Source organism: Stigmatopora nigra, chromosome 1 (assembly GCF_051989575.1).
Source record: "Stigmatopora nigra isolate UIUO_SnigA chromosome 1, RoL_Snig_1.1, whole genome shotgun sequence".
In the NCBI taxonomy this organism is placed as follows: Eukaryota; Metazoa; Chordata; class Actinopteri; order Syngnathiformes; family Syngnathidae; genus Stigmatopora; species Stigmatopora nigra.
Window position 1 is genome coordinate 7,139,077 of NC_135508.1, and position 124,470 is coordinate 7,263,546.

At 37.9% G+C, this 124,470-nt stretch overlaps 10 protein-coding genes and 1 long non-coding RNA gene across 24 annotated transcripts; 5 read left to right on the forward strand and 6 right to left on the reverse strand.

The window, feature by feature from the left end:
• Positions 1 to 9,533: 9,533 nt before the first annotated feature.
• LOC144199119 (midkine-A-like) lies at positions 9,534 to 18,206 on the reverse strand. Its single transcript, XM_077720531.1, has 5 exons — positions 18,096 to 18,206; positions 11,958 to 12,034; positions 10,663 to 10,830; positions 10,414 to 10,575; positions 9,534 to 9,922 (listed from the first exon to the last, which is right to left on the reverse strand). Exons 2-5 carry the CDS (start codon positions 12,031 to 12,033, stop codon positions 9,894 to 9,896), a joined length of 435 nt encoding a protein of 144 aa, XP_077576657.1. The 5' UTR covers position 12,034; positions 18,096 to 18,206; the 3' UTR covers positions 9,534 to 9,893.
• A 2,859-nt stretch (positions 18,207 to 21,065) lies between these two features.
• On the reverse strand, positions 21,066 to 69,138 carry LOC144180878 (diacylglycerol kinase zeta-like). Of its 6 annotated transcripts, none has more exons than XM_077710849.1 (37): positions 68,737 to 69,138; positions 67,631 to 67,725; positions 55,631 to 55,739; positions 55,436 to 55,531; positions 54,876 to 54,953; positions 54,149 to 54,205; positions 53,989 to 54,057; positions 53,840 to 53,911; positions 53,642 to 53,758; positions 53,090 to 53,161; positions 52,629 to 52,727; positions 52,479 to 52,561; positions 52,022 to 52,082; positions 51,654 to 51,767; positions 51,029 to 51,166; positions 50,560 to 50,638; positions 50,019 to 50,074; positions 49,177 to 49,239; positions 49,011 to 49,084; positions 48,138 to 48,249; positions 47,894 to 47,980; positions 47,497 to 47,609; positions 47,281 to 47,381; positions 45,545 to 45,624; positions 45,355 to 45,399; positions 37,988 to 38,054; positions 36,100 to 36,140; positions 35,881 to 36,023; positions 35,642 to 35,725; positions 29,514 to 29,576; positions 29,366 to 29,422; positions 28,347 to 28,396; positions 25,113 to 25,153; positions 24,888 to 25,008; positions 24,772 to 24,808; positions 24,011 to 24,110; positions 21,066 to 22,767 (listed from the first exon to the last, which is right to left on the reverse strand). In XM_077710849.1, the coding sequence occupies exons 1-37, from the start codon at positions 68,857 to 68,859 to the stop codon at positions 22,651 to 22,653; spliced, it is 3,114 nt and encodes a 1,037-aa protein (XP_077566975.1). In that variant the 5' UTR covers positions 68,860 to 69,138; the 3' UTR covers positions 21,066 to 22,650. The 6 variants fall into 6 exon arrangements, with proteins under 6 accessions (XP_077566975.1, XP_077586192.1, XP_077578553.1 ...); XM_077730066.1 differs by lacking the exons at positions 67,631 to 67,725; positions 68,737 to 69,138 and adding exons at positions 56,284 to 57,457; positions 62,516 to 62,594; XM_077722427.1 differs by lacking the exons at positions 67,631 to 67,725; positions 68,737 to 69,138 and adding exons at positions 56,284 to 57,457; positions 60,831 to 60,978.
• A 3,225-nt stretch (positions 69,139 to 72,363) lies between these two features.
• cryaa (crystallin, alpha A) lies at positions 72,364 to 73,609 on the forward strand. Its single transcript, XM_077725374.1, has 3 exons — positions 72,364 to 72,720; positions 72,788 to 72,910; positions 72,973 to 73,609. The coding sequence occupies exons 1-3, from the start codon at positions 72,523 to 72,525 to the stop codon at positions 73,180 to 73,182; spliced, it is 531 nt and encodes a 176-aa protein (XP_077581500.1). The 5' UTR covers positions 72,364 to 72,522; the 3' UTR covers positions 73,183 to 73,609.
• On the reverse strand, positions 73,601 to 78,860 carry hsf2bp (heat shock transcription factor 2 binding protein). Of its 3 annotated transcripts, none has more exons than XM_077724382.1 (10): positions 78,450 to 78,860; positions 78,205 to 78,321; positions 78,017 to 78,117; positions 77,306 to 77,441; positions 76,842 to 76,945; positions 76,601 to 76,750; positions 75,811 to 75,955; positions 75,587 to 75,704; positions 75,099 to 75,202; positions 73,601 to 74,450 (listed from the first exon to the last, which is right to left on the reverse strand). In XM_077724382.1, the coding sequence occupies exons 3-10, from the start codon at positions 78,065 to 78,067 to the stop codon at positions 74,236 to 74,238; spliced, it is 1,023 nt and encodes a 340-aa protein (XP_077580508.1). In that variant the 5' UTR covers positions 78,068 to 78,117; positions 78,205 to 78,321; positions 78,450 to 78,860; the 3' UTR covers positions 73,601 to 74,235. The 3 variants fall into 3 exon arrangements, with proteins under 3 accessions (XP_077580508.1, XP_077579689.1, XP_077578956.1); XM_077723563.1 differs by having other exon boundaries at positions 78,205 to 78,372; XM_077722830.1 differs by having other exon boundaries at positions 78,205 to 78,860.
• ankrd10a (ankyrin repeat domain 10a) lies at positions 78,254 to 81,011 on the forward strand. The gene is made up of 6 exons (XM_077721670.1): positions 78,254 to 78,677; positions 79,665 to 79,817; positions 79,909 to 80,000; positions 80,109 to 80,329; positions 80,397 to 80,456; positions 80,553 to 81,011. The coding sequence occupies exons 1-6, from the start codon at positions 78,492 to 78,494 to the stop codon at positions 80,972 to 80,974; spliced, it is 1,134 nt and encodes a 377-aa protein (XP_077577796.1). The 5' UTR covers positions 78,254 to 78,491; the 3' UTR covers positions 80,975 to 81,011.
• A 142-nt stretch (positions 81,012 to 81,153) lies between these two features.
• On the reverse strand, positions 81,154 to 85,822 carry ccdc14 (coiled-coil domain containing 14). Of its 2 annotated transcripts, XM_077717038.1 has the most exons (12): positions 85,717 to 85,822; positions 85,160 to 85,406; positions 84,663 to 84,721; positions 84,254 to 84,317; positions 83,860 to 83,932; positions 83,635 to 83,715; positions 83,105 to 83,509; positions 82,856 to 82,988; positions 82,733 to 82,794; positions 82,416 to 82,559; positions 81,973 to 82,075; positions 81,154 to 81,902 (listed from the first exon to the last, which is right to left on the reverse strand). In XM_077717038.1, the coding sequence occupies exons 2-12, from the start codon at positions 85,181 to 85,183 to the stop codon at positions 81,389 to 81,391; spliced, it is 1,662 nt and encodes a 553-aa protein (XP_077573164.1). In that variant the 5' UTR covers positions 85,184 to 85,406; positions 85,717 to 85,822; the 3' UTR covers positions 81,154 to 81,388. The 2 variants fall into 2 exon arrangements, with proteins under 2 accessions (XP_077573164.1, XP_077572358.1); XM_077716232.1 differs by lacking the exons at positions 85,160 to 85,406; positions 85,717 to 85,822 and adding an exon at positions 84,823 to 84,948.
• ddx4 (DEAD (Asp-Glu-Ala-Asp) box polypeptide 4) lies at positions 85,740 to 91,372 on the forward strand. Of its 4 annotated transcripts, none has more exons than XM_077718037.1 (18): positions 85,740 to 85,885; positions 86,446 to 86,476; positions 86,575 to 86,617; positions 87,203 to 87,244; positions 87,535 to 87,561; positions 87,681 to 87,716; positions 87,830 to 87,865; positions 87,912 to 87,953; positions 88,034 to 88,176; positions 88,254 to 88,406; positions 88,482 to 88,636; positions 89,083 to 89,212; positions 89,388 to 89,554; positions 90,017 to 90,162; positions 90,230 to 90,329; positions 90,415 to 90,685; positions 90,873 to 90,956; positions 91,028 to 91,372. In XM_077718037.1, exons 2-18 carry the CDS (start codon positions 86,456 to 86,458, stop codon positions 91,118 to 91,120), a joined length of 1,689 nt encoding a protein of 562 aa, XP_077574163.1. In that variant the 5' UTR covers positions 85,740 to 85,885; positions 86,446 to 86,455; the 3' UTR covers positions 91,121 to 91,372. The 4 variants fall into 4 exon arrangements, with proteins under 4 accessions (XP_077574163.1, XP_077575777.1, XP_077576567.1 ...); XM_077718849.1 differs by lacking the exon at positions 85,740 to 85,885 and adding an exon at positions 86,197 to 86,347; XM_077719651.1 differs by lacking the exon at positions 87,830 to 87,865 and having other exon boundaries at positions 87,681 to 87,714; positions 87,907 to 87,953.
• Positions 91,373 to 91,673: 301 nt separating this feature from the next.
• Positions 91,674 to 99,965, forward strand: LOC144205317 (ubiquitin-protein ligase E3A). 2 transcript variants are annotated; one of them, XM_077729621.1, is made up of 11 exons: positions 91,674 to 92,216; positions 93,260 to 93,304; positions 93,636 to 93,925; positions 94,797 to 96,046; positions 96,121 to 96,265; positions 96,812 to 97,017; positions 97,094 to 97,258; positions 97,331 to 97,486; positions 97,709 to 97,782; positions 98,389 to 98,532; positions 98,794 to 99,965. In XM_077729621.1, the coding sequence occupies exons 1-11, from the start codon at positions 92,140 to 92,142 to the stop codon at positions 98,912 to 98,914; spliced, it is 2,673 nt and encodes an 890-aa protein (XP_077585747.1). In that variant the 5' UTR covers positions 91,674 to 92,139; the 3' UTR covers positions 98,915 to 99,965. The 2 variants fall into 2 exon arrangements, with proteins under 2 accessions (XP_077585747.1, XP_077585755.1); XM_077729629.1 differs by having other exon boundaries at positions 91,674 to 92,121.
• LOC144205331 (cyclic nucleotide-gated channel alpha-3-like) lies at positions 99,256 to 104,793 on the reverse strand. Of its 2 annotated transcripts, none has more exons than XM_077729642.1 (8): positions 104,663 to 104,793; positions 104,192 to 104,247; positions 103,980 to 104,069; positions 103,507 to 103,554; positions 103,235 to 103,375; positions 102,200 to 102,301; positions 102,016 to 102,122; positions 99,256 to 101,933 (listed from the first exon to the last, which is right to left on the reverse strand). In XM_077729642.1, exons 2-8 carry the CDS (start codon positions 104,245 to 104,247, stop codon positions 100,576 to 100,578), a joined length of 1,902 nt encoding a protein of 633 aa, XP_077585768.1. In that variant the 5' UTR covers positions 104,663 to 104,793; the 3' UTR covers positions 99,256 to 100,575. The 2 variants fall into 2 exon arrangements, with proteins under 2 accessions (XP_077585768.1, XP_077585776.1); XM_077729650.1 differs by having other exon boundaries at positions 104,568 to 104,735.
• On the forward strand, positions 102,503 to 105,250 carry LOC144205350 (uncharacterized). Its single transcript, XR_013328062.1, has 3 exons — positions 102,503 to 102,768; positions 104,200 to 104,260; positions 105,147 to 105,250. It is a non-coding gene; the product is annotated as an uncharacterized LOC144205350 (long non-coding RNA).
• A 1,336-nt stretch (positions 105,251 to 106,586) lies between these two features.
• atp1b1b (ATPase Na+/K+ transporting subunit beta 1b) lies at positions 106,587 to 114,043 on the reverse strand. Its single transcript, XM_077729661.1, has 6 exons — positions 113,846 to 114,043; positions 112,311 to 112,439; positions 109,619 to 109,774; positions 109,364 to 109,554; positions 109,143 to 109,226; positions 106,587 to 108,037 (listed from the first exon to the last, which is right to left on the reverse strand). The coding sequence occupies exons 1-6, from the start codon at positions 113,934 to 113,936 to the stop codon at positions 107,777 to 107,779; spliced, it is 912 nt and encodes a 303-aa protein (XP_077585787.1). The 5' UTR covers positions 113,937 to 114,043; the 3' UTR covers positions 106,587 to 107,776.
• Between the last annotated feature and the right edge of the window lie 10,427 nt (positions 114,044 to 124,470).

The following is a 124,470-nucleotide window of genomic DNA, read 5'->3' on the forward strand; positions in this document are numbered from 1 at the left end:
ACACGAACATAAAAAAATGTCAATTCATGTTGTCGGCACGTACTAAAACACTGCGCCCCCTTGCGGATAATACAAGAACTACATTTTTAAAAAAAATCATATTTTTGTATACTTCCCCGGGTCGTACCAGACCACCAGATGGGCCGGATCCGGGCCCGTGGGCCGTATGTTTGACACCCCTGCTTTAGTCCTTTTTTCTGTTTACGTTTCATATGTACTGTTAACGGATGCACTTTTTTTTATATGTATTACATCTTGAGCTGACTTGGCCCATCTCTCAAATTTTTAAAGTCAATGTAGCTCCCGGGCCGAAAAATTTGCCCACCCCTGGATTATATGGTGGTTTACCCCCCAGAAAATGCTTTCTAATAATCTCTCATGTAGTCAAAAAAAGGGAATTTAAAATATATAATTTTAAATAATATTGCCAAGGTCCCATTGATTAGCATTGGGATCAAGTGTGTTGTGGGTTGCATCAATTGTGCCAGGAAATCTGTGTGAAACTCGGCCATCTCTGCTTCCTCTTTTTTCTTTTGTTGTTGATCCCATTTTTTCTTCAACTCAGAGCTTTATAAAGCTTTTTCTTTTTGTATTTTTTCTCACACGCTTACCTTTAGGGGAATCCCGTCTGCCAGCCACTTCTCTCTCTTCCCATTTCTACAGGATGAATGGAATGAATACTGCCAGAGTTAGGGTTAGTTGGGGTTTAGTTTGGTTTTGTGGGTTTTTGTGCTTCTCTCCCTTGCGTGTCCTGTGTGATTGATTACTCATTGTGCTCACCTGTCTTTTCTCTTGTGTTACCCAGGTGTTCCTAATTGCAATCAACCCCTGTCTGTCTATTTCAAGGGGCGGGAACCTTTTTTGATGGAAAGAGCCATAAAAAATTCACATTTTTTAAATGTTAATCCTTGAGAGCCATGCTCCAAATTTAAAAGTCAACATACATGAAAACGTGTGCCTTTTTTAGTCACTTTACCACTTTTAAAGTACAAAAAGTCTCGGAATTCTTTTGACAACATTGTTATTGTTGGGTTTATTCTGTTTTATTATTATAATAGTTATATTAATTCATTTCTTTATTAAATCAATCTCTTTCTTTTCTTTGTATTAATTCATTACTTTGTTAAATCATTCTCTTTCTGTTTTTCAAAAGTCTTGAGGTCACACCAAGTCATCTTTAACCTAGACAGCCTGTTCCAGGATGGTTATACAAACAATCCACCCAATCTGGGTCCTTGAGATTTGGTGGGCCCTTGGTGACGAGGACAGGGCTATTCGGACAATAACAAGAATATTGTTATCGTTATGTAACCGTACACTTCGGGTTTTTCTGTATGTAACGATTATATGATTATGATTATATTATATGATTCTTAGGTCAAGGAGGTTGTATAATTACTCTAATCTAAATGTTGTTAGGTCTAGTCCCTGTTTTTGTTATTAGATTGTTATTGTAGTCCCAGATGTTGTTTTTACTCATACGTGATGGAATGATCAACAACTCTGTAACTTGTGACCATAAGAATAGGACGAAAATGTCTATTCGAGGAGACGTTCGGAAGTCGTACGGTGACGCTTGCTGTAACTCTCCCTCCGGAGGCTATCTGTTGTATCCATTTCTATTTAATTAAATGTCAATAATTGAATAAGATGTCTTCCTGCAGTTATTGATAATTACGGACGAAGGTAATTATTAATGAACCTGACATTTTGGTCCTTCGAGCCATGGAGGTCAATATACCGGAGCGAGAACCCAGGCGCTGCCGTTCGACATCTGGTAAGTGACCGTGCGCACGGCGTCTTCAAAACCCTTGGTGGGCCGGAGTTTTTCGACGGGGGCGCCTGGATTCTCGGCGGTTGAAGACTTTTCCTGCTGGAGGGAGACATCTGATGGATCTCGGGTAAGTCCACATTAATGTCTGCATGTTGTGAAGGTGTTTACAAATGCGTTAAAGGGACATTGTATGTGAGGCCCATTGTTGGGCTGGTTTCGCGTCCTGGGTGACGGCGATAAAACCCTGTGTTTATACTAGTCAATGGCAGGTACGGTGGGGCACTTTGCTGGAAAGTGTCCTGTGTCTCAGGGGTAGGCACGAATGTATTGTACTAGAGGTACAATATTGGGGCCGGGGAGTGTCCTGTGTCTAAAGGGTAGGCACGAATATACGTTGTATGTTGTTTGTGTGGTTTCTGCAGTAAAATTAAGATAAGCCTAGGAAATACAGTCGAAGGAGTGATAATAATAAAAATAGATATAATAAAGTTAACTCTGTGAGGCACACGAACTCACTACAAAAAAGTAAAATATGGGAAACACGTGTTGTAAGGCGGGTTTGGATGACGTTCCAAAAAATACGTCTAACTTGTAGGGATTTGAAAAAAAAAAATTGGTAAGACAAAGCGCTTTAAAAATATTACACAGCTATATTTATGGATAAATAAATATGGGTTTGCTGGCCAGCTTAAAATGCATAAAACGCAGGATAATATATGCACTAATGCATAGAGGTAATATACATATATAAATAATATGTGAGTGGATAAAAGTGTAACAGCTTGTTCCACAGACACTAATGGAGGTAATATATATATATAAATAATATGTGAGTGGATAAAAGTGTAACAGCTTGTTCCACAGACACTAATGGCGAAATAAGGCCGGGGAGAAGTTAAAAAATACTATTTTGGGAAAATAGTGGGGGCTCCCTCGGATAACGGGGATATATTTAAGACCGTGGCGGCGGGAAAGTACTGTTTGGTAAGGAAAAAATAGCGGGGCCTCCTCGGCTGACGGGGAAAATATTTACCGAGATAGGTGACGGGCGCGGAGGAAGTTTAACAAAAATAAAGGGAGCTAGAAAATTAATGGGGACACTGGTATTTGATTTGGTTAATCCGGGTATGACGTTTTGTGATTACAATAAATTGGGTTTTTTTTTGTGATGCTTGGGCTTGTATAACAACAATTAGAATGGTTATTTCCAAGTGCTGGTGGTGCTTTGTTAATATAACCTATATGTACTGTCAATTTACAGCAATGTGATGGCTTATTGCAGCTTGGTTTTTGATCCCGTCCGCTAACGGGAAGATGGTGTTTAAAAAAAAAAAAGACCAAAGAATATATACAAAATGATCATTTAAATTTTAGCAGGGAATGTCACTTGTGTTTTTATTATGCTCTAGACTTGCCAAAAAATGTGTCAACTGCGGGGGAAGCGTTTCTGGTGCAGCGGCTGCTGATTAGATGGGAGTGAAACATGTGGGCCGCGGGGCAGACGATTTAACTGTGTTGGGCTTTCGGGAGCGTTCGGACCGTGTAAACGACTAAAATTTTGTGATCCCTTCCGTGAAGACATTATAATAATAATAATTGGCCTTGGGGGTGCTGAAGCAAACTTGAGGGCAGAAAATGGGTTTTTGCCATATTGTTGTGCTTGCAGCATACATATTCTGGATATATGGGGTCTTGGAAAAATATTGTTATGTAGTTGAATATCGGAAGAGGGGTTAATTTGACGTTTTAATGGTTGTCTTCTCTAAAAAGCGTTGTATTTGGGCACAGGGAAAAAGCTGGTTTGTAAACATAAGATAACAATGCTGTTTTCGCAGCAAGAGTGGAGGTCATAGTTAACGGCTAATTGCGTTTTCTGTTTGGACTTTTCAGAATAAGAACAATACATGGGCTGCAAGAAATGCAAGGTTATGCGAATGCTTTCGAATTGATATTTTGGGTTTTAAAATGAAATGTATTAAGAAGATAGAAAATCTGTTCAGTAAAAGGTTGATTTGGTAAAAAGCTTTGGATTTGGGAAATAGACCAAAATAGTCATTTTTGAGCAATTGTGGATTTCAAAGGGCTCTTAGTTAAAGGAAACTAGCTTTTGGAGGATAAAATAATATTAATACTATTTCAGAATTTTTTGATTATTCAAAATACTTTAATCCAGGAGGTTGGCTGTTTAAAAGAAAAAAAGGCCAGGATGACAAAATTTACAATATTATGGTATATTGGTGACGATAAGGTTTTAAAACATTAAAGTTTGTAATTAGGAATTGTCTAACAAAAGGTTGATTTGTCTCATTTAATTGTTGTAGATTTTTGTTTTGGTAACAGGCTATGGGAAATGACTCGTGTCTTAAGTAAACATCATATGAGGTGATTTACAAAGTATAGTAGGTATTGAATTATTTGGCTGATTAACGACATCAGATGGGAAATTTACAATGCAATAGTGGCATGATAAAATTCATGGCATTCATCCAAATAATTAGGTGAATTGTAAATAAAATAATTGGTTTAGGATGAGCATATTTTCCCTAAGAATGGAGTAACATGGAATGTTTTTCAAAGTGCACTTGAAAGAACATTGTCTGTTGTCCTGGCAGGAGGAAATATGCTTTGTCACAGGTCATATTGATGACTTTAAGGATATTACGGATTGGATAAGCATTGGTCAATTGATACAACCAAATAACGTTGCTTTTACGGCTTTAAGGGCATGCAAATTGGTTAGAACTTTAGCAACGATGGGGTTAATACGCCTGAATGTTACAGTGATAACGAGTGACAATAACAAGCTTAGATAAGGGAGGGAAAGGAGAAATTCTCCAAATTCCAGAATCTGGCTTAGAAACAGGTTATGTTAGTCGTTTTGGGTTTTTGACAGGATGTGGTAGTACATAAATTCTGGGAAATTTTGGGAAATTGGGGACCCCATATCTAAAACGAGTTTGAGACAAATGGGTAAATAGGCTCTATTTGGCGCTGGATGCACGAATTCTAGTGGGGCCTTTCATGTTTTGAAACAAGTGACGCTTTAGGTAGATGGGTTGTCTATGAACAAAATGGGATGGGCGAAATTCGCTTACAAATTAGGCGTGTTATCTTGGTTCATAGAATTTGGAGTCAAGGCGACGTAATAAAGGCCATAGGCGTCATGTTGTATAAAATAGGCGTGGATGAATTAGTTTTACAAATGGGGGAGATTATCTTATCACCTGAAACAAGTAGAAACAAAATTGGATGGCCGCATTAAAAGATGATTGGCATGCTATTAGAGGGAATTGGGATTTTCAAAAAAAAAAAAAACCTGATAGGGAGCCATTAGGTCATGGCGGCTGTGAAAATAAAAACCTTAGATGTGAAACTATTCCCACCTCAATTCGGGGAACAAACAGCTAAACTGATAGCATTAAAAAGGATATAACTTTGTGTGAAACTTGAAGGTAATTTTTTACAAACGGTTAAAATGCTAGAGTGGGGGTGTGTATATTAAAGGATCTACTAATGAATGCGGGGTGGATCCAGACCTTCCGGAATGTGGGGTATTCATGGCGTCCTCGAGAATTTGTGGATTTTCTCCGGGTACTCCAGTTTACTCCCACAAAATGAAATTATGGATGCTAGACTGGTTGAACACACTAAATTCTTCTGTTTATGAGTGTGAGCGTGAATGATAGTTTGTCTTTTTGTGTTTTTTGATTGGCAGACCACCGAGACATAATCTATCAATAAAAGAAAATAATTTGGGCTTGAGTCAAGGGAAGACCTATGTCTCGACAAGGGGGAGGTGGCCTTGCTACAACGGCACTACAAGGCTTAGGGTTTAAATCTATATGCATACCCACATATCCATTTCAAAAAATACATATAGATTTTATTTTATTTTTATTAGATCATATGGATATCATTCCACGATATGGAATTCCAGAAACTATTTATAGTGATAATGGCTCCCATTTTGTTAATATAATAGTTGTCTACCATCCACAATTGGCGGACCTTATATGAAGTCCTGTTTGGTAGACCTTACAAATTGTTATTATTCACCACACAATGACAATTGGATGATGAGGCGAATCTATCAGAGAAAAAAAAAAAAAACGCACACACCAAATTTAGACTATCAGAGGGAGATTTTGCTTCTCAACAGGAAACGGACGAAGCGACGGTGATTCTTGAAGACTGGATGCTGATAAGCAGCATAAAAGAAGAAACATCGGAGCAACGCAAAGTGGGAGGGTCCTTGTTACTGAAAGGGGACACGGATGCACCTTTCCCACAGTAAGAAGGTTGTCTAAATTGAAACGTTTCAAGAGGAAAACTACCTAAACAAAGACAAAAAGTCATGTTGAAAACAATTATTGCTTTTGGGGCAATGAGATTAATGATGATTGTGATTCTATTCCTTTCCACAGTAGGGTTGTTTTCTCCAGTTGGAGAAAAAGGCGGAGGCGTTTCAATTGAGGATACACCTTCTTACGGGAGGGTAAACCGAGAAACATACACATTTACATTTAATTAACATTACCTACTAAATCAAATTTCCACATTGAAAATATATATTTGGACTCGGCGACGTCCCGGTTGCCATACAAAAAGAGATGGTGGGAAATATGTGTGGTACATTAACAGCAAAAAATTAAAGATTGGGAAAAGCCTTGTTGCAGAAATTGGTCAAGATTGGAAAGCTTGGACTGACATATTAACCTGTGAAATTTATTTCTGAAACAGGGATTTCCCAAACGGGGGATAATTGGGCGCTGTTAATGGAGTGTAAAGAGGACAAGCACTTGGTGGAGCTACTTTGGAAAAAGGGTGGTCTCAATTGAAACATTGAGGGGACGGGTAAGATAAACTTTCTGACTTAATAAGATACGGGAAACACCAATATTAATTGAAAAGATTATTGCTCAGCAAGCAATACCATAAAACTATAGGGAACTCTTTTATATTGGGTTTGACGTCTCCATATGGTTTCAATTGAGACTAAACCATCTTACAAAGGATTAGGATAACCTACCAGACAAGGGAAAATACGATGGGGTCTAACAACTCCCTCAATCACCATTCATTTGGGGAAAAGTGTTTTTACAAATGAAAAAACGTTTATCCTGTTACGCGGTAAATAGGAAGTCAATTTTTCCACTGTTTAATCATTTTACCTGCTTAAACCTTACAGGGCATGGTCTGAAGCTGGGGGCGATAAATGAGACGTGGTGTACCGGCGTTCTAAAACAAACTACACCCCTGATACCACGTTCTGGCCTATGGTGGCGGGGTGGTAGATAAATTATACGACTCCTGCCGAAACGCGGCAGGACTAGGTACTTTGGTCTCACTGCTCTTACCGGTGTCTGTTTTTCCATCCACAGTGGAGGAGATACAATTGGCGGCTCATAATTCGGAGGTGAAGGGTCGACCCTCCCGACATCGTCGAGAGGCATGGAGGGAAGGAGATCCAACATACATTGATGCGATTGGCATCCCCCGGGGCGTACCAGATGAGTATAAGCTGGCTAATCAGATCGCAGCAGGTTGGGAGTCTATCTTCCTTCTAATCACCCCAAACAAAATTGTGGATAGAATAAATTACTTACATTACAATGTTCAAAACTTGGAAATTATACTGAACAGGGATTTGTGGCCATGAAGGAACAACTGGCAGCTACCAGTCTGATGGCGTTCCAGAATCGCATAGCGGTGGATATGATCCTTGAAACAGGGGGCGTGTGTGCAATGTTTGAAAACAATGTTGCACCTTCATACCGAACAACGCGTCACCCAGTGGATCTCTCACCAGGGCCATTACTGGCCTGCAAACACTGAACCGCAATATGCAAGAGCACTCTGGAGTAGATACGTCCGCATTGTCAGATTGGTGGGATAAGACCTTTGGAAAATCTAAAGATTTGGACTATAGGCACAATTACCGCTATCCCAACATTGTGTGGGTGATGTAGTATCCCCTGTTTGCGCTACTTGCTAAGCCGACTTATAACTACTGAAATTGCCCCTACAAATTCTAAAGTACATGAGTTGTATCTTATGGGACGGTTTGGGGAAAGCAGTGAGGTCCAGGAGTACGGTAAATCCGAGGACCAATTGGACGAATATAATTATGTTTTTTCTCTTTCAGACCAGCCATGGGAGTAAGGAGTAGGCGGATAAAATCGCAGTCACCGACATTTCCATTTAGTGATTACTAAGAAATGACTAATAACATACATATTATAAAAACGGGGGAATGTTGGGTTTATTCTGTTTTATTATTATAATAGTTATATTAATTCATTTCTTTATTAAATCAATCTCTTTCTTTTCTTTGTATTAATTCATTACTTTGTTAAATCATTCTCTTTCTGTTTTTCAAAAGTCTTGAGGTCACACCAAGTCATCTTTAACCTAGACAGCCTGTTCCAGGATGGTTATACAAACAATCCACCCAATCTGGGTCCTTGAGATTTGGTGGGCCCTTGGTGACGAGGACAGGGCTATTCGGACAATAACAAGAATATTGTTATCGTTATGTAACCGTACACTTCGGGTTTTTCTGTATGTAACGATTATATGATTATGATTATATTATATGATTCTTAGGTCAAGGAGGTTGTATAATTACTCTAATCTAAATGTTGTTAGGTCTAGTCCCTGTTTTTGTTATTAGATTGTTATTGTAGTCCCAGATGTTGTTTTTACTCATACGTGATGGAATGATCAACAACTCTGTAACTTGTGACCATAAGAATAGGACGAAAATGTCTATTCGAGGAGACGTTCGGAAGTCGTACGGTGACGCTTGCTGTAACTCTCCCTCCGGAGGCTATCTGTTGTATCCATTTCTATTTAATTAAATGTCAATAATTGAATAAGATGTCTTCCTGCAGTTATTGATAATTACGGACGAAGGTAATTATTAATGAACCTGACAGTTATGTTGTTGCTAATCAATGAGTATCAATGAGGAAATCCATGCAAAACAGTGTAATGAAAAATATATACATTAAAAGTCAACATAAATGAAAATGTGTGTCTTTTTTAGTCACTTTACCACTTTTAAAGTACAAAAAGTCTCGGAATTCTTTTGACAACATTGTTATGTTGTTGCTAATCAATTAGTATCAATGAGAAAATCCAGGCAAAAGATTATAATAAAAAAAAAACGATTCTAAGGCGCCAGGGGTAGTGTCAATGACATAATACCAACATAACGGTCCTATTCCTGCATTTTCTCACCAGTCGTTTCCATAGTTTACCTCACAGGTTAGTGGAGAGCCATATTCACCTATCAAAAGAGCCATATGTGGCTCCCGAGCTATAGGTTCCCTCCCCCCGGTCTATTTAAACCTTGTGTATTTGAAAGGTCTACTTTGTTTACCCCATATCAAGTTACAACGCCATGTTCCATGTTTCCCCATGTCTTCTGTCGGGTTTGGTTTTGTGATTTCAGTCATTATTTTTTAAAGATTCCTGTCCTAAGTATTAAAGTTTTGTCGGGTCCAACTATGTTACACGCTCGACGCCACACTTTGTTAACATTCAGCTCTTTACGTTTCAAATCGATAGGTCGTTTATCGCCGTCAATTTCTGAAAAAGAAAAGGTTTTGAGCCTACTTTTGGTTGGCTTTTTGGTCTTACCGATTTACTTATTTTTTGCACAAACACAGTTAAACTTCAGGTTATTTTTGCATGAGTTGTTAAGGGCAGTTTAAAAAAAAATAAACGTGATGAATACAAGAACTTCAAGGCCAAATCAGGTTGTATATTATTTGATCTTTATTATCATCATCATCATCAAAGATTAAAAAAAATAGCAATCATTTAAAGATGGTGCTATTACAGTGCACACAATCACAAGTACTAATTACTAATGACTAGATATTAGTCATAGCAGTGTCCTTGAATTAAATCCACAACGTCAGATTCAGGAGACATTGACAATGGAGTATGTCCTATTTTCTACTCGAAAAATTAAGATTTATCCTTTGAGAAAGCCTACAAACAAAACTAATTTAGTTCTATGAATGCCATTATCATTGTCTGAAAGCCAGAGCTGACTTGATTCACACCCTTTATTGATAAAGATGTTTGTCCTGTCTGCTTTTTCATCTACTTACTGCCCGTTGCCTTTTTTCTTCTTTCCTAGAAACCCCAAAAAATATAGTTAATTAACCGTGTCATTTACACAACACAAAGCAGTGACTCTAGGACACTTTTTTTGAGTAAGCATAACATAAACCCATTTTAACACAAGAGATTGTATGAAATTTAAATAGCAAAGATTTCCCCAAACTGCTAATTGCTAATTGTTAGTTTTCATACATGTATTTAAAAGTAGTTTAAATTACTTCCCTTCCATAAGATTTAATTATCGGTGTCCAAACAACGGCCCGTGGGCTAACCATAGCCCACCACTCAATGTTTAATGGCCCGCAGCAAATTTAGAAAATGTAGTAGCAAAATATGTATTTTCCATGCTGCTTATCCTTATGAGGGTCTTATGGGGGTGCTGGAGCCAATCCCTTTTAACTATGGACCAGAAATGGGGTTGCCAGCCAATTACAGAGCGTAATGCTTAAATAAAATGTGTTTTTTTTGTTTATTGTAAGATGTAAAAACTTGAATTTACTAACCTTTGCTTTTTGTCTTGGTTTTGCCAAGACAGGGTTTGGTGACAGAAATGGTCTGCTGGCACTCGGCATTATACAGCGCCTTCTTCAAAGTTCCGCTTCTGGCCTGGACGCCAGAATTTGCGTCGCATTCGCCCCAACTTCCAAACCTGTACTTACAGTCAGCTGAAAATTAAAATAGAAGATATTGTATTAAAGATTTGGGACACATTTCTTGATTCTATAGTTGTACTAGGTAAAAGGGATGTTTACCTCCAAAGTTCTTCTTCCAGTTGCAAGGAACTTTGCATTTCATTTTCTTGGTTTGCTGATTACATGTGCCCTCCCGAAACCCGGCCCCACAGTCTCCGTTGCTAGGGACACAGTTTCCATAGCGCCATTCGGTGCAATCTGACCCGGACGGGGAAGGTTTAATTTTTTCTGTGGATTAACAGACATGCCTTAGTCAACATGACTTAAAGACAAACTTCGCGGAATTTTTTAGGAAAAAATAAAAGATAAAAAAATACAAATATCACATTGAAACAACATATTTTACAGTTCTCTTTTGTTATATCATGAATTTCACTCTCTTTACCCATATTATATGTGCTGTACTGTATACAAGGGAAGGGGGGGGGTTACATTTTTAAAAAAAAATCAAAAAAAAAAAAAAAAAAATGAAAAATAATTTTTTGGAATTAAATTCAAATTAAGCATTTTTGAAGGGGAATCCCTACTTCGCGGGAATTCACTTATCGTGGGTGGTCCCAGTCCCCATTAACCGCGATAACCGAGGGAACACTGTACCACACTTTTCCACTACATTTCTTAAAACTGTTCATAGAACCTGTCATTCGTCAAGTAACTAGAAGAGCCTGGTTAAAAAAATAACTAAAAAAAAATAATCACCCCACACAGTGTTCCCAAATTGCACGTCTTTTGGGATTTCGACAAAAATACAGCGACAAATTTAAAAAAAATCAGTGGTGGTAGCCATGCCTCATACCCCCAATGTGATCCTTGTGAGGATAAGTGGTACAAAAAATGAATGAATAAATCATGGAGCAACTATGACAACCAGCCAATTTGACAACAAACCCCGTTCTCCCTCACTGCATTGTAAAAAAGTTTTGTTCAAAGATTGTCTTTCTGTTTATGCAAATGTTCCTGTAAGCAGCAAAAAAAAAAAAACAACTCCACTCCCTTTTCCCACTCTTACATAACAATAGTTGTGTTTGAAATGTTTTTAGGGCGCTGGCTTTTATCTCACATTCTGAGCTCTGCTGCCACCGGTGAAAATGAGCGCTACAACCGGTTGTCATGGTACCAAAATCAGTATACTTGGCTCAGCAGTGCATTACTTATTATACATATGAAATATTTGAACTCAGTTGCATGACACAGGGTTGATCCACACAAAGTGAATATAGAGAGTCTCCTTGGACCACATTAAAAATGGTTCCCAATTAAGAAAACTTTAAAAGTGAAGCCTTTAGTTTTTTTTGTTGGAATTAGAGGCTTTTAAACATGAAAAAAAGAAAGCCCCATGGATGAAGAACTCCTACCTTTGTTGTTTTTCCCTCCAGCTACAGCTTTGATTGTGATGAGCGCGACAAAGAGCAGCAGCAATGTAGCCTTCATTCTGCAAAAAAAAAAACGTAGAGTAGAACAAAAGTTCACATTGACGCCTCGACCTGTTCACCATTCATAAAAATACCTAAAATACAGTGTTCCCTCGCTTATCGCGGTTAATGGGGACCGGGACCGACCGCGATAAGTGCATTTCCGCGAAGTATGGATTCCCCTTTAAAAATGCTTAATTTGAATTCAATTCAATTTTTTTTAATTGATTGATCTATTTATTTATTTACCCCCTGTATACAGTAAACCATATAGAATACGGGTAGAGAGAGTGAAATTCATGTTATAACAAAAAAACTGTAAAATGTGTTATTTCAATGTAATTTTTGTATTTTTTTTCCCCAAAAAAATCTGCGAAGCTCTGCGTCCGCGTTAACTGAAGCGCGAAGTAGCGGGGGAACACTGTACTTTTTTTCTTCCAAATTTATCATCCTCACAAAAACAAAGGTAAGATAAAATTTGCTAAAGTCATATTTTTCCTTGCTATTTTTATGGAATTTAAGTGTACACAAGCTGTTCAATTGGTCATAGTTGAAACAGCATAAGAAAATGACACAAATAGGACTTAACTGCTATAATCATAATAATATGAATCTGCTATAATAAATAAACCGTTCTATCCCATGGTGCTCTAAGAAGGTCTTAATATATTCATCAAAAAAGAGGTCGGTCCAGGCACTCAGTTGGATATAACATAAAAAGTAGGCCTTTCCTTTGCCTCTAGAACATTGATTAAGGTTTAATCAGCCTTTTATACCGTAACAGCCATTTAGAAAAAGGCTCCATTGCTCATAATTAGATAAGGGTGATCATTTTGAGGGTATTTTTTTCATCCGAAAATGAAATAGAATGTCTAAGTGTGTAAGGAAGGGTTAAATATTCCTTTGTTGCCATGGTTGTTTATGGAGAAATGGCAAGGCTATTGATTTTGCTCTTCAGGAGTAAACAAGCTTGTTTTTTTTTCTCTGTGCAGCAACGCTATCGTGAAGTCTAGAGATTTATTGCCTAGCAGTGATGATGGTAGCTATCAAGTCAACTCAAGTTGGTCAAGAGAAAGTAAACAGAAATAGCCCTACTCATACTGAAACAGTATTTAATGTGCCACTTGGGAGTTTGTTGTAGTTGTTTATGTTGTGTTGTTTATTAAGAAAGTTCACCTGGACAAAAAATGGCTAAAAGGGCAGAAAAAAAAAAAAGAGAAATGGTGGCACAAAAACATTGATTGGTTATTTATGCTACAAAGCTATAAGTAGATTTGCCAGCTACATTATTACTGATGTAATGAGTATGTTAATACTTTAGTCATTTTTTTTCTGTTTATGTTTCATATGTACTGTTAACGGATGCACTTTTTTATATGTATCGTATCTTGTGCTGACCCGGCCCATCTGTCAATTTTTTTAAGTAAATGTGGCCCCTGAAAAGGCCGAAAAGTTTGACCACACCTGTTTTAAACAGTCAAAAATAATAGCTTAGTCAACAAAAAAATGACTATAAAAATTAATCGACAATTATTTTGATGTGTGCAAATCGTCTTCAAGTGTTTTAACAATAAATGTTTTTAGAATGAATAATGATATTTGTAGATTAATACAATTAATTTATACATTTGCCAGGATTTTTTTTTTTAGATGAACATTGATCCCTATTTTCTGACAAAAAAAAAAAAGAGTTGGTTGATCATCATCACATTTTGGACAAATCAAGAGGTAATAATTTATAAATTTAATTGTTAACTTAAAGCAAAACAACGTGTCATTTGCAGCTATAGTATGAATCATGAATAATTAATAAATTGCTCGCTTTGGCCTTTTGTAGCATAATCTAGGCATAAAATGAAGAACATATACGGTTTCGAACGGCAAAAATGTGAGTTTTACTGAGTCGCCCTGTAGCGGTCGGAGGTCGACAGCTCTGGGATAAGTCAGTTGTGTCAAATTACTAGGGGCACTGTGTTGAAAGGTCAATATGGACATGTGGTCAGAATATGAAGAGCAGGCTACTATAAAAACAGCTTTTAATAACATCATTAGAAAAACGTCTACAAATGAAGCATCTGTTATGGGAATTCAATGGACTTGACTTAGCTTTACTGACAGCAGGAGGTCTAACTACTTTGTTCCAGGCTTCAAACTCAGGTTGTATATTCCAAAACGAGTTTTGCGGACAAAAACAGAACTAATAATGTGCAACTTTTCTTCTCTAATACAATGTATAATATTTAACAATGATGATATTGGTTATAATAATAATTATTATAATGATAATGGTTTAAAAAGACGTTATTTATTTGTATTTTTCATTTTTTAGCTATTTATGTCAGTGCTGTAAAACTAACAAAGTGTGACACCCTAAAAATAAATTGGGTTTCTGGTGACAGCATCGATTTGTCATTCAATTAAACAAGCTCTGATTTCCCCGAGTCAAATTTGTGAGTAAAATGAGATCCGATACTCATTTTTATCAGTATTTGTACATTGCCTGAAAAGCAGTCAAGTGTGTATCTTCTCAAATGTGTCGATAGCCATTAAGATCACCCACCTCTGACTTAAATGAGGAAAACACTACCTATATGATGTTGGAAGCAGGCATCCACTTCCAAAAAGCAAAACCCAAGTGCAAGGTTGAAACCAGGAGTAATAACCTAGATATACCACTTAGCATCCATGCGTGAGCACACTCCAATGCCTCAGGTTGGGTGGAGGAATGGAGGGGGTTCTTATGAGTAAACTATATATGAAATTAGTGGCGGTATAGTAAAAGACAGTATTGTCCAGTAAAACTAGCCTTTCCACAAATAACAGGGGAATATAATGCAATTTATCAGTCTTCCAAAAATGATTCAAATGGTTTATATAAATAAATTCAACCATCAATACTCCACATCTATGTTCTTTAAAGACGTTTTGAGACATAATCAATCACCCACAAAAAACAAAATGTCTCCAAGTGATAAAAAGAAATGTGTTTCCATAATCTATGGTTTATATATTTTTGAAAAATTGAAAGAAAAAGTTAATTGCTACATCTCCAAAATATAAATTTAAGCACAAGCATGCAAAAGTACAAAAAACTACTTAACATCAGTTACTTTACTGTTATTAGTGCAGGCCATCTTTATATAGTTGTAGTATACAGTGTTCCCTCAGTTATCGCGGTTAATGGGGACCGGGACCACCCGTGATGAGTGAATTTCCGTGAGGTAGGGATTACCCTTCAAAATTCTTAATTTGAATTTAATTAAAAAAAATAAAAATAAAAAAATATATATATATATTTTTACATTTTTTACCCCCCTGTATACAGTACACCATATAGAATACAGGTAGAAAGAGTGGAATTCATGTTATAACAAAAAAAACTAAAATATGTTGTTTCAATGTAATATTTGTATTATTATTATTTTTTTCCAAAAGAAATACGTGAACCTCTGAGTCCGCAGTGGCTGAGCCGCGAAGTAGCGAGGGAACACTGTATATAGTAATATATCCGTTGTTTTTCAAACTGTCACTTCAATTGTGATGTCCCCCTTAGCCTAAAAAAATGTAAACTTTTTTTAACCTCTAACCTTTTTAAAGCATCTGCAATATCAATTATTTCATGCACAGTAAATTACTTTTACTCTGATCATTTTGTTTAAAGGCTGGTCTTGAAATAGTGTAACCATGGCAACAGAAGGGCTGCTATGCTCATTTCAGACCAGAGTTAAAATTATTCCAGATATTGCATGCACGTTAATAGTGTAACAGTGTGACTCCTAACTATAATTTTTACAACTAATTCATCAGCACTCTGAGGATCGTTTGAGTGTTTTACCTCATACATCAATAACAAGTTTTAAGGCAATCAGTTAAAAAAAATTACATTGGAATAGGATTTTAACATTAGTGACCACAAGAAGAACAAAAACACCAACAGTGTGAGTGGTGACTTGACATGTACTTCAGGCTGTGTACATAAAATACTTAATAGAACATAGTGTACACACCCTCAACAAAAACGTTAGCGGCAAATTGACAAGCTTTCAGTCCTGGATAATGGAAAGCCCTTTCCAGATTGCTTTATTTTCTTTACCATATGTTATGGACAAATTTTAAGGACACACAAGCCCTAGAGCAGGGTCTTGGTCTCTCTTCCTTCCCCATGAGTGAGGATGAGTATTATGGGATGCTGGCAGGCATGTCTCCATTGACTCTAATCCATGCTTATGTATTTAAAACTTTCTTGGTTATGTATGTCACCAACTTTAATCGGTCTGTACTGGCTTTACTTCCGTATTAATTATGGTATTAAATGTGTTTCCTGTTTTATTCAAGGAGGAATCTTTTATAAATATAATAGAGGTAGAATTATCTTGTTTGGGGGGTTGTTTGGTTATTTTCAGTGGATAAAGACCACATTTTGGATAGGTGTGCATTTGAATATTTATTTGTCTCGATGTGCTTAACAATTGGCATTTCAACTGTGGGGGGGATGGGGGGGGGGTCCTATTTATGGATTATCAACAATCCATCTTGCTTGTGAGTTATTTGATTATGTTCAGAGAAGAGTATAAACCAGGGGTGTCAAACATACAGCCCGCGGGCCGGATCCGGCCCGTCTGGTGGTTTGGTACGGCCGGGGGAAGAAAGCTTCATTGAATTAAAAAAAATGAATTTTCTTTAAAATGTGTAGTTCTTGTATTATCCGCTAGGGGCGCAGTGTTTTAGTATGTGCAGACAACATGAATGGACATTTATTTATGTTCTTATGTTATTCTCTTGTTCATAATATATTGTTCATAATGTAAAAGTAAAATTCTGTTAATAAAATTTTTGACAATTTACTCATTCTTTGCACTAATTATTAGTATTAGTGACTAATACAAAGGAAAAAAGTGGGCTTATTGTTAGTTCTATGTAATTTTGCAATGAGTTCACTGGTCCGGCCCGCTTGATCTCAAATTAAGCTGTATTCGGCCCGCAGACCCAAGGGAGTTTGACACCCCTGGTAGAAAGAAAATGTTGTGTATAGAGGTGAATTTGAATACGTATTTGTCTATATGTGCTTAACGATTGGCAATTGGGCCAGGCTGAGCTCTCAATACAACCCCCGCCCCTCTTCAGCCGAACTCATCAGGAGTAGACTCCATCTCACCTGAGTCTCTAATGAGGATAAGTGGTGTGGAAAACGGATCGATGGGGGAGTCAATTTTCCAATAGTGTTGAGCATTCTTGTACTTTCCATTGACCGGCTACACGTATACTATAGTTTTATAATCTACCATATGGAGGATTTTTAATTTTACCAATGGCAGGCTATTTTTCTAACCAAAAACAACATAGGTGGGGAATTTGATGACATCCTTCATGGTGTCATGAGTGAACAAGGGATAGATGATGAGGCCTTTGTGTTAGCACTCAATATATCTTGAGAATTTTTGGTTGATGATGTTGCCATGGTAAGCCAGAACAGAGATGCAACAATGGGCTAAATTGTCAGGTTATCAGTATGGAATCAGTGACAAAATTTCAAAATTGGTGTTATTGGCGCATTGGTTTGTTTTCGATGTCATTTGATGATTTTTTTTTTAAATCTTGCTATTATATAGTAAAATAAGAGATATAGAAGCTTGAACAAAGGAAAGAAAAAATGAGGGCAGTGGGGGGATGAATATGTGGGGGGGCTAACAGATTACACAAACACTGATTTGTATTTTGGCTGCATTTGTACTTCTAACAGTAATTACATTTATTCCACTTACTTGATTCCTTGCATAGCAAGCACAACTCATCCCTACTTCGAGGATGTTTGAGGCCCAGATTTTCAACAACATGGAAAGTACAAAACTTGTCTCAACTCGACTCTACTTTGCTTTAAAACGGCTTTCTTAATGCTTACTTTAACGAAAACTGGCAAAAAAATAACAACAACAATATGTGTATGTATTCATACATTTATATATACTTTCTCAATACGCCCTAAATCAATTCCAATGTATGTTTCATCTTTAGTCTTTCACAATAACAACAACAAACAAACAATTGTAGCCAATTGTAAAAAAAAGACATGGAAGCACTTACTTGTAGAGCTGCTCGGAGTCGAGTAGAGGTCGAGGGCGTCAACTTTCTCTCGCGAACTCTTTCTCTCTGCTAGCATCAAATCACCCCCAATGCACCCCACTTGGAATGATTCGCCTCCCCTACCCCTCCAGCACCCCCTTTGCCTTTGTCTACCAAACCAGTTCATTCTGGTTGCATTAGCTCCATTCAGACTCCTGTCACCCCACCCTGCACACAAACACACTCAACCTGTGTTACTCAGCAGACTAACAGAAGCAACAAGAGGCCATAAAGTGTTACTTTACTTTGTTTGAACGTGTATTTGTATCTAAGTCCTGAAAAAGCTCTTATGGGAAGAAATCCAAGGGATTTTTTATCTCTTCACCGCCATCAAGAGATGCATTTAAGGTTTCAGTAGTTAGCAGCAAATCTGTATTAAAAGACTGATATTTTGTTGGGGTCATCTGTGGAAGGGAGCAGTACTTTTCATTCCTGATTTAAATAATAGTTTGAAAGTAGAGGGTTGTTTCACTGCTATACATACAATAGTATCTATGTTGGTACTACTATAGTGACCCTGGATCCCCCACTTATGGGATCTATAAGATGGTGACAGTAGGAGTACGCTGAAGATGCGAAGGTCCCAAAACTCGTGACTGGACGTTTGGTCGCTGGTCTTTTGGTCGCCGGTCTTTTGGTCGCCGGTCTTTTGGTCGCCGGTCTTTTGGTCGCCGGTCTTTTGGTCGCCGGTCTTTTGGTCGCCGGTCTTTTGGTCGCCGGTCTTTTGGTCGCCGGTCTTTTGGTCGCCGGTCTTTTGGTCGCCGGTCTTTTGGTCGCCGGTCTTTTGGTCGCCGGTCTTTTGGTCGCCGGTCTTTTGGTCGCCGGTCTTTTGGTCGCCGGTCTTTTGGTCGCCGGTCTTTTGGTCGCCGGTCTTTTGGTCGCCGGTCTTTTGGTCGCCGGTCTTTTGGTCGCCGGTCTTTTGGTCGCCGGTCTTTTGGTCGCAGGTCTTTTGGTCGCCGGTCTTTTAATCGCCGGTCTTTTGGTCGCCGGTCTTTTGGTCACCGGTCTTTTTGGTCCCCTTTGGTCGCCGGTCAAATATACTTAGATATTAATCAGTACATAGATATTAAACTATCTCTCTTAGATATTAAACTCTCTCTCATGAATATAATTTTAGGAGCTGGCTTCAAAAGTATACTCTCTGTCACCTTTTGACTGGCGACCAAAAGACCAGCGACCAAACGTCCGAGCACCCTAAAACTTCACTACAAAGTCCCAAGTTACTGTTGCAAAACGCAAGTAAACCACGTGGAGTCCACTCTCATTTTTAAGCACGTCAATACTCATACAATGTTACGCTGTTTCGATTAGCCCGGTCGTGGAACGTGATTGGACCCCAAATGCAGGGAAGCAGGCAATGGAGGCATGCAGGGTGTGCTCTAACAAAACTTGGATTACCTAAGGGCAGAAATCTTCAGAAAAACAGAAGGTCTTAGAAATCAAATCACAATAACCAAACCTGACAGAAGACATGGGGAAACAAGGAAGATGGAATATGTCATGAGGGGAAACAAGGCAGACGATCCAACCACAAAAACAGGGGGTTTTAAACAGACAGACAAGGGCTGATTATCAATCACGCACAGCTGGTTACAAGAGGAAGGGAAACCCAGAGGCAGACAAGAGGTGAAAAGCACACACACAAACACACACCTCCACCCAAAACCCTAACAAGACGTGACATACTCAGTCACAACATTGAGTCACACTTTAGCCAATTACAAGTCAGTTTCCACACCAACCTCTTTGCAATTCCATTTTAAAAGGTCACAAACCAATTGTTCTGTATTTCTAGTGTACTAAAGTGGTGCTGTCTACCACCTACATCATCCTGCCTGGTCATCAAATTCAAAAACAGAATTGTGACTTAAATGACTCCACTAGTTTCCCTTTTCAGATCACTTTTCATCTGTGAACCTAGCAGTACTATAGCCAACAAAAAGGCTCTTGATGCATTCCCATTGACAGACAACCTGTGAAGCTGGTAAAGGTTAAAGGACTATTAGACTGGCAGTGAAAAGAAAATATTGAAGCTTGGCGCAGTAAATTTACACTTTTAAGCCTCTATAAAGAAAGTGACTATGTTCTGATCTTTAAAAAAATCATTAATACCATCGCCATACAGTGTATACTATATGTATTGATTAATACATTTGTGTCATGGAGTATTCACATGTGGCAATGACAAGACTGACTTCGGTGTGCAAAGCATTGTATAAAAAGGGACAACAAATGTCTAAAGGGGTTTAGTTCTAATCATCTAATACATGAACTCAACTAGATAAGCCTTTTTTTATGGCAATATACAATGAAAAATGTCAAAATGACTGATAAAATGCATTTAATGTTGTGTGTTATGTTGTTAATAAAGAAAACCGTGTAGTTAAATAATCGATCTCCGTTTCTGCCAAAAAACATGAATACCGTATTTTCACGACTATAAGGCGCACTTAAAAGTCTTGAATTTTCTCCAAAATAGACAGTGTGGCTTATAATCCAGTGCGCCTTGTATATGGAAAAAACAGAAAATGAAAAACCACCACGATCGGATATTAAAAAAACACAAACGCCTGAACTGAAACAATACTGTTAAATATGCAGATGCCATCTTAGTAACATCTTCCATCAGATAGCTCCTCCCCACTGCAAGATGTTAAACAAAAAAATCCAAAACATCAACAATGGCTGGCTCTAGAGGTGACTGTGTAGTGAGTGCTTCATACCTGGAAGTCAATAGCAATTACCATGTTTTCACGACTATAAGGCGCACTTAAAAGTCTTAAATTTTCTCCAAAATAGACAGTGCGCCATAAAATGCGCCTTATAGTCGTGAAAATACGGTACTTTGTTTTTCTCTAGCCTAATATCTTTAGAATTTTTTGGGGAAAATTTAACAGTCACGTTTTGTTTTGACTAACCAAAACCAGGAAATGAAAACGCTGAAAATATTTTATTAACTACACTCATTAGATACGACAAAAACGACATATAAAATATCTCACAACCAGTGTATCAACTTAATTGAAAGATAGTAGTATAAATACAAATAAATGATGTTGTAACTTAAAGACATTAACATCAAATGGTAACATTTCAAACAAAAACATGAGCCATCTTTTTTGGTACGTGAGTATTTGGCTAGCTGCTTTACAAGCAACATATAAAATAATTTACTATGCAGAATGCACACAAGTATAAAAGGCAACAACAAAAATACAACTAAAATAGCAACACACTTGCTATATTAGGCGTCTATTTTTCTATCTATTCCTGCTTAGTCAGTCATGTGAAGAGAAATTTTGGGTCCAAACAAACAAAACATAGTGGCCCCTTCCTGGCAAAATCTATTGAAGTATTTGACTTTTCGCAAACTCTACTTTCTTAAATAGCCATCGACCATTCTTGTGCCCTGATAAAAAACGTTTGTTAGTGAGCGCGGTCCGTCAAGCTCATTGTACGCCTCCAACTTCCATCAAAATGTCACGGAAGAGGATCAAAATACTTCAAACGTCCAAAATGGTGAGGAAATCTGCCTATGGATGATCTAAATACGACACAAAATAGTGCGAGAGTATATCTAAGAGTGTTTTTTCTCCCTTCCCAAAGCTGAAAACAACTGTAGAGGTGTCCAAAACAAACATTTTCGATAACACCAGCGGTTTAACTAACTGGCTGCTTTTCCTAATTTGCTTTACACGCAAAAAACATTGAACTCGTTGGTGTTGTCGAGTAGGATTCATTGCAAGGATTAGTAATGTCTTGATCCGATATTCAGATCCCGATACGGCTATTTTTAGAGAATCAAGAGAGTACCTAATTTGGTCACAAGATCGGATTCGATCCAGTAGTTTGGATTTTTTTCTTGAGCTTTACACCTGCTATAAATCAAACCACTAGGCAAGGTTGTGCGCTGTTGAGTAGGACTACTTCAGTTTTCCCCTTCGCTACAAATGTTTCCATTTTCAATAATTAGCCTCCACTGCATATTGAGAACCAAGAGTCGCAGAGCTTGACGGACTAACAAGAGTTACTAAAGGAGAATGTGCTTTTATATTAAAAAAAATACATTTTGAAGTATCAAACATGAGTTATTTCATACTTTTTGGTGATCTGACTCCAACTTCAGCCATCGTCACAAGATATTAGCAAATTGTTCTAGATATACTGCAGTGGTGGCCAAGTCCGGTCCTCCAGAAACCCTATCCAGTCCAGTTTCCATATCTCTCTCCTCTACCACACCTGAATCAAATGATCAACTCATCAGCAAGCTGTTCAGAAGCTTGATTATTGATTATTTGATTCAGGTGTGTTGGTGGAGGCAGATATATGGAAAACAGACTAGATAGGGGCTCTTGATGACCAGACTTGGTCATCCCTGATATACTGAGCCTACAGGAAATACAGTGTCCTGAGATATTTCTTGGAAAATATGTGAATTACTTTTCCTCAATGTGATCACTTTTGGCACAGCTCCACTCTTACTGTGCAGATTTTAGCACTTTGGTTCCGAAGATACTTAAACGGCCGTTTCTTGGTCCTCCCTCTGGATCATCTGGAAGTGCTGACAGCTCTCCAGGTAAACTGCCAGCTCGGCGTCGCCAGCCTTTTCGGCTCGGTTTTTTGGGGTATCACCCTAAGGAGAGAGTGGTTTTATGAGTTTTTACTCATACCTTAAGAGTCATGGGTCTTTATTTTTTTCATTTCTTAGGAATATTTGTCCACACATCCTTGCTGGAGATACCCTTGACTCTAATCTAATCACACATCTAACTGCAGCCCTGTTAGATTTGTGATTAATAGTGCGTGAGGCTACACGGCGGCGTCGTTGTTTGTGTTTCAGGCTCAATGTTCGTTGTATATTTGTGAGCTGAACCATTTATTTTGGCAACTGTAATCCCTCTTCTGGGAGCCCTAGTGGGGATTTGTACCTGTGGTTCATTAATTTTTATGTACTTATCACCATTGGAATACATTTTTTTAAAAATCTTATTGATTTTCCTAACCTTAAATTGGCAGTTTTTATCTTTTATCTGTTTTTCAAAGATCAAAATTATTTTTTATTTGAATTTGATGTGGGGCGGCCCGGTGATTAAGTGTTTAGCGCGTCTGGCTCACACTGGAGGTCCTGGGTTCAAATCCAGGTCGGTCCACTTGTGTGGAGTTTGCATGTTCTTTCCAGGCCTGTGTGGGTTTTTTTCCGGGTACTCCAGTTTCCTCCAAAAACATGTAAACTAAGCGGATTGGACAATCTAAATTGGCCCTAGGTATCAGTGTGAGCGTGATTGGTTGTTTGTCGACCCTGGTGAGGATAAAGCATTCAGAAAATGAAATATAATGAAAATGAAATTTGATGTGCTTTTATTTTCTGCACATTGTGATCTTTCTCTCACTTCGCTTCTTAAAAATTATTTATTTTTTTACTCCATAGAGCGGTGCGGATTGACCTTGTGTAAGAATAGTGCTATGCAAATGAATGTGACTTTCCATACACTCTTCACTAAAGTCTGCATGCATTGCAGTACAAAGAAACAAATGCATCCGGACATTAGAGAAAGGTAGAGATGAAACAGCCCTGAGCAGTTTGGAGCTTTGGTGTTTTGCTCCAGGGATTCTTGACAGTCACTCAAGTAAACTAGCGTCTCTCCAACAGACAGTCAATAAAGTCCAGATTTTTCTACATCTGCAACTTGGATTCAATCTTTGACCACTGGTTGTTTGTAGGAAAATTCACAGGAATGTTTACAAGCATGGCACTGCAACCCACTAACCTATATTTTTGATGTGAATAGATCCCATAAAATTGGATTTCTACATGAATCCGCCATGAGTGACAGGATTTAATGCATAACTATATAACATAGTTTTTCTTCACCAACCTGCATGTCAGTTTTCATCAGCGAAGCTCCTGCTTTTACCAGGTAATTGCAGATAGTTCTGTGACACAGCGATGCAGCTCGATGAAGAACTGTTTCACCACTGTAGGAGACAAAAAAGCAAGACGAAATTCTTACAACTCTCTAACATTTGTATTGTTATCTGGTGTCAATCAACATTGGTCAAACTGCCTATACTTTTGGTAACTTAACTTTGGCTATGTTCATATTTCAGGTCAAATACAGTGTTCCCTCGCTACTTTGTGCTTCAGCTATCGCGGACTCAGAGCTTCGCGGATATTTTTCAGAAAAAAATATGTAAAAAATGTAAAGATATTAAGTTAAAATTATAAATAACATCATCTTACAAGAGGTGGAAACAAAATATTCAATAAGAATTAGTAATTGCATCAAAGAAATGGTCAATAACATGGTGAGAGTTCAGGAATGGCATTGATGACGTCCTGGCTGTTTACAGGCGCATCTTCACCGCCCAAAAAAACAATGTTCACAACTCCCAATAACGATGTTTCTTACGTGCAAAAAAACTGCAGAAGATCCTCCATCCGGACTACTATGATGTTTTTGCTTGGTGGTGCTTTTGTGCACGTGTTACGCGTTTCTTTAAGCATTTTTGAAGGGGCACCCTTACTTCGCGGAAATGCACTTATTGTGGGGGTCCCGGTCCCCATTAACCGCGATAAGCGAGGGAACACTGTATTTGATACATTTAATGAAGAAAAAACAAACAAACACAAACTCACTGTATGTGTTCCGGCACATCGATGATGTCATTCGGAGCTGCAAAATTAAAAAGATACCCAATGAGTTTACTTCCTACAGTGATGTTGACTCCACGGGGGTGTATAAACACAGTTACCGTTGTCAAGGATAAAGCGGACCATCTCTTTGCTTCCTGCACTGACAGCATGGTGCAGCAGGCTGCAGCCTGATTGGTCAACGCATCGTAGATCACATCCTTTATCATGTAGCTCCAGAAGCTTTTACCCCCCGCAGACAGAGAAACATGAATTAAATGCTGCTTCAAAACAATCCAAATTGCATTTGTACACCACATGTAGAAACATGTCACAGCAAATCGTACCTTTTTCATATTGTTGTTCTTTACGCATTGCATCAGCAACTCTGTAAAAACACAATGACATATCAAAAAAAATTACCAATGCAAAAAAAAATCTCATCTTTAGTCAAAATGATGTTCAATATTAATTTCATGCGAATCAAAATAACACAAAGCTCAAAGCTATTGTTGTTGCACTTCAAAATAATCGCAACTACAACAAAGAATAACATCTTCTACAAAACATAATGTATTGGTGAGGGCAAGAAGCTTTTAGTTTCTTTGATAAGAGGTGAAATAACTGGAAAAAGATAAAGATACTGCATACCGAATCGACTTTAAACGAGAATAAATGTATAAAATCAACAACAACAGCTCCTTTTTTTTGTCAAAACAAAGACTGTGTACAGCTAAAGGAAAGCACTGAGATGAATGTTCATTAGGTTGACCTCAATCCTTGCTCTCACCGCCCCTCAATCTAAAAAGGAGAGACCTAATCCAGTTATGTGAGGCAGAGAGAGAGAGAGAGAGAGAGAGAGAGAGAGAGAGAGAGAGAGAGAGAGAGAGAGAGAGAAAGAGAGAGAGAGTGAGAGAGAGAGATAGGGGAAAGAAAATGAGGAAGACAATGAAGAGAGGGAGAGATAGAGATACAGTAAACTTAGATCTGACAAAAAAATCTTTAAGAGCTTTTGTAGCTGGAGGGCAATAAAAGATAAACAGACACACACATACAATTACATGAAACAGAACTCTGAATTAAATGGATTTCTGAGTAGAGTGACCTTAAAATGAAATTCTTACTGCTTATAAGTGACAATAATTTTGGCAAATGGTCTTTAGAATTTTTTTTTTAAAATCACACAAACTATAAAATATGTTTTTATGTGCTTCATTTGAGACGAGAAGGAAAAAAAATACAGTGGAGGGTAAAGAAAAGGTGCTTGAACCTTTATTATTACCCGGTATAATTAGTGATTGAGGATTCTTTGACAGCAATAACCTCAACCAAATGGTTCCTATAAATTTGCAAGTTGGACCTGCACAACAAATCAGGAGAAATGTTGGATCATTCCTTGTTACAAGACCAACTGTAGGTTCACAGTGAAAGCACCTGAGATTTCTGACTCATTAGACTGAAGAAATTCAGCATTCCATTGTTATTGATGTCAAGGATGCGTGAATCGATTTGTGTGTGATAAGTCAGTGATAGAGCCGGAGGCTAATGGGAAATAATGACAACATGCTATAAGCTTACAAACACTGCACTTTTTTGCCAATAACTTAAACACCCAATTAAAGGGCTGCTAGTTGATTTATTGTACTGCTGAGAAATATCTGTTGGTACATTTATTCTGTATTTTATTCATGTGTGTATATATACACACAGTTAGAAGATCGAGGGTACAATCGCTGGTGGATTCCATCCTTCCTGTGTGGAGTTTGCTTGTTTGCCCCGGGCCTGCGTGGGTTTTCTCCAGGTACTCCGGTTTCCTCCCACATCCCAGAAACATGCATGCTAGGCTGGGTGAACGTTCTAAATTGCCCCTAGGTATGAGTGTGAGTGAATGGTTGTTTGTCTCCTCGTGCTTTGCAATTGGGTGGCAACTACCTGCCGGTCCATAGATGGTTAGGCTAGGCCAGGGGTGGGCAAACTTTTCGGCCTTTTCGGGGGCCACATTGACTTAAAAAATTGGACAGATGGGCCGGGTCAGCAAAAGATACGATACATATAAAAAAGTGCATCAGTTAACAGTACATATGAAACATAAACAGAAAAAAGGACGAGAGTATTAACATACTCATCACTAAAGTAAAAAGAATAAAGTACTAAGTAAAGTAAAAAGTATAAAGTACAAAGTAAAGTAAAAAGTATAAAGTACAAAGTAAAGTAAAAAGTATAAAGTACAAAGCAAAGTAAAAAGGAATGTATTGAGAAATATTAAAATGTAATTTAAAAGAAAGATAGAGGGGCTGTAAAACACGAAAAACAAATAAGAGTGGACAGAGCTAATGCCACTAGCTGACGGCGCTATCTTGGGAAAAAAATATTTGGACAACGTCGGCGGGCCGGATTAAAAAGCCTAATGGGCCGTATGTGGCCCGCGGGCCGCAGTTTGCCCATGACTGGGCAAGGCTCCAGCCCCCCGCAATCCAATGAATTAATCAACAAATGCATTGTAATTATTTTTATAATGCAAACGTAGGCGACCTGTTAGCACCTACGCCTCAATATGTGTCATGTATATATGTATATATATACATGTATACTAACACCATTGTTGGTAGGTATGAAAGATATACCCTAGCAAGAGACAGGTCCAATATAAAGAAAAGTGCAGCACACACATTCACATGTCACACGCTCCAGTGAACAATTCTGTTTGATGCAACCTATCTGACCTTATGGGATCTGTCAGTGAGTGTCAAAAACTAGCAAACATGAAAACGCTGAGATAGACGGTGTGTGATGAATATCAATAGGTCAAGAGTGTTAGCGTCTTTTATAAACACAATTAGGCTTCTTTGAAAGGCCAATCCACTCTACTTGAATTCATTGAGGATCTACATATACACCCATACACAACAGAGGAAATACAGTAATCCCTCGAATATCGCGGCTTCAACTTTCGCGGTTTCCCGACATCGCGTTTTTTTTTTCTGGGGGAATTTTTTTTAACTTAATTTTTGTGTTTTTTCGTTTTTTTGTCTATCGCGGCCATGTCTGGTCTACATTTACCGCGATTATCGAGGGATTACTGTATCCCCCCCCCTCAAATTATCACAGATGTGCACCCTAAAATCTGACGGACACTCAATATGTGATTGTTCCAGTAATATTTTAATGTAATTGTCTAAGAAAGAGCATGTTATTAAAAAAAACATAGAATGGAAGCCGAAGGTATCTAATTTTGTTGCCGCTTCAAAAAAGAAAAAAACTTTTAAGTATGACACAAGGAAAATAATTGGCAGAATTGTGAGTTTGGGGATTCGCTTGAAATAATTTGATATCCAAACTACCAGGTGATTGATGAACCCGGCCAATTCAGAATGTGTGATGCTGCCACCTTTAAAGTTAAAAATCGACCAATGAAGCACACTGCATGCCACGAGAGAGAAAGGAGCAAAGTGAACCAAAAAAAGCTCACTTGCTTTCACTTTCTTATTCACTGAGACAACATGGTGTCATGAAGTTGAATGTCAGGTGAGATGTAAATCAACCACAATTCTGTGCAAACTTTGTATCTGTGCATGCCGTACCATTTTCTTCTTCTTTCCCTGTATCACTTGACTTTTGATCCGTTCCATGTCTGCAGAAACACAATCACATATTGTGTTTGATATTTATTTGCAATTTAAATTGAGGATTGCTACTTAGAACAAAATTCATGATATTAAAATGTATAAAAAAGTGCTATAGGCCCCAAAAACACCTACGTTGTTTTTTTCAAAACAGTATTTAACTCAGGGGTGTCAAACTCCCTTTGGTCTGCAGGCCAAATACAGCTTAATTTGAGATCAAGCGGGCCGGACCAGTAAACTCATTGCAAAATTACATAGAACTAACAATACGCCCACCTTTTTCCCTTTGTATTAGTCACTAATACTAATAATTAGTGCAAAGATTGAGTAAATTATCAAAATGTTTATTAAAAGAATTTTCCTTTTACATTATGAACAAGAGAATAACATAGGAACATAAATAAATGTCAATTCATGTTGTCTGCACGTACTAAAACACTAATGCAGCTTTCTTCCCCGGGCCATACCAAACCACCAGACGGCCGGATCCGGCCCGCGAGCCGTATGTTTGATACCACTGATTTAACTCATAGCTAATTAATCTATGCCAGCCTCTCCTAGCCAAAATGGAGTGGAAGTCTAGTTCCGTCAACGGCAGCTAATAGGTGCCCTATAAAGGTTAAATAATGAGTAGTTAAAAATCATAATATAGAGTTGCACTCATTTGCATCGTATATATATTTTTTTCTAGCCATCTAAAAAAATAAACGGCAATACTGGGGGTACTTATTCACAGTCTAGTCCACGTTTGAAGGATATATAGATAAAATATGTGGGCCTCATGATCAAAGTTTCCCATCTCTCCCATCAACATACAAAATTCAGTTTCAAAATAGCAGAGAAAATAGTGCTTTTGGCAAGCAGGCAATATAACATACATTTTTTTAACCCTTATACTAAAAAGTTAATGATTATTTGTAGTAAAATAAATTGCACCAGAGCACTTTATGTAAAAGACAAACATTGAGTGTACAGACCTCATTACTGTTTTAAGCTCATCATTAGCCACAATGGAGCGCTGGATACAACCTTGCCTGTTATAAAAACATGAGACAAAATAAATTAAAAAGACTGAATGGTTTCCGAGTCCGCAACGATGTAATGTTATAACAACTGTTGAGTAACCTTCGTAGTTGCCGACCCTCGGGTGTTGAACTCAGTGCTGAGGCAGAGCTTTCACTGTTCATCCTAAAAGGAAAACACAAAGTGTGCTTGAAGAGACTACATCCCCATACATTTAAAAATGATCGTGACACACTCCCACTATTGGAAGACAAAATGGAAGATAGGAAGTCCATAGTCTAGTTCTAAAAGGAACACAAAGTGTTTTGGACTGCAAGACAGATATGTTATTAACCAAGTGTGACATACACCAAGCTTCTCTCTAAACCTAGAAGAATTTTTACCCATCCAATTGTCCAGCAGAGACCCACAATAACTTTTTGGCCACATGGTTTATTTTGGCCCACACAATGCACTAATTTTCTGCAATCGGACGTTTGGTCGCCGGTCTTTTGGTCCCTCTTGGTCGCCGGTCAAATGTACTTAGATATTAAACAGTATTTAGATATTAAACTCTCTCTCTTAGATATTAAACTCTCTCTCTTAGATATTAAACTCTCTCTCTTAGATAGTAAACTCTGTCTTAGATATTAAACTCTCTCTTAGATATTAAACTCTCTCTCTTAGATAGTAAACTCTCTCTCTTAGATATTAAACTCTATCTCTTAGATAGTAAACTCTCTCTTAGATATTAAACTCTCTCTTAGATATTAAACTCTCTTAGATCTTAAACTCTTTCTCTTAGATAGTAAACTCTCTCTCTCTCTCTTAGATATTAAACTATCTCTTAGATAGTAAACTCTCTCTCTTAGATATTAAACTATCTCTCTTAGATATTAAACTCTCTCTCTCTTAGATATTAAACTCTCTCTCTCTTAGATATTAAACTCTCTCTCTCTTAGATATTAAACTCTCTCTCTTAGATATTAAACTCTCTCTCATGAATATAATTTTAAGAGCTGGTTTCAACAGTAAACTCTCTGTCACCATTTGACCGGCGACCAAAAGGGACTAAAAGACCGGCGACCAAAAGACCGGTGACCAAACGTCCGAGCACCGTGCACATGTGATATCTTAAAAAAAAAAAAAAAAAAAAAATAGGACCCTACGGCAGTATCTCTCGCTTATCTGTAAAGTCTCAGTGATTCTATTTAAGGAACAACACAGGCCCATGGCCATGCTGAAAAATAAAAATCTAGAAAATTTCATATTTGGAGCCTTTTAAATAATATCCGTAGAATAACGTCTTTAGCATAGCTCAATGTAGTACTTGTTCTTATCAAACATGATGAACAAATGGACTCAAATGCAAGACACTCACTATAGTATGAAGGCACTTCAAATCAACATTCAATTTGTTTTTGTTTTTTTAAATAAAAGCTACTCAAAAAGCCATTTGAGTCCACTAATAAGACAATGACATGAGAGGAAAACCAGGCAGTAGTAGCAATAAACATGGTTCAACTGAAGGAGCACTTCTACTCAACAATCAAACTGGCAATCACGTCCAATTGGCATCAGACTCGAGCACTTAATAATTTGTAAAAATAAGTTGCAAATGCCTGCCAAAAGTACACCACCTGTGCTACTCAGTGCATTTTTTAGTTTAGTAAGACGAAAGCAGGCAACACTGCATAATGTAAAATGGGTAAAACATCAATTCACTGAATGTTCACATCGCCTCAGGATTGCCTGAATACATTTATAAGCGAAGCAAACAGCACAACAGAAAACACGTTTTAAAATTGTAAACGAGAAAAAGCGAGAAAGTTAAGCTTTAACTCTCAATTTTTTAAAAAAAGGATTAAGTCCTAGGAACATGTCATATTGATAGAACTAGGTTGCACAGGCTATAAAATAGTATGGTTCAGTAGAGCAGAACCAACATTCATAAAATCTAGGCCAAGGTTCTCTACAAACTGTATGAACTTGCTGGACAGCGACAACACTTGAGAGAGGATTTTTTGAAAGTACTTACACATTGCTATGTTGCCATATTGAAAACAATAAAGAAAAAGGTAATCTGTGCATTTTAAATTTCCGTTTTAGGAATTATTCAACAGGTTGGACGATTATTTTCTTTAAAAAAGGCAACACTTTAACCATGAAATACTCTTTTTTTATCCTAACGTTGTCGGTAAAGCAAACAGCACAAGCCAATATCCGTAGAAACCTTTAGAACAGGGGTAAATACATCTTAATTTGAGATCAAGTGGGCCGGACCAGTAAACTCATTGCAAAATTACATAGAACTAACAATAAGCCCACTTTTTTCCTTTGTATTAGTCATTAATACTAATAATTAGGGCAAAGAATGAGTAAATTATCAAAATGTTTATTAACAGATTTTTCCTTTTACATTATGAACAATATATTATGAACAAGAAACTAACATAAGAACCAAAATAAAGTATGTGCAATTTTAACAACACTTTTACACAGTTAAACATATATTTAAGTGTGTTGTACATGCACTGCTAGAAGAACTACACATTTTAAAGAAAATTCATTTTTTTATACAATGCAGCTTTCTTCCCCGGGCCGTACCAGACCACCAGACGGGCTGGATCCGGCCCGCGGGCCGTATGTTTGACATCCCTGCTTTAGAAGAAATCGCAGTGATCTTAATGTTCAAAGGTAGTCGAAGAGTACAAAAGAATTTCCAAGGCATTAAATATAAAATACCCTAAAGGGGATGCGTTTCATCAGAAATCCAAATGGGCTTTAGAACCAGAATAATTAAAATCAACAGAAGAACAGAAGATCATTATTATATCATTATTATAGAGTATGGTATCAACTTTAGTATACTTCTATTTAGCTCTGTTTGAAAAGGGTTAAACCTCAACTACCTCATTAGCTTCACCACAGGGCAATAAGTGACATAAACACTTTCCGCCTCCATAAAAACAGTTGCTGGAGATCCATAACTATTCACTTCCTATTTTTTCAGTTATGCTATGTTCACTGACACTAGTTTTTTTCCTGAGTTTTTTATTTTTTGGTCATATTAACATTTTATTTCCAATGCCTAATTAAGTAGAAGGTGAACGGGTCAGCTTCCTTTTGAGTTACTCTTGCAAGTTGGATTAGTATAGCAACTCAGTGATCCGAAAAGAAAAAAAAGAGCCAGATGAGATATAGAGTACATTTCTTTAGGCATGTACTGGTATATATCCCTACATTTGAGAGCACTGTCTTGAAATCGTTGAACTGCAAATACATAGTACGAATAGTTGCTGAAATGTCAAGGGAAAGCTGGAAGTTAGTTAAAAAGAATCTTTAACAAGCTGTATATGAAGTTGGGGGGGGGGGGGGGGTTCAATAGGTGCCAGGTTTAGTCATGAACAGAACGTCAATTTTATAACTAATGATACAGCCTCATTAAATAAAATGTTTCAGTCCTCTAACAAGTTTAAAACTATTATACTGACACTTACTTCCATGGGATAGTATCAACTATATAAAGAATATTTGACCAGTGTAGGTTTTTTTTAAATTTGAATTTGTAAATATTTCCAGATCAATGATAAATTTAAACAAAAAAAAATGGAATTTAAAAAAAAAAGATGTTTTTTGTGTGTAGGTTTGTCAGTGAGAGAGACCGAGTGGGGAGAAGCTAAGAGAGGTATGTAATTACCGTGGGAGGAATATTGTTCACCTCTGGCCGAGCGTGGGCAAACTGCTACACTGCTTGTCTATGTGTGTGTGTGTGTGTGTGTGTGTGTGTGTGTGTGTGTGTGTGTTGTACGTGAGTGAGGGTGTGTGCGCATGCATCGAAAGACAGCAAAACGATGGGATTCAAGAGCTCTGACATGCATTTCATTTCCCTCGCCATCAACTTTTTTTTTTTTCTCGTTTCCGCATTACCATTTCAATCTCTCTTTCCCGTTCTCTCTCACTCTCTCCAAAGTGCACAAATGCCTCTCGGACCACTCATCTTTGCACCTCATCCGCCCACCTGATCCACTCAGGATTGCAAATCGGACTGCCAACACAAACATGCACGTATGCTCGCGCACACGCATTAGCCAATATAGTCCATTGCTACAAATACATTGTTTTGTTCATTATGTTAACTTCTTCAATCGTAGCAGCACAAAGTGAGCATCAGGTGGCCAGAATCCAATTTGCTCATTAATTAGCATCATAACTGCCAATTCCTATGATTACCAGGACCACTTTTAGCCAACACCAAGTTATGTTAACGCCAAAAATTTACAATTTCTGTATTTGGCGTCTAAATCAAGGGTGTCAGACTCGGATTGGTTCGCGGGTTGCTTTAATGTCAACTTAATTTAACGTGGGCCAGACCATTTTTGATATAATATTTCGATTTTTTTATTTTTTATAAATGGATTAAAAGAACTGGATTAAAAGCCCTGCATATTTCGTTTTTTTTTTATAGATCTAAAACCATGTTTATTTTAGCTTTTTTAATCTATTGTTAGATTTTATAAAATTATTTTTGAACTACAAACAGAATAAATGTATTAAAAAATTTACAATTATTGATTTGAAAGGGGGAAAATCAGGAAATTTAATTTACATCTTTACTCTTCATTTTAATTTGATCCTAAAACCGAAAGTGGTGATTTACTTTTCACTTTAGGCATCATTTTTATTTTTCAACAGCAAAAAGCAACAATAAGCCCAATTCTGTAACCCCTTTTTGCCCAGTTTATCATATCAAACATATAACAAATCAAATCCCATTTTAAACAAACATTTGGTTTCCCTTTCCAAAACCACTCAATTAAAACGCAAGTTGAAACAAAAAAAATACTATTTTAAATCAATGAACCTATGTGTTCCAGCAAACATTAACAAATGAATGAAATATGCAGTAAATATGTCAGTTACCAGTAATGGTTTAGTTCTACAAGACTAAATAGCGCTACCTTGGCGCATGTTATTTTGCATGTGTGATTGCATTGTATATGGAGGCAGAGCAATCTTAAAACCATGAATGCACAGGAGAAAATGTGCATAAACACAATTATTCATGTACATACAGTATACACCAACATGGAAATAGTGTATATTTACACCCAAGCAGAGACACACAAAAAGCCTGAGAATTATGCAGGCCTACTTCATGCAGGCTTTACCAGCTAACAGGCTCTATTCAGGGTGAGCCAGCCAATCTCATCCCACAGAATCCACTACACTATGTACTCTATATGGATGGTATCATGAAACTTATTTGTGAAGCTTCAAATACAAAGTATACCTCCTGCTGGAAGATTGTGTGTTCGGTGTGTTTTTTAAAATGCTACAAAAGCCTCAAAGTTACTCCATGTGATTAAAAGACTGAATCCTAACGTTGCTTTGTATTCATTTTGAACATGAAGATTATGTTCGGCTACATCCAAGAATGAAAGAATTGTTAGGAAAATTATTGCTCTTGGCTAAAAGCGAGTGCTCATGACATAATTACTTCATGTCCAAGCACTTAAATGGATCTGTGAAGGTGGTGCCATTTCCAAAAACAATTACTCGCTGTAATCATATCCACAACTATGATGAACATTTTTTCAGCTTACTCTGGTTTCCTTACTAAGTCCCAAATCCTGGAAAACTCAGTACCAATGTGATTCTAAGATGACTGGAACTATAAGGACATTTCTGACAAGGAATTGGTTATTTAAATGTTACACTTAAAGAAAGAAATACGTCTGTGTGTCATTTTTGAAAACAAATGTTACTGTCTGTATAATCCAGGGGTGGTGAACCTTTTTGATGGAAAAAGCCATAAACAATTCATATTTTTTAAATGTTAATCCTTGCGAGCAATGCTCCGAATTTAAAAGTCAACATACATGAAAATGTGTCTCTTTTTAGTCACTTTACCACTTTTAAAGTACAAAAAGTATCTGAGTTATTTTGACAACATTGTTACATTGTTGCTAATCAATGAGAATCAATGAGAAAATCCATGCAAAAGAGTGTAATTGAAAAAAATGATTATAAGGCGATAGGAGTAGTGTCAATGCCATAATACCAACGTAACGCTCCTATTCCTTTGCTTTCTCACCAGCAGTTTCCATAGTTTACCTCACAGGTTAGTTTGAGAGCCATATCCACCCATCAAAAGAGGCCATATATGGCTCCCAAGCCATAGGTTCCCTACCCCTGGTATAGACTGACAACCAATAGATATTAAAGTAGATCTTAAAATACATTCTTACTTGCAAGAAGACGACGATGGAGACAGACTGGAATCCACAGGGAAGACAAACACACTTTTTGGATTCTGATTTAAGCTGCTTTCCCTAAAGATGACCAAAAAAAGGTTCAGACCATGAGTGAATTTAAAAAACAACAACAACAGCACAAATAAAGTAAGGAATAAGTTCCTAACACTAGTATGAGTTCACAATCTCATTCTGTGCAATGGACACCAATGCAACTGTCAATGTTAACCTACCCGTTATTGGTCAAACTGGACGAAGGATGAACGAGGTCAGGCATGGCAGGAGGAGAAGTGCCAACTGTCATTGTTACAACCAACTCCGGATCGAGGATATAGAGTTCCTCGTGGGAAATTTCCGACACACAGTTCAGATGTTCCTGGTGAAACGATTGATATTTGCGTGATAAAAAACAAAACAAAGAAACGAGGGTTCACGAAATAGATAAAACCTACCTGTGCTCTGTCAATCCTGTAAAAACGATCCGCTGTTGTTGCTGTGGAGACAAATGCAGAGTTTTCAAGTTCAACTTGTTATTATATGTGAGTAGTTATTTGTGCTTGAAAAGAAATAACCTTTGCCTGGAAGAAAGAGCTATAACCCTCTTTCTTCTCTTTCTTTTTCACAGAGATTTTTCTTTACTTTACAGTAATTCCAGCCTTAAAACTAGAATAAACTAGCTTGAATAAAATCAGATAGGTTAGAACTCAGTATATTCTCAAAGCTGGAAACCTGCAGAGATTTGCAACATAAAAGTGAGCCAGAGTATTTATTGAGTAACGCATCATTTGAATCCACTAATTTTTCCTTCACAGGATAACAATGATTCTCATTCTCTCTTTTGAGCTCACTTTTGTTTTCCCAATGTTTCCATCTATATCGCATCTTTTTTGGGCTCAAATTCCACAAGGACTTTTTGAGCTTGTTATGTATTCCTGATATTTGTTGCCAGGATTTTATTTTCCTCTTCTAAAACCTCTCGAAACTTTCGTTCATGGGTATAATATACAGTAAATCTAATTGTATTATATTATTTGGGTATTTATATTATAGTATGTAGACAAACAAGCATTTAAACTGACTCTAGAACAGATCTATTTAGAGGACTTTGGATGAGAAAATCCATTCGAGCACAGGGAGAGTATGCAAATTCCACTGCCAATTTTAAACAAGTAACATTTAAAGCTTATAATGACTGCTGTGACAAAAGTCCAATGTGTTGGACAATGTTTTGAATGCCAGCAGTGTTTATCGGTATCAGGAGGCACAAGTTCCCCACAAGCCCACGGTGGCAGATAAAGCAAAAGCTGTTAACAAGAAAAAATAATGAACTGCGTGGGCTGTCTCTCGGGCTGCCATCTGAGCAGCTGAAAGTATGAAACTTGTCGTAATTTAAGTAAAGTTTAGCTGCAAAGTTCAATCAGCCTTCTGGCGGGCTGAGGAAAAAAAAGACCTACTAATTCAAAAAGGCTGTTTAAAATCTGTTAACTCATCTTCCTTTTTCATCGTTTTGTCTTCAGAGCAAGACTAGGCTGGACTAGACTGAGAGCAGTATCGCAAAAGTCGGAGTGGGGGCAACTTAATCACTATGCATTTATCAAGAGGTGCTCGGACGTTTGGTCGCCGGTCTTTTGGTCGCCAGTCTTTTGGTCGCCGGTCTTTTGGTCGCCGGTCTTTTGGTCGCCGGTCTTTTGGTCGCCGGTCTTTTGGTCGCCGGTCTTTTGGTCGCCGGTCTTTTGGTCGCCGGTCTTTTGGTCGCCGGTCTTTTGGTCGCCGGTCTTTTGGTCGCCGGTCTTTTGGTCGCCGGTCTTTTGGTCGCCGGTCTTTTGGTCGCCGGTATTTTGGTCGCCGGTCTTTTGGTCGCCGGTCTTTTGGTCGCCGGTCTTTTGGTCGCGGGTCTTTTGGTCGCCGGTCTTTCGGTCGCCGGTCTTTTGGTCACCGGTCTTTTGGTCGCCAGTCTTTTGGTCGCCGGTCTTTTGGTCGCCGGTCTTTTGGTCGCTGGTCTTTTGGTCGCCGGTCAAATGGTAACAGAGAGTTTACTGTTGAAACCAGCTCTCAAAATTATATTCATGAGAGTTTAATATCTAAGAAAGAGAGTTTAATATCTAAGTACTGTTTAATATCTAAGTACAGTTTAATATCTAAGTACTGTTTAATATCTAAGTACTGCTTAATATCTAAGTACTGTTTAATATCTAAGTACTGTTTAATATCCAAGTACATTAGACCGGCGACCAAACGTCCGATCATGTTATCAATGTCCTTTAAATGATTAAATCTCCAATTCTTACTCTTAATGTTGTATAATTTTTACTAATGATGGAAAACAGTGATGATACTTACAATCGAGGAAACACCATTTTGGAGACAATCGATGAGAGGAAAGATTCTTTGTCTTGACTGCTTCCTTCTAAACACAAATAGGAATTGTTTTAAATTAAGGGCAATATGGCTTGCTAAACATTTAACATTAGATTGGTCTTAAATTTTGAGCCATATTATATTGGTAGAACTGATAAATCAATCATCATTTTATTGCCCAATTCTTCTGGTACTGACTTCATCTAAGAATACCTTTTACAAGATGTGTGTGATATATTCAGACACAACTACAGTTACAAGTTCTGCTGCCTCCTTACTACTACTCCTCTGATCCTGATCCAACACATCAAACACTCACCACATATCTTGCACTAGCTAGACAACAATAACACCAAGTCTGGAATTCCTCTTTTTACTCTTTTTTTTTTGCTGTAGCTGACCAGACATGAAAAAAAAACAACAACAACACTTCTAAGATGTAGAAAAAAACATTTCCAAATGTGTCAACTAATAAACAATTATTAAATACCAGCAATTACATGGTCACTGACTGTGAAAATGTGAACAAATACCACAGCATAGCAAACAAACAGCAATCCAATTTATGTAGACATATTTTTAAACAATGAATTAAAACAAATGAAACTGAAGGAAAAATATAAGTAAGACAAAAGATGAGACAAAATAGGTGGTTGTAATGTTGCAGATATCATTTGAAAATGTTGTTAATTGTCAGGCAATAATGAGATTTCTTCTTCACTCTTGCGCTTGCTTTTTATTTCATTTAGTTTTATCCAACTAATTAACATGATAAAAAAAGACACAAGACAATTTGAAATCCCACCAAAAATGTGCTAATCTCTGCTCTGCCCGCCAAAATGCAAAACTCATCAAACAACAGCATCCCTAATGTCCATTTAACAATATTCAGTTAAATAGCAAAATCATTGAAAACGTACTTCTTTTGTTTCCACGAGGATTTGTAAATTATCCATAAAAGTGCCAATGGAAAATCTCACTATTATGCCAAAGATAATTTTAACTATTCAAACCATTTTTGCACTTGAGCCAAAAAAAAACTATTTCCAGTAAACATCAAAATGGGGAATTTGTGTAGTTTCCGTGGAAACTCCAAATGTGAAGTCTCTTTCATTAGTCTTATGTGGCATTAGGGCAATTATTTGCTAACGATTATTACAAAACAGCTCTTCAAAAAGTTATTCAAGGAATTGTACGTGACACAGTCTTTGGAATAAAAAAATATCAATTAAAATGTACGGATAAGGAATGTTACTTGGAGGGAAAAGACTATTGAACAAGACAAACAATAGCAAGAAATAAAATATTTATAGAAAAATCCCTCCATACTTAATAAATGAAAAAAGTATAGAACCACCAAGACATTGCTGAGATTTACCAAACTCTGAAATTGAGCAAACAAGAGATCGGGGACTGACCAAGAAAACTGATTGGGCACTCAAATGGAGTTCCATTAGTCCCCTGTGGAGGTGGAAGAACATTCCAGAAAAACAACGATATTTGCAGCCCTTAACGAAGGAGGACTATGATGATAGTACAGTAACCCAAATGATAGTGCACGTGGGGTTTCCAATGGGTGTAAAAGTGGCTCTTGGACCATGCAACAACGAATAGTTTCAGTCTGATGAAACCATCATTAAACTCTTGGTGGTGGCAGCATCATGCTGTGGGGATATTTTGGAAGACATCAGGAAGAAAAGACTAGCCAGGATTAAGGGAAAAGATGATTCAATCCTAGATGAAAGTAAAATTCAAGGTGCTCAACACTTCAGACAGGGGCAAATGTTCATTTTAAGAAAAGAAGGTAACAACACAATAGCTTGTGGTCAAGTGTATGTCTTGACTTGAATCTGATAGAAGAGAGAGATCATTGAAAGAATATTGGGCAACAAAATGAAGTACAGTGTTGCCTCGGTTATCGCGGTTAATTGGGACCGGGACCCTCCGCAATAGCTGCATTTCCGCGAAGTAGGCGTGCCCCTTCAAAAATACTTTAAAAAACGTATAACAAGTGCACAAAAACACCACCAAGAAAAAACATCATAGTAGTCCGGATGGAGGATCTTCTGCAGTTTTTTTGCACGTAAGAAACATCGTTATTGGGAGTTATTAACAGTTTTTTTTGGGCAGTGAAGATGTGCCTGTAAACAGCCATGACATCATCAATGCCATTCCTGAACTCTCATCATGTTATTGACCATTTCTTTGGCCTTTTTTTTTGATGCAATTACTAATTCTTATTGAATATTTTGTTTCCACCTCTTGTAAAATGATGTAATTTATATTTTTAACTTAATATATTTAAATTTTTAATTTACTTTTTTCCTGAAAAAAATCTGCGAAGCTCTGAGATTGCCGTAGCTGAAGCGCGAAGTAGCGAGGGAACACTGTAAACCCATAGTGCATTGATGGGGATTCTAGCGGATTTGCACATCATTCTAAAATGTTTTTGTATTAAAAATCATACAATATATGACTATGTCTATCTAACTATACCCAACCCAGTAAGTATAGAAAACAATGAACTTAATATTCATTCAAACATTATTATCATCTATCATTGCTGCTCTGTGCCTGATGTCTGCATGCATTGTGCTGCTAATAAAGTGACTATGCACAGCACATCCCATCAGTAAACAGAACCAATGAACATCATCAGTCACCAGAGAGCAGGAGATCAAACAGCGCTGGATCCCTCTGGGTTGCTATGCAACAGAGTGACACAAAGACTCAAGAACTCTCACGGTGTATCCGTATATTATCATCAGTGATAAAAACAAATATCAAGACTGTTCTTAAATGAAAGTGTTCACAATTGAAGTCTATGGAATCGATGGCAGCACTGTTTGATTTTGTACATAATTGCAATGGCGGTGGGCCAGGAAGCCGTCAAATGAACAGCGACCGTATTCCCTACTTCACACAAGTCACGGTGACAGAGCATGACAGCATCGCAGTGCCGCAACAATCCCAGAAGCAAGATCCCCCTGGCCGCCAAGATGAAAGACAGACCAAAAAAAGGATAAACGCAAGCATCAGCGAGGGGGGGACACAAATGGAGGATTGAAGAGATGAGCTTTCTGCATATCTATCCTCTCCAAGCCTTGATTTAATTCTGTAGGAAATTCTCAGAGAAGCCCTTTTTTTCTACATGTATCGGAGTATTGTATGTTCCCCTCTAAAGGTATCACAGAGCAGTCAGGCTAAACACGAGGTTTGAGATCAATTCAGTTCAACCATTCAACCATTTCCATGTGTATGAATCGACATCTATTATTTAACTGCATTTGTAGCCAGATTGAATAGGAAATATTTGGACCAGGTAGAATATGGAAAAAGACTAACACCGTCTTTCAATGCTCAAGCCCTTGATGTATTGACATTATATTAAATTACCAAGCAAGAAGACTTTCAGGTGTAATATACCGTATTTTCCCGACTATAGGGCGCACTTAAAAGTCTTACATTTTCTCCAAAATAGACAGTGCGCCTTATATATGGAAAAAACAGAAAACCAAAAACGAAAAACCACCACTGTCGGATATTACAAAAACACAAACGCCTGAACTGAAACAATACTGTTAAATATGCGGATGCCATCTTAGTTTACAATATCTTCCATCATATAGCTCCTCCCCCACTGCAAGATTTTATACAAAAAAATCCAAAACATCAACAATGGCTGGCTCTAGAGGTGACTGTGTAGTGAGTGCTTCATACCTGGAAGTCAATAGCAATAACTGTGTTTTCACAACTATAAGGCGCACTTAAAAGTCTTAAATTTTCTCCAAAATAGACAGTGCGCCTTATAATACAGTGCGCCTTATAATACAATGCGCCTTATAATACAGTGCGCCTTATAATACAATGCGCCTTATAATACAGTGCGCCTTATAATACAGTGCACCTTATAGTTGTGAAAATACGGTAGTCGTTTTCTACACCAGAACTGTCATTGCCCTAATTGAATAAAGAACAACAATAGCATGTCTTATTATTGTGACTGTTCCGCTTCTTTAAAAAATGAATACAAATTCAATATTGACCTGCACAGCTCATTTGTCTGTAATGTCCATGAGAGCTGCCTTCCTTGTATTTCCTTGTGTCTCTTGTAAATTGATAATAAGAGATTCTAAAGGATATTCTTCACAACCTTTTCTTGTCGGAGTGATGTTCGCAATTTCGTCTCTTTTCTCAAAGCTCTGAAAGACTTGGCAAGGCCAAGGGAGACGCTAATCAAAGTGGTGATCGCGCCCTCTCCAGAAAGAAGCATAACCTACTAGCAAAACAACTCAACAATACAAAAAGAAGCTGAAAAACATTCGCTGCGAATAACTCTCGACCGAAAGTGTGAAAAGGCCTGAAGTAAATCACCAATTAGAGGTCAACTTCCAAGCAGAGAACAATAGGAGTCTGGCTGACAGCCTGTATAATTTCTACCGCGGGTTTGAAAAGGACAATAGCACACTACACATCCACCATGGCTCATCAATGAAAACGACAACTAGCCCAAGTTTTCATGTATGCACATCTTCAGGGCCCGTTTACACGGTAAAACGCTGACCGAATCGACAGAAAACGTCCTATTACAGGTGTGTCTGCACACAATAGGGCTCTATGTTCGAATGAAGTCACAAATCTGCATGAAAATGATGTAGTATTCATGTTATGTAGGGCTCAGTACAGTTTTACAATGGCAAATCTGTATACTTAAATTTGGCTGCTATGAAAGGCAAAGTAAGCCTAAACCTTGAGATGACAACTACTGTTGTTGTTTTTTTTTTTTACAGATTAGGCATTTTCTGTCTTGCAAAGGATTCCAAACAGTTCAGGCACAATTTAAAGGATCTGGACTGAAAGAGTGACAATTTAATAGACAGAAGCCATGAAAAGATAAACTGTGTTCAACTAGAAAAACAAAACCCCCTCGCGTGGGTAGGAAAGTCTATTCATTATAGAGTTTGCTGCTCCTGTTTGCTGACAATCTAACGACAAACTGCTATTGTTTTTCCACCTCTGGACCCACCTAGACTGCCTCTAGGTCGGCTCTTAAAGGTCAGGTTTAAAGACCCGATGACACACGGTGTTCACAGCCGGCGGGTTACCTTCACTGGCACATACTATACTGTCTCTGTGGGCGTGCGCTCCAGCTAGTGTACATTGTTACCTTGAGAACTTGTATTTATCTGGCTACCATTATATATATTACAGGTGTCAAAGTGGCGGCTCGGGGGCCAAATCTGGTCCGCACATCATTTTGTGTGGCCCGGGAAAGTAAATGATGAATGCCGACTTTCTGTTTTAGGATCAAATTAAAATGAAGAGTATAGATGTTTATTAAATTTCCTGATCATCCCACTTTTAAATCAATAATTGTAATTTTTTAATCCATTTTTTCTGTGTTTTTAGTTAAAAATCATTTTGTAAAATCTAAAAATATATTTTAAAAAAGCTAAAATAAACATTGTTTTAAATCTATGAAAAAAAATAATATTTAGGGCTTTTAATCCAGTTCTTGTAATCCATTTATACAAAAAAATCTAAATATTATATCTAAATCTGACACCCTTGATATGATTGCCTGATTAGAAATTTGCATTCATCAAACAGGTTTTAAAAAAAGTGGCCAGTAAATATGTCTCTTCTATATACAACAAGTTACAGTACATCCATTTATGCAAGCCATTTTTTAAACTATTTTTGTTTGATCTTGATAGCTATATTTTCTTTGTAAAAAGCACGTGTAGTTTGTGTTGTGCAATGCAGCCTCTTGAGTGTAGGACCTTTTCAGATTTTGTGTGTGGGTGTTTTGTTGTGTGAACTGGCATTTGATGTTTGCTTTTAAAGAATATCCAGCAGGATATTAGAGGAAAGCAAATGTTGATGCCTTGGTGGAAACCTTCGGCAGTCATATGCAACCTTTCCAACAGAATCTTATATCTTTTTTACTTTTGGTGATATGTGAAGAAATTCATTTTTTTGGGATTCTTATCCCATTGTTTTCAATATACATGGATATTTTTTGGAGTCAAGTTTGAATATCAATAAAATGCAATATCTCATGAAATGCAAATACATTTTAAGGGCTTTCATTTTCCCACATTTTAATTTATTAACTACTATTAGTAATTTTTACACCTTCGTATTTATGCAATGGATGCATTAGAAAAGAGTAAAACTAAAACAAAGGTTGAAGGTGTGCAGCACCATAGCAGTCTTCTACTTTTTAATTGCACATCTTTCTTAATTGGTAAAACAGTGGTTAGTTAACCTCTAAAAAGTTACATCCCAAAGTACCCAGATATTGAAAATCGCTGAAATTACAGTACAGTGAACGTATAGAGAGAGAGAGAGAATCTTAATTAGCAGCCTGGATCCAAAGCCTTTGTTACATTTATGGATTGCAATCCTTTGATTGCAAATGACTGGACATAATGTCCTTTCCATTGAGATATAAAGCCCAGGAACATTCATTAATTTACCCAAAGATTCAGCTCATATACACACTAGGGACAGAGGATGATCAAAACATGGGAGGTTGTACTGCAGTAGTGCATGAAGCCTTGTGAGACTAACAAATCTTGTAGGAATATACCATAACATATTTCTTGAAATTGGTAGATAACTGCAAGCATCATTCCACTAAATCATGTCATCAATCATACCACGAAAAATGGTTCCACAACTCTGACAAGGTTTCCACATTTCCTTGACCTTTTTCAATATAATACCGGCTAGTCACCTCCAAAGTCCTGATTACCGTATTTTCACGACTATAAGGCGCACTGTATTATAAGGCGCACTGGATTATAAGGCGCACTGTCTATTTTGGAGGAAATTTAAGACTTTTAAGTGCGCCTTATAGTCACGAAAATACGGTAATTGCTATTGACTTCCAGGTATGAAGCACTCACTACACAGTCACCTCTAGAGCCAGCCATTGTTGATGTTTTGGATTTTTTTTTGGTATAAAATCTTGCAGTGGGGGAGGAGCTATATGATGGAAGATGTTGTAAACTAACATGCCATCTGCATATTTAACAGTATTGTTTCAGTTCAGGCGTTTGTGTTTTTTGTTTAATATCCGACAGTGGTGGTTTTTCGTTTTTGGTTTTCTGTTTTTTCCATATATAAGGCGCACTGGATTATAAGGCGCACTGTCTATTTTGGAGAACATTTAAGACTTTTAAGTGCGCCTTATAGTCGTGAAAATACGGTATATCTAACTGGTCCAGCTAACTAGCCGATGGAATGTAAATCAACAAACAGAAAGTTAAAATCACAAAACGGAATACTACAGTGCCAATGGGGGCAACAGATATCTGAATAACTACACACTCACTACCAACCTGAAGTCCCACATATCTCAAAGAGGTGTGAACAGAGTAGAATTCCTGGGGAAATGGAAAGAGTAAAGAGAAAGAATAGGAAATTTCCTAGATGTTAAAAAAAAGAAAAAGACTTTTCAACATGCCACTGCCCATTTAGTCACGTTGAGCAATGACATCGCCTCAGATCATTTCACTCACTAGGTCTTACCTCTTGTAAACGCTGGATATGTTCTCGGCATGTCTCTAAGTCGCTGTCACCAGGTACCACTATAATTCCCAGGGGAATAGCTGGGGGGACACAGAAACGAAACAATTACTGAACTCCACTTGTTAAAGGAAGGGACAGGGAATAAGAAACTACATACTTAAATACAAGGATTTTGTTATATATAGAATTAGACCGAGATAATGCCTTTAAAACTTTTTCGACCAATGAGAGGAGAGATAAGAGGTGTATTTTTTGGGGGGACAAAAACTGCTATACACAAAAAGAGCACCATACCTACAGTCTAAAATGGTGGTGAAAGCGTCATATTTTAGTTCTGATTTTCGGAGAATATTTCAGTATCAGAACTGGCCAAAAAAATTGCATAAATGATTAAAAAAAGATTTGTTGTATGTAGAATATTTGGGGCTTTTGAAAATAGGTCTTGTAGCACAGATATAGTGATGATTTTCTTCTGATGACTGGACCACAAAGCCCATTTTTCTTTAAGTGCCTTCTTATAGTGCATCTTAAAAAAGCCACAGCAAGTGCTGATATAATATCAAAATGCAATTGAGACACAGAGCAAAATGTATTTTCACCATAGCCACTATGAGAAAAACAATACTTGATCTGCATGATTTTATAAAATGGAAGCATAAAGAAAAAGTATAAAGATGAATAATAAATAATGTACTGGAGCCGAAAACAAAACATGGAAACATTTCAATATATAGTCCCTATTGTGGTTCTTTACTGCAGTATCAGATCATATGCTTCTTGAATTTAAATGCATATTCTTTATCACAGATTAGTCCCACGGCAATGTGATACAAATTTCAGTATATGCAAATCACGGAGGAAAAAAAATCTAACTCCAAAATTTTCAAAGCATAAAGTGTTACGACAACACCATCTTGAGTCAGTGCCCAGAATAACATGTATCGTAAACTGCAATAGTAATGTGCATGAGGAACTATCAATGCATTTAAAGGATCACCAAGGCAAGCTGAGCATCCTCTCAGTTCTGGCCGTATTGGTCTCAAGAACTGTTTTAACCATACTTATGTTGACCACTTATCTATAACTATTTAGTGATTTTGATTTTATCATTACAATATGTTGATTAACTATGTGTTTTTCATTTCAATTCAATTCAATTCAACATTTGACAATGGATGGTGACACAAAAGAAAAGTCTAGACCAGACATGGGCAAACTACGGCCCGCGGACTGCATCCGGTCCGTCAGGCCTTTTAATCCGGCTCGCCGATGTTGTCCAAATAATGCAGTAGCTCTGTCTACTCTTATTTGTTTTTCATGTTTTACAGCCCCTCTATCTTTTTTAAATTGCATTTTAATATTTCTTAATACATTCCTTTTTACTTTACTTCGTAATTCATACTTTTTTACTTTAATGATGAGTGATGAGTATGTTAATACTTTAGTCCTTTTTTCTGCTTAGGTTTCATATGTACTGTTAACGGATGCACTTTTTTATATGTATCATATCTTGTGCTGACCCGGCCCATCTGTCAAATTTTTAAAGTCAATGTGGCCCCCTGGGCCTAAAAGTTTGCCCACCCAAGGTTCATGGGCAGCCCATTGGATGAGTGGGTAGTGCATCGGCCTCACAGTTCTGGGGTCGAGGGTTCGAACCCAACTGAGCATAGGTAGTTTGGAAAAGGAATACAAGAATAAATGCAGTGTCCATGACTGAATGGAAGGCATTTTCTTACATGCTAGTCGCAATTTGTCCTTGTCGTAGTGCAGAGCATCATAGTCACTCATGCTGATTCTGTTGACTCGAAGCCTCAGATTCTCCGGGACTGGCTGTTGACTGAGATACAAACAGCAGCGTAACTATTTTAATGAAAGCAATTATTCATTATAATTATTTTAGAAATTGCTGATAAAGTAGCTAGCACATTTTAAATGTCCAGCACATTACTTACTCATTGAGGTGTGGCAACGATGTCCGCTGTTTGGTTTTCTGGACCATATTGGCCTGGTTTCTAAGGCTTATGTTGATGATTGAGGGAGCGAGTCTACATGGTTCCCCATCCACCTGATATTGAGCAATAGGAATGTGACTTTAAATCCCATTGCCAACATTATTTTCTACTATTACTACTAATATTTGCCTACACTTTCATGAGAAGAAAATGCAAACACCTGAATTGATTTTCATTCAATTATCATCCAGCATGAGAAAACATAATAACGGAGAACTACAGAAATCTGAATATTTAGTACTATAGGGAGATTGAAATCACAAAGGCAATAAGAATTTTGTGCGAATGTGTGTAAAACTCTGTGAGTTGGTGATTCCTCATGTGTTTGGAAGTTTACCTGCACAGGAAGAGGCTTTGTAGTGGTGAGGGTTACTTCATGACACTGACTCAACCTCTCACCATGACCTCCAACCTGAAGAGTAGCCTACACACAAAAACAGAGGGGTTAAAAAGTTTTTGTTCTTCCTTTGTAATCGATAAAAAAAATAGTCCTTAATACTTAGTATTTTTTTAGTGGACTTAAGGACACTAACAGATGAATTCACAACTTATACAAGACAATTATATCATTATTCCCATACCAATGATGTCATGGTGAATCCAATAACTTCAATACATCCATCATCGTGGCGCTGAGGTTCAAATTCATGGTGCTCACCTGGGTTTCCCCAAGGTGTGGTACCTGCACAGTACCTGAAAAAAACGGCACACAGACACATACACTGAGGCTCCATAGCCATTTGTTTTGGATTCAGATATAAACATTTAATTGCTTATATGCAAATATTTAGATCTTTACTGTCTAGTCAATTTATCTTTGATTTTGTGCTAACTATTTCCAAAATTGTGTGTCTCTAGGTAAGTGTGAGAGATTTCAGAGTTTCTGTGCCCAGTAAATGGTAGCAAGGATGGCTAAAAAACTTGCCATATTTTAGGTAAGGCCATAATATAGAAATCCAATCAAATCTAAAAGTTAAGCAGCAAATTAATTACACTAAAGTATTATATTATTTTGACAATCTCTGACTAACATACAGTTTGTAAAAGTGGCGGCCCGGGGGGGGCCAAATGTGGCCCGCCGCATCATTTTGTGTGGCCCGGGAAAGTAAATAATGAGTGTTGGATTTCTGTTTTAGGATCAAATTAAAATGAAGAATATAGATGTTTGTTAAATTTCCTGATTTTACCTCTTTTAAATCAATGATTGTAAATTTTTAATCATTTTTTTCTGTTTTTGGTTCAAAAATAATTTTGTAAAATCTAAAAATATATTTTTAAAAAAGCTAAAATAAACATTATTCACTTACCAGTATTTTGTTTACTACCCATTGAGGCTACGTCTATTTCTGTCATATCCATATAACTTCCATCAAAAATACATTTAAATAATGCTGTGTTACCGGGTAAAGATTACAAAGCTATTCATGGTAAAAGTAGAAGCTATTGTGACAAACCTGGGGATGTTGAGAAAGACCAAACATTGAAGCTTCAAATCCTGAACCTTTGATGTTAAATCTCTCCCATCACACTGGAGGCAAGCAGGCACAAACATACATACATACATGAGTGGGAGTGATTGTTTTTACAGGAGAGGCAACTCCTTGTTTGACAGATACTCACCACCACTCGAATGTGTTTTGAAAGGTCTTTGGAGCTTCCCATCAGGAAATCTGAGAATGCTGTCTGTGTGGCAGTCACAAAGAAAAACCTATAAATGTTTTTATTCCAATGATGTCGGATCCACACTCAAACCCCGTAAGAAGACAAATGGCCGTTCATCATTGTTGGCAGGCCATTAACAACCCATGACAAATGAAGTATTGTTCACATTAGCACATTTACTTGTTGATAATTTACTTTGATTGATAATTGACTTTCTTATCAGAGTTTGCAATACAGCCTCAGTTGTTAGGAGAAAATAAGGAATCTCTTTACGGCATGTGCGCATACACACGTAAAACCATTTAATCAGTTTAAATAATTTATTCTTATTGGATGATTGGTTAGCACGTCAGCCAATGTTCCCTCTAAGCTGCGCGCGTGCGCAATTGCGCAATACTCTCGTCTTCTCTGCACAGCAGCAATCATATGGCGCGCAGTAAATAAAATCCAAACTTTTTTTTACCCCCTGCCCCATGATGGCGCCATTTACGCGGCAGCCAGTGGTTCTGTTCACTCTTATGTTTTACGTGTTTTACAGCATGTTTTACATGAAAAATTAGATGACACATTGACATACACCTGCTTATGCCAGGTGTGATACTGGTGTGCCCATAGCGAGCAATGATGATGTCGTTCACACTGCTACTCAGTTCGCTCAGCGAGGTTGTCTTTCTGCCCAGACCAACGAAAAATTAGAGGGAACATTGACGTCGACCTCACAGATATGGAGTCCTGGGATCAAATCCAGGTCGGTCCACCTGTGTGGGGGTGCTATTTAGTGAAAATATGACTAAACTCACCCCAGCATAGAACATCTTATTCCTGAAACGACTGTTAAACTTCTCCGGGTTGGCTTCTAAGACAATGACAGATAGACATGTGATACAGTTATTGAAAGTAGATAAATGTACATTTTTTTATCAAATATTTAAAGCAATTCACATAAAAAGAAGCTTAACTTATAAATGCATCAGCTATGTTGTATGCTTGGAATTGTAAGTATCAAAAACAAATTCCTATCTATGGATAATTCAGACTGTTCAACAAAAGCATGATTGTGAAATATGGTTGGAAGCCACAGATAATTCAACAAGGCAAGAAAACTTGAGCATCAGCAATGTGCGACCAAAAAAAATACCAAATGTTGAATAATGCAAACTTATTTACTGGCCCATCCAATTTCTCCTGTAAATTTCAACTTGGAAACATATTCTTATGAATAGAAGGCTGTCAGTATGTAAGATCTCATGATAAGTGATACTGGTACTATACACAACCCTCAATCAATCAGTTCAGAGTTGGTTTATTTTGAATAATTAATAAATGTTTCTGGCTTCATACCTCTTGATTCATGAAACTCCAGCGTCACATGTGCATCAAATCCAAGGCTGAAGTAATTATTGAACACATCCAGAGGAAGCTGCACACAAACATGAAAAACATACTCGGCTTGTATTATTTGTAGACTACATTATTTATTTATTCATTCAATTGAACCAGTCAGTAATTCCAAGTAAAACAATAAATATTGAATTAGTACTGAATAATACATTTTTGTTTTTCTTTGAGTAAGAATTAATTTGAGGGAATTTGATTAAGGGATATTATTAGATTAGCAGAAAAATAGTTGTAGCATTGCTATTTTATTGTTATTTTCTAAATCTCTCATTTTCCAAAAATATGAGAAAAGAGTTGAGATGTTTTTTCTTGCCAAATTCATTTGATCAGTCCATGAAATCTCGTCTTTGTAATACTGTGAAGAAACAGTATGAAAGGGTTTTTTCAATGTAACGGTGATAATGTGTCAAACCTTATCAGTTTGCTGCTCATCCACCTCAGCGCCTGCACTCTGGTTAGCTTCCACCCGTAGGTTCCACCTGTCAAGCTGGACCACAGTTCCATCCTCAACATGAGGCAGAATCTTGGATAAAGGTTCGTCTGTATAGCCCTGTGCGGAAATATCAAGAAAATCATTCCTGTATCCACCATAGTACTATGAAGACCCGAATAATAGTAGGCACTGGAATAATAGTAGGGAGTGGAAAATTCCAAAAATAATGAATATTAGTAGGCACCGGAATAATAGTACTACAACTACTAAAATTCATTATTTTTGGAATTTTCCACAGCCTACTATTATTCTGGTGCCTACTATTATTAATTCATTTGGAATTTTCCACTCCCTACTATTATTCCAGTGCCTACTATTATTCGGGTCTTCATAGTATGTGACTTTGCTAAAATGTTCTATTTTACTTTTGACATACACTTGTTAAATTTAAAAACAGATACAATTTCTCTATTTTCTCCTCCATGTTTCTTTTCAATGTATAATCGATACTGAGTCACTTAAAACTAAAGTGAAGCAGTTCCATGGCTTCTTTTTGTTAGTATAAATTGTAAGTGATTTTGCTATTTCTGCTATTCTGACTCACCCCTCCCCAGTTAAGAGTTCTAGCAAGGTCATTTCCTGTCCCAAGTGGTAACACAGCAACAGGAGGTTGAGGATTCAATCCAAGTTCATCGAGGGAAGACAGGATCCATCCCACCTGATTACACACACACGCAAATGCATATAGAAGAGTCAAAAATATTAGAAATACCTTAACAGGACAAGTTACATCATGTACTCGACACCACAAAAAGGCATGAGTGAGTTCTATCAAAAGGGGAAAGTACTACATTTTGGTTCTGATGATACACTTCTATTCACCATAAATGAGAAGCTATGATTGTTAAAAGTAAGTAAATATGGCACATTTGATAGAGCTGCAATTTGATTGTGTTCACTTCAATTACTTACTGTTCCATCTCCTCCGCAGGCCAGAATCCTCAGGTTATGAACTTTACGATAAAGCTCCAAGCTAGATATGTAATCGCAGTTAGTGGTGAATTAGAAATGCAAATTCAAATACAGTGTTCCCCCGCTATTTCGCGGTTCAGCTATCGCGGACTCAGAGCTTTGCGGATTTTCTTTGGAAAAAAAATATTACAAATATTACATTGAAACAACATATTTTACAGTTTTTTGGTTATAACATGAATTTCACTCTCTCTACCCGTATTTTATATGGTGTACTGTATACAGGGGGGTAAAAAATAAAAAATAAAAAAATAAAACATTTTTTTTTGGAATTAAATTCAAATTAAGCATTTTTAAAGGGGAATCCCTACTTCGCAGAAATGCACTTATCGCGGGTGGTCCCGGTCCCCATTAAGCGTGATATGCGAGGGAACACTGTACATCGGTAAATAGTTACCCTTCTTTGGGTCCTCCTTGGCTCAGGTCAAAAACTTGCCTCGGATTCAGATACCACATAAAAGACTGAAGGATTTTAGTGCCCTGTCAGATGAAATAACCCATAATGAACATAGTAGTCTTAAGACTCTCAGGATATACTTTGAAATACCTGATTTCCTCCACTTTTAGGGTTGACAAACACCACCAGTGGTTTCATCAATGAAGAAGAGATAGGCCTGATAATGAAGGGCTTCGACTGTCGTACATCCTGTGAGTAACCAAATTCATTTAAATAAAAATGACAGTACGTATCCTCAGAAGTGGAAATGATAAAAGTCATAAGTCATTCAAAAATAAAGAAAGACATATAAGCACTAGATAATCAAATCAGTGTCAGGGCAATCCCTAAAAAGAGTAAAAATATAGATTTTAGAAGCGCTTTGGAGAAGTACATGTTTGTGAATTGCCAATTTGGCTCATTTTTGTTTCACCATGTTTTGCATAAATATCTTCCATTATTTACTGCAAAAAACAACTAAATTGGCATACTCAATATGCAGTGGTACTTCTATGGAGTAAATTCATTCCTCCTAGAAGTAACTTGGATATTTTATAGTGTTAATAATGTACCTCAACTCCTTTTTTACTGCTTTTCCTCTTGAAGGATGTCCTTTTTTTCTTCTTACTTGTCTTGGTAGAAGCCTATTTGAACGCAGAGAATGAGTCAAAGATGTCTGAATGTATGCCTCACTGACAGTTTGCCTGCTTATGAGCTTTACAAAAACAACAAGGATTACATTTTATTTGCCTTTGTGACATTTCGTGTCCTTATAACCACAAAGTGCTGCAAGTCAACCTTATTTCACTTCCACACCATTACAGAATTATCATTATTGTTTCCAACCCAATGGATGTAACTTAAGGCGCTGAAATAAAGAATGCCGAGACAAATAATGTGCAGGTGAACACCCAGACAGATCTTGTTACATCCATTCATCGGGTGTTTTAAAGCGTTAAGGTCATGAGGATGCATTTTCTAATGCCCTAGTCATGCTGAGATCTGGAGAAGGCTAATGGGACTAAAGTATGCAGGATATGTCTTACCAGTATCATGTGACACATAATATAAACTTACAGGGTTTCTAGTTTCAACTGTGTAAACAAACAATCATCGATTCCTACCTGGCAGCGGCGGACACGAACAATCCAAGAGGGTGGAACAATGAGGGCAGCGTGAACTCCTATTGGACATACTTCCTCAAATTGGTGCAACATGAAACAGGACACCTTGTTGTGGTACTAAAACAGGGAAGTATCACGTTATGAACTTGTTTTTTTTTTACATATGAGATAATATAAGAATACTATTGAGATTCTCACCGCCTGTTTACACCAAGAACAGCTAATGGCAACAATTTCTTTGCTGTGGAATGTAAACTTCTGCTGGAAGCCCTGAAAATACATACCACATTTTTAAGCATTCAAAAAAAATGGTAATAGGAATTTAAAAGAAAAGAAACGCTACTAACCTTGCCACAATGTTTACATTTTCCTTCTTGTCTTCTTCGATGCACCCAGTGATGACGTACAATATTGGACTGGAACACAAAATGAGCAGGATTTATTTTAATTTGTTCTTTTTTTGTCACTTTTCAGTGAAAGAGAAATTGACACATTTGTAAAACTCACCTCTCGACTGGTTTTGAAACTACAGTCCCTGAAAGATGGCTTGCATCTGAAACTAATCTAAAAAAAAAGTAGATAAAACATATAGTTGTGAACAAAGTACTGTACTTTAATTTATGAAATAATTATGAAAACAGTCACAGTATTAATACAAAATATTGCCCTTATTATTATTATTAAAAATGGAATAGTATTTGCTATGATTTATGGGAAAACACACCAATTTATATTTTTGAGCTCTTTCTATACTACTCTCCAAAATGCCACAAGATGGCACTAATACTTGGCCAGAATAGAAATTGACATGAAAATGTCTACTTTTGGACATTTGGTCTGGCAGTTAGAGAAAGCTATCAATCCATGTGAATACACACACACACTACAAGTTTATTCATTCATTTTAAAGGGATATTATATGAGTTAGATCATGTGGGCTTGTCTAGAAAAGTGTTTTGGATTGTATCTTAACTTAAATTCACCTTAAAATGTGATTATTTTATTCCCACACTTGTAGTGTGATGATGTTAGGCATGTGCTATATATGCGTGCATGAATGCATGCTCATTGTATACAAAGTCAATATTAAATATTTTAAAAAAACACTGTTATTCAAATTACTTTTCAAAACTAAAGAGTTATAACGTTTGTTCCAACACTGGTGAAGAATGCCACTAAGCACAAAACAGCATAATCATCCCTGAATATTAATAATAATAATCATCGTAATTACCTTTTCCAGTTGCTCAATACAGATAGTGTGAACAACTATCTTGCAAGCAGCACACTTCCTCCGGGTGACTGACTTTTGCTGTGAAAAGGAAGAAAACAGTAGTTTAAAAATAAAAAAAAATGTCCTTTTTTCCCCTCGCTTTATAAAATGCTGATGGGAGACCGCAGGCATGGTTCTTGTTAAGGCCTAGAGTGGCAGATCAAGAAAAAGCACAGAAAAACAAAGCAGATGGAGACAAAATGATATGATAATGCAGTTAAACTAGTCAAAGGACAATGCACAAGTAGATGGTAATTGAAATCTTACGTGCACTCCAGAAAATATGATAATTTCCACTAATTTCATTGCTGTATTTTGGGTGTTTTAATGGGCCACCATGGGAATAAGATGTGAGGGAGCTATTTAAGGACAAAGGTAACAAAGTAATAACGTTTGAGACAAATAAAGGTAGTCCTGCAGTAGTGGACAGGAATTCAGTGATGTATGGCTAGAAAATAAGAAGGAAAAATGGCCGATGTTTAAAAGAAATGGCGAGATACGTACTAAACAGCAATACTAACCAGCCCTCTGGCAATGCAGTGTTTTTCACCCACGTAGCAGTAGTCTCCAGACACATTAGTCTCAAACCAGATATGATCTCCATACTGAGCAAACTCCTAAAGATGTAGGTATAATAATAATAATAATCATATGTATGAGGAAGAAAGAGAAATAAATTGAAATTGTTATTCAGGTTGATTGTTTCTTTTACTCACAGTCCAGTCGACAGTGCTGCGGATTCTTGCTTCTGACTCTGTTTGAGTCAAGGATGAAGTACTGGGTTGACAGGGTAGGTGTTGCAGACCAGATTTTGCTATCGCTTTCCTGGAAAAAGAAAAAAAAAATGGGGGGGGGGGGGGGGGGGAAATTAAGCCTGGTTCTAATGAACAATCAAAAATAGAGCATTAAATTCCACAATGTAAAGTGTTTATCAAAAAAAGGTACTACAAAGCAGAGGTTCAAGAGTTTACATTACCTTAGTGTTTAGTTAAGGTTGTTTGAGGTTTTTTTTAGTTGTTTTTTTTTTTACTATTAAATACAAGACATCAACGACCGAGATATGTTTTTGTATACAATTTGTATGAGAAGGCATAAACTCATATACATACTCTATTTTGCAAAATTTACAGTATGTTCCCTGAACATAGTGTTTCAATAGAAATCTTTTCATTACAAAATTGTATGATTTATCAAATTGAACTGCTTGTCTTCATGTTTAATTTATAAAAATGCTGTCTATTCTCTAAGGTAGCAAAGGAGGCAGTATAAAAAAAGCATGCACACTAAACAACATCAGGTTCTCAAGCATATGCACCCTTTATCACAGCTTGTTTAAATGGATGTTTGTAAGAACAAGTTTATTACATACGATAGGAAGTTCTCCCATGTTTCCAGATATGGATCATAGTATGTCAACTCCTCCGATTCACTGACAGGAGATGATCTGCTTTTGTTGGGGATAGGTTCATAAAGTAGTGGCTCAGGATCCAATTTTAGATCTGTTAAGGCTGTCTGCCTTAGACTGAGGCAGTTGTTGGAATTCTGAACCGGGGTATTTCGAACCTGAAGACCATTACTCGATCTTCGATGATTATAACGACCATAAAGACCATAACGCATTTCATTGGTACGAAAAATGGACTCAGCTGGGAGGAGATGAGAAGAGTTCCGTCTTAAACAACGTGGAGGTCTGAGGAAGAGTCGGGGTTTAATGCCATGCCTCGAAACCACTTGTGGTAAATGTACTCGATATTTAGGCCCGCCATCTCTTATTTGATTTTGAGCCTCAATTTGGTCTTGGATTTCCTCCTCTTCTTGCACACGGGTATCGTCACCATCTGATCCAGAGCAGGAACTAAGTGATACAATAGATTCTTCGGCTTGTTTTTCTTCTGCACTAACGCCCAGCTGAGCCACACTTGCAAGTAATAAGGAGGATCCAAGCAAATGAGGTTGAATTGAATTGTCTTTGGAGGTGCGACGGTAGCGAAGCGCCCTTCTTCGATGCCCACTGGAGAAGAGTGTGGAAGAGTGGCGTGCATTAAGTTTGTAATGAAATCCACTCCCTTCTTTTTTTATTGAAAAATCAGTTCTTCCCAAACCAGGTCCTTCAGGAGATTCACTTAAGCTGGTGAAGGCACCATCTATAATGGAGTGTCGTTTCTGTCCACTGGCCACTAAAATGCCAACACTTGGGCGCCTCTGATAAGGAAGTGGTGGCAACCCACTGGAAGAACGTCTGGTTTCCAGTAACGCTGCAGAAGGGAGGCCAACACTTGAACGCCTTCGTGCTTTGCTGACCAAAACTGCAGGCTGAGAGACAGTAACCGGGTACTTGTGTCTCTTTTGCCATCGATGAAAATGACGCTGAAAGAATAAATCCATGGTGTTTGGAATTCAAGATGTGCTGGATCATAGTCGCGTCATAATTCCGGGTTTCCCTGTCTGGGGAAGTTCAAAGGTCAGCTTTTAGTGCAGTTGACAGGACAGGAACCAAAGAATGAAGTTGGTCAACCATTGGTCCACCTCACCAGGGAAACAGGCTGTTCTGGAAATTAAACAGCTCAGTAAATTGGGATAAACAATGACTTCAAAAGGGGCTCATTATGTCTATATTACTAACATCAAACAGAAGATTTGAATTATTAACTTAGTAGCAAAAATATATTACAATTTTCCCATTAGTACTATCTTGAAAATCTTGATTGGGTTAATGATGCAATGCTGTGCTGTTCAAAGCATGATTTGTGTTTTTAATATGTAGATATAAGTATTTTCTTTTTGAATGGTTTAGAAACAACCGTGCAGCGTCATGGCAACATGAGAGGTTGTGTCTTTTGTGTAACTGGAATCGTTAGCAATCAAGTGCTGCTTTGCATTCAGTAAATCTGCACAGTGCATATGCAGGTGCTCAGTATTTTAATCAACATTTGTGTATTGGTTACTAGTAAAAACTGGTTTTCCAAAGCATTTGCTTTTTTCGTATTATCTGCCAATATGTCTGCAATTGATAGTTCACTGAAGAATGGGGAATCGATCACTTTTCTTCTTTATTCCTTTGAGTGTTTACTTGTCTGGAGAGTCGAATTAATGGAGGTGTGGTCAAAAGGAGAAGTACAAAAGGTTGGGTGTATATAATTTGCAGGTGAGGTTTGAGAATGACTAGATAGAACCTTTGCACGCTCTCTAAACCTTTAAATGGAAATCTCAACTGTTTCAGTAAATCTTTCATTGAGTTCTAGACTCTAACAACATCTGCATTTATATTTTTATTTTGCTGTTCAGCTTCTTTAAAAAAAAAGTGAACCAGAAAGAAATGTAATAATTAAAAGGCAATTCCAAGAGTCAGATAAGATCAAATGTATAGATATTTATCTGTAATTGCTATAGTTTCATAACAAAATACCACAATTCGTAAACTTTTTTTGTGATTTCGAAGATTAACACAAGATACTGGAATTTCCTTTGACTGTGACAAAATCATGATGATGATAAGAGTTCCCTGTTTAGAAGTAAAGAGCTCCATCTAGAATTTGAAAGAATATAGCTGAAGCTATTTGAAATGTTAAATGTTCAGTTACACATCACATCTGCTACAACGAGGATGGGTATAATGAGATGTACAGAAACAAGAAATTTACGACTAAGCACATTTTTTTGGCATACAAATTACAATATTGTGTATAGTACATACAGCTATAAGGCGCACCGCATTATAAGGCGCACCCTCAATGAATTACATATTTTCCATATATAAGGCGCACTGTATTATAAGGCGCACTGTCTATTTTGGAGAAAATGTAAGACTTTTAAGTGCGTCTTATAGTCGTGACAATACACAGTCACCTCTAGAGCCAGCCATTGTTGATGTTTTGGATAAAATCTTGCAGTAGGGGAGGAGCTATATGATGGAAGATTTTGTAAACTAAGATGGCATCTGCATATTTAACAGTATTGTTTCAGTTCAGGCGTTTGTGTTTTTTTATGTATATCTGTTAGCTCATTAGATGACATGTACCATGGTTTGTGTATGAAGATGCAGGGTTGTCTACTTAAATAATTTTAAGTGTAGTGGGCCTTTGTGTGTGTGCATGTATTTACATATGTGCACATCACTTAATGTGTGTTGTTCTTATGCAACATCTGCTTCCGGAAAATATAATCTCCCATCATGGAGGAGTGACGGAGATGCCAGATGTGACTTCTCTTAAATATATTATCAACCTGAGTTTGTATATCAACAGATGTTAGGTTTTGAAACAACACAGATATATTGCGACATGGGTAAATGTCAAAGGTATTTTTAAATTGCATTTTTATGACTGATCATTCGTGTTCAAACAAACGTCACATTGCTTGGGCTTACACAAAACATTTACATACTTCAAAATACTAACTCAGTTCTGACAGGTGATGGTGGTTAACTTGGTACTATATCTGGCCGGCCTAGTACAACTGATGGACAATGGGAAGCAGGTTCAAAAGTACCTACATGTTGATAACGTTTAGGCCGCTAATGGAATGAAGGATAGCCATGCCTAACCAGTAGAACAAGAACTTGCCTTAAAGTGTTTTATGAGATGAAATATAAAATTGCATTGTACAGTATTAACGAAAGCATTCGCATAATGAATGGGCCGTCCCTATGACAGTTTTTGTCGGACAATATATTTTCCCGTAGAAAAAAAATAAATAAACGTAAAACACGCGTAGTTAGCGCGTTGACCTCACAGTTCATAGGTCGAAAGTTTGAACCCAGGTCAGTTTATATTTTTTCAAATTCTTAAACAAGATTCCTCCATGACTATTTGGTTTTGTTGCATTACTCCAAAAGAACAACTAAATACTTAATAAACATACATCAGAAAACATTTTTTAAATAAAATATTTTTTACACTAAGTTGAAACAGTTGATTCTAAAAAAATAATTATCCGACAGAAAGTATCCTAAAAATTCATCAGAAATTATTTTTTAAATAAAATATTTGTTCAACATTAATTTGAAACAGTTGATTCTAAAAAATAAGTATCTGACACAGTGACCAAAACATTAATCTGAAAATATTTTTTAAATAAAATATTTGTTACACATTAAGTTGAAACAGTTGATTCTAAAAAAAAAATAAGTAACTGACAGAAAGTGTCCTAAACTATACCTAAAACAATATTTCCATTCTAGGACCACATCATATCATCCCAATATGCAATGCAAAGTCTAAATGCCAGTAATGACATAATGGAAAAGCTTAAAGTTTCACAAGTATTCAAATGCGTGTTAAGACTTTCCAGAACTGCTGTTGGGTTAAATATTTACATGCAAAATACTGGTGCGGAATGCAAATAGCCCGAGAGTGTTCCACAACAGCCTCCAGACATTAAGTCACTCTTGTGAGTGAACATGAGATTTTTAAGGACAGTCACAGGCAGGAGTAGGTGAAGTGTTTCCAAGGCTAACTTTAGTTCCAGTGGTGCACCTTTATGCACTATAACATGCAAATGTAAATTGCAACCTGAATTGGAACAAATCTATGCCTACATTTTGAGAATTCAGCTGAAAGTGTTTTTTTGATGGCTTTTATGACCAAAAACTTAAGTGTATTGGCACTATTTCTGACTTAAAAACAACCCTAAATTATTCATGCATATCATCCAAGGTTTTGCAATATATTTTTCATTTATTCAGTATTTACATTTCACAGGATGTTTTAATTTTTTTACACTTTCCGTTTCGTAACTTGAATCTATTGATAGTATCGCTAGAAAAATGTTTATCTATGCCTACACAGTCAAATTTTGAAATAACACAGAACTGCATCAACCCCAACATAAATCACCCAAGGTTGTTGTAGCTACAAAAGTTACCATTACGCTACTATTGATTTATGACATAAGTAAAACAAAATAAAATAACCAAACCTTTCAAGTTCGAAGTAAACTGTCCCGCCATGCTTCCTCTACTACTGTTCTCATTAAGTCACAGAGGATGGAAACCAGAGGCTTACGGAGAAAGATAGTGAGGGTGAGTGAGAAAACTGAGCAAGAGAGGAAGTTATAGAGTGAGAGAGGAACAGAGAGAGAGAGAGAGAGAGAGAGAGAGAGAGAGAGAGAGAGAGCGAGAACGAGCAAATGAAGGAAGGTGTGGCAAAACAGACAGCATTTGAGCCTCAACTAGGGATAAAAATAAACCAGCATGCACTTCCTTGACATGGCAAGTGCAAGAACATTTTCCTCAAACAAACACACAGGCCACAGAATCAGCTTTAAAAAAGGCAACAGCAGTGTAATGGGCCATAGTAAAAGGATTTTTTTCTTTCACCGAAGAATCAAATATGGAATTAGAAGCAGAGAGAACACCTGACTGGAATTTCCATTTATAGGCGTGACTCATAACAATTATATTTTGTATGTAGTTGCATACAACAAAAGGAATTGAACAATGCCGACTTATTTATCATGGTAAACTCTTACACTCTTTTATTTAATTGTATTATTAAGACAGCATTTTCTTTTTGGCGACATTCATCTAAACAGATGAGTGCTGTTTTATTAATAAAACTCAATACAATAATGCTAGTTTTTATTGTTTTTCCTTACATAGGACAATTTTTTGTCACACTCATACCTCAGGGTAATTTGGAGTGCAACCAGCCTGTTTTCGGAATGTGGGAGGAAACTAGTACCAGGAGAATATCCACACAGGCCTAGGGAGAACACACAGGTGGAGTGACCTGGATTCACACCCAGGACCAATGTTCCCTCTAATTTTTCGTTGGTCTGGGCAGAAAGACAACCTCCCTGAGCGCACTAAGTAACAGTGTGAGCGACATCATCATTGCTGGCTTTGGGCACACCAGTATCACACCTGGCATAAGCAGGTGCATGTCAATGTTCCCTCTAATTTTTCATGACAAACATGCTGTAAAACACGAAAAATATAAGAGTGGACAGAGCTACCGCCACTGGCTGCCGCGTAAACGGCACCATCATGGGGAAAGGGGTATAAAAAAAGGTTGGGTTTTATTTACTGCGCGCCATATGATTGCTGCTGCGCAAAGAAGACGAGAGTAGTGTGCAATGGCGCAGGCGCGCATCTTAGAGGGACCATTGCCCAGGACCCCAGATCTGTGAGGCCAACAGACTAACCACTCAACCACCTGGCTAGGAATAAGACATTTGGAACAGTAATAAGGATTTGTTATTTAATTATTAGTTACTTTAACAAAATGAAATCCTTTTTATCACCTAGAATAGGTTTTATTAGACCTAATTTAAAACAAACAAATATAAATACATGAGATAATATTTACCATTGTTTCCTTTTTCCAAAAAGGTGGTGAACAATTTTAAACAATATAATAGTATAAGTATAATAAATTGAAATGTAAAAAAAATCAATAAATAAATAAAGAAGTGTTTATTGACTATTAAATGAGTGCTCTATAAGGGGTTAAAGGGGACTCTGGCCCCTGAGCTACAATCAATTTGTTAATTCCCTGCCAGTAAATAAATGTCTAGGTAACTGATAACACAACTGAGATGAACCATGAACCAGTGTCGCCCCCTAGCGTCCATTTGCGTCATTACACACCCGTCAGACTCACCTTCTTGTGAAGAGTTTTAGTCCAGTGAAGGATTTGGAGCAGCCGAAAAGCATCTCCTTCTCTTCCTCCATACAGTTTGCACGAAGGCTGGAAATGGTTGGCCGTACCGGGGAACAGGAGTGAAGTGAAGAAGTCGAGGAACTAGAACTAAATCCGCCATCTTTATCATCTTTTCCAATGAATAATTCCTCCCCGTCATCTGCTATTTCCTTGCGAGAACAATCGCGGACATTCATGTCTGCACTTAACAACCTAATCGATGTGGATATCCAGGACGGACAATTTTCGGAAGTCACGTGCTTAAATGTTTACGCAGGCCTGCATCATTTTGACAGGAGAAGCCATGAAAGCTCGCAAAATGTTCTTCTTCAAGCACACTAAGCCCAAATAGTAAAACAACAATCTCCAGTGTAAACAAAAATACAATAACAATATTTGACAGATGGCCGCCAAACTATTAAATCGTATCATAGCAAAGCCTAAACAAAAATAACTCACCAAAAGTCAGCGTGAGGAGACATAGCGCTATATTAATGCGATTCAAAGGAGTCAAAAGGACTTCAAATATGGCTACACTTCAAAAGCAAGGTCAATAATCCACAAAGCAAAGGTCTTTAAACAAGGCACACAAGGTGTGTGTATGTAGAGATTAGTGTTGACCTAATCCTGGTTTGCATTCCTCTCCAACTCAGTAGTTTTTTTAACATTAACTCGCTCTCGTGTCACTTCATATTTGACAATTCAGTCCTCCACACTTTTGATCAAAATCTTCTCTTATAGAAGTTTAAACTTCTCATCAAAATCCTTCTTTCTTCCCATTTTTGCATAATTTGATCAGTATACTCCATGTAAGTAAACGTTAACACGCACGATTAGTTACGATATAATTGACGCGCGCACACACCCACAAACTATGTTCTATACTTAGAAATGTTCACGTTTACACACCCATCCCGATTCTCTCATCACCGCCCGGCTCAAAACCCGGAAGTAGCTAATGACAACAAACCCCTGATCAGGTCCTCGCAGCTTGCAGTGCCCCTTTGAACGCCTGAATAAAAACTCCAAAACTCAATAAAGGTTTGTTCTGTTTTTTTTTTTTTTTTAAACACGGAATACCATAGAGATGAAGAAAAAATATGCCATTCAACCCATAATAGATCAAGGCAGTGTTATTATTATTTTATCATTGATATGTTTTGGCCAGCCAGCCAAGTGGTTAGCACATTGGCCTCACAACTCTGGGGTCCTGGGTTTAAATCCCAGTCAGTTCACCTCTGTGGAGTGTGCATATTCTCCCTGGCTGATTGAGGCTTTTTTCCAGTTTCCTCCCCAAAATGCATGGTAGAGGTTAAATTCTCCATGCCTATTTATTGGCTACAAAAGGAACTTCACTTATTTTTTGTCAGTGCCATAGATTCTTGGAAGGTAGCCTGTGATTAAAGTGTGTTTGTTTGTTTTTCTTTTCACTCATTGATTCAAATTATGTTTTTGGATGGGTGACTATGTCAATGTGAAGTAGTTACGCACAATCTGTAATTTACCCAGTGCCTAAAGTGTGTCAAACATTCAGGAAATGATAAATAATTCTGAAGAGCATGAGCTACTAAGTTATTCTACAAATCTGCCCCAAAATTACACAACTATGCATATATTCACACACCAACACCTGCTCACTTTGATCCATCCCCACAATGACAAATAAAATGCCACTAAGAAGCATGACACAATTTTCAAAGTGATTATTTCAACGCCCACCGCTGACCTATTTTCTCCCCAACAAAGGACTGCAACTGTGAATTTTGCATTATTTTACTACCTGCTAGCTAACCCGTCTATTTTGACATCACAAATGTCGATGGGCTAAATGTTACTGCCTCATTCTATTCCAATATACAAACTCAAGATCCAAGTTACAAAATCGCCAAAAATTGCCCTGCATCCTGCAGTATAACAGTAGGCAGGAATATATTGTATTTTATTGTTTTTTGAGATCTTGTATAGATTTAATCTCTATTATTCCAGAATTTTTTAAGATGAATTAAAGAAATAAACCTCATTGAAGATGAAGTAGTCACAGGGCGGAAGAAGGAAGGGACAGAACTGAGTTGATCCATTTTTTTCTGGTTTTGTTGTCCTCCATCCATCTGGTACATGCCATGGTGCTATGTTATACAACTTTCTGGCTCGAGGCGAGGGGTGCATTGTTCCTAACCCTCCCACTCCCTCAGCTGCTTGTCATATCAAAGCTTGTCAATATTAATCACAAGTTTGATCTTGCCTGGGGGTGCGATACAAGGCCTCTAAGCTTGAACAGTAGCTCTTTAAAATTAAATGATCAAAAAGTTTGTATAAATAAATATACAAAAAAATGTTGAGGCCGTAACCTGTAATCAGTTGCAGCAATTTTGAAAAAAAGCATGGATTTTCTCCGGGTACTACGGTTTCCTCCCACATCCCAAAAATGAACGGTTATCTATCTCCTGAGGGGCCTACTATTGGCTGGTTCAGAAAACGAATGAATGCTGTTCATCTTTCATTAATATCTGTACCACTTTGTGCATTCAGGCCACGATTAAATTGGCCCTCTAGCCCAGCTAACCTTGCACAAGAGGCATTGGAAAAGGCACTGGCTAATCACAAGGCACATAGAGTATAGGCTAGCTCAGGGGTGGGCAAACTTTTTGGCCCGGGGGCCACATTGACTTTAAAAATTTGACAGATGGGATGGGTCACCAAAAGATACGATATATATAAAAAAGTGCATCCGTTAACAGTACATATAAAACATGAACTGAAAAAAAGGACTAAAGTAGTAACATACTCATCACTCCTCATTAAAGTAAAAAGTATAAAGTACAAAGTAAAGTAAAAAGGAATGTATTAAGAAATATTAAAATGTAATTTAAAAAAAGAGAGGGGCTGTAAAACATAAAAACAAATAAGAGTGTACAGATCTTCTGCTACTGGCTTCCGCGTGACGGCGCCATCTTCGGGGGAAAAAAACATTATTTGGACAACGTTGACGGGCCGGATTAAAAGGCCCAGCGAGCCGGATGTGGCCCGCGGACCATAGTTTGCCCATGTCTGGGCTAGCTCTTCTCTTACTATTACTGTCAGCCCTCCTGGTTTAAAACTGATTTGGCAACTATGTCAGAAAGGGACAGTAAATGAGTCAAGGAAGAAATACAAATGTGCAGAATTCGAGAATCACTAGTACACACAATACACATTCATAATTCTGTGATGTGCACCTCAAGTGAACTCACGGAGAAAACATCCGAGCTATCGGATTAAAGATGAGAGCAGAAATTCACAAGCCAGATCTCCAAATTTTGAGGCAGACGTGCTCAATCTGCCTTTCTGTCTGATGTTCATCTTGTCTGTTTCATTTGAAACTACACATCCATCAAAGTCTAAATCTAATTATAGCGAATAAATACATTAAATCCAGGAAAGCAGGAGTTAATGTCTCTTTCTTGTCGACATTTATTATCCCTAATAAAACAACATATTGCAGGCGCTTCGGTCCCTGACACATGGCTTGACACGTAAAGATTACCAAAAAAAAAAAAGAAAAACAGGCTAAAAATAAAACTAAAGCCTACCTAGATTCAGTGAAAGCAAAATGGGGGAGGTATAGTTTATACCAAGGGTGTCTATGTGGCGGCCCAGGGGCCAAATCTGGCCCGCTGCATCATTTTTTGTGGCCCGGGAAAGTAAATGACGAATGCCGACTTTCTGTTTTTGGATCAAATTAAAACGAAGAGTATAGATGTATATTAAATTTCTAGATTTTCCCCCTTTTAAATCAATAATAGTCATTTTTTAATATTTTTTCGGTTTTTTGTTCAAAAATGATTTTGAATAATCTAAAAATATATTTACAAAAAGCTAAAATAAACATTGTTTTAGATCTATAAAAAACTGAATATCCAGGGATTTTAATGCAGTTCTTTTAATCTATTTATTAAAAAAAAATCGAAATATTATATCTAAAATGGTCCGGCCCACGTGAAATCAAGTTGACGTTAAAGCGCCCCGCAAACTAACCCGAGTCTGACACCCCTAGTTTATCACCTCCCGGGTAGGGTTTCAAAATATGAGCAAAAAAAAAAGCTAAATATAATCATAAATTCCACATCCATCCAAAAACACAATCAAGGTGAAAGTGTATTATATTATTATACTACCTCAGCAGAGCAAAATTTCAAAATCCAAACTGAAAACTCACAACAACATTTAAAAAACAACATCATAAAAGTCTTATCTGAGACTGATTTGGAGATGTCTAATTTCATGATGGATATGTTACGAATAAAACCTCACCAGAGAGAGATTATACTGCACATGGCCCAAAACACTGACACTTACATAACCCAGTCGTGTCAGTATTAACAGCTGCCAGCTGGGCAGCCATTCCCCCCCACAGACACACACACACACACACACACACACACAAACACACACACACACAAACACACACACACACGCACACACACACACACAAACACACACACACACTTTCGCACATACCCTCCATTACTGATTATTCTTTCATGAGGATGAAACCAAACTCTATAGTTATGGGGAATAGTGGAGGGCGTGATTCATTTCTAAACACCTCATGGAGGACATGCCCCACATTTTACATAATATTAATCTATCTGATTGATTTGGAGATGCTCTCCTATACTCTCTATGCGTGTGTGTGTGTGTGTTTCTACCTAAACCTGTTCATTGTACTGCAATAATGTAACCTGCCACTGTTTTAGGGGTTAAAATAAATCCTAACCTGTCATTAATGACAACCGAATACGTTACTGTGCCCTATAAAGTATAGCCTTCTCATCTCAAACTTTATACATGATATAGAAACAATGAGGAAAAAATATAGCAGGTATATATTAGCAAATAATGAAAATTTGACAAAGGAGATCAGCCCTGTGAAGTGGGTACAGATTATGTACCTATTAATAGTGTTGTGTAAAGAAACTATTTTAGCAAAAGTTGACAGTAACAACAGAGTGGGATATAGTGATCACTTTCAGGTTAAACCGGTTAGTAGATGGGTACATTCCACTTTCTCTTATATACTTTGAAGCACTTCCTTACCTGTAAGATACCTGCTTCCTGAAATTGAGCTGCACAAATTCGGCTTCCATCTGAGAGGCTGAGCGCATACACTCTTTCTCCACCTCTTTGGCCATCTAAAAGATATGAAGTGAATTTTTAATGAGTGTTTGTGTTGTTTAAGGAACTTCACAAGGTAAATTTGCACAAATGTATTCATTCGCTGATCTGCACTATAAAAGAGAGCAGATTTTTATGTGTATTTGTACAAGCTGAAATCATAACTCTATGGTCCAGCAGGTGTTTAAACATAGTGGAATCAAAGTCAATCCAAAATAAAAAGCCATCAATGGCAACATCTTTTTATATATGCTGTTTGGTTTGTAAGAATTGTTTGGAATAAAATGTCTGTAATTTTTTAGCAACAAAATTGTGGGGGAAAAACAGTCATTTTATTTATTTGCTTTAAGTGAAATGAACTGATTGTGTTAAATTTGTAAGTAATAACAGATGAAACCACATTGAATTGCTATGCTTATTAAATTTGGCACATGTTAACACAAATTGGGCTCCAAGTATAGATGCATATACCTTCTATATTTCAGAGATATGCATAATTTAAATTATCTGGAATATGATGAATCTGCAAAAAGTGAACCAAATTCTGTACAGATTAAATAACTTCTTTTCATCCCGTATTCAGGAAATTCACTGCAGGGAAGAAGTGCAGAAAAAAATCAAAAAGTTATTGTAACATGGCATTTAATAGCTTATTAAAATTGTTTGTTGTGTAGCTTTTTGAGCAGAAGCCCTTTTTGAACATGCATTACATATTCATTTAATGAGCAGAATATTATGTTATAATGGTGGGACAATTTGGTCATACTTATGGAAATACTGAAAAAAAACTAAAATCTGACAGTAGGTTTGAATGAATGATCAATAAACGTGTTAGCAAACAGATAACTCTGAAAAATATATAGTTTTTGGTATTAATCATCAGCTAAACCTCACATTATTGTCATTTGACAACACTCAAAAGCCAAGTGAACAAAAAAAACAGATACATGAGCAAAAATATAGAGAAACACACACGTGCGTACACACACCCACGCACACCCACACACACACGCTCAGACTTGACTCACGCGGCATCTCCCAGATTCCACCTCGTCGAATACGTCCTCATCTACGGATTCGCCTACGGTCAGGTCGGGTCGCTCCACCGCGGACCCCGACGATTCCCTCATCTGTGTTCCGGACGTCAACATTTCTGAGTGTCAAGCTCCCGTTTGTTGACTCCTTTGTTGTGACGCTTTTTCACCACAACAGCTTCCTGTTCTTCTTTTTCTCACTTATTTTTGTTGTGGTTGCTTTGGTTTGAAAACTCGTTGCTTACTCATTAAAAATCAAATAATTAAAAAAAAATGCTTCTTTTGATCCTGCGCATGCGATAGTCACATGACTGAAGTGTAAGATAAGGACACGCTCAAATGAAACACACTGATGTTTACATAGTATCTATTTCTAGAATAGAAGAGGTCTCTACTGTGACGTCAAGCGTAATGTTGCAGGAAATGGTGTCGCTTTTCTACTCATCTTTCTCTCTCTCTCTCTCTCTCTCTCTCTCTCTCTCTCTCTCTCTCTCTCTCTCTCTCTCTCTCTCTCTCTCTCTCTCTCTCTCTCTCTCTCTCTCTCTCTCTCTCTCTCTCTCTCTCTCTCTCTCTCTCTCTCTCTCTCTCTCTCTCTCTCTCTCTCTCTCTCTCTCTCTCCCTCCCTCTCTAACATTTGGGTCAATATTAACTCATTGGCTGCCATTGGCATCATTAGATTCAGTAAGAAGCAAAACAATGCGCCTTGTATGGCGCTTGTATGTAAATTCATGCATGTGTGCAATGTAGACACTAGAGGGCGCTCATGTTCTTGAGACAAGACAGCAGACAGTGGAAATTAGATGATTTTTGGCCTAATATGGTAATGTGATAGGGTATAGTGTAATGATAACAGTTTATATAGATGATGTTGTGGTAATATAAAATATACCAAGCAAGATATCATTGGAATGTTAATATTTGCATGCCATGTAGAGACTAAATAAAAAGTATTTTAAATCAAAATCAAGAAAATAAAAGGGCTCAGGATCGTATGATTTAAAATATACAGTTGTGAATTATTCAGGATAGATATTTTTTTTTTTTAATTATTATGTATTAAATATACATTGCCTATTGCCAAACTATAGATGCTACAAAAACATTGAATGAAGTACACTACACTCACTAAATGCTGATTAATATCTGCAGATTACTGCAAAAAATATTTTCCTAGCCTGTTAATCTGCTGTCTCCCCTGCCAAGCCAAAAAATAATTTTAAAAAATACAATTTTAGACCAGCTACAAGTCTTTGTGATGCTAAACTGAAATTTGCTCATAGGAAGAGTTTATTCTCAAAGCAACACATACAAACTATATGTGGTTTACCCAAAAAAGTCAAACACATTTTATTTATGGAGAATTTGTTCAGTCAGTCTACCAGCCATGTTTTTTGGGATGTGGACCCTGCAACTCTCATGACAACATGCAGAACGAAAATGTGACTAGAAGACAGGTTTTTGAGCGGATCCCCAATTAATGGAAGGATTAGGGTTTCAATCTGGTTCGCACTGATGCACATTGTTGTTGCGGCCTAGGTAGGGCATGACACTGCACCCCCCTTGCCTGCATGAAAGTAGCAAAAGAAGAAGTGTCTGGTGGTGGTCAGGGACAAGGATGGCACAAATTAGCTGCCTTGCTTCTGTCAATCTGTCAGAGCAGCATAAGAGTAGTAATTTATCACCATTTAGTGTGAAGTCTATGATTATTGCAATGACACGTATCCTTGACTATCCTGAAAAGCCTTATATTAAGCAAATGCATTACTATTATCATTATTATGACTGTATTCTGTCTTTTCTTTCCACCAAACTCTGAAAAATAAGAGCACGTTCATACAGGCAGAACCAAAAAGAGTGTGGGCCAAAACAGATTGTTTGAACACACAGTTATTGTCTGTCCCATTGATTAAAAAGCCAGAGTGCTGACTCTGGTGATCTGGAGCCAGTCTAATCAAGGTCTGTGTCCGGTCGGCAGCACCGCCGACCCCGAACTTCCAACAACCTCTACCAGCGTACCCCACAACAGATGCGGCTGACTGGTTCAGTTGCTCTTGGCCCATGAGTACGTAGGGCAACTAAGCCCCTGTATAAGGAAGCCAAAGCCCTTCAGGATTAGCCTAATGCCACTATTGGGGAAGCAGGCATGGGAATTAAACTGTCTTTAAAAAAAATAATAATAATAAAGCTAATTTTAATATTTGTTTTCTTATTTTTAGTGGGGGTTGATAGCTTTAAATTAAGGCAATGAAGCACACAGTAGTAAAACTGGACTAAATTGTTTTAACAAGCAAAATTTGCATATAAGAAAAAAAACATTCATATTTTCTAAATGCCTTCATACCTGAAACATAGTATAAATATTTTATTTTATTTTAGCTTCCCCCAAAATCTCCAACATAAGATGATAGAGTGCTTAAACCATTCTTAAAAATGGTAAACTTACAATTTAGAACAATTTGTGGACTGTTTAATTTCACTGAAAAATTGACACGGTATTTTGAACAAGAATGAGGAAAAACAAAGTCACATCTTTTTATCCTGACAAAGAAACAAATGAACCTTAACTTTCAATAAAATTACTTTTCTCAGTAGGTATTCATTTATTACCATAATGTTTCGAATTTGCATTGTTTTACTGCCAAAAAATCTGAAATAAATTGGAAGATCATATAATACGAGTACAAGCAATATAAATAAAGTCTATCTTAATGCGTTGATATTTGCCCGTAGCTAAGACTAATAAAACATTAAAAAATGGGGAAAAAAGAAGAAAATCTGGTGAAAGCAGAGTGATTTGCTGAGAGGAGCTACTATACCTACTGTTTGAGATAACATGGCTCAGTAATGGCACCTGACTTCCCCCCTGTCTCTTGTGTGTGCACGAGTGGGAGTAACCTTTTCCATAAACTAGCCAATGTGTAGACAAGGGTCAGTGACAGCCTAAACATATATCATGCCATATCATCATCATCATCATATTTACCCTTTAAAAAGGTTCACCACATTTTCTGACCAAGCTTTTGAGTTTTTTTTTTCTAATGTATCAGATTTTATGCTTACTTCTGCGAACCACCTTTGTGATTGTTTTAATTAAATGCACCACAACAAGTAGCAACAAACTAACTAAAAAAAAAATTAGACAGTTGTAAAGGATTTACCAACAAACCGAATGAAAAGATTTAAAACAATGATCCAATTGTACATGCAAATACAGCTCTGACTTTATATAGCAATATTTTATTATTCTTATTTTTTTTTACCATTTCTTTTCATTGAATCTCATTCCCCATTGCCCAACTAGCTCTCTAAATCTACTCTTGGCGCGGGCACCCATACAGAACAATACCAAACTGCAAGTTGCTTCCTGGGCTTATTGTATTGGCCCTGCCTTCCACATCAGGCATAGTTTGTATTGGCAGCTGTGGGTGTCTGGCGTTGTAGGTGGCACGGAGTCACGCCAGCCTCTGGACCATGAACCACCTCCCATCCCCTCCCCTGTCTGTCCGTCCTCAACTCAAATTCTGCTGAATGTGCTAAATACAACATGACATAATGCCATTCCAGAGGGATCGTAGCTAAAGCCTCTCTTTCTGGTTCTTACGTATATAAAGAGGATGCGACCGTTGAGAGGAAAACACCCTAGTCAATCCTTTCCACTCGCTCTTTTCATTTTTGTCGTTTTTTGATCGCGCTCTTCACCTGCTGGACTCTAAGGGCAGCCACATTTGTTCATCTCATCCAAGCCTAACTCTACCAGACAAAAACCTCTCTGCAGTCATTATGGATATTGCCATCCAGCACCCTTGGTTTAGACGCGCACTGGGCTCCATGTACCCAGCTCGCCTCTTTGACCAGTTCTTTGGCGAAGGCATGTTCGATTATGACATCTTGCCTTATACTGCCTCTACTATCAGTCCCTATTACAGACAGTCACTCTTTCGTAGCTTTTTGGATTCCTCCAACTCTGGAATGTCAGAGGTAACAGCTAATCGGCATTTCTCATCTTCTATTCAATTCTAATTTTCTCTGCAAATACATTCCCTAGGTCAGATCCGACAGGGATAAGTTCACGGTCTACCTGGACGTCAAACACTTTTCTCCTGATGAGCTGAGTGTGAAGATTACTGACGACTATGTAGAGATTCAGGGCAAGCACGGAGAAAGACAGGTGAGTCGTAGCTACTGCATAATTTCTGCAGATTACTCAGATTTAACCCATCTGTCTTCCAGGATGACCACGGTTACATCTCCCGTGAGTTTCACCGCCGTTACCGCCTCCCATCCAGCGTGGAGCAATCCTCCATCACCTGCACCCTCTCTGCTGACGGCCTGCTGACCCTAACCGGGCCAAAGGTCAGCGGAGGAAACGACTCCGGCCGTAGCGAGCGTAACATCCCCGTCACTCGTGACGACAAGCCCAACGCCGCTGCCTCTTCCTAAAGTCTTGAGTGGTGGGCGTCGACCAAAAAGGGATGGGAGCTTCCTATCCTCCACTCATTCTTACTTCTTTACCTAAGAGTCATTTTTTGCTTCATTCTTTTCTCTCATGATTATTCTTTGCATATTCATAGAGCATCAGTAGTAGCCTGATTTTAACAAAAAAAACATCTTGGTGACAGCGGTGAAATTAAAGTCCCCATGACTGTTTGGCCTATAGGTAATATCACACAAATCTTGTCACCAATTTCTAAAAATATAGCCTGTCTTTGAGTCTATGCCTTGTTTCCTTGGCTACCTTGATACTGAAAAATTAATGCTAACGAAAAATCTTTATAAAGCTGCAAAATTAACAAATGGCTACCCTGGTGTTATCGATATCCCTAAAGAATTATGTGAAATGATTTGAAATTAAACAAAGCACTGCAAACTTGCTGTTTAATTTTCTTTGCATATGTTTAGAACTTTACAAAATGACGATATACTGAACGAGTCACAGTTACAGAACATGACACAAAATACTTTCTTTTATACACTATATTCATATGTACGCAATAATTGTCGCCTCTTCCCAAACAAGAACAAAATGGGAGAAAATAGAGGACAAACAGGACAACAACACTATAACATCAGAATTGTGACTGTTTGTTCTGTTTACAACAACGTTTTAGTTCACATGCCAATTCTGTGATATTTTCACAAATTTTTCCAATGTTCCAATAATACCAAATTGTTTTATAATTTTAATTACTAACTTGTGGATGGATCTATCACATTAGTGTTAATGTATTCAGGAGAAACGAACCAGGGATTGAACCCTCAATCTTAGAATTTTAATGTGAACCACTCAGTCAGTCGCCTCCTAGGTGTTAAACCTTAAATTGGTTAAAACACTAGAAAACCCATTCAATCAAATTGAAGAAAAAAAAACGTCAATTTCAATTTTTTTCTCTCCAAAAAATGCTTTTGAACAAAGCCATCGTTTTATCAATTAGTGCTATTTAAGTAGGTTCATTACCAGCTACAAATAGCACTCATTAGCAATCCCACTACCAATTAAGAACATTTTACCTGCGTGAGCACTTGGAAGTCTGCCAAGATCTGCGTAGCTAACTGTCTCAAGCTGGGTTGAACACTGGAAGTGAAAATACTAATACGAGCCTGAAGTTCCGAATCCAGCAGATCGGCGCCAAGCCGACGCAGTGCTACATCTTCCAGTAGCATTGACTGCAGGAGGCGCAGGGAGTGGAGGCAAACTTCCCAAGATCTGTCTGTTGCATAGACAAATATATACGCCAAAGTGTGAGAAATGATAGTTCTACATTTGATAGACACTAATGCACTAACTTCAAGCAACTTATAATCAGATGTCACATAATTCAAAATATAAGATAATTCAAAATATAAGATAATTCAAAATATAACATGATGTAAGATGATTCAAAATATAAGATAATTCAAAATATAAGATAATTCAAAATATAACATGATGTAAGATGATTCAAAATATGAGATAATTCAAAATATAAGATAATTCAAAATATAACATGATGTAAGATGATTCAAAATATAAGATGATTCAAAATATAAGATAATTCAAAATATAAGATAATTCAAAATATAGGATAATTCAAAATATAAGATAATTCAAAATATAAGATAATTCAAAATATAAGATAATTTCATTTTATCCCTTTGCTGTATATTAATTCATTTTCCATACCGCTGTATAGTTTTCCAGTCATTCCTATATTTTCAAATAACATTCGTATCAAGGCACTGCATACATTTTAGAGTTTAGCCCGCCTCCTGCCTATAGTTAGCTGTGATAGCCTCCAGCACCCCGGCAACCCCCATGAGGATAAGCGGTACAGAAGATAAATGAATGAAAAAAAGGTTTGTTTCTTGTGACCATTTACCTTCAAGTAGAGTCCTAATGAGAGGTAGCAGCCCTGGATTCTCAATCATGTACCTCAGCCCTTTCACACTGATACTGGTGTTATAGAGTGCCATTAGCATCAACCTGTGGCAGAACAACAGCAATAAGTAAAACCAACATAAAACAAACACAATATGAAACTTTGAATGCTGAAAATCAACTTGTTAAAATCGAAGATTACCAACTATCGTGCTTTAAATACATTACACCCAGGGTGTCTAACCACTTCCACAAAGGCCAAAAGGGCACTGGATTGCGTCATACCCAATACAACACAAACAATTTATGCATTCATGTTCTGCTGGAACATGTATCACCTGACGGAAACTAATTGATTTTATTTCTAAGAGATCATATTTGTAAAAAGGGGTCCAGCTTTAATTGGAAGGAAAACGTGTAACCACAAGACCCTTTATAAAAAATCGGTTTGACACCAGTACATTATACTGTGCTGGGCTGTTTACATACACTTTCAGTTTGGAAAATACACCAGGTTTCATCAGCGCTAACAGCTTGATCAGTGTATCCAACAGCTCGCATGAAAAGCTAGACAGCAAGTCCCGCCCACTGGTTATAGCTGCTATGTCTGATTGGCGAGAAGCAAAAAGAGGAGGTAAAAGTGCATGTTTATTTCCATACATTGACATTTTCTAGGAAGAGCACCTGTGTGCATGTGTATAGGTGCATCTTACTCGTAATGGTCCCAGTTAATGCCAAAACAAACTGGTACTCTTGGGTGTTGTAGTCCCCAGATCGACTCTTCACATCCCCATGAAGAGTCTTGGCAAAACTGCCCAGAGTTTGAGTGGCAACTACCAGAAAGCCGTGGAGGGCTCCCTAGTCCACAAAAACACAAACATTGAAAACAAAATTAATGTAAAGAAAAAAAATCTCCACACATTTAAATCAATATTGTCGGTTTGAGTAAGTGCTACAAGTGACCTGTGTATAATTGTAAATGTAGGCATACCGTGTAAGTGATATATAGTACTACGTACAACAGTTTTATGTAGTGCTGAGGAGGATATCTAGTGGCTGTTATAGAGTATTACAAGTCTGAACATGGTTTTGCCAAATTCTGGTTGGTTTTGAGGAAATCTTTTACTATTTTAAACTGTTCACTCCCTGCTAAAGGGTTGCATATGCCAAAATAGGGGCTTTCCTGAGCAAACCATTACAATAAATACTCTTAAATCTTTTTCTAAAGAGAGAGCCTTAGTGTATTAAGCTTTGATAACAAATATGGGCATCATGGAAAATTAATATGTGGAAAATAATTTGGTTTCCAGAATATAGCATTACGTGTTTATGTATTACATGCATAGCTAATTTTTCTGTGATTAATGTCTGATACAAGTGCTTGAAAGTATCATTTACAAACCCTTTAGAGGGGGGGGGGGTCAACTACTTCTATCCTTATTTCCATTAAATGGTGGGGTATGCTGCACTACTATCACACTCATGCCTAAAGAGAAGTCTCACATCAGCCAGCCACTGTTTAACCATGTCATCCTTTGAAGAAGAGTTCCAGAGAATACTGCAGACAGCAGAACCAAGACTGAAGCAGTAGTCAGTGTGTTGCTGCAACTCATCTCCGCGCTGCCAAAGCTGCTCACGTAACTGCAATTTTTCCTTCACACATGAAATTGATACAAAACACACACTGAGTAAAGAGCAAATGTTTCACATTCCCCCGGTCCAGATCTGGTCCTCGAGGTCTCACCTCTCTCTCCCTCTGACATTCAATTTGCAATGCATCCAGTCTGGACTTCAGATGAAGACACTCTTGCTGTAAATGGTCGTGTTCTTGTTTAAGATGATCCTTTGCTATTCAAGGATACACACACGTAGTAATGGTCACTTGAAAACAATAGTCATTTTGATTTACACAACATTTATTTGTATGTTAATCTGGCTACATTCACACAATACGTTAGGACCAAACAAATTAGGTTTGTGAATATTATTATTATTTTTAAATCACATGAAAAAAAAATCTATCACATTTGTTGTCATGCATTCATCAATTTGAGATGTTGGGTTAAAGGTCACCGAGACAAATAAACCAATGGATCCAACAAAGGGAGAGCTAAAGCTGTCTTTACAACTAAGTAATTCCAACAAAAATTGATGAATTACATTGCGATTGAGGTAAAATGAGAGGAGTCAAAGTTTAGTACACCATACCTGTTTGTGGCACGCTCTTTTTGTGTAGCATGTCAATCAAATCACTGTTCAGAACTCTGGGCAGAAACTCCCTTAACTGCATGACCTCCGTGGTTAACTTTTCCAGGTCTCTTTTTCTTACTCGAACAAAACCCTCCTAAGGAGAAGAAGACAGACATTGGAGAAGTTCTAAAAAATATTGCCATCGAAAAAGTCAAAGATGTCAGCGTGGTTAGAGCGTTGGCCTGAGTTTTGGGGTCCTGGGTTCAAATCCAGGTCAGACCTCTTGTGTGGAGTTTACATGTTTTCCCTTGGCCTGTGTGGGTTTTCTCCGGGTACTCCGGTTTCCTCCCGCATTCCAAAAAAATATGCATGGTAGTCAGGTTGGACCCTGCAAATTTCCCCCTACGACCCTTGTGAGGATAAGCAGTTCAGAATATGACTGAATGAATGAAAAAAAGTAACAGAGAAATCTGCTCAAAGGGAAGACATTTGCTAGAGTTGAAGTATGGAACTCATTTGAAATATATTTTACACATTTGTCTGTCTTCTAGCCTATTTTTAAAGGATTTTTTCTGTACTTTGCTAAAGCTAATTCGAGTTGTACATTTTTTTCTCCACTAAAGACACAAGCAGCATCTTCAAAACTCAATCCAAGAAATTCATAGCAATTTGACATTATTGTATTACAACAACAAAATGAATTTTAAATCAATTTGACATCACATTTACCTTAGTTTCATCACACAAAGGCATTGGTGACCCCTCAAATGGCGAAGCCATGCTATGCTAGGTTGACTGTATTTTTTCGTTTTGCTTTAATTTCACAATTCCTGGAAAGCAATAGCAGAACACAAGTAATTAATACATATTTTTGGTTAAAAAAAGAAAAGGAAACCACATCTTAAAAATTTCCGTACCTTAATACGCCGTGTACTAGAAAATACTATCAAGCCTGTACATCAAATTCCCGCTGAAGTTAAAAGGAACTCTGAAAAAAAGTGCCGTGCTCCTATTTCCAGGTTTTCTCTCCACTTCTATCACCAACGAAAGAGGAACGGGGTCGAATTCCAGTCCGGAGTTTGTTTCTTTCCAGCGGAGTCGAAAAGCTTAACGCGACTTCCTTTGTGTTTGAATTAATGTGAAACGTGTATAGGCGGCTCACCTTGACTTGGAAACACAAACGGGAAGTATTCAAGCTTTACTCATGTCTATGGAACGAGACTTTCCAAACGACGATGAGGTGTTTACGACCATGTTCCCCATTCACCGCGCTTGTCGTGATGGAGATGTTGGAGCTTTGCTATCACTGGACCACCATCACACTCAAATAAGAGCCGAGGACTCTTACTACGGTTGGACACCAATTCACTGGGCAGCTCGCCGTGGACAGGTGCGGACTTTTGCGTCAAGTTCACGGAAGTTGGATATTAGTGTGTTTTTGTCGACTTTTCACGCATGTACCGTTAGAAGCAAAGGAAAAAAGAATAAAAAGTAACGTGTTCAAGTTTACAGTCGGTTTCCTGAGATACCGTTACTAATATATAGCAATAGTCTGGTGAAAAACTATTAAAAGTAACATGCATAACATTAAGAGGGGGTTTTCCATTTAAGTACTGAACGCGATTGAAAGCAATTCTGTTTGAACAATAAAGTTTGATATTCAAACGATTTGATTAAAAAAAAGGAGACTAAATCTGTGATTGGCTGAAATGCAAACTCTACAGAGCCAATAGAATCTTTGGGCGCCAAAGCTTGAAGTACACAACATACTGTACTACGATATACATATGCGGCTGCGAGATGTGTATTTATAAATTACGTACCAGAATATTGTACGTGATTCAAAATACGTCCCCCTGACAATTTTTAGATATTATGACCAGTTGTGCATATTTTTGTCATAATGCTGTGTAGTTGTAATTTTAAAATTCTGACCTCAAAAGTTTATTGTTTTTAATGTAAAACAAAACTTAACCTGTACAGCAGCAATTTACAAATCATAGATAATTTAACATATATATAAATGAATTAAATAAATACATTTAAATTACATGCCGTAATGTATGAAACAGCACAGAAATCCAGTGTTCTATATGACAGTTCTTCCATTTGGGGTTCAAATGTCGGTTCTGGCTTTCTCAAACAAACTTATTATTATTGATCTACCTGTTTTTGTGAGGGCAAAGGTCATAACATATTTTTGCAATGTACCAAGGGGAAAAAAACATGCAAATTTAACACAGTCTCATCGGCTCACTGCTTGTGCACTGTTCCACAGACCTTAATTACACTACTATGTAATTTAATTCAAAGAATGAACTATATCACATTATCACTACACTTGTTTAAAATTCAAAATTTCTCCAAATACTTGCAGTTGGAGTGTCTCATACGCCTGGTACAGATGGGATGCGATGTGAACACAGTGTCAAGTCGCTTTAACCAGACACCAACACACACAGCTGCCATTGGTGGGCATCCACACTGTGTTTTGTGGCTATTGCAGGCTGGTGCAGATGTCAACCGGCAGGTGAGGAGTGATAGTTGTTACCTGTAATGTACAATTATATACAACCATTATCCAGACAAATAATATTTCTAGTTTGAACCTGTCTTTTTAGGACTTTGTTGGTGAGGCTCCCATCCACAAGGCTGCTAGAGCAGCTTCCATGGAGTGCATCCAAGTACTGCTGATAGCCGGTGCTCAACTACAGTAAGTACAGTACTGAAGTTGTTTTGTAAAAGAACACTTCAGTCAACAATTACACCTTGGAATGGCAGTATTTAGCTTTCTACTCACGCGTGTCCATTTTCTGTGCAGCTTAAGGAACACCAGCGGAGAAACCGCAGCTGACCTCGCACGTACTCATAGGTCAGATGACTGCCTACGCCTCATCCTCAATTTGCAGGAGCACCTTCTGCAGCTGGGTGGGTTCCAAAGCAATGGAGAAAAGAATGGAGAGAAACGCGGGTCGCTTTGTAGGAAGAGGCTGCAGTGCACTTTTGAGAATAGTCAAATGAAGAAAGCAAGGAGGGGCAATGGTAACTCTGTTTACATTTATTAGTAACATAGATGGACCATTGATTAATAAATGTCTGTTGCATTCAGATTTGTTACCGCAGAGGCCACATTCTACTCTTGAGGACAGCATGGAGTCAAGTTGTGGAAGTGAGTTGACGGCATTAGCAAATGGTGTTTTTTTTCCACATTAAAGACACCAATGTGTACAATATAGTGACAAATGCTGTAATTGCATTTTGCTAGGTCATGTTCTTCATGTGAAGGGATTCAAATTTCGGCCACTCCAACCAGCAGATGTTGGCGATGTCCATGACGGCATTCCTCCACACTCTCCTGTTGATAATCATGAACCAATGAAAAGCATTCCCACATGCGATGAAATTTCCGTACGGCTATCTTGGCAGCACGGATGTTCACCTCCCAACAACCAGCGCGACTCAGCTGACATGTGTGGCTCACTGCATCTAACAGAAAACCCCAAAAGCTACGTGCCCCATTGCCCAACCTGGCAAAACCCTCTAGAAGCCGATTGTGAGGATTTTCTCAGTTATGGACATTACCATGGCTTCGGGGACACAGCAGAGGAGATGTCTGACAGAGACCACATTGGTCTGAATTCCTTTCCAAATGCAGAAGCTGCCATGGATACGTCTCAGGACTCATAAGGCCAAGTCTTTTTTTTTTAAATAGGTTAATATTCAACCCCCCCTTTTTTTAATAAATTTGAATTATAATTTGTCGTACTGATGTCATTCCTTTAAAAAAAAGTGGGTTACGTGTTCTCGATGAGTCAACTTTTGGGTTTTTTAAGTTGTTTCTGATTGATGAAAACAATTCTTGTAACCATAGTTAAAATATTTTATTATAAATCTTTCACAATAGATTGAAAAACAATTAAAAAGCAACATCCATCTTCTTTCTTGACCAATTGTTCAGGGCTTTAGGGAGCAGGAGACTACCCCATCTCACCTCAGGTAGCAAGCGATTACTGATCCTGGACTTAACACTATCATACGTGCAGTCACTGACTGGAAACACACTTGGGGTCAGGGTAAAAATACCATTTCCCTAAAGTCAAATCATCTTGCCAAATCTTGTTTGATGGTTTTCTGCAAACTGGCAATACTGGCATCCAGAGCTGCCAACCCATCCCGAAAGGCCGCCTCATCTCTGGTGTCAATGGTCGACATGGATCTCATACTGCAGTCAGGTGAAAAAGCGTCCACCTTGCCCTCACTGAGGAAGGAGTCAAACAGCCGACGACGCTCTTTAACCATTTGTTCTTCTGACATTTGTACTCCTTCAGAAACATCACTGCGGGACTGATTAAAATGATTGTATGGATATGTTTGCAGGTTTCCCAGGAAGGTGGAGCTCATTTTTGCTTTCTCAAGCGCACCATCTTCCCTCTCAGCAACCATTTGTACTTTTCCATTAATTGGTGAGACCTCTGACTGGCCTAGATCTAAAAGAAATTTAGTGATGTGTTCAGAGGTGTTTCTCTGATCATCTTGGTCCTTAAGTGCTGCGTCAGACCTCGCAAGGTCAACAACTGTGTGACATTGTGGCACATTGTTGCCATTTTTAATGGTCCTGAAAAAGACAGGTAGTTGTTATACGAAGATGTGAGAGAAAGTTCAATAGGGTGCACACTGAAATCTACCTTTCCAGGTATTCTATCTGTTCCAGTCTTTGCTGAGCAAGTGAGGCCAGTTCGCTGTTTACCAGCTCACTTTGCATGAACTTGGTTCTCAAAGTCTCCAAATCTGAATGTGCGAAAATATAAAAAGTTATGTATTGTAAGCAAAAGGGTCAAACAACAAAATTACTGGAAATATGTCTTCATAACATTTTGGCTTGTAAAGGGTTCTTGTTAAGGACAATGCCATATATTTAGGCTAAATAGAATGGAGTAAAACTATAATATGTGGCCTAAAGATCCTCAAAGAACTTCTGTATAACTATTACTAGGGTTCATAATGTGATTTGAATGCAGTCCTATGTGGGGAGGATCTTTTCCACTTTGTAATGGGGTGCACGGTATATACCAAAATTGAAACCACAGGTTTTAATTGTAGGTAAGCAAGTGAGGGCATAAGACCAAACCTGATTTCATTAAAACATTCTCAGCCTCACGGTCAACCAGCTGTTTCTTGGTGTGCATAAGAGATGTCCGAACTTCTGCAAGGATGACTTGAAGCTCCTGCAATCTGAATTGCGCCGAAGCAAGATCCTCTGGCAGAGTTTCCACTGAAGCCAAAACATTAGATATCATTCATAAAAAAAAGCAGAGCTAGGGGAAGCTAATTTTGAGACCATGAACCTAAAAAAGTTAGCATGACACACACAATAAAAGAACTACATCTAAAACTACCAAATCACAATTATCACCTAAATTGAGCATATTGAGTAGTGACACTCACTTAGAGTTTCCGAATTCAGTTTTTTCTCCATCTCCAACTGTTTGTTCAAAAATGCCACTTGTCTGGAAAAAAAAACATTGTTAACAGTGCCTCTAGAGTGAAACACTTTTAATCTTGTCCTACCTGTGTAGCTGATCATTCTGGCTGTGGAGGGCCTGTATGCCTGTTGGTTTCTCAAGATCCAAATGATTTGAGTTTAATTGCGGCGATGACACAGTGACCTCCAGATGACTTAGTAGTCGCTCTGCAACACTGCCTGTCAAATACCCATACAGTGATTGGAGACTGCCAAATGCCGTTGTTTTGAGAACTCTGTTGTTCAATGCTTGTATCTGTATTCATGCAACTATATAGTCGACAAAGAATACCTACCTTTTCCAGCTATTAAAGATTTGAGCTCTCCCAGAAGATAGTGAACAGTCCTAAGTTTGCCTATGTTAATGTCTTCCCCACTCTGCATGTCACATGGCTGTTCAATCTTTTTGTCATAGGCATGTACCCTCGAGCCAGTGTCATTTTTGGGGTCTGTGTCTTTCACTGGGACAGAATCAACATCCTCGGCATTGAGCGGAGCCTTGCGGTAACTCCCAACTGGTTGGCAGGCAGTCTGCCGACGAGCCCGTTGGCTAGAGGTGAGGGCGGAGTGTTGGGAAGATTCATGCTGGGTCACAGACAGAAGAACGGAGGTCAAGGGCTTGGAGTGTGTGGACCCATGAAGCGGCTCCTTCAATGTTGGAAGTAAATTAGAGTGTGGGAGAGTCTGTGTGTTCTTTATTCCTGTTTGTGAATCAGAAGGTAATTAGAATGGTGTTCTGAAAGTGGAAGTAGTCAAATATATATTTTTTTAAATTAACAAATTCAACATAATCATTAACTCCCAATCCGTATCAATTCATGGATACCTGTCACGGGTAGGAATTTCTTGGTGGGCCTTCGACCCTGTGTGTTAGCTGGTTTAACTTTAGCTGGACTGTTGTTCACCCCTTTGGGATGAAATAAGAAAAGTTCAAAGTAACAGAATTTACATAAAATATAAATACAAAAAAATTGGAAAAAAATACAGAACTGTAGACAAATTCAATCTGGTAAATTCAAGAAACTTTACATTTGATTGGAAGCCCTCTAACCTGCTTTGTCCACCTGCAGCATGGAAGAAAGCAAATCAGCACAGCGATCCAGCCCCGAATGCAAACTGGCAACCTGAGAGAAAAGTATTTTTAACAATAGAATTTTTCATACTGTGTCATGAATTGGTATATTGGATAGATTTATAATCATTATAGCTTACTGATTTAACACTTTTGTTAAGTTCAAAACATGAAGTGAAAATAATGTTTTGAAGGCATAAAAATCAGACAAATACAAGCTATTTTGAAAATGTGTATTATAAAAGTGAAGAACAAAAACATTTTGATGGATTTTTTTTACTTTAACTACTATGTTTACATTCGCCACCTCTGTTAAACATTCCTTGATTATTAATTGTTAACTAATAATAAATAATAATAAAGTGATGTTCACCTGTTCTTGAGGGTCAGTAGAATAAAAAGAACATGCTGGTTCCTTTTGTCCTGGAATGGTGGCTCTGATCATTTAACAGAAAATACAGTTAAGAATTAGGAGCATGCTGTGTTTGGAGGAAAAGTGTAGGTCGTGAAAGTTTGTCATCTAATTGAAATTGCTTATGTAAGTGAAACAGGTCTTTAAATAAGCTTATTTTTAATTTCTGATTATGTGAGGTCACATTGTGCCATATTATTCAAGTGGCTGCCCACTTTTGCATCCTTAACTCACTTAACAATGGACACAAATGGTTAACTAAATTACCAGTAAAGAATATGTTGTGTATTTTAACAGTCTCTTACAAAGATGATAAAATGATAAAGATTGTGAAAAATTATCATGTAAAAAAAACAGAGAATTCACTTGCCGTTTCCTGGCCTGTTGTACCGTCGGACCTCCACCGGTCATCCGTCCAGATGTTAATACCTCGCAGTTACAAGTCTTATGTTTTAATACCATCACATATTTACACATCACTCACAAAAAGTTTGGCAAGTCACTATGCTAAGGTAAAAGAATTTCTATACCATCAAAGTGAGAAAAGATGTAAGGAGTAAGGTGCCCTCCCTCCATATGAGATGACGACGGTGACACATCCAAAATGGCGAACGAGCTGACGCATCGCAACAAAATGACATATAGTCAATGCAGACGGCTTAAATGTACCACTTTTTTTTAATACGCGAAACAAAACCACAAAGTCAAACGAGACAAAATTATCTACATAAAAAAGTATTATTCCAATAGGGTAATTAATTTGGCCAAAGAGTAACTTTGAGCCAAATTTAGAGTAAATACATGGCTCACCACTACTGAACTTCCCGAAAGTGTTTAAAATAGCATTATTGTAGTAAGTGGTCTTACCTTTCGTTTCATACTCCCCTTCATTTCAGAAAAACTTCATTAGCTAAAAGCCAAACACTATTGCTCCTTTAATGATGTTTTACAATGAACCCAACGTAGCTTACTGGTTGGGGTACAATCTTCTTCTTTTTATGACGAATGGCAACCAATCGACTGAAAAATGTGCATTACCGCCATCTACCCCTGTAGTTGCCGCCAAAGTAACGCCATTAGTAGTACTATAGTAGCCATAGTTGAATATGGGGTTCTGCGGGGAAATAAAAATATGAAAAATGAGGCATGTCTCTTTTTTATACTTTTGTGATTGTTTTGGTAGAAGTATCACTTTGCTTTTATTAAAGTAAATACCGGTTCCATGTGCGTTTTTGAAACATAATAAGGAGAAAAATACTATTGTTTAATGTGACCAATCAATATTTCTTCCCAAATTAGTCGAGTGAAAAGCTGTCAAATGTTGAAATGATGATAACATTTATTAAATTAAACACAGAAATCATTTAAAACATTGTCTAAACAGCTAAGGGTAAAAACATTTTCAGCTTTATAGTTTCCATTACCTTTGTGTGGTCAAGTATCATCTGATCTGGCAACCTGTGACAATTTATCCTCGTTGTCGTTTGCCGCGCGCTCACTGTTCAACTTTTCCGGAGAAGGAGTGGATGTCAATCGTCTGTGATTGTAACGCGAAAAGAGACTAAAATCACCAGCCAACACAAAAAAATTGAAGTATAGTATAACGTTTATGTTTGACTCAATTTCCTCAATTTTACTTCACGTTTCTATGAAAAGTTTTAAACATTTGGCTCAATTTCCTCGATTTTACTTTACCTATGAAAAGTTTGGAGATACGTAATTAAGTGTCGAGATTTTGCTAACGTGTTAACTTTTTGTCAAGGATAAACTACGTTTAGAGGTTATTCCGGTTGGTTTTTTGCTAACTTGGTTTCAGTGAAGGCTTGTATGGCACATTTCTATTTACCTGCATTTTTAAACGTTTTTTTGTACGATAGGTTATGTAAGTTGGGGGGCCTAGTAGTTTGGATTCAAGCGCATTCTACATTTATTTCTAATTTCCGACAAGACCGACCAAATTGGCGCTCAACATCAATAAATATTGGTCGACATCAGTTATAAAATATTGTATAATGTTTTGTTGTCTTCAGTTTGTACAGAACCATTGTCCGTTGTGTATGTTTTGATTCAATTGTTTTACAGTGGTTGCCAATTTGCCACGTTTTTAGCAAATGTCCTTGACGTGTGTTTTACTATATTGTTTTTATTTTCAGGTGATTGAAAATGGACTTGTTCGACGAACTGGTGAGTTTGAACTTAAAATTATCAACCAGCTGCAAGACCTTTGCTAAACGAGACCCACCTAACTGCTAACGTTCCTGTTATGCCTCTCAATTTGTCAGGAATTTTCAACTGGTGGACCGCGCAGCCATTTTTCCGGTCGTGGTATGCAATTTTGTTTTTGGAGATTGCAATATCTAACATAATTACCTTTTTATTTAATTGTTTGTAAATGTATGCAATACATTTATACTCGAATCAGACATTGTCTGGTATGTTCTATTCCAGGGGTGGGGAACCTTTTTGACGAAGAGAGCCACAAACAATTCATATTTCCCAATGTTATTCCTTGTGAGCCATACTACGAATTTGAAAGTCACAATACATACATGTAAACGAGTGACCTTTCATTTTTTTTTGTAATTTCACCACTTTTCAAGTGAAAAAAAAATGAATATTTTTGAAAATATTATTTTTCTGTTGCTAATCAACGAGAGGAGGCATTCCAGAAGAGCGTACCGCAAAAAAATGAAGATTAAAGCAGTTCTTGATGTATTGTCTGTCTCAGTTCTCTCACCAGCAGTTTCCATATTTTAGCTCACAGGTTAGCAAAGAGCCAGATGCACTCACCGAAAGAGCCACATGTGGCTCCCGAGCCATAGGTTCCTTACCCCTGTTCTATTTGATGAAGACGATTAATGGTATATGTAATTGGAAAAGGATTTTGCAACGCTTAATTTTTCCCCCCAGGTCGTGGCAGAGGAGGTGGATTTAGGAGCTCCTTTTCTTCAGGTACCTCTACAATGTTTTATATAGTAATTGCAGTATTCCGAAAAAAGATTTTCTGACCCCTGCGTCAAATGTTCATGTCAAGTGTTCAACTGCTTTGCCCCACTGTGCAGCATAAATTATGCAAAGCCAATAACGACGACAATTAATTTTTACATTTTTTTATTCCTTCAAGTCACATTTAACTGCATAGAATTTGAACAAATTAGCCTTAACCCTTGGCAATGGGGAAAAAAGAGAAGTAGTATGTTTAATTCAAACAGTGGGTTAACTCTGGTATCCTCCCTTCCAAGGTGAAGGCACAAGCAGCTTTGGCGGAGGTAAATGAACATTTCTATTCAATTAAAAATCATTTTTAATGTATTCATTTGTCCACTTGTTTCACATTTGCAACAAATACCACATCTATTTTATTTTTCTTCTTCCTTGTTCTGAACAGAATTCAGAGGAGAAGGCAGAGGTGGCCGCAGGGATGGTAATGCTGAATTTTTGAAGTAGTATGTTCAATTCCAACAGTGGGCTGACTCTGGTATCCTGCGTTCTGATTTTGATTGTATTCATTTGTCTGCTTGTTTCACATTTGCACAGGATATCGTGGAAATAATGAAGATTATTTCAACAAAGGTTACCATAATTCACTTATTTTTTTCTTTCTAATTCCCTATTGTAGATAAGAAATACTCGGACCCAGGAAACATGGAAGAAAACACCCGTAGGTTGAGTGGCCACATTTTTTAAAGAATTTAACAATGTGATGTAGGTTGGAATGAAGCTTTACAATTTGACCCCTAGGACCAAAAGTCACTTATATTCCTCCGGCCTTCCCAGAAGATGAAGAGTCTGTGTTTGCTCACTATCCACAAGGCATTAATTTCAATAAGTATGATGAAATCTCTGTGGATATTAGTGGAAGTAACCCACCACCTGGCATAGAGGTAACATTTTGGGAATTTATTATTTCCAGAAATTCATAATGCATTTTGTAATCTGTCCCTTTGGTCCATTTCTGCAGTCTTTTGATGAAGCAAATTTTTGTACATCACTGCTGAGAAACATTCTAAAATCGGGATACTCAAAGCCCACACCAGTTCAAAAGCACGCCATTCCAATAATCTCTGCTGGTCGAGATTTTATGGCCTGTGCCCAAACTGGATCAGGAAAAACGGTAAGACATTTTAGGATTCATAGTTATCCATGGTTTGAGTTAATGCAACCCATTCAAATGCTTGTATCCCTCTAGGCTGCATTCCTCCTGCCAATTCTGCAGCAGCTAATGGCTGATGGTGTGGCTGCCAGCAGCTTTTGCGAGCTACAGGAGCCAGAGGCAGTCATTGTCGCGCCGACCAGAGAGCTAATCAATCAGATTTTCCTGGAGGCTAGGAAGTTTGCCTTTGGGTATTATTAAGTTTTACTCACATTCTGTGCCAAATACTGTGTGAACTTGGTCACACACAGGTCTCAAAGCAAACGTATTTGTATTTAGATAGTGCAGGGTAATTTTGAAGTACTTTACAATGCTTTACTGAACATAAAAATTGAAGGATAAAATGGAATATAAAAAAAATAACATTACAGTCAGCAAGACACATTTGAAAACAAAAATAATAGGAGTCAATACAAATAGATCAAAGGCAATTGTTTTCCAATTTGAAACGTTTTAAGACCCTCTTTGAACAGCAATTTATTTACAAGCTAATTGATGACCATGTTAGGTGGCAACTATTTGACTCAATTAAATCATTTCAGCTATAAATTATTCAAGAATTATGTTGTAAGGCTTAAGTGAATTGAACTGTTTTTTTCTGGATTTAAATCTGCCTTCATTATTTCTCCTTTTGCAGAACATGTGTACGTCCAGTAGTGGTTTATGGTGGTGTTAATAGTAGATTTCAGCTCAGAGAAATTTCCAGGGGCTGCAACATAATCTGTGGAACACCGGGGAGATTGATGGATGTGATTCAAAGAGGAAGGGTAAGCTCATGAAAAGTACCCACAATTTTGCCTGTCAAAACTAAAATTGGAGATTGACCACAATCATTCATTGTGGGGACCTTAGCCAATTTGTGACTTTAGGCTTCGTCAACACTAGAATGGATAGTTTGTACAGTGTATTTCGCACCTAACATGTACCCGACTGACCTTACAGATTGGGCTGAGTAAAGTGCGATATTTGATTCTGGATGAGGCTGATAGGATGTTGGATATGGGCTTTGAGCCTGATATGCGTCGCCTGGTCGGTTCTCCCGGGATGCCACCCAAAGAGAATCGCCAGACTCTTCTCTTTAGTGCTACTTTCCCGGAAGACATCCAGAGGTTTGTCATCTTATCACAAATGTGGTGTCATTTTTTTTCATCTTTAAGAATCTGTTTAGTTTTGTGTAGTCCATCACAGGCAACACCTCAGTTTATTGGCTTGAATGCTTTTATTGTCATTATACAATTACAGTCGTACCTCTACTTACGAAATTAATTGGTTTCAGAACTTTTTTTCGGAACTTGAAAAATTCGTGAGTAGAGCTACTTTTATATGTAAATTCTCTTAAGTCGTTCCATGGTTCTCACACAACTATCAACTAAACCCTTTAGAATTGTTCAAGGTGTCCCAATTTTGGATGAAAGATGTGAGAAACTGAAAAATGACAGAAAATTATAACAAAATTATTTATTTATGTCTTAAAATGAATAGAATGGCCAAAAATCAATGTGAAAATGTGTCCTGCACCGCTAAAATAGTTCCCTCCGAGACCTTGGAAAGCCATTACTTTTGTTTAATAGGTTGGCTGCTGACTTCCTCAAGACGGACTACTTGTTCCTGGCTGTTGGCATAGTAGGCAGTGCTTGTAGTGATGTTGAGCAAACATTTGTCCAAGTCACCAAGACCTCAAAAAGAGAGAAGCTTGCTGATGTTCTTAAAACCACAGGTAAACAAAAAATAATAATTTCTGGCCTGTTATTAGTTGTGGTAGTCATGAGTGTTGGCTTGTGTAGGAAACGAACGGGTAATGGTGTTTGTGGAAACAAAGAGACAAGCTGATTTCATTTCCACTTCTCTATGCCAAATGGAACTTCCAACGACTAGTATTCATGGGCAAGCATTTCTTCTTTTGACTTTGCATGGCTTCTTGCTTGAGCTGCTTTTTTCCAACATATTTTGAATTCACCTGACATCGCAGGGATCGTGAACAGCGGGAACGAGAGCAGGCCTTGGCTGACTTCAGGACCGGCAAATGTCCCATTCTCGTGGCAACATCAGTTGCTGCCCGCGGCTTGGACATTCCAGATGTTCAGCATGTGGTGAACTTTGATCTTCCTCAAAACATTGATGAGTACGTCCACCGCATCGGCAGAACCGGCCGATGTGGTAATGTTGGCAGGGCCGTGTCTTTCTACGATCCAGACGCCGATGGGCATCTAGCTCGCTCCCTGATCACAATCCTATCCAAGGTGAGGAACATTGATTAGCTATTTGGACTCAACGCCGGCCTTAAGGTGTCATGTTTGTCTTTAAACTGTAATGCAAATGTACCTGACAAAATTGACATAGTTGATCTCGTATGATCCGCAATTTGGTTTAACTGCTTGGAAAAGCTACTTTGTGATGTTTGAATATGTATTTTTGTTGTTGTTACAGGCCCAACAAGAAGTCCCCTCTTGGTTGGAAGAATCAGCATTTTGTGGAGGAGCAAAATCTTTTAACCAGTTTGACTTCAGGAAGGTAATTCTCTTTCTTGGGGCTTTTCTTTCCTAACACAAGTTTGTCTTTCTAACCTTTTTTTCTGTCTTCAGTCTCAAAGGACAGGGGGTGAGAGCTCACGAGCCAACCAGGCTTATGCAGCAGCAGCTGCGGTAGCAGTAGCATCTGATGATGATTGGGAGTAGAGATGCTTATTGTTGTATTCAAAGTTCAACACTTGTTTTGAGTGCTTACCAAAAATTGGCTCAATGTTTAAAAACATCTTTCAAGATGTTAATTTAGAGAGATATTTCTTTGTGTATTTTATATTTGTTTCAAAGTAGTATGTTAAAAAAGTAGTCTTTCTTTTATTCTACATGTCTTATTCATCATTTAAACTTCTGATTCAAGATTTTTGTATACTTGGATGACAAATAAATATTTGTTCAGAACCAAAACTAATTGAATGTATAATCACTGGTAAGAAAATTATTTGAGTTCAGATGTGGAAACAGTTTTGAATTTAAACTAGACGCTGTATTGGTCATTTGGGAGAGACTTCCACAAGAACAAAATTTTAATTACGTAGACTGCTTAAAGGTCTTAATCCTGTAAACCAAAATGTTATTGAATTTACATTCATGTGATTATGTCGCCAGTAGATGCCGCCGTTTAAAATGACATCCAGCCGTGGCAGCAGCACGAATGGCATTCTGGGATATGTATTTTAGAGCAGCGTGCTAGCATTGCGTCCTCCAAATTCAGCTCAAATTGGCCAACGACGATGACCTATTGTGAGTGTGTGAAAGGAGCCATCTTCAGGGTTCGAATTGATTGGGACAGACATTCGCGAAGCCTCTCATGTGCTGGCATTCAAAGGCGCGCTCTTTGTGTGTAGACCGGCACCTAGTTTTTATTTTGCCAGTGCACTTATTTGGAACTAGGCGGCGACCTGGCCGGGTTCACACCGGAAACCAAGGGCTTTCTTCCGCCAGGGTTTGCTACTCTGCCGCGGTGCACTCTGGGTCGTATTCGGAGTGAAAGCGAGCTAAATATGGCTGCTAACCTCAGGCAGCGGAAAGAGCCTTTGCATGAAAGCTTATGAATGAAGTTTTTAATTGTAAATCCCTCTCCCCAGTCACATCGGTCGCGCCGACCCATTTGTGGATGACTACACGTTCACTCGACGCAACCGAATTACAAACAAGTAAGGTTAAAGTCTCGTATGAATTCCGACGAGAAGGAGGACTGTGAGTGTGCGCCACCACAGGCCGACATTAGCCCAGAAGGAGGAGCTGACAGGTGGGTACGCGGCTAGGAAAGAGTCGGGGATGCTGGGAGCGCTAGATGGCTCCGTCCACAGCTGTCTGTATGTTGTTTTGCCACACTTTCCACTCCAAATGGCTCTAACAATGCCATTGTAAAATCCATTCAACTATGCCTGCAATCAGAAAAAATAAAGCGAATTATTCTAAGTCATTGCATTCTATTTTCTATTAGCTTGCTACATTAGCTTGTTAAGACACGTCAATAACATTTCTCTATGCATGTTTCACTGTTATGGTTGTACATACATTGCACTTTAGTCAGGTTTATTTCGAAAAAGACTTTGGTTGGAAGTCGTTCGGAACGCTTAGTCATTGCTATGTTCATTCGCCGAATGCTTAAGCCGGCTTCCGGTGCTGCGAACCAGGGATTCTGTTGTATTATAATAATTTGGGTTTATGTATACTCACTTACACAGTATTTAGTGATGGGTCGATGGGGCTGCATGTATGTACCGTTTAAACTCGCTGCCCAACTGTATTGATACTGTGTCACTGAATATTGACACCTGCAGGACAGTAAAAGTCCCTACAGGTAGTAAGTAACCTGACTGCTTTACCAGACAATACTAGTTCCATGACCACCAACACATTTTAGGCCATTTCAATTGCTTCTATATCAATTTGAGCAATATTTATTTAAATGCATAGTGTACATTTTTAGAACACATTATAAATATGTAGTTATTGTCAGAACTCTAACTTGCTGCAGGTAAAATGTTTCTTATTTGGAGTGACTTCTGCTTCAAAATAATCTATAAAAATACATCTCATTGACACCTCATTTAATTCTAGACACAGAGTGACTCTGTCGCTCTTAAGTGACAGTGTCTTTTTCATTTATGTTATTATCGAAGCAGTACACGCCTCGACATGAGTTTATGAACTTGGTTCATGCACTGATGCATCAATGTTGCTGTAGCCATGACTAATGTATATTTGTGTGTGTATTGTGTGGATGTATATATAGTATTAATAGCATTTTAACTAACTTTCATATATCTGTGCCTGTTTCAATAGACAATACGACGAGCCTGAAGTAGAAAACCCAGAAGCAAGCCGAATGTAAGTGACTTACACGGCGCAAAAGCATAATATATGTATAAGTGGAAGAAATACCTATTCTTAGTTGAATATTATTGTCAGCGTGAAAATGATCCATCAAGTTCAGACTCCAGATGCTCGGTGATTAACACATTTGCGTCACAGTTTGGAATTTATGGGTTTGACTAGGTTGGATGCCAAGTCGAAAACGTTTTCAGTGAAAACTAGACAAGAAATCATTAATGTGCAAAGGTTACGACAACCCACATTAATTGTAAAAGATGAATATCATTTTAAAGTTTTCCTTTTTTTATCCTTATTAAGTCTTGCTTTTTTTTTGCTTTCCATACAGGAAGCGAGCGGCTGCCAAGCATCTAATAGAGCGCTATTACCACCAGTTAACAGAGGGTTGTGGGAATGAATCTTGCTCCAACTCATGGTGTGCCTCGTCTTCCGGCTTCCGCCGCATGGACAACAATGCGGCAGCTGTCAAAGCCCTGGAGCTCTACAAGGTTAATGCAAAACTATGTGACCCTCACCCCTCAAAGAAAGGTACAGCTTCAGTCTATCTGGAGAACTCGCCATGTAGGAATACCAAGATGAACCATAAAGATGTCCACTCTGTACGAGACAATTTCAAAGGTCAGCTTATGCTTGTTTACATATTTCTTGTCTATGTAGGGATATTTATGCTTTCTTATATATTGGCAACTAGTGTGTTAAATAGAATGGAGTAACAAATTAACAGTAATTTTTATACACTTTTGGTGTTTTTTCATGGGGGAAGAACAAACAAAACTAGAAGCACCGTCAACTACTAGTCATTCTCAGATACTCCAACATAATCATATGCCTACAATTAAGTCCGTGCAGCAGCAACATTGTACTATGTCATTAACTTTCTACGTGTAAAGCACACGTGCTGTTTTTACTAACGTACTAGTACTAGTAAGAACCTGCAATTGCCACTGGTAGAGTTGCAATATACATAATTACAATGTATTGGTAGCCTAATATATAAGAGAGTTACGTTATACGCAATTCATTGCAGCAATTATTTGCAACTGTAATACAACTTTGCAACACGATTATCCGTGACTAATTATCTCGTGCCTACTAATATTCATTATTTTTGGAATTTTCCACTGCCTACTATTATTCCGGTGCCTACTATTATTAATTCATTTGGAATTTTCCACTCCCTACTATTATTCCAGTGCCTACTATTATTCGGGTCCTCTTAGTACATGGTTTGCCCTAGTGGATAATATATGCATTACCACTAGGCGAAATCCAGTAGAACATGGGTCTCCAAAATATTACACAAAAAGGCCAAAGTGGATGCTGGATTCCAATTGAACAAAAGAACATTTTATATAAGTAAATTGTCTTACAATCAACAGGCTTTGAAGTTCTTTACTAAATCACCACTATTTGGGATTAAAGATGTCTCCTCACCTATTTCTGTGCACTTTTTATTGTCATTCAGATTTTGTCATGTCTGATTTTGCAGATGTGAATTACCTGACAGAGGAAAAAGTGTACGAGATCTTGGATATTTGCGGCGAGAAAGAGGATTACTCCCCTCTCATCAGAGTAATCGGGCGAGTATTCTCCAGTGCCGAGGTCCTGGTGCAAAGTTTTAGAAGGTCGAATCCACAGACCAAGGAGGAGCTCAAGTCCCTTCAGGAAAAAGACGAGGACAAAGATGAGGATGAAAAAGAATCTGCCGCCTGCTCCACCACGGCCATGGAGGAGGACTCCTCGTCTTCTTCAACGTCGCGGCATGGGGAGGGCTCGTCGGGAGAGAACGCCAGCCAAAAGCTGGCCCCCGACGAAGTGACGGTAGACATTGAAGCGGTGCGCCGGGTGTACGAGCGCCTGCTGGCCAATGAAAAGATAGAAGCTGCTTTCTTGAACGCTCTGGTCTACCTCTCACCTAACGTAGAGTGTGACCTAACGTATCATAATGTTTATTCTCGTGACCCAAATTACCTGAACCTGTTTGTTATTGTGATGGAAAACAGCAACCTCCACAGCCCAGAATACTTGGAGATTGCTCTCCCGCTGTTCTGCAAGGCCATGAGTAAACTCCCGCTGCCCGCTCAGGCTAAACTATCTCGACTGTGGGCGCACTACAGTACCGAGCACATCCGCCGCATGGTGGAGACCTTCCAGCAGCTCATCACCTACAAGGTGATTAGCAACGAGTTCAACAGCCGCAACCTGGTGAACGATGACGACTCCGTGGTGGCGGCCACCAAGTGCTTGAAGATCGTCTACTATGCAAATGTGCTCGGCGGCGACCTTGATACGGAGCATAATGAGGATGAAGATGAGGAGCCCGTTCCGGAGTCTAGCGAGCTCACCCTACAGGAGCTCCTGGGTGAGGAAAGACGGAACAAGAAGGGTCCTCGGGTGGACCCGCTGGAGACGGAGATGGGCATCCGTACCAACGATTGTCGACGGCCGCTCATTCCCTTCGAGGAGTTTGTTAATGAGCCTCTGAATGAGGTGTTGGAGATGGACAAGGACTACACTTTCTTTAAGGTTGAAACTGAAAACAAATTCTCTTTCATGACGTGTCCTTTCATCCTTAATGCTGTCACCAAGAATCTAGGCCTGTACTATGACAACCGCATTCGCATGTACAGCGAGCGACGTATTACGGTGCTATACAGCTTAGTGCAGGGCCAGCAGCTCAATCCGTACCTGAGGCTAAAGGTTCGACGCGACCACATCATTGATGACGCTTTGGTTAGGGTATGTGTGGCTCCGTCTTATGCTTTTTACCTTTTATACTTATAAAACTTATAAGTACTTATACTTTTTAACAGCTGGAAATGATTGCAATGGAGAATCCTGCGGACTTGAAAAAGCAACTGTATGTGGAGTTCGAAGGAGAGCAAGGGGTTGATGAAGGAGGCGTTTCCAAAGAGTTTTTTCAGCTTGTTGTCGAGGAGATCTTCAACCCAGATATTGGTAGGACATTACAGCCCAACTGAAATGACATTTAAACCCTTAACCATAATATTAATGCGAAGTAGAAATTTTGCACAAAGGATGGAAAAAAGGGCAAACTAAAAACACTTGAAAAAAATACATTTTGCCCACTTTCGATATAAATGTTTGTGCGAAAGTGTAATTACAACTAAGTTTATGCAAAATAAGGTAGACGAAACCATTTTACTGCCACTTTAATATTATTAGACTTATTTTCTTCAAAAATTCAGAATTGTTGTTGTAGTTCCATATTAAATGACTTAACATTATACCAGAAATTGCCTCCCATAAAAATAGTTATCAATGTAGGACTAACATTTGGATTGGGCATGCAATCTTACATATTGATTTCACGTTATTGAAATTTGCAACTCAATATCGATACTCAAAAAACAGGATTATATGTCCAGTATGAACTACTCTCATTATTCCTTTCTCTTTACAAAACATTAAACTCTAACAGAACTTTGCTACTCAACGGAAACAAGGCTTGGATTCTAAAGCAAATTTATTTTCTCTTGGCAGGCATGTTCACCTATGACGAACTCACCAAACTCTTTTGGTTTAACCCGTCATCATTTGAAAATGAAGGCCAGTACACACTGATTGGAATAGTCCTTGGCCTCGCCATCTACAACAACTGCATCTTGGATGTTCACTTTCCAATGGTGGTCTACAGGAAGCTAATGGGCAAGAAAGGAACTTTCAGGGATCTTGCCGATGCCAACCCTGTAAGTATCCAGTTATCCATTATCAAAGGCATTTTTTTTATTTACCACCAGGCTTCATTTTTCTTGTTTTGTCCAGATTCTCTACCAAAGCTTAAAGGAGCTTTTAGAGTATACAGGTAGCGTGGAGGAGGACATGATGATCACTTTCCAGATTTCTCAGACAGATCTCTTCGGTAATCCACTCATGTATGATTTACGGGAAAATGGGGATAAAATTCCAGTGACAAATGAAAATCGAAAGGTAAGCCAAGCAAGCCCATGATCTTTTAACACTCGGACTGGGAGAACAATTCCTTTTGCTGTTTGTGTACAGGAATTTGTGGCTCAGTATGCAGAATACATGCTAAACAAAAGTGTGGAGAAGCAGTTCAAAGCATTCAGGAGAGGTTTTCATATGGTCACCAACGAGTCACCACTCAAGTACCTCTTCAGGCCTGAAGAAATAGAACTACTTATATGTGGAAGCAGGGTAAGACCACGTCAAATGGATATTATTCGACTCAATAGCCACTTCATTAGGAACAGCTGCACCATCCAATCATGAGTTCATCAAAATGTAGTTGTACTTTGCTTTTCTCAATACTAGTTTGCATCAGAGTGAAATTGTGCAGTTGAGTCTATGGGAGTGGCTGCTGAAGTTATACATAGGATGCACTGTGTACATTAGTGTTCCTTTTTTTTCCCTGTCCAGAACCTAGATTTCCTGGCATTAGAAGACACAACCGAATATGATGGAGGCTACAACAGAGATTGTCGAATAATTAAGTAAGAAAATGTCATTTCTAAACATAAACACACACACACACACACTAATTTAAACATTTGAACCAATTTAAAAAAATGTAAGGAACAAATAACACGATGAGTTAAAACTCACAGTCACAAGTTGTTTTTTTGTGTGTGGAGATGATCAACACAGTCCTACTTAAATATACTGTTTCCTGTCTTTTCAGTTGTAAATATAAAACAATATAAATATAAAAGCAAACAAATTATTGTTTTTTTAATCAAATGCAAAAAAAATCACGATGTCGGATTTTTCACTAAAATTTAGGCATAAACACCTGAGAAAAAAAAGGACTAAATTTGTTTTCAAATACATTTTAAAATACAGTGAGATGTTGTAATTTTTCCTTTTTTGTTTACAATGTGCATACTTTTTCTTATTAATTTAGATTGAGACTGTTCATCTTTATTTGAAAATGATGCCGGTGACTAAATCTCGAGGACCAACTTTAAACACCCATTAATATGAACTTTGATAACTCAAAAGAGATGTAAAATTGGGTCTACTTGTGCACATATCCCAATACTGTGGCCTGAAGTTATTGACTTTTCCTCCTTTTTTTGGGTGTTCGGTTCTGTAATTAGGGAGTTTTGGGAGACATTGCACTCTTTTGGAGAGGAACAGAAGCGCCTCTTCCTCCAGTTCACCACAGGCACTGACAGAGCACCCGTTGGTGGGCTAGGCAAACTGAAGATGATTATTGCCAAGAACGGGCCAGACACCGATCGGTGAGTCACAATTCTAATATATAAAGAAAGCTGTTAAAGGAGAGGGGCAAACAGGTGAATCATCGAATTATTGGTGGAAAAAAACCTGAAATGTTGGTTTCAGGCCATATTACCCAGGCCTAAGAAAAATACTATAGCATACTGATGAGCAAAACAACCTGTCACAGACCTTTAGATATGTATAAAAGGTTTGAACAGCTTACCTTATGATACACTTCCACAATTAGCTCCTGCTTATGTTGTATTTTTTCCCCGCAACAGGCTGCCAACATCTCACACTTGCTTTAATGTCCTACTGCTGCCAGAATACAGCAGCAAGGAAAAGCTGAGGGAGCGACTGCTGAAAGCCATCACCTATGCCAAAGGGTTTGGCATGCTCTAAGGCTAAGCCCATCCCCCAGACCCCCCTCCTTACCAGCACAATACCACTCTTACCACCACCTGTTCCAAAAACTCTGCAAATAGACTCTTCTCACCTCATCTAGCTCTGCCCCTCCCCTCTTAAAAAGACAAAAAAAAAACCCAGAAAAGAAAATAATGAAATCCGACACAATGTAAGTGACTGCGGGAGGAAGTAAGTCTTTCTACTGTATGTGCCTGCATTATCAAGCTTCATAATATTTCAATGTAAGCACAGAGGTTTCCTGATCAAAGTACTCACACCCACTTGACATGGGTGTGCTTCTGCCTCACTGCTTACTTTTTTATGTACAGATATGATGATTTTTCTATTTATTTTAGGTTTAATTAGTTTTTGCCCCATCCAGCAGTGAAAAAAAAGGTTATTCTTCTCTGAAGAATGGGACAACAAGTCATTCTAATCCAGGGCTATTGAACAAAAAGTTGTCCAGTAGAACATTGTAGGAGAAAGTAAAAGAAGAATAAATGAAACAAAATAGAGTAGCCTTTCCTGGATTATGAATTGTCCCATTGTGGGATTAATAAAGGTTTATTCCATTCTTATTCATGCTCTTCTTAAAGAAAAAAACAAAACAAAAAAGCTTAACATTGCACACTCAAAACTGTTTTTATTTTTTTTATTTTACCCCACTCTAAAAAAAAAACGTTTTTTTTTTCTGTGATCAGACTGAGATCATGAACATGTCAGAGCTGTGTAAGTGCACTTAGACTTTTTTCCCCCCACCCCAGAATGTTTTTTTTGTTTTGTCTTGGGCCTGCAGGTCACCATGATTGTCTGAAACATTTTTAGTTACCATGTCTTCCTTTGTTGACAATACTACTAATTAAATAAAAAAAAACAGTATTTATATAGCAGCACGTTTATAATTATCAAGTTGGACCAGTGTACTTTATACAGTCTACTGATTGGCTGAAACCCACAGGGTATTTTGCATCATCTATTTCTGCCGTAAATTCATTTGAAAATTTGGCCTTTGAACATGCTGGGAATAAACATGAAATGAATCTCTTAAGTTTTATCAAGAAACTTTTATCTCAGCTCCCATGATTTTTTACAAAGTGTGTATCCAAAGTATTCAGACCCCCTTAAAGTTCTGACTCTGTTATATTCCATAGTCAATCTCATCTCATCTTCTTCTGCTTATCCGAGGTTGGGTCGTGTGGGCTGCAGCTTCAGCAGGGGATGCCCAGACTTCCCTCTCCCCAGCCACTTCATCCGACTCTTCCAGGAGGATCCCAAGGCATACTCAGGCCAGCCAGGAGAACTAGTCTCCCCAGCACACCCTGTATTGACCCCAGTAGGACTTAGCCCGGAACACCTCGCCAAGAAGGCATCCAGGGGCATCCCAATCAGATGCCCACGCCATCTGATCTGGCCCCTCCATCAGAATGAGCAGTGGCTCTACTCCAAGCCCCTCCTGGATAACCAAGCTTCTCACCTTATCTATGGTCAATAATCAATATATATCAAGTTAGTTTATTCGGTTTTGGATCATACTGATTCTCCCAAAAACTATGATGTCAATTATCATATGAGATGCAGGACAAGAAGAATAGAACGCCTTTATTGTAAAAATGATCTTGATGATGAACATAATAGAATTAACACTCCTGGACCCCTCGCTATTCGTCAGGTACTGTGATGGTTCTGACCTCATTTGTCAAATTAGTGAGCCTCTGTTTAAGCTTGCGCTGGGATGATTCATGATGTTCCGTTAACTTTTTTAGTTTGACGGTCATGACCTCCAGACTGGCCTCGACTGCATTCACTTTTGCTTCAAAGTCTTTGGCGTCAGTTGCGGCGACAAGCGACTCGTCAATGAGGTTGTCCTTCATCAGGATAGCGCGGCCCTTATCTTCCAGTGCATTCTTAGCATCAGGGTACTCTGTGAGCGCCTCCATCAGGTCATCCTTGGATAAGGCAAACAGATCAGAGTATCCCACACTTCGAATGTTGGCAGTTCTTCGATTCCCCGCTTTACTCCCCTTGATGCCCAAAATACTAATTTCTCCAAAGTAGGCTCCATCACTAAGTACCACAAACTGGGTGACTCCATCATCTGCCACCACAGCTAACTTCCCTTCCTTGATAATGTACATTTCCCTCCCAATGTCCCCCTTCTTGCAGATATAGTCACCAGGGCTAAAGACTTGGGGTTGTAGTTTGAGGACCAACTCCACCAGCAAACCTGCCTCACAATCTTGAAAAATTCGTACTTTACTTAAAGTTTCCAGATGAACATTAATGGCGATCTCAGCCTTGAGCTTATCTGGAAGGTTCTTGAGCACCAGCTTTTCGTCGCACGTTTTCTCCTCCGTCCACAAGTAATCGAACCATTTGACCACTCGAGCCTCAAGATCTTTGGTCACCTTTCGGAACTGCATGTACTGCTTGACTGAATCTATCTTGGCTTGGAACTCTACTCGAGCAGCACCCATGTTGGATATCATAGCACCGACATTGCCTACGATTGTAGCGAAGATCAAGACCCCGGTGAGAAAGTCGGCCACAACAAAGAAATACTCGATATCGCGGACTGGGGGTGGTGTCTCTCCTATAGTGGTCAAGGTCAACGTAGACCAATAGAAGCAGTATATGTACTGCCGGCCAAGACGCTGAAATTCAGCATTCTTTGTTGCCGGATAAACCCACGTATCTGAATCAAAGCCTAGAACCTTGGATATGGCAAAATAGATGCAAGCATTCCAGTGAATGATGATGATAATGTAAAGTACAAGATTACCGATCCGGAAAATGTTGGGGAAATTGGTACGTGTCTCGGTTCGGTCAAAGAATTCAAAGAGCCGGGCCAACCTCAAGAGACGATTGAACCTCCACTCTGGATTATTGATTCCGATTTTGATGAAAACAATATCTGTTGGAATTATAGATATGAGGTCTAGTTGAAACTGCCTTGTTTTCCTGTACTTTTCCCTTAGAACTTTCTCCTCTCGTATGAGCAACCCTTGCTCCAAGAAACCTATGAAGGAGAACAGGATTGTTGTAAAATGAATGTTTTTTGCCCCTTCTTCTGTAAACTGTGCCTGAAGAAGGCCACAAACCTGTTCTACTTCTAACAAAAGTGTCCAAGATATAGAGGGCATCTGAAGTGTAGTCAAGCACCATCCACAATGTCGTGTTGTTGTTCTGCAGTTCATTGAAGCAAGCTCTGCAATGCACCAACATTTGCATTAACTTCATAATGTTCTAAATGAAAATGAACCTGGAGAGCAAAAGTGTCCACACCTGGCCACCAGCAACATGAGATTGTAGAAGACAGGAATGGATATCATGCATAACCAGTAATAGTAGGTATCTGTGGCTGGGTCCATGATCCAGACTTCCTTTCTGACAACAAAACATATACGTATAGCCACAGTCACGCATCTCATTTGAACTGTTTGTCAAAACCTTGGATCTTATTGAAAAAAAAACTAGTTTGGGGGTGGCCAACTCCGGTCTTAGAGAGCCCCTATCCAGTCTGTTTTCCATATCTCCCTCCTCTACCACACCTGAATCAAATGAACTCATCAGCAAGCTGTCCACAAGTGTGATACTGATCCAGATTATTTGATTCAGGTGTATTGATGTTGGAAGACATGGAAAACAGACTGGATATGGGCTCTTGATGACCGGACTTGGCCACCCCATGCTCTAGTTGTTAAATGAAAAACAGCACTACACCCTGTCAAGCCTAATCTAAAACTGTATATTGTCAATAGAGTGACAACAACCATGGCGCGTGACTAAAGAGGCCCCTGTTTGAGGAACTGCTATCATAGTTTGCTGAGTAGGCTGCAATGGAGATGAAAGTGGTGAGTACCCAAGTAGTACTTGCAATCAATAACCTGTTTAAAATAGAAGCTAAATTGTAAATTGAAAAAATGATGTGGATTAAGGTTTTGAGTATTCTGGGATACTGTACAAATTGCCGTGGGATGAGTGTTGTTGCCAGATAATAAGGCTCTGTACACATTATAAGGGGTGTGATCTGTCTCAGCAAATCTAAGCATGTATTTCAAATTGGGACCTTGATAATGGGAGATATTTAAAATTTTAGCTGTACAAAATTATGAAGGGTCCTATAAATGGGCTTGCCTTGGGCCCCATTTTCATGTTTAAATCAACATACTAGATCTTGTTGAAACCTAATACGAATGCATTAAGACTGAGACAAATTGTGTCATTTCCTCTGTCTTTCTTGAGGAAAATAGTCATACTTAATAATTAGAATAATTTTGTTTCATATTCTGAATGTTAAGAAACAAAAGTGTGACTTACGGTTCTTCCTTTTTGTCATCTTTCTTGTCATCTTTTTTGTCATCTTTCTTGTCATCTTTCTTGTCGTCTTTCTTGGGTTCTGCCTTCTTGTCATCTTTTTTGTCATCTTTCTTAGGCTCATCTTTCTTGTCATCTTTTTTGCTAAGAAAACAGTTTTGAAGCAACAGCACATATATTATCTTAATTGTGCAATACTAATTGGGTCCTGAAGAGGCACTGTCACAGCCTAATTGCACTGGAAAACGCATGGGAGTTAATCAGTGACATCTTACCCGTCGTTGTTGTTGCAGTTGTTAATGTTATGTTCAGCCAAAGGCCACCTAAAAAGAATATTAGGACAACATATTTAGTCAGTAAACTCACATTTATTATCATACATTTAGACATAATAAAATAAGTAGTTATTACCACAAATCAATAAACCCCAATAACATTTGTTTTCCCAAATTAAAATTGGGCAAATGTCCAATTTTGATAAACCAAGAAAACTTTGAGTCTAATTCCTCTTTGAACTCAAAGAAAGCTCAGGATGTAATATAATATTTTCAGGTTAATGAATCAATGATCTAACTAGAATTCATTTGATTGTAGATTAGATATTGACAGATTGGTTATCTAGGTTTGAATTTCTCAAGAATATGGCAATATCGTTGAATGATTTGGTTCTATATTTTGTTTCTCTTTCTGTATTGTGCTGCACCTTGCAGACAAATTGGCATTTTGGTTCCATACTTCTACAACTTACCTTTTTCTGGTGTTCTTTGTTCTACAGTAGCTCATATTGAATTCTGTTGGTCTACTTCTGTTCACACCGAAGGGACTCATGTGAACCAGACTAGGGAACAAATTGACCATACGTAATTGATATCAAGATTTATTTTTATTTTTTTAAAGAAGTGTTTAACCGGTACTCATTATTTTTACTTTCTTTATGATCCCTGCCTCTGTCGGACTCACCTGGATAGTGGTCCTGTCCCTGTCCCTGCAATGGAGTTCCGAGTCTCTTTGTCCATCTGCAAGGAAGAGGTAAATTACAAAAAACTGAAATGATTAATTTTTCATTTTGCTTCCATTTGCTTTTGAATATGACATTAGGTTTAGCATCTCACAATAATCACATTAACTGCTCATTTTCAATAAGTTGCTTCACATACACCTGAATGATGGTCTTTACAAGATTGTATTGGTTTAGCCTTGCCAGCTCTGCTCCAATCCTCACTCAGAATATACATAATTTTTCTAATATTAGGATTTTTACATCTCTACCACCCCAACCTTAAAAAAAATAAAGTAGTTTTAAAGTGACTAGAAATCAGAGTGTTCATGACCTTACCTTTATCTGAGTGCTATAATAATAGTCCCATCTTTGTTCCTATTTGTAAATGACCTAAGTCAGAGCAGATATGAGCATATATTGTTATTATATACCTGTATAGGAAGGGAAAATGAAAAAAGAGTTGAGATCTTGTCCTGGTGTGAATTAGTCCATATGTGTTCAGGTACTCTGTTATTTCTCAGTCAAGTATGGGAGGGAAAAGACAGATGGTTGAAGGAGGAGCCTAAAGAAGAAACGGATCAGCTTGTTCATGGAATATCTTTAACACCCCAAAAAGATGAGCAATTGAAAAAAAACAAGCTTATTTTTCCCTTTAACAATAGATCAATTTCCACTATTAGTAAATTTATTGATTAATCAATTATAGTGTTTCATCTATTTTTACATATTGGAATAAACACAAATTGATTCCGAAGTATAATAGGTACCTCTTTCAAGGCTAGAATTTTACAAGTGTAATATTTTTATTTAGTGGCAACATCATTAGATCAAGAATAGTGACTGTTGTCAAAAGTGCCTATTTATTTTTATCCCTTCCAGTCAGTGCAAAGCTACTTAGTGTGTGTGTTTGTGTAGGCAACCACAGGAGCAGCCACAGGAGGATCCACCAGCAGCTTGAGCTAATCTGAACATAGCTATTTCTATCCTCCCTTTCAATAAACCCCTTCTAAAGCTGTAAACCAGGGGTGTCAGACTGGGGTTGGTTCGCGGGCTGCGTTAACGTCAACTCGATTTTATGTGGGCTAGACCACTTTAGATATAATATTTCAATTTTTTATGAATAAATGGATTAAAAGAAATGGATTAAAAGCCCTGGATATTCAGTTTTTGATAGATCTAAGACTGTTTATTTTAGTTGTTTTTTAAAATATATTTTTAGATTTTACAAAATGATTTTTGAACTAAAAACAGAAAAAAATGATTTAAAAAGTATTGATTTAAAAGGGAAAAAATCAGAAAATGTAATATACAAATATACTCTTCATTTGAATTTGATCCTAAAACAGAAAGTCGGCACTCATGATTCACTTTACCGGGCCACACAGAATGATGCGGTGGGCCAGAATTGGCCCCGGGGGCCGCCACTTTGACACACTGTGAACCATGAGAGCCACTGAAAATGTAATGACAAGATTCCGATTTTTATTTTTATCAAAGATATAGTGTTCATATGTAATTGTCATCGTATCAATTGGCACTTGTAGTAGAATGAAAAAGTGATACCACATCCTTATCTCATCTCATGTAGTTTAGCTACACAGAAAGTGAGCACTTTCACCAACTTCTGTGTATAGAAACCAGCCTTGAGATCACAAACAATCGCAAACTTCACACCTGCTAACTCTGTTCTCCCTAGTAACCAAATTAACACCTCTCACAGGAGTTGGATGAGTTGGGACATGCCATTCTTGCTTTGTGATGATAATCATCACTAACCTCATTTGCATTCACAGTGCTGTCAGCAGTATTTCATTGCAGTATCATCATTATCCTCATAAGCATGCTTAAAGGAGTGAAGACAAAATTAGACATGTTCCTTTTTGTAGATTTAAAGGCTTCATGTTGATGGAAAGCATCACTCGTCACTCTATTTTTTTTTTTAATCTAAGATTTAACCCTTTTACAGCAGGCTGACTCTGTGAATTAATCCTTTATTACACCCTAAACTGGTTATAAGTCAATTGCTGGGCTGATAGCTGCCCATATATTTTCACACTAAAATCAGTAAACAAGTCAGTGGAAATACTGCAAAATATTTTAATCAGGGGTGGAAAATTAAACACCAAAATATTGAAAATAACCTGTGGTAAAATTAGGCAGTTTGGTTATTTTCTATTATCACCCATTAAAGAGCATTATGGCTAGAAATTTAGATTTTAAAAATATATCCCAAACATGTAAAAAATGTGTTTAGGCCCCCAGCCAACCATCAAAATAAATAGGATAGGTTTTTAATGACTTAAAACTGCAAATGTGAGCATGCGGTCAAACAAATAATAAAAGCAAAGCACAAAAGAGGAGTATTAGGATTTTATTAGTTTCTATCTTGGATTAAATGGCAAAGGGTGCATGAAATGATGGTAGGTTGTACAAGTTCAAGTGTTCCAGACATGAGCCTATACACTAATTTGCCAACATAGTTTGTCACCTAAAAGCCACAAGAGCTTTTTGAGGTTCTTTTACCCTCTATTTTTTTTGTTTAAGAATTCAATATGCATGAACATTGTGATCATTGCTGTATTTAAGCGCCCTGGTTCCGACTACATTCATCGCCCAAAAGGCCCCTTTTCATTTCCAGTGAGTCGCTAAAAGGTTGCAAGGCAAACTAATGTTGACCCTTTGAAAGATCACTTTGGTATTGCATGTATGCATCAACAATATCTTTGCACAGAAACAAAATGTACAACTGTATAAATATACAATTCATCCACCGTGTTTGATGGCTAAAAACATTCAGAGCCTGACCTCATCACAATATTGTGGTGGAGTCTAAAAAGGAGAAGAACATAAAGTCGAGGTCAGCACCGTGAGCCCTGCAGGAGAGTGTAACCCACGGGCTGAAAAGCACAAAAAAAAGAAAGAAAATCAATTAAAAAGGCATTTAATAAAACCCCTTCACACTTCAAGTGATTTAAGCACAATAAGAAGGCAAAGTAAAAACAAGGCCCCCATAATCAAAGATAAAAACGACAGAAAAAAAAACAAAAACTAAACAAAAAAGGTTCTCTGGAGTGCAGACTTTTTTTCCATTTAAGATCAGAAGAGTGGTCCAAGCCAATCAATCACTATGGGCCGTGGAACATCACACTGGAAAATATGAAGGAAAAGCGAGGTACCTAGGCAGTGATACGACAAGTAGGAGGCGGCATAGGAAGAGGAGGAGGAACATCTAATGGTCAGGTTGGGAAGGGGTTATGGAACAGGGGGTGGTGGTCCACTTCTATACTCATGAATGAATGACAGCCACAATTGCTTGTGGGGAACATGTCATTCTTAAAGCGGAATAAATACACTTGCGTGGCCTAACAGCTACTTTTCCCCACTAAAATTTGTGCGCCAATGCTAACTGAAGGCAAGTGTGATCAACTTAGCGCCCCAACTACTTGTCTACTTCATTTCAGGGGCTTGAATAGGAGGGAATAGAGAGAGGAGGGAGGAAGGGAGGTTTATGTCGACGGGAAAGTGCTCTGCTGTTCCGATGGCGGTCATACACCCTCGACCATGAACTTGATGTCAAAGCGTCCCTGGTAGCGGTCCTTCTCGCTGTAAGCTATGTTGTCGCCGTAAACTTTGCACTCCACACGCAGCTCTTCGTTCCTGGTCAGGTTGGTGAAGTGCAGCGCCACGAGAGGCTGCAGGTACTGGGGCTGAAGGAGTTTGCCGTAGTACGGATAGTACTGCATGGGGAAGCCTCCGCCGATAGCGTAGTAATCGATCCTGCCAATTTTGCCGGCGTCTTCTTCACGCTGGAATGGGAGAATGGGAGGGGACATAGACGAGATGGAATTATTATAAAATGCAATTGAAGTCTTAGGGGAGGGGAATTTAGTCATCACAGCACCAAGATTGACAGGTAGAGAAAATAATAATAATAATAAAACAGTAGAGTGCAATAAAAAGGACACGCAGTAATGATGATAATAATCTGGAAGGATAAAAAAATAATAGGGTGGCCTGAATCAGTGATTCTTAAGTGTGGGACACAAGCGCTCTCTAGTGGTATGCCAATGTATTACAATATGCTAAACAAGGCTTCATCTTTTCTTTAAATGTTTGAATTATATAAATAGCATATATATCAGAATAATTTCTTCCATCATTTTTTTTCTCATGGGTTTTTCCCGAGACTTTCCCTAAATACAACAACTTTAGATAACTAGCAGATATAAGCATTCATTCATTTCCTGAATTGTGTATCCTCAAGGGTCACGAGGCCGCTGGAGCCTATCCCAGCTAACTACTACTGGCACCAGGCAGGGCATACTCTAAATTGGGTGTCCAACCAGCCTGCCTATCCTGCATGTTTTTGGAATGTGGGAGAAAACCAGAGTACCCAAAGGAAACCCACACAAGCCTGGTAAGAACATGCAAACTCCACACAGTAAGCTAGATTTAACCTTATGTAACATATAATACGTATTTCAGTTAGTTAAAGAATATTTTTAGGTAGTAAACTAGAAAGATTCGCCACGGATGCTCATTTCTGCACCATTGATTGTGCAAAACTTCTAATCCATTATTTCTAAGGTTTGGCAAATGAACGCTTATTTAAAATGGATTGGACGTCTTACACTGTCAATGCAGCCAATGAGCTTTTTTTTAAAAAAAAAAGTCATAAATTCATGCATGAACTTGAATTTCACACTGAAGGACAAAAAAAAGAAAATATGAAAACAAACACGCTAATCATACTCACATCCTGTAGTCATTTTCAAACAATGATGGCAAATTAAAGGGTATAAATAAGGATAATGTAAAAAAGTGCAGGTTACTCTAAATATGCATGCTATTACTTGCAGTACATTACCGTACAAGGAACATCCCGGATGAGATTTTTTAAGTGTGAACTACCTTATTGGTGCAGTGAATGGGGATCACATTTGGCTGCACTTTGTATTGAGCTTCTTCGGGGATGCTTTCATTTGAGGTGGGAGGCTAAATACAAAGAAAATGTACAATTTCAAAGCATTTTCCACAACCACTAAACCCCATTTCTGTGCAATTTACAGCACCATTGGGGCCACAATCATCCTCTAACAAGGAACGGGATGAATTTCGTTCAAATAACTCACCCGAGGACGGAAGTTAACAATTCGATTTAACTTCACGATCACACAAGGCTGTCCTTTGTCGAAACCAAAGTCCTTTTCTTTGTCATCCAAGCCAGAACAGGGGCCCAGTAGGGTCCTGGAGAAGCGGCACGCTCTTCTGACGCCCGCATCGCTCTCCAAGTCCCCGCGGTTCTTGTATTCCATTGGTTCATCTGGCAAGGATGTCAATTACGTATTCAAAACAACTTGGTAAGTGTATCCTTTTTGTTGACATACCTCCACAATCCTCAAAACTCATCTGGTTGAGTTGTTTGTCGTCATCATACTTAGCCAAAAAGTCCCTCAAGGCTTTAGTGTAAGACAGGTAGGTCTCCACATCTTTAGGGTTAAAGAATACTTCGGATTTGTCAGATTTCGGGGTGTGAGAGAGGCCTGCGGATACACAGTAAAATTTCTTATTAGTCACGTCATCATTAATAACTTGTTTTTGACTTGGTGATTTGAAGTAATCCACTGCATAATCTGGTTTAGTAAGATGCAAAAAACATTTGCTTTACAGTAATAATAATATGTGGACACTGAAGTCCAGTATTTAGTCAACTTGGGTAAAAAGTTGCATTATTTACTGCAGTAAAATGAATTGGAGTGTGTAAATGTATATTTTGCTGTTCTGTGGAATCTATCCTCAGTTAGCTAAAAAAAAATGATTACAGTATTTTCACGACTATAAGTCGCACTTAAAAGTCTTAAATTTTCTCCAAAATAGACAGTGCTCCTTATAATCCAGTGCGCCTTATATATGGAAAAAACAAAAAAACAAAACCAAAAAACCACCACTGTCGAATATTTAAAAAACACAAACGCCTGAACTGAAACAATACTGTTAAATATGCAGATGCCATCTTAGTTTACAAAATCTTCCATCATATAATTCCTCCCCCACTGCAAGATTTTATACAAAAACATCAACAAGGGCTGGCTCTAGAGGTGACTGTGTAGTGAGTGCTTCATACCTGGAAGTCAATAGCAATTACCGTATTTTCACCACTATAAGGCACACTCAAAAGTAATAAATTCTCTCCAAAATAGACAGTGCGCCTTAAAATACAGTGCACCTTATATATGGAAAAAATGTCATTCGTTGAGGGTGCGCCTTATAATGCGGTGCGCCTTATAGTCGTGAAAATACGGTAATAATAATATGTGGACACTGAAGTCCAGTATTTAGTCTACTTGGTTAAAATGCTGCGTAATTTACTGTAGTAGAATGAATTTGAGTCTGTAAATGTATATTTTGCTTTTCTGTGGAATCTATCCTCAGTTAGGGGGAAAAAACTATCAAATAAAATCCCTGTGCTGATACTGAACACCAAGATGACACTGGATATTGGGGTGGTATTAAATTCTAAAGTCGTGAGGAACCAAAATAGCCTTGTTCATGATTCCAGTTGCATATAGATGGACTATACTTTAAGTTTTTTTTTTAAATGGCATGGTCCATTACTAATATATATTTATCTAATGATGATCTTTAGTTTCTTGTCACTTGCAAACACGTATTATAAATCCATTGCTGAAAACCCTTTCCCCAAGAGCAAGTGGAGAATGCGACGTCACGTGGTTTGTTCCTATTTATAATTGTACAGTTGAGACTTTTTACTGTGAGCATGGACCAAACCCGGGAGAACAACAAGGGCATTGTTCACTGCAGTCGCTCTTCATTATGATTACCCCATCCTCCAAGCTGGGCAAGAGGCCTGCATTTGTTTGGGAAAAAAACTCTCCCCATTGAGATGTTTATCTGCCTGTGAAACAAGCTACCATTTTGAACTGGTATTACAACATTACTCTCACAGTACATTAAATGCACATTTTAAATCTCTGTTTTCCACCTCCATAAACAATAAATCATCACAAATTGGCCTTGGATTGTTTCATGTGTTCGTAAAAGAGAAAATTTGCATACAAATGGAAAAAAAAAGTAAAATATAGATCAAACAAATGCTCAGTGGCTAAATTTGTATAATGCAAGATATAATGCACAACACCCACTTAACATATAAAGCAGTAATATACAGAACCAAAGTGCTAAGAGTGAGATTCAAGTATGCCAACTATGTAACCAGAGTTTGTGACCTTGATGTTTAGGCACTGTGTTACTGTAAAATTCTCACTCAGTCTGTACACAAAAAGGTCCAACTATGACTCATTCTCCATTGCAATATGGTGGTTTACAGTACATTTACATTGTACTTTGTTGTCATAAAACCCTGGCATTGGCTTGTACGCGATAAATTCACCTCTCACGGTCACCTTTGCAAAGGATAGCGCGGTGTTATCTGGTGACTAAGCAGCTATGCAGGATGCTAATAGTATTCTTCCTCAATTAAGTCTCCTTCCTCTGCAATCCATTTATTTTCACTTTTACTGATCACCAACACAAGATTGCGTAAAAGAAAAAAAACTACAAAATTACCTGACTGGCATGATTAAGGAATTGAAAAATAAACAAGAACAAAAGAGGAACATTATATATATTGTATGACAGATCTAATCTAATAGCAAATTACCATATATTACAGATATCTTACAGTTGTGCCATTAAGCAAGATGTACTACCGTATTTTCATGACTATAAGGCGCACTTAAAAGTCTTACATTTTCTCCAAAACAGACAGTGCGCCTTATAATCCAGTGCGCCTTATATATGGAAAAATGTCATTCATTGAGGGTGCGCCTTATAATGTGGTGCGCCTTATAGTAGTGAAAATACGGTACTGTTTTAAGAGCACAACTAATATACAGTATGGATACACCAAGATTATCGCTACCATTGTTAGACAGTGAACATATTTTTCTGTTATTTACTAACACTAACCTAACAGATGTTTGTATTTTATACATTAAGGTTTCCAATGGCACTTGTAAGTCAAGATACCACCATGCTCTGCAAAATCCACTAACTTACCAGGAGGTGCGACTCTGTCTTGCCATGTGGGCTTGTAGTTGCTCAAGGTGAGCAACATGGCCTGGATGGTGCCGATGAAGATGCCAGCCAAGCATCCATAGAAGATGATATAGAAGATCAGGATTTTGACTGCAGGAGGAAAAGAAGCGGGTGGGTGCGGCACACCGTCGAAAAAACACAAGGTCAGACAAAGGTTTGAAAAAACTAATATCTCATCTGCCTAAAAACATAAAAATCCTATCCAATCACAACTTATGTTGACCTTTGAATGCATCAATTTGACCTTAAATTAGGCTTTTAGGCACCCTAGTTAGGCAAAAAAAATGCATTTAATTATTCTGCTCAGTGGAATTGATAAACTCAGTCGTGCAAAGGCTTTCTAAACACAACATTAAAACATCCGATGAGGCCTGAGCTTTTTCTAATGCTGATGCAGACACGTGGGGTCGTAGTCGTCTCCTACGCGTGAGTTACTGCGGGTGAACCATGCGTGAATAATTTTATCATAGAGGATACAAAATGAGCTAAGGCAGGAGGTCACGACGCCGCCTCCAGCCGACTTTGATATCATGCTGCAGGAAGCAATGTCAAAAAGGACACAGCAGTCGGACTCCATTAATAAATCACACATTACTTTTTTTGATGACCGTTTCCCAAGATACCTTTGCAAAGGCTTATCTCTAATGAGCTGCCGCAAGATGATATAGTAACCGGAAAAGTATGTACTACAATATAGAGATTACTCAAGGTGTTTTTCCCCTTGCAGTGATGTAGAACTAAATGGCATCATGATGAAATACCAAGGGGATATTTAACACTCTCTTGAGGGGTAATTAATAGATATAATAACAAAATGAAGGCGGATATGACTTTATCAGAGAGATGGAGCATATTTACAGGGCCAAAAATATGTTTTTTCCCATTTATTAATGTATAGACATCAATTTTGATGGTGATTTTTTTTCTTTTTGGATTCCAGAAGGTCAAACATGAGACATTCACCTCCTCTAAACACACACACACACACACACACACACACACACACACACACACACACACACACACACACACACCGAGCATTCCCAGTCAATGTGCAGCACAGTACATGACTTGTGACATTGAGAGAAGCTACAAGGACATGCGCACTGGCGCCTCACAAGAAACTCGAGAAGGTCGAAGCCTTAGTTAATCAGTCGTATTGTGCGTTAAGATTACACCGCCATCTGATCGGGGGAAACTTGATAGGGATCAATAGCTCTCCCTTCAATCCACTCCACTTTCGAGCAAGGCCAAATCACCTTGACTCACCTTGAATTGTGATGCATTTTTAACCCTTTGACGGGGATCCGCGCATTCAATAAAGCCGCTCGACGCTAGGCACAATTTTCTATCTTTTTGCGCTCACGCAAGGTCATATTTCATATCATATTTATAGCTTTCGAATTGCCCATTGCGGCATAACGGGGCGGGTTGTACGTGAACGCAGCACGGGGAAATCAAACAGGTGGCAAAAGCACGAGGCGGCTGATACTTACACCAACTGCCTCCGGTACGACCGAGTAGCTCTCCTTTCTCCGAATCCCACAGAAACTTCTTCCATCCACCATCGTCGCTCTTTGGGGGCATTTTCACCGGTTTCCTTAGATGTTTCTTTCCTTTTGGAACAGTGATACGGCGGAGAGCTTCCCGCAGTTCCGAAGCAGAGTCACCCACTCGTGTATGTTGGAAGGCTTCCAAATATAAAGAGTCCGGTTGAGGAGGGTCCCGCCCCCCCTGAACGCCCCACAGTTTACCTACTCAAGGAGGCGGATCGGCACGGACCAATTGGAAAGACCAAAAGCCTGCGTAACGGTGACGTCACCACGACACTCAGACAACCTATAGTCAGGACATTTTCTAGAAAGCATTAAAAAAACAACGGAACAACCTAAAAATGAATTTAATCCCTTTAACTCTTTGGCTGCTACTGTCGGTGGTAGATTTTCAATCCTTTTGGGCTGCCAGGCTGATTACAGCCAAGCTTCCCAGTCCTAATGGATTTGACGGCTATTGCATTTTAAGAGTCATTGCATTACAAATGTTTTTGCTTGTTTTTTAATCATTATTATTATCATTACCAACTGCATTCTTACCGAGGCTGACAATGAATGAGTTTATTTCTCACATTGCAAACTCGAGGCCCGGAGGTCAAATCAGGCCCAACATGTAATTTTTTATGGCCCGCCAAAGCAAACAATATGCATGTACTTTATATGTCTACAAAATGAAAATTATTTGTGACTAAGCAGGCAGCTAATTTAAAAAATCCTATATATGTGGAAAAAAAGTTGAGCGGAACTTTGGTCCTAGTGGGAATGTTTCCCATTATTAGTAAATCTGTTGCAGACATAAAACATGAGAACAAAATATGTTCCATTGGATTGACTCGTAAAAATGACCTGATGTTTTCATTTGCACTTCAATGAACAATGTTTTTGGCCCAGCCCATAGTGTGAGCGACACGGCCAAAAACAGCAGGCATTCGGCTTTGGTTTCTTTGAGTTTCTAAAAAGTTTTAATGATACATTTGCAAAGGCCTATTTAAATGCAATATCATATCAGGCAAGCATTTTTTTTGGCAAGCAAGTACCATTTGAAATGTATTAGTATCAAACCACAATGGCACAAATGCAAAACTAAGTGGAAATGCAACAAATTTGTGTCAATTTACTAAACAAAAAAATAACTATTACATTTCCAACAGTATTCTAAAGACTTCATTATTGTGTAACAGCAGATGAAATAAAGCTAATCCTTAAATGCACAAAATAATTCAATAAAATTTCCCGAATACGGGATGCATAAAATTATCTAATCTAATCTAAAAAGAAGCAAAATCCTCGTAAATACCGACATTTTTTCTTTTTATCATTCCCGCATCCTCTATTTGTATTATTTAAAGTAAAACCTCCTAACAGGAGGGCAAATTGCTTTTTCCCTCTGCAATCACAACTTGTTTGTGGTTCAATAAAACAAATCCCACACAGATAAGCAATGCAAAATCCTGACAAAAATCCCTTAGGTCAGTGAATCAAACCCAGCATGCATTCACAAACAGATAGTGAAGGGACACCTTCACATTCCTGTCTGTGTGTGATGCGTGTGCCGGTGCGCGCATGTGTGAAATCGCTCAGCAATGTGCTTCGGCTGCTTGTTTAAATGTAAACATGGATGTGTAAGGCAGGCTGGCTGGGCCTAGCCTCTCTGCACATGGTGGTGTAGCAACCTTTACATATCACCTCAAGGACACTCTCACCCTGTACTCGTGCCATCTTGAACAACAAAGCCAATAAGCATTGCAAAAGCTTGCGGATTTGTCATCAATTTGGAATTGGTTTAAAGGGATCAGCAAAATAAAACACTGCATCTGGTGACAGTTGAATTTTGATGCCTGTGTGAACAGTCACCTTGACACATTGACCCTTTGCTCTTCAAAATAATTGATGTTGAAGTGCTGCATGGGATGCCTCCACATTCACGTAGTGATTACCGTATTTTCACGACTATAAGGCACACTTAAAGGTCTTAAATTTTCTCCATAATAGACAGTGCGCCTTATAATACAGTGCGCCTTATAATACAGTGCGCCTTATATATGAAAACAACAAAAACCAAAAATGAAAAACCACCACTGTCGGATATTAAAAAAACACAAACGCCTGAACTGAAACAATACTGTTAAATATGCAGATGCCATCTTAGTTTACAAAATCTTCCATCATATAGCTCTTCCCCCACTGCAAGATTTTATACAAAAATCCAAAACATCAACAATGGCTGGCTCTAGAGGTGACTGTGTAGTGAGTGCTTCATACCTGGAAGTCAATAGCAATTACCGTATTTTCACGACTATAAGGCGCACTTTAAAGTCTTACATTTTCTCCAAAATAGACAGTGCTCCTTATAATACAGTGCGCCTTATGATACAGTGCGCCTTATAATGTGGTGCGCCTTATAGTCGTGAAAATACGGTAACTCATTTTGAGGCAACAAGAATAAGAATTGTCTATTTCTACTATGACCTGATGTTCCAGGGATGGAAACTGGCCAGATCCAGAAACAAAAAACTACCATCTTTTCTCTGCTTGTATACACAATAAACATTTATTTTGTGTGTAAACGGGGCGTGTGGGTGCTGTGGGTTGTTTGGTGGACTCAAGCTAAATAGTGTAGCAGCAAAGAAGTCATTTTTAGGAGTTTCAGTATATTAAAGCTTGCTGGTAAAATCAGAAAATATCCTTGTAGTAATTGTTGTATGCCATACTAATAAATTAATATCTTCATTATCATTGGATTTTAATGAAAATGTAAATATTTTTATAGGTTGATATTTGGGATGTCAGTTTATTGATCAGATTTTTATATTGTGATATGACCAATAACCGTCAAGTCAATGTTGTAATGGTCTTGAAGGAGAAAAAAATGAATTTTTGGGGTGGCTTTATACCGTCGCATGGGTTGTAATCATTTTACTCAAATATAAATATATGGTGTCATACAAACTGGCGGAAAAACTGCAAGCTTTCAAAGAAAATGTACAGAGGAGAAGTGGGAAGTACTGTGATTTTGAAAGTCCACGTGATCTGTGACTAATGTCTGATGGCCCAGAAAGAAGGGGGTGTACTGTGGAGACATTTACTGAAATGAAAGTACGGATTAAATAGGTTAACCTCTAAATCTAGCTCACTGGGACTCTGAGGTGGAATAAGTGGCAGTACCCCCCAAAAAAAATGTTTTTTGAGGCTTTATCTAGCTAACAACGTTTGGGCCACAAACTTATAATATAATCGAAGTGGATTTACAAAAGTCTTTTAGTGAGTAGTGATGGATTGCTCTTAACTTTGTGCTATGCTTAAATGAGTCCATGATTCTATGCGCCTCAATGTATTCAAAGTCCAAAGTGCTCATACAAGTTCATTTGTCATTAACTATGACTTTTTTTTTTACATATGCCTTACATTACTATACACTAGAATTCTCTAACAGCTCCTACAGTTTATGCAATGCCTACAATTGGTTTCTAAATTCAAATCCATACAGATACATCAACTATCACAGTGCAAGGACGATGCTATGACAGGTTTTTTGGGGGGGGATAAACCCCATGCAGAGTATACAATATAGAAATAGCCATTGTCTTTTCTCGAGGCAAGGCCGCCACAAAATTCCGGAAGTCAATTATTGACAGAACCATTATAGCAAGCTTAAATGCCACTTCTTAAAGGAACTTGGTTAATGTGTATGGTTTTAAAAGAATGTTTGGCTACATTTAACTTCTTTAACGACACACCAAAAAGCATCAAAATAAATGTGAATAGTGATGGGGCTTTTAAGCGTTTGATATAGATAGCACAATAGAGAGGAAATTGTGATATGGTACCTTCCTGCTTTCTAATGTACCTTTGTTTGTATGCATTGCCAATGAACTTTTGTGAGAAATCACTTTTCTTACAAATTGCCTAATTGTTTTCCAATAGTCAAACAAAGAAAACATTACAAATGTGAGAAAACATTGAACAAAATCCTCCCCATTTCAACATCTCAAGAGGTCACCATCAGTCACAAACCATCAGTATGGAAAAAACTACCAAAATAATTAATAACTTCTTATCTTATACCAAATACGTATTCGTTATGAGCAAAGTACTTTCATCTTCCACGGCGTAGAACAGGTGTAGGGAACCTATGTGTCGTGAGCCACATGTGGCTCATATAATAGGTGCATACTATGAAGACCCGAATAATAGTAGGCACTGGAATAATAGTAGGGAGTGGAAAATTCCAAATGAATTAATAATAGTAGGCACCGGAATAATAGTACTACTACTACTACTACTACTAATATTTATTATTTTTGGAATTTTCCACTGCCTACTATTATTCCGGTGCCTACTATTATTAATTCATTTGGAATTTTCCACTCCCTACTATTATTCCAGTGCCTACTATTATTCAGGTCTTCATAGTATGGCTCTTAGCTAAAATATAGAAACCAGTGTGGTGAGAGTCCCGAACGCACCAATAGGAACGTTACGTCGGGACTGTGTCATTGATTTCATTGATACACATTGAACTCATCGATATTTATTGATTAGCAACAGCGTAACAATGTTTTCAAAGGAATTCAGAGACTTTTTGTACTTTAAAAGTGATAAAATGACTGCAAAATGTCATGTATTTTGACTTTTACAATGTGACTATGGCTCGTAAGGAATAACATTTGAAAATAGGAATTGTTTATGGCTCTCTCTTTCAAAAAGGTTCCTGACCCCTCGGCGTAGAACAAGCAGTGCGGCACAAGCACGCCGCCCTCAAAGGGAATGTAAAGAAGACAGCTGATTGGTGTCAAATGAGTTGGCGGCGTACCAGTAGGTCCAAAATAACTTCATTATAATTTACCAAAAGACCACCGCTCATTCCAACACTTTACTCACGCCAATAGATTTGTAGCGGAAATGAAAATGAAGGCAATAATAAATAAAAAGAGAAAAATGTTAAAGGAAGCTATTTTTAACAACAAACAGTGGTTGTTGTTTTGGCTCTTTGAACTAGGATTTAGTACTTTGGATTCCAGAAAGCACTAGGCTGATTTATTTCACCTCTTAATACTGCCACTATCATTTGAGAAACCATAAATGTAGAATGTCCCTTAACTATCCATTTGTTCTGAAAAAAATAATAAAATCAATGTAAGGTAACAGACATTTGATGCTGAGTTTTCACAGATTTTCCGTACATAATTGTTTTCTCTTTTTTCATAAATTGATATTAAAATGGTCATGCAAGATTTTTTTTCCCTCTGACCACAGTTCAGCACCACTGAGAGAAGTTTTATGGCTGCCATTCAGCTGCAACACAGTACGAGTTACTTCAGTTCAACATCAATAACTTTATATTATATAGATATAGATATATCGACGGTCAAATGGTGACAGAGAGTTTACTGTTGAAACCAACTCTCAAAATTATATTCATGAGAGTTTAATATCTAAGAGAGAGTTTAATATCTAAGTACTATTTAATATCTAAGTACTGTTTAATATCTAAGTACTGTTTAATATCTAAGTACTGTTTAATGTCTAAGTACTGTTTAATATCTAAGTACTGTTTAATATCTAAGTACTGTTTAATATCTAAGTATTGTTTAATATCTAAGTACTGTTTAATGTCTAAGTACTGTTTAATATCTAAGTACTGTTTAATATCTAAGTACTCTTTAATATCTAAGTACTGTGTAATGTCTAAGTACTGTTTAATATCTAAGTACTGTTTAATATCTAAGTACTGTTTAATATCTAAGTACTGCTGAAACCACCTCTCAAAATAATATTCATGAGAGAGAGTTTAATATCTAAATATCTACTGTTTTCAACAGTACTTAGATATTGAAAAGTACTTAGATATTAAACTCTCCCTCTTAGATATTAAACTCTGTCTCATGAATATAATTTTGAGAGCTGTTTTCAACAGTAAACTCAAAGTCACCATTTGACCGGTGACCAAAAGACCGGCGACCAAAAGACCGGCGACCAAAAGACCGGCGACCAAAAGACCGGCGACCAAAAGACCGGCGACCAAAAGACCGGCGACCAAAAGACCGGCGACCAAAAGACCGGCGACCAAAAGACCGGCGACCAAAAGACCAGCGACCAAAAGACCGGCGACCAAAAGACCGAGCACTGTACGTAGTAATGGGAATGTTTTTGGGCTAGCAGAGAAGGCCTTGCTGAGCCCGACTGCCCACCATTATAGCACTTTAATAGATCCATCCATCTTTCCAATTTCACCCGCTTAGCCAAGGTCGGGGCACGGGGGCCAGCAACTTAAGCAGGGAATTCCAGACGTGCATCTTCATCCAGCTCTTCCCAAGGCGTTCCTGAGGTTAGGTCATAGAAGTTACCATAAAACAGGAATGTTTACTTGATTTGTACCCTAACCTAATTTTAGCTTTGACAAAAAAATCCCTTCTTTTAATCGATGAAGAGTCAATGAATAACATGTATTGAAGACCTAATGTAATAACAACTGTCTATTAAATATTCATGGCTCTTCCTTCTTTGTCAGAGGTATACTTGTAATTTACCACAACTCCTTCCATACGGACTGGCTAAGCCTTCTGGTGTTGAAAGGGACATGCTTACGAAACATTCGGTTACAAATTAATCAAGATTTCGCTCACATTTAGCCGCCACTTACACCAGTCCAAAGTTTAACCCTCAATCCTTCCAATAATTCATGTGATGGTTAATATTTGAGCAAAAAAGAAGAGCCAAGCTACTGAAATATTCCCTAGCACATTTGAACTAGAGACATTTTTCCGTGTTATGCAGAACCGTAATGTAGGCTGTGAATTTCAGAATGGAAAAGGAAAGAAAACACCCAGACGAGGACACAGTTCAGCATTTGGGGAAACTACTCTATCAGATGGCAGTATTTTCACAACTCAATTTGGGAGAAGTCGTGTTTTTCGTCGTTTCAGTATACCTAATGTTTTGGGGGCGTGGCTAAACCGATTTGAGTCGGCTTTACTCTGCCGTATGAAAACATGAAGGGTTTCTTATCTGGGATTAGAACTACTGCAATTGCAATTACCTATAGTACTTATTAATTATCAGTAAGCCCGTTTTCATCGCAATTTTTATGTTTCCTGGCGATAAAAAGCAAAGTGGTGATATTTTACCGTATTTTCACGACTATAAGGCGCACTTAAAAGTGTTAAATTTTCTGCAAAATAGACACTGCGTCTTATAATCCAGTGCGCCTTATATATGGAAAAACAGAAAACCACCACGTTGAAAAAACACGAACACCTGAACTGAAACAATACTGTTAAATATGCAGATGCCATCTTAGTTTACAAAATCTTCCATCATATAGCTCCTCCCCCACTGCAAGATTTTATACAAAAAAATCCAAAACATCAACAATGGCTGGCTCTAGAGGTGACTGTGTAGTGAGTGCTTTATATCTGGAAGTCAATAGCAATTACCGTATTTTCACGACTATAAGGCACACTTAAAAGTCTTAAATTTTCAACAAAATAGACAGTGCGCCTAATAATCCAGTGTGCTTTATATATGGAGAAAGAAAAATTGTCATTCGTTGAGGGTGCGCCTTATAATGCTGTGCGCCTTAAAGTCGTGAAAATACGATAATTGAACTTTTTTTTTACATAGTAGTGTAGTATCGGTAACTGCATATTGGTTTAAAAGTGGGGACTGATGTCATAGTCAGGCAAATAAGTGATGTTTGTTCAAGTCTGCATGGTGCATTACTCAGCATCACATTTAGCCATTGGCATCATGTGGATGATAGTGCTCATAAAGTGTGTTTTCGTATTATTTAATAGAGTCATTCAAAATGCACTTACGGCCGTGACTGTCCTGCACAAGGTTTAAAATCCATTCTAATTCAATTTGGTAACTTATGAATATTTAGCTGACATCCATTTGTGAGATATCACTCTGTGTTGTACTAGATATGTTCAAAGTATAACCTTTTTCCCTTTTTTAAAGGTTATTTGATTTGATTGACTTCCGTTAGCTACCGAGCCAAAATATAAATTATTTTTTTCTTCAATATATGGTGAAGATATCATTTTATCATGTTAAAAGTGGATCATTAGAAAAAAAGTTTTTCCTCACCCTTAAGGATTAATTAGGATTAAAATGTAAATTCTATTGCTTTCTCCTGTTTTAAGTGGCAAAACTTTTGGAACACCTTTCAAAAGCAAAAATGAACAACATTTTTCCCTTTTATATTTTACCCTTTAGAAAGAAAATGTGACCTGATCTACATAAAGAAAGAAAAAAAACAAAAGCACAATGAAGCCCCAAAGCCTTTGTTACCCAAGGTCATTTGACCCCGCCCCCTTGTGACACCAGCAATATAACTCAGACAACCATTAACAGATTGTTTGACTGATGTGAAAATATTATGCTGTAAATCACAGTCTTGCGTCTCACATAAAAGCAAGAAAATGTGATCCTACAAATGCAAAGAACATATTTAAAAAAAAAAAATCTTCAAAAAGTTAATTTTATGTACATGAGGAACAAAACAACTATACGCAAAAAGTAAAAATGCTTTGAGTGGAGGTCAAACCATTCAATTAGGACATTCACATTCATATCATGGTGATAGATCACATGCTGATTGCAGTCAGTGTCAACAAAGTTTGTGTGCATGTTTGTATGCGTGTTTCAAGTCTCTCACGGAACTGCCCTTGTTATACAATTTGACCTCTAAACAATAGTAGCAGCCAGCCATCACTTAAAGCAGGGTTAGGGAACTTATGGCTCGGGAGCCATATGTGACTCTTTTGATGGGTGTATATGGCTCTCCGCCTTTTTAAATCATATTTTTTCTTCATTAGACTCTTCTGCATGCATACTCTCATTGATTAGCAACAGTGAAATAATGTTTTCAAAAGAATTCAGACTTTTTTGTACTTTCAAAGTGGTGAAATGAATAATAAATGCTCATATTTTCATGTATTTTTACTTTTAAATTCCGAATATGGCTCTCAAGGAAAAATATTTGAAAATATCAATTGTTTATGGCTCTCTTTGTCAAGAAGGTTCCCGACCCCTGACTTATAAACTACTATTAAACTGTGATTTAAACAAATTCCCATTGGATTTCCACTGCAATTTCCCCAATTGACAACAATAGAGTGTCTTATTTGCATAGTGAAATGACTTTTCTTGTTTTTTTTGTACCAAGAAATAACAAACATTGATTAATTTACATATGTGGTCATGTTGATGCTGCATTTCAGGGAATAGTCATGCCAGCATGATGCAAATACACTGCAGGGAAATGCGAGCTAAACTCTTTTGGAGTCGTGTCCTAAAGACGAGTCACCTTGCGGAGCTCTGCACCACTTCCTGTCTTTCCCTCTATGTCCAACCCCCTTAGCTTATGACTACTTCCTTCTTCCAGCTGCATGACCTTGTACTCATCGCCCCACCTGCAATTGTCTTTTGATGGGGGGCCGAAGCCTTTAATAAGCTTTGCGGCGGCCATCGGTCACGTTCCGGAATGACGACTGTACAACAGCGTTTCCTCTTTGCAATTACAACTCAGGACATTGACATCTAAGAGAGAGATGAGCTGCAACAAACTCCTCCTCCTCTTTTCTGTAGATCACCTGAGTAGTGAACCAGGAAATAAAGGCGCTGCGGCAAGTGCAACGTCCTTCACGGAATGTCCTTTAATTGAACTCCCCCTTTTTTTAGGGGCGCTTTGACAGTCTTGGGCCCATCACACACACACACGGACGTTGCCTTAGTCAGCATTTTTTGCCGAAAACGTCTTATCAGCGGCCACAAAGTAACTGGACTTATAAGACAGAATGTACAGCGAGATAAAGAGAGAAAGAGAAAGCGCGAGAGAGAGAGAGCATGGCGTCTCCAATTGCAGGGAGTTCTTTCTCCAAAAGCAGGCTGTGTCCTCCAAATGTCACCACTGATGGAAAAGTACTGTCCCACCCATATTAGGATCTCCTTCAGTTAGAAGTGAAACAATACCCGCTTTTTTTTTTCTTTTTACTTTCTCCATTTCTCCTACCTCACGTCCACACCATTCCTTTTCTGTACTATGTGAAACAATGTACTTTTTACACAATGTAAACTGATCTTGTTGTCTTTGAAAAAACAATGCTGCATTGTTCTTTTGGATTAAAATCAAATATGGTGTGGATATATCTCTACACAGTTTTTCTTATTTCGAATTGAGCATATTCTGTTTTCCAGTGAATGATAAGCCTATTCTTTCATTTTCTTTACTACTTATCCTCATAAGGGGTGCTGGAGCCTATCTCAACCGTCTATTGGTGGTCAGCCAATCACATTCACATATTAGGAGAGTTCATTTCAACTGCATAGACAATTCAAACTCAGTAAGTGGTAGTTCACACAGTACTTAAACTGCATGCATATATGACATCCATTCTTTTTTCTTGTAGTACTCCAACAAATCTACATTGTGTCCCTTTTTCTAAAGCCAAGGTGTAATGGTGCATTTGGAATGTCCATTGCATGAGAAGGGAGGGGAGATCATTCAAAAGCATACTGACAGATGAAGCATTCTCGCGTGTGTTCAACCATGAAATACTATG

Excerpts from the sequence above, each read along its gene's own strand:
- atp1b1b (XM_077729661.1), bottom strand. The coding sequence starts at position 113,936 with ATGCCCCCAAAGAGCGACGATGGTGGATGGAAGAAGTTTCTGTGGGAT. Across the intron at positions 109,227-109,363 it reads TTGTTAACTTCCGTCCTCGG|CCTCCCACCTCAAATGAAAG; the intron begins GTGAGTTATTTG and ends CTTTGTATTTAG. Across the intron at positions 108,038-109,142 it reads CCATTCACTGCACCAATAAG|CGTGAAGAAGACGCCGGCAA; the intron begins GTAGTTCACACT and ends CTCCCATTCCAG.
- ankrd10a (XM_077721670.1), top strand. The coding sequence starts at position 78,492 with ATGTCTATGGAACGAGACTTTCCAAACGACGATGAGGTGTTTACGACC. Across the intron at positions 79,818-79,908 it reads GTGCAGATGTCAACCGGCAG|GACTTTGTTGGTGAGGCTCC; the intron begins GTGAGGAGTGAT and ends CTGTCTTTTTAG. Across the intron at positions 80,457-80,552 it reads CATGGAGTCAAGTTGTGGAA|GTCATGTTCTTCATGTGAAG; the intron begins GTGAGTTGACGG and ends GCATTTTGCTAG.
- LOC144199119 (XM_077720531.1), bottom strand. The coding sequence starts at position 12,033 with ATGAAGGCTACATTGCTGCTGCTCTTTGTCGCGCTCATCACAATCAAA. Across the intron at positions 10,576-10,662 it reads CTGGAAGAAGAACTTTGGAG|CTGACTGTAAGTACAGGTTT; the intron begins GTAAACATCCCT and ends TTTAATTTTCAG. Across the intron at positions 9,923-10,413 it reads AACCAAGACAAAAAGCAAAG|GAAAGAAGAAAAAAGGCAAC; the intron begins GTTAGTAAATTC and ends TGGGGTTTCTAG.
- hsf2bp (XM_077724382.1), bottom strand. The coding sequence starts at position 78,067 with ATGGCTTCGCCATTTGAGGGGTCACCAATGCCTTTGTGTGATGAAACT. Across the intron at positions 77,442-78,016 it reads CTTTGTGTGATGAAACTAAG|GAGGGTTTTGTTCGAGTAAG; the intron begins GTAAATGTGATG and ends TCTTCTCCTTAG. Across the intron at positions 75,956-76,600 it reads TTAAACAGTGGCTGGCTGAT|GGAGCCCTCCACGGCTTTCT; the intron begins GTGAGACTTCTC and ends TTTGTGGACTAG.
- LOC144205317 (XM_077729621.1), top strand. The coding sequence starts at position 92,140 with ATGAATTCCGACGAGAAGGAGGACTGTGAGTGTGCGCCACCACAGGCC. Across the intron at positions 96,266-96,811 it reads GATCTTCAACCCAGATATTG|GCATGTTCACCTATGACGAA; the intron begins GTAGGACATTAC and ends TTCTCTTGGCAG. Across the intron at positions 98,533-98,793 it reads AACGGGCCAGACACCGATCG|GCTGCCAACATCTCACACTT; the intron begins GTGAGTCACAAT and ends TCCCCGCAACAG.
- ddx4 (XM_077718037.1), top strand. The coding sequence starts at position 86,456 with ATGGACTTGTTCGACGAACTG. Across the intron at positions 87,866-87,911 it reads TGAAGATTATTTCAACAAAG|ATAAGAAATACTCGGACCCA; the intron begins GTTACCATAATT and ends TCCCTATTGTAG. Across the intron at positions 88,177-88,253 it reads ACCCACCACCTGGCATAGAG|TCTTTTGATGAAGCAAATTT; the intron begins GTAACATTTTGG and ends CCATTTCTGCAG.
- LOC144205331 (XM_077729642.1), bottom strand. The coding sequence starts at position 104,247 with ATGGACAAAGAGACTCGGAACTCCATTGCAGGGACAGGGACAGGACCA. Across the intron at positions 104,070-104,191 it reads GGGACAGGACCACTATCCAG|TCTGGTTCACATGAGTCCCT; the intron begins GTGAGTCCGACA and ends TTTGTTCCCTAG. Across the intron at positions 103,555-103,979 it reads ACAAAGAACACCAGAAAAAG|GTGGCCTTTGGCTGAACATA; the intron begins GTAAGTTGTAGA and ends TATTCTTTTTAG.
- ccdc14 (XM_077716232.1), bottom strand. The coding sequence starts at position 84,933 with ATGTCATTTTGTTGCGATGCGTCAGCTCGTTCGCCATTTTGGATGTGT. Across the intron at positions 83,716-83,859 it reads GCTGCAGGTGGACAAAGCAG|GGGTGAACAACAGTCCAGCT; the intron begins GTTAGAGGGCTT and ends TTCATCCCAAAG. Across the intron at positions 82,560-82,732 it reads ACTGAATTCGGAAACTCTAA|TGGAAACTCTGCCAGAGGAT; the intron begins GTGAGTGTCACT and ends TTTTGGCTTCAG.
- cryaa (XM_077725374.1), top strand. The coding sequence starts at position 72,523 with ATGGATATTGCCATCCAGCACCCTTGGTTTAGACGCGCACTGGGCTCC. Across the intron at positions 72,721-72,787 it reads CCAACTCTGGAATGTCAGAG|GTCAGATCCGACAGGGATAA; the intron begins GTAACAGCTAAT and ends TACATTCCCTAG. Across the intron at positions 72,911-72,972 it reads GCAAGCACGGAGAAAGACAG|GATGACCACGGTTACATCTC; the intron begins GTGAGTCGTAGC and ends TCTGTCTTCCAG.
- LOC144180878 (XM_077730066.1), bottom strand. The coding sequence starts at position 57,299 with ATGGATTTATTCTTTCAGCGTCATTTTCATCGATGGCAAAAGAGACAC. Across the intron at positions 49,240-50,018 it reads ATAAGATGTTCTATGCTGGG|ACAGCATTCTCAGATTTCCT; the intron begins GTGAGTTTAGTC and ends ACTGCCACACAG. Across the intron at positions 36,141-37,987 it reads AAAATGGTGTTTCCTCGATT|CAACAACAGCGGATCGTTTT; the intron begins GTAAGTATCATC and ends TTGTCTCCACAG.